At 40.3% G+C, this 128,603-nt stretch overlaps 1 protein-coding gene across 4 annotated transcripts; it reads left to right on the top strand.

The window, feature by feature from the left end:
* Positions 1 to 34,776: 34,776 nt before the first annotated feature.
* Positions 34,777 to 119,020, top strand: LOC125466202 (anion exchange protein 2-like). 4 transcript variants are annotated; one of them, XM_048560417.2, is made up of 23 exons: positions 34,777 to 35,019; positions 43,153 to 43,266; positions 46,038 to 46,200; positions 50,874 to 50,953; positions 56,580 to 56,617; positions 58,113 to 58,165; positions 72,574 to 72,641; positions 75,456 to 75,645; positions 75,771 to 75,906; positions 80,141 to 80,225; positions 84,462 to 84,540; positions 85,423 to 85,607; positions 87,569 to 87,776; positions 90,073 to 90,276; positions 94,017 to 94,165; positions 95,271 to 95,465; positions 97,979 to 98,158; positions 100,437 to 100,526; positions 102,656 to 102,813; positions 106,967 to 107,220; positions 113,105 to 113,274; positions 113,893 to 114,066; positions 116,892 to 119,020. In XM_048560417.2, the coding sequence occupies exons 2-23, from the start codon at positions 43,234 to 43,236 to the stop codon at positions 116,970 to 116,972; spliced, it is 2,973 nt and encodes a 990-aa protein (XP_048416374.1). In that variant the 5' UTR covers positions 34,777 to 35,019; positions 43,153 to 43,233; the 3' UTR covers positions 116,973 to 119,020. The 4 variants fall into 4 exon arrangements, with proteins under 4 accessions (XP_048416374.1, XP_048416373.1, XP_048416376.1 ...); XM_048560416.2 differs by having other exon boundaries at positions 56,580 to 56,659; XM_048560419.2 differs by lacking the exons at positions 46,038 to 46,200; positions 50,874 to 50,953 and having other exon boundaries at positions 34,779 to 35,019.
* Positions 119,021 to 128,603: the final 9,583 nt, after the last annotated feature.

Raw genomic sequence — 128,603 nt, 5'->3', positions numbered from 1 at the left:
TTACTGAATAGGTGATCCTAGCTATATATTGTGTATCGAGAATGGAATAATCAGCAATCGAGCTGTATAGGATCCTTGGTAAAGAGTGACTGCAGTATAATGGAACTCTTCATTAAGATGGCAAAGATCCTGCACCTAAATAAAGGAAACTATGATAGTATGAGATGCGAGGTGGCTGTGATTAATTGGGGAATGTTACTTAAAGGGATGATTGTGGATATGCCTTGGCAAATGTTTAAAGAGTGCAAGGAAAAACTACAATAATTATTCATTCCTATCTGATTCAAAGATAAAAGGGGAAACGTGACCCAATCATGGACAACAAGGGAGATTAGAGATAATATTAGATTCACAGAAGTGACATACAAATTGGCAAAAAAAAAAGCAATGGACATGAGGAGTGGGAGCAGTTTAGATTTCAGCAAAGGAGCACAGAAAAATTGATTAAGAGAGGGGAAAATCGAGTATGAAAGTAAACTGATGGTAAAACCTTCTATAGTTTTGTGAAGAGAAAAAGATCATTGTAGGACCCTTGCCATCAGAATCATGGGAAGTTATAATTTTAACCAAGTAATGGCAGACCAATCAAATGCATATTTTGGTTCTGTCTTCACAAAGGAGGACACAAAGAATGGCCCAAAAATGTTGGAGAACACTTGGTCTAGTGAGAGGGAATAACTAAAGGAAAATAGTTCCTATGCATTAGACAGTAGCTAATGTAACCCCAATATTTGAAAAAAAAGGAGGTAAAGAGATAAAAGGAAATTAAAGAACAACAGTTGTACTGAAAATGCTCAAATCCACTACTAAAGATTTAATAGCAGAGCACTTGGAAAGCAGTGACAGGATTAGATGGTGTCAGCATGGATGTAAGCAAGGAAAATCTTACACATCTATGACAATTTTTGAGGATGTAGATAGTGGAGTTGATAAGGCTGAGCCAATTGATGTCCTTTACTCAGACTTTCAGATAGCTTTTGATAAGGTCCCACACAAGAGATCAGTGTTTAAAATTAAAGCACATGGGATTAGGGCTTGTGCCCCACCATAGATAGAGAACTAGTTGGCAGGCAGGAAATTAAGAGTAGGTGTAAATGGGTCATTTTCTGAGTGATAGCCAGTGACTAGTGGAATATCAGATGGATCAGTGCTTGGATCCCAACTATTCACAGTATATATTAATCATTTAGATGAGGAAACTAAATGTAATGCCTGCAAGTTTTCAAACAGCACAGTGTAAAGTGTGGAGTGGGTGAATTGTGAAGAGTTAGTGTCAGATGCTTCAGTGTGGTTTGGACAAGTTGAATGGATTGGCAAATGCATGGCAGATGAAGTATAATGTGGTTAGATCTGAAGTTATCCACTTTGGTAGCAAAAACACGAAGGCAGATTATTATCTGAATGGTAATATATTTGGAAAGAGGGAGGTACCTCAAGACCTTGGTGTCCTTCTGCACCAGTTACTGAAAGTAAGCAGGGAGGGTTTGATTTGATTTGATTTATTATTGCCACATATACCAAGACACAGTGAAAAGTATCGCTTTGCGAGCTAACCAGAAAAATCGTAGCTTACATAAGTGCATCAGGTTAATAGAACAGAATGCAGAATACAGTGTTACAGCTGCAGAGAAGGTGCAAAAAAAATCAATTCTGATATATGAGAGGTCTGGTCATAAGTCTGATAACAAAGGGGAAAAAGCTGTTATTGAATCTGTTGGTATATGTATTCAAACTTATGTAAATTCTGCCTGATGGAAAAGGGTGGCAAGGAGTATAACTGGGGCGGTAGGTGTCTTTGATTACATTGGCTGCTTTCTTGAGGCAGCAGCAAATATAGATATAGTCAATGGAAGGAAGGCTGGTTTTCATGATCAATTGGGGTGGGTTCACAACTCTCTGTAATTTCTTGTGGTGTTGGGCAGAGCAATTGCCATATCAAGCTGTGGTGCATCTGGATAGGATCCTTTCTATAGTGCTTCTATTAAAATTGGTGAGAGTCGTTGTGGACATGCCATATTTCCTTAGCTTTCTGAGGAAGTAGAGGCATTGATGTGCTTTCTTGACTAGCATTGACATGGATGGACTAGGACAGATTATTGGTGATATTTACTTCTAGGAACTTAAAGCTGCAGACTACCTTCACTTCATTATCATTGATACAGAAAGGGATGTGTCCTCCACTCTACTTTGTGTAGCTCCTTTGTGTAGCAGATGGTGAAGAAGCCAAATGGTATGTTTATCTTCGCAGCAAGATGATTTGAGGTCAGGAGCAGGATTGTCTTGTAATTGTACAGAACATTGATGAGACCACACTTGGAGTATTGTAAGCAGTTTTGGGCTCTTTATCTGAGGAAAGATAATCTGGCCGTGGAGGGAATGCAACAAATGTTTATCAGATTGATACCTGAGATGACATGAAGAGAGACTGGATTGGTTAGGATTATATTTGTTGGCATTTAGAAAAGACGAAACGCGATCTCTTAGAAACCTATAAAATTCTAACATGACTGGACAGGGTAGATGCAGGAACGATGTTCTCAAGACTGATGAGTCCAGAACAAGGGGTCACCATCTAAGGATACTAGATTGGCCATTTAGGACTAAGATGAAAAGAAATGTCTTCACCCAGAAAATGGTGAGCCTGTGGAATTCTTTGTCATAGAAAGTGGTAGAGGCCAAAACATTGTATATTTTCAAAAAGGAGTTAGATATAGTTCTTGGAGCTAAAAGGATCAAAGTGTACGTGGAGAAAGCAGGAATGAGGTACTGATATGGAAGATCAGCTATGATCATATTGAATAATCTGCTCCAGCTCCTAATTTCTACATTCCTGTGTTTTACCTTATGTATTTTTAAAGTTTTTATGAGCTCTTCGGACCTTGGTTTTCAAATGTTGAACTTACTGAACCTAACATAACAGCAATAAAGTGGCCAGCAGTTTACTGGCAGCATGTTTGTATTTGTTCCTAGATCTCTTGAGGAAGAGAATCCAGCAGTGTTTATTCTTTCCATGAGATGTGAATGAGATTGGAAAGACCAACATCTGTTGCCCATCCCAAACTACGTTTGAACCTACTGCTATTTCAGAGGGCAGGTAAGACTCAGCCACGTTACTGTGGATCAGTCGTGTAAGCCAGACCAAATAAACACAACAAATATATTTCCCCAAAGAGCAGTAGTGAACCAGGTGAAGTTTTTATTACAGTCAGTGTTTCATGGTCACCATTGCTGAGCCTATCTTTATATTTCAGATGTAATAATTGAACTCAAATTACGCTAGTTACTATGGTGAAATTAACCTATATCTCTCGGCTATTTATCTGGTACTCTGCATTATTAGTCCAATGATATTACTAGCATGCTACCATCTCCCCTTTTCCCAGCACCTTACAGCAGTTACTATCACTAACACCGATCATTATATGTGCCAGAATAGACACATCCATTCGGAGATTTTAGTGGGAATTTGCTTCCATCTTGTTCCAAGACCTGTGGATGTTTAAGATTGCATTAACCCACTTACCAAACTCCATTCTCAGCTTCATTGTCAGAATACTATGCCCTACTACCCAGTCACCTGCAGTGGCTTTCCTTACTTCTCCCGTATCGTTTTTTGTGTCCACTCACGATGATCTTTCCTTTCCTCCTCTTATTTATTATCTACATGTTACTCCTTAGTGATTATGTGAGGCCCAACCAGACTGTTTACCAACTTGGTGACCTCAAGATGAATTTCTGACCAAATATTCACACAGCCTGTAAGTCTGCCTATCTCTATCTCAGTTGCATGACCTGACTCTCTTCCCTGCCTCTACTCATCTTCTGAATCTCTCATCTCTGCCTTTGATACCTTAAGTTTTGACTACTTCAGTGCAGCCTCCTGGGATCAGCTTTCTGTAAACTGGATGTCATTCAGACCTCTGCTGTCCACCTACACTGGCCAGTGTTTACAAATGCTTCAAGTTTTAAATTCATCCTTACTTTCAGGTTTCTCCATGGCTTCACTTTCACTATTTACATAGTCTCATCCAGCTCTATAACTCTTCAGAAAATCTGTGCTGTCTAATTCTAGCCCCTTGTGACAATAGCATGTTGACAGTGACCCTGAAGGTATCCCCTCGGAAAGTGTAGTAGACTAGATTGTTTTAGAAAAAAACCTTTCGTTGAATAGTCAGAGAAACCCAATTCATTAGGATCTATCATATCCAATCGTGAGATGGTGCATATTTACTTCTTCAAGTATGCACTGTCACAAAATGCAGCTTTGTAGTGTGACTCAAATCGTGAGAACATTATTTATTTAAAAAAGATTGCATTTATAAGGCTATGACTGGCTGTCTTCGCAAATACATAGGTTTTGTGGCTCCACAAAAGTGCTCCGCCATTTAGTGAGATTATTATATCTTAATTTTAATTGCAGAATTTTAAATATCAAATTAAATGTCCCAAGTTGAACAAACACATAAAAGTATCAAAAATGGCCATGACTGGTCAGTGATTGCCAGAAAGCTGTGAGCATCGAATGAGGGATATCTCATGGCTTCTCAGTATATATTCACGTATACAGGAGGTACATGATCATTAAAATCTGTAAGAAAAATATTAAATTATTTACTTTCAGTGTGATTTTGCTGCAGGCCACTGCGTTGGCCTCGGTGGCTTTATTACAGCTGACCCTATTCCCAAACGATATTTGATCTAAATGAAACAAAATAATTCTAATGGAAGATTATATTCTTACAGGAGGTATCATGAAGACTCTCCAGAGACACCCAGTAGCATCTAAAATTGGCTTATCTATAACATATGGAAATGTCATTTGATAGATTTTATTCTATGTTGTGAAGGTAAATGCCTGTAAATAAAAGCTCAGAAATGCTTTACTTGGAGAATAAGTCTTCCACTCTGAATCACGAAGCATTAATCATTCAGACTGAGAATAATCTTCAACAACTGACATTTGCTGAAAATAATTAATATGGATTTTCCTGATTTGCATTGATAGGAAAATTTAAATAGATTGAAGTGCATAAATTGGTTGGTTTTGAAATTCTGAGGAGTCTGAATATAAATTATAATAATTTAATCGGCCATTTTAGATTTGAAATGTCCCATCAGATCAACTGTTTTAACGTTTTGGTCTCTTTACTGTTGATGTATCATTGCCACCTAGTGGATGAATAAAGCAGCAGATACACCTCACTAAAAATAAAATGATAATTTCAGTAACTTCGAATTAGCATTCTCTCCTGTAGCTCACCAAAGATGTCATTAATTATTTTAATTTTATTCCAGTGTAATACCAAATACTATTTACTACAGGTTTTCATAAAGTAGGCACTAATGCCAGGTGGTGAGCTGACAGGCCCTTCACTTTTTTCTCTTGACTACTCCTTAGAGCAGTAAGCCGATAGTAGATGCAAGGACATGCTTCATGGGCAGTGAGCTGGCAATGAATGGGAGCAAATATCTTCAGCCATAAAATTGGCAATATGTAGCAAGGATGTCTCATTACCACTGAGCAGCAGATGTCATGCAGGCATGAGCTTGGAGCTATATAGGACATGTGTCTTGAGCTCAATAAGTGTACATGACAGCCTACTATATGAGCAGTGAGCCAGTGATATATGACAAATAATGCCCAATGAGCAGCACACTACATTTGGCCATGATCATAGCCATTAGTTTGCTCCAGGGAGGAGTCAGTTCCAACTGTAAAAACACAAGTATATAGCTGTTGCTATAAGATAACGATTACCTCGTTCACTGGGTGTGCTTCAGTTTGCAATATGATGGACTTGACATGCTGGAAAAAGCTGTGTGGAGGATTTTGTTGTGCAAATAAGTCAATCATACCATAACCATGCATAGAATAGCCTAATTATAAATATTTACAAGTAACAAAAATATACTTGTACTCTCTTAGATTTGTTCTTCACTTCAAACGTCTCCCTAACTTTCAAACCCCACCATAATCACCAACCACACTCTGCTCCTTCAGTACTGCTTCCATGTTTTTGGCAAAGGCTGCATTTACGGCCAATATCTGCCCACCTTTCTGAAGTTGCTTTTGAAGCAATTGAAGATTAAATAAGTCACCCCAAATCCCGTTCTTCAATCATCATTGCACTGCCCCAGTGTATTCCTTCAGATCACTGCCTGTTTTCTTTTTGACTCCTTAAACTATTTTTAAGCATCTTTCTGTACTAGAAGAATGCTACAGATTTTTAAGTTGTTACTGTGAAAATATAAAGCAGGATTTTCTATTCTGAGGTTAAAAAATAGTGCTGAGCATGTTAAAATTAATCATGTCCACCATGGTCCAGGGTGGGTCATTGTGTAATTTTGTGCTTTTCACGTTATTGCATAAGCAAGCAAGATGTTATGCAAGCCATTAGCAAATTATATGGAACAATTGGGCAGGAAGATCCCAACCCTGGTGGGTCCTTCCAAGGTTGAAGGTTTTGGCGTATATTGAAAGGCTACTTGGAGGTCATCAGGATCAACACAGCAGCTGATAGATGTCACAAAAATAAACAGAAGCTCTTCCAGCAGTTCATTGTTACCTCCTTAGAAATTCTGCTGCATGGCATCTGAGCAAAAAGAGGTTTCTCTGCTTGGCAAATGGCACCAGAAGATCCTCCCATCATACCCGTCCAAACAGGTCCCCGGCAACTGTACAGTTATTCCCATTTCTGGCACCTTCAGCAGAATGCCATTACCTGACACACGTTGCCCTCTTCTCCTTTTCAGCCTTTTGTAGGGACCTTGGTCTACTGCTCCTCCACTTCCAAACCCCCCCCCCCCACACCATCTTCCCTTGCAATCGTGTAATACCTGCTCATTTGTGTCCTCCCTCCTCAATATCCAGAGCCCCAAACACACTTCCAGGTGGGGCAGTCCATTATCTGCACTTTGCTTAGTCTAGTTTACTGTTTTTTCTGCTCACCATGTGGTTTGCTCTGCATGAGGAAGATGAAACACAGACTGGGAGACCACTTTGCATAATTCCTATGTTCTGCCTGTGAAAATGTTTTTGAACTTCCTGTTGCCTGCCACTTGTAGATATCACTGTGTCACCTGCCAACATTTGTCTCAGGCTTGCTGCACAAGCTAGAAGAACAGCATCCTATTTTCTCCTCAGGCACCCTGCAACCTTCTGGACTCAATCTTGGGTTCAGTAATTTTAGGGCCTAAGCACCTTCTCCTATTCCCTTACCCCAACACACACCTGGCCTTGTCACCATATGGGCTGCTGTCATAGAAAACCCATTGTCAACTACCTGTGATTCCCATTAGCAACAGTTGATTCTCCCAGGCTGACTTTTACCCATCCCTTTGTCCGTCCAATTGCTGTTCTTTCTCGCTGTGGGTTCCGTCTTCACCTATCTTTAACTCATGTCCCTGCCTCCACTCGATCTTCAGCATATATATCAACCTTTTTCTGCCTACAAGCAGTTTGGAAGAAGAGTCGCTGGACTTGAAACATAACACTGTTTTCTCGCCACTGATGCTGCCAGACCTGCTGAGTATTTCCAGCAATTTCTGTTTGTATTTCTGATTTCCAGCATCTGCAATTCTTTGAGTTTTTTTCACTAACTACTTATTTCTCTTCCCCTCCACAGGCACATGATTCCACAGCCCCTCCCCGTCACCTTTGAGAATGAAAGTTGTGGTATTTCAGAGGTCACACCAGTGAAGAATTCACCTTCACCCTGCATTAGCACAAAGATAGTTACCCTTCAGCACATATTAGCTGGACGTGGGCAAACAAACTAGTACTCACGTCACCAACACAGAGCCATAGTTAACGGAGACAGAAACATCCAATGCCTCAGACACTCAAAAGCCTTAAGGGGTAATTATTATCGGTACAGATTGAATAGTCTAAAGGGCCTTTTCTGCACTGTATGACTGCCAGAGAGCAGGCACCTGCTGAGACCCATGCAGAAACCAGTCACTGTACCTGGTCTTAAAAGACATCAATCTACAGAGATGGGTTGGGAATGCCAGAGCTCCTTGCTAGAATGAAGTGTAAGATAGTGGAGTCCATTTACCTTTTGACTAATACAGTGGTTGCAACACATGTGTGCATGGCTGCCTCTGTGGTAAAAGATGACCTAGATCCAGCAGAGCCCTCTGTAGCTATTGGATGTGCACTCTATGCTGCACTTCATTTGCTGTTGTCATGGATACTCAGCATCAGTGGCAAGGCGGGAGAGATCATAGTACTTGGACCTCATTCTGGATGCCCCTGTGTCTCAAGGAGACAGGGAGGTGCCAGTAAGCACTCACCAGGAAGCGTTCCACCAACCAGGCACCCCGGTAGCTTCATCTCAGGACACTTGCCCTGCCCTTCTACCTCTCTGATACTACTGACCCCATTGCTTGCAGCAGCTAAGGCAGAGGAGAATGTCAGCAGGCTGGGGCCCTTTGGGCACAGAGCTTCTAAAAGATATCTGCTAAAATCTGCGAAGTCACCAGGGTATACTCATTGGCAGACTGCTTCTGTCGCAGCTACAGATATAAAGACAGCACCTGGATTGACTAAAAAAAAACCTTATAAAGTACATTGATAAGCAATGTATATTCTCTGCACTTGCACATGAAGGTTGAGGTAATGCCATCATAGAAGTTATTTTTATGCCTGGTGAAATCCCTAACGAGCATGTACTTTGTGTGATTATTCAGTGCAATGTGGCTTGTGAGGGCAGCCCTTTGCCACTGACATCTCAGATGCTTGAAGGCATCTAGTACTGCTGGATTACCCAGAACCCCTTCCTATGCACAGTAATCAGCCTGACCAACTTTACACTGCTGTCCCCACAAAGTATATACATGGAATGTGAACTCCTCAAGGCCTGGGTGTCTATGACCACCTTATCTTTCTACTGTCTGGTACTGCTACATGCAGCATCCTCCATAGCAAATCCTAGATGGACGAAGGTAGTAGAAAAGCCTTACAGGGGCTCCCTTGCCACCTCCAGACACCAGGTATGAACTTTGTAGACATGCCTCTTCAGTGGGAATTGAAGGCACCTTCTTAACATTGATTGATCATTGGACCCCGATCACTGGAGTGGCCTTTGAGTTGGTCAAACATTACACCCATCAGCACCACCCCTTCCAGAAAAAGATGTTTGTTACTCCTCCCACTTTGGGTGTGGCCTTCTGGAAAACAGAAGGGCTTTGGGCACTACATAGTTCATTTTTGAACCAAGGTGGTGAGGTTCAACATTTTGTTTGCACCATAGAGGTGCAGCCTCCTTTCTGAGACCCATGTTATGCCCCCATTCTACCCCTCCTCATTGTTTCACAGTCCGTGTTTTCCGATAACCTTCCCCACTCCTGTGACACCTCCCCCACTTTGAGACTTCTTCCACCCTATTCCATAACATCCAACATTGCTGTGTTCAGATTCCCCCTAAGACTGTAAACATTTTGTCAGCTAGCCAGTACAACCAAACAAGCCCATCAAGTTACTCATGAACCTCAACAATGACATAGATGGACCCTACTACCCTTGAACTCCTGTATAATGACATTCTGGATTGACAGAAGCCCATCTCCCAGATTGAATTTGTAAGATGCCCCTGAATGATGGACCATTAAGGTGTGAGCTTTATTTTGCTTGATTTTCAGGACTGACCATGACCAATTCCTGGACTGAAGGGGTGCCAAGCTGCAAACTTGAATTGGACTCTCTGCCTGACCGGTGTTTTCTTCAGCTTCATGGCTGTTCAGCTATTCTGAAGTTTCACTGAGGTTCCATACACACCAGTCAGCATGCTGACACATTGACCTCTGAAAATCAAAAACTACAGCCTTATAACCCAATAGATTATGATGCCTACAGAGATCACATCATACACGAATGCTTAAAGAAGCATGCCTGTTGTAGTATCTGGTATGTCTGAATGTTAAATTTTGTAGAAAATGATTCTTAGAAATGGCCTTGGAACTTTTTAATAATAAAAGCACTTTCCAAGTTGCAAGTTGTTGATTTTTTAAATGTAACTGTGTTTTCAGTACAGTGTGCTGTGTTTTAATTGTTAGCCATGGCTCAGTTGGTAAAACTTGGCTCTGAGTCAGAAGATCATGGATTCAGCTCACACTTCGGGATTTGAGCGTAGAAAAATCAAGGTCAACAATCCGGTGAACTACTGATGGAGGACAGCAGTGTTGGAAATGTCACCTTTGGAATGAGACATTAAACTGAGACTCCATCTGTTCTCTCAGGTCGATGTAAAAGTATTCATTCTTTCTTGATGTTCTGGCCAATGTTTTTCCATCAATCAATCATAAAAACAAATTATTTGACCACTGTGGGAGCTTGCTGTGCATAAGTTTCCTGCAGCTATTACAGTAATTATATTTTTAAAATACTTCTTTGGCTTTAAAGCTCATGAAAATCTGTTAAAATGTAAGTTTTTTTTGATACAGAGCAAGACGCATTAGGGATTGTCAATCAATGAATACAATAACAGAAGTAACAATTATTGCCACCCAATGAATGAGACAGCAACTTAAAACATTTGGGAATATGTAATTTGAAGGAAATATTATAGCACAAATCATGACTCAGAAGTTTTAGCCTTAACTAAAAGTGTGAATCATTCAGACAAATGAGGAATATTACATGTAAAGGGTTTACCTAGGGATAAACTTAAGTTTTGTCTATTAGTTTTGTCTCATAAATTAACAATATTAGCATGTTCTTGAGCTTTGTTTTTGCATTAAATACATTGTACTGATTTCATAACTCACTTCATCATTTGTCATTTTTGTAATATTTAACATTAAAATCCAACTAAATTCTTTTGGCCTGTGTATGTGTTCATTTAATTCCAAGTAATTGCCCTTCAAAAAGGATAAGACAGTGTGGTGGGGTCCTTGTGGTGCAATGGTGATGCCTGCATTTTATCCCTGAGCCAGGAGACCTGGGTTCATCTCCCACCCACTCTACAGTGTGTCATAATACATCTGAACAAGTTGATTAAAATGTCTTAAGAAAATGTAAGAAACTCCCACAGATTCTTAACATATTATAGGAAAGATGTGGATGCTTTGGAGAGGGTTCAGAGGAGGTTTACCAGGATGCTGCCTGGACTGGAGGGCATATCTTATGAAGAGAGGTTGACTGAGCTTGGTCTCTTTTCATTGGAGAAAAGGAGGAGGAGAGGGGAACTAATTGAGGTATACAAGATAATGAGAGGCATAGATAGAGTTGATAGCCAGAGACTATTTCCCAGGGCAGAAATGGCTAGCACGAGGGGTCATAGTTTTAAGCTGGTTGGTGGAAAGTATAGAGGGGATGTCAGAGGCGGGTTCTTTACACAGAGAGTTGTGAGAGCATGGAATGCATTGCCAGCAGCAGTTGTGGAAGCAAGGTCATTGGGGCCATTTAAGAGACTGCTGGACATGCATATGGTCACAGAAATTTGAGGGTGCACACAGGAGGATCAATGGTCGGCACAACATTGTGGGCTGAAGGGCCTGTTCTGTGCTGTACTGTTCTATGTTCTATGTTCTATAACGTGGCAAAAGGCTAATTGTTGACTAAACCACATACCAGAAATGTCAAAACATATGAAGGGAGATTCAGTCTTTTAATAAATGAATATGACCAGAGCAACTGAGATAAAGGCTGAAATGTGTCAATTCTCCCTTTTGCACCTGCGAAAATAATTCATATTCACTTGAGCTTCGATGTAGGTAAAAGCACCTCATTGTCAGTCCATTTGTTAAATATGCATTCATGTTCACTATCTGCATTTTTAGGCTGAAACTACCTAACAGATTTTTAAGGTCTGATCAAAATTAATGAAAGAAGACATGTACACTTTGTTATAATGTGAATTTATTAGCTTAACTTTGTTAATATGTTTTTATCAAGATGGTGGTGCAGTAGGGAGCTTTCTCTTTATTCCTTCTTTTTAGTTTTGTTCTTTTTATGGTTTCCTTCTTATTTCTTTATTTCCTTTTAAGCCTAGAAAGTGACCGGTGAAGGAGGAGGCCTCCAACGGGAGTGGCATCAACACCGGGATGAGCCAAACACAGAATCACTCTAACTTAGGGTCTCCTGGCGGGCAATGACCAGGTCCCGGGATGTCTACCCCCAGCCTGGACTCGTAGGCTAGGCTGAGGCTCCAGGTCTAGAGCTAGACCCAGATGCCTGAAGGAGGAGAAAGGCAGTCTCGACCCAGAGTGGCGGTCTTCCTGTGTGGTGGTCTCCCAGTGTGGTGGTCTTGTCCCAGCATGAAAATGTCTCCATGTGGAGGTCTTCATCTTCAGCATCCAGGTGTTTCAGTGACCTGGCAAGCAGACTTGTCCAGGAGTGGCGGTCTTAGCCCAGCCTGGTGGTCTTCTTCGGTGGAGGCTTTTGGCCTAATATCCAACAGCCTGGCATGGTGGTCTCATCCTGGCTGAGTCTTCAGGTTATTCCATCATTGACTTTCCCCTAGCCCAGGAGCCATTAACCAAACTGTGATGAGCTTTGTCTTAATTTTACTTATAATTCTCAAAACTTGTAACTTCTGCCATTGATGTAGGCATGGTGTGCTGAGAAAACATTTCACTGTATTTAAATGTCTATTCTGTTAATATATGTTCAAGACATTTGTAAACTAATGAATGAATGTATTCGCTTAAACTACATAATAGTTTATATATAGACACAAACAAGTCTCACACTAACTTCTATCTGCCAGGGATGGTGTTGCTTGTAGCTCTAACTCAGATTCCATGACACTGGTCTCATGAACCCTGAAACAATGGTGAAAAGCAGGGCAAAGTCCTTGATATTAACATAATTCTGAATCCAAAATAATGTGCTGAATCTCCATGTCATTATGACTGCAGTAGTTTTTCAACCTTCAAAACAGGCTGAAAAACATATCTAGGTGGCCCCATGCAGAACAAGACAGTTCTCTCAAGCAAATCAGTTTTATAAGGTCAAAAGAAGCAGTTTTTCGTGTATGTTTCCATTTCCCTTCGATTGCCATGAGCAATTAACTTTTAATGCTTAACCCTTAGTGATCTGGTTTGAGGATACTTTTTAAGGCCAACACTACACTACCATCTATACCAGGGGAACTAGAATTCCATACAATGGACTATAATGGGATTTACATTATGCAATCACAAGAATAAGAAATGAAATATGTTTACCTCTAGCACTTTGAACTTATTTCTTTTTACAGGTTCATGCAATATGAGTGATGCTGTTATCCTTGACAAATTGTCCTTGAGAAGGTGGTGGTGAGCTGTTTTCTTAAACAGCTGCAGTCCATCTGGTGTAAAAGAGAGTTAGAAGCTTCTGACATTGAGACTGAGGGAATAGTGATACAGTTCCAAGTCAGGATAATGATGACTTGGGGAAGAATTTGTAGATGGTGGTATTCCCATGGAGATAGAGTTTGCAGATTTGGAAAGTAGTTTTAAGGGAAGATAAGCATATTCCTGAAATGCATCCTGAAACAGTACTACAAATAGATTTTCCTTTTATTGAATAAATTCTGCAAGGCTCATTGTAGAGATTTGACAGAAAAGAGTCTGAGTTGGAAATTGCTTGAGAATAGATCTGAAGACTCTCACACAAGATACCAACACCTATTTTTGTGGGATAATAAGTGTGAAGCTGGATGAACACAGCAGGCCGAGCAGCATCTCAGGAGCACAAAAGCTGATGTTTCGGGCCGAGACCCTTCATCAGAGAGGGGGATGGGGAGAGGGAACTGGAATAAATAGGGAGAGAGGGGGAGGCAGACCGAAGATGGAGAGAAAAGAAGATAGGTGGAGAGGAGAGTATAGGTGGGGAGGGAGGGAGGGGATAGGTCAGTCCAGGGAAGACAGACAGGTCAAGGAGGTGGGATGAGGTTAGTAGGTAGGAAATAGAGGTGCGGCTTGGGGTGGGAGGAAGGGATGGGTGAGAGGAAGAAGAGGTTAGGGAGGCAGAGACAGGCTGGGCTGGTTTTGGGATGCAGTGGGGGGAGGGGAAGAGCTGGGCTGGTTGTGTGATGCAGTGGGGGGAGGGGACGAACTGGGCTGGTTTTGGGATGCGGTGGGGGAAGGGGAGATTTTGAAGCTGGTGAAGACCACATTGATACCATTGGGCTGCAGGGTTCCCAAGCGGAATATGAGTTGCTGTTCCTGCAACCTTCGGGTGGCATCATTGTGGGACTGCAGGAGGCCCATGATGGACATGTCATCTAAAGATAGGGAGGGGGAGTTGAAGTGGTTCGCAACTGGGAGGTGCAGTTGTTTATTGCGAACCGAGCGGAGGTGTTCTGCCAAGCGGTCCCCAAGCCTCCGCTTGTTTTCCCCAATGTAGAGGAAGCCACACTGGGTACAATGGATGCAGTATGCCACATTGGCAGATGTGCAGGTGAATCTCTGCTTAATATGGAAAGTCATCTTGGGGCCTGGGATGGGGGTGAGGGAGGAGGTGTGGGGGCAAGTGTAGCACTTCCTGCGGTTGCAGGGGAAGGTGCTGGGTGTGGTGGGGTTGGAGGGCAGTGTGGAGCGAACAAGGGAGTCACGGCGAGAGTGGTCTCTCCGGAACGCAGACAAGGGTGGGGATGGAAAAATGTCTTGGGTGGTGGGATCGGATTGTAGATGGCGGAAGTGTTGGAGGATGATGCGTTGTATCCGGAGGTTGGTGGGGTGGTGTGTGAGAACGAGGGGGATCCTCTTTGGGTGGTTGTGGCGGGGGTGGGGTATGAGGGATGTGTTGTGGGAAATGTGGGAGACGCGGTCAAGGACGTTCTCGGCCACTGTGGGGGGATAGTTGCGGTCCTTGAAGAACTTGGACATCTGAGATGTGCGGGAGTGGAATGCCTCATCCTGGGAGCAGATGCGGCGGAGGCGGAGGAATTGGGAATAGGGGATGGAATTTTTGCAGGAGGGTGGGTGGGAGGAGGTGTATTCTAGGTAGCTGTGGGAGTCGGAGGGCTTGAAATGGACATCAGCTACAAGCTGGTTGCCTGAGATGGAGACTGAGCGGTCCAGGAAGGTGAGGGATGTGTTTGAGATGGCCCAGGTGAACTTGAGGTTGGGGTGGAAGGTGTTGGTGAAATGGATGAACTGTTCGAGCTCCTCTGGGGAGCAAGAGGCGGCGCCGATACAGTCATCAATGTAACGGAGGAAGAGGTGGGGTTTGGGGCCTGTGTAGGTGCGGAAGAGGGACTGTTCCACGTAACCTACAAAGAGGCAGGCATAGCTGGGGCCCATGTTGCTGAGAAATCGGCGGACTGTATTCAAAAAGAATGGGTACCCTATGAACACAGTCTGCCGATTTCTCAGCAACAAACCCAAACAAACAGACAAAACGGGCCCAGAAACCATAACCACGCTCCCCTACATCAAAGACATTTCCAAAATGACTGCCAGACTACTCGGACCTCTTGGCATCAGGGTAGCCCACAAACCCACCAACACACTAAAACAGCAGCTAATGAACTTAAAAGACCCTATACAGACAACAAGCAAAACGAACGTCATCTACAAAATACCTTGCAAGAACTGTGACAAATACTACATTGGACAAACTGGCAGAAAGCTAGCCGCCAGGATACATGAACATCAACTAGCCACAAAACGACATAACCCACTATCACTCGTATCCTTACATACGGATAAGGAAGGACACCACTTTGATTAGGACAACACATCCATCCTAGGACAAGCCAAACAGAGACACGCACGAGAATTTCTAGAAGCATGGCATTCCAACCGGAACTCCATCAACAAACACATTGATTTGGAGACAATCTACCATCCTCTGAGAAAAAGAACAGGAAATGATGTCACCAATGCAGGAAATGACACCACCAACCCAAGGAAACCTAAACAGATAAATAGAAAGCGGGACGTAACACCAGCGCTTCGTCGGAGGCTCACTGATGATGTTACCTAGAATGGTGACGAAACGTCTGAAAATGAACTTTCCTGGTCAGCGAGCAAACTCACATCCAGAACCTCAACCTGAGCTACAAATCTTCTCAAAACTCGCTACGACTTTCCATATGAAGCAGAGATTCACCTGCACATCTGCCAATGTGGTATACTGTATCCATTGTACCCGATATGGCTTCCTCTACATTGGGGAAAACAAGCGGAGGCTTCGGGACCGCTTAGCAGAACACCTCCACTCAGTTCGCAATAAACAACTGCACCTCCCGGTCACGAACCACTTTAACTCCCCCTCCCATTCTCTAGATGACATGTCCATCATGGGCCTCCTGCAGTGCCACAATGATGCCACCCGAAGGTTGCAGGAACAGCAACTCATATTCCGATTGGGAACCCTGCAGCCCAATGGTATCAATGTGGACTTCACCAGTTTCAAAATCTCCCCTTCCCCCACTGCATCCCAAAACCAGTCCAACCTGTCTCTGCCTCCCTAACCTGTTCTTCCTCTCACCCATCCCTTCCTCCCACCCCAAGCCGCACCTCCATCTCCTACCTACTAACCTCATCCCACCTCCTTGACCTGTCTGTCTTCCCTGGACTGACCTATCCCCTCCCTACCTCCCCACCTATACTCTCTCCACCTATCTTCTTTACTCTCCATCTTCGGTCCGCCTCCCCCTCTCTCCCTGTTTATTCCAGAACCCTCTCCCCATTCCCCTCTCTGATGAAGGGTCTCGGCCCGAAACGTCAGCTTTTGTGCTCCTGAGATGCTGCTGGGCCTGCTGTGTTCATCCAGCTTCACACTTTATTATCTTGGATTCTCCAGCATCTGCAGTTCCCATTATCTCTGATATCTATTTTTGTGGGTACTGATCTTCTGTGCATTTCAGCCATTTTCTACTTTAGACTGAGATCTTCCAGTGTCTGGATAGTAATCCATGAAATACTAGGCTAATTAAAATCGGTCTTAATTCTTGGAGCAATAAAACTGCACAGCCTCCCGATGAGCCGGACTCTACACTACCTAATCTTTTACAGTTTATCACCCTGCCATAAAACTCTTTCTCATCTCACCTGGAGGTGAAATCATTTCATCCCCAGCAAGAATAGGACCTTAAGTGGTCATTAATTGATGGTAAAGTAGGAAAGTAGAGCTTGGTTCTTGCTGCCCAGAACATAATTCAGGCAGAAATGGTAGTGTTCTGGTGCATGAACTATCCCACCTGAGTTCCCTCCCAGTCCCTCATTCGTCTAACCTCTAATGAATAAAGACCTAACCTGTTTAACTGGTCTTGATGTGAACTCCTTTGTACCATGAATGAGTCTAGTGAATCTTTTCTGAATTGTGTCTAATGTCAACATACTCTTTCTTAAATACAGAGACCTAAACTGTACACAGTACTCTAAGTGTGGTCTCATCAAGACACTGTAAAGTTGTAACAAAAAATCACTATTACTAAACTTCAACCTAAAGAAATAAAGGCCAAAATTCCACTTGCCTTCTTAATTATTTTCTTCAAATGTATGCTCACTGTTTATGTATCCTGAGTAAGAACAGGACACATAAACAGTTAGCATACTAGATCTCTCTGTGCTGCACTGTTTTGGAGTCTCTTTCCATTTAAATAATAATGTGCATTTTGATTCTTCCTACCAAACTGCATAACTTCACATTTTCCTACATTAAAACCTACCTGCCAATTTCTTGCCCAACCTACCTTTACCCCTTGCAAATTCCTATGTTCACATTACAACTTGTCCTTGCACCTGAGATAGCAAGAGCTGCAGAGGCTGGAGTCAGAGATAACACTGTGGAGCTGCAGGAACACAGCAGACCAGGCAGCCCATTTTTGAAGAAGGGTTCCAACCAAAAACATCAGCTTTCCTGTTCCTCTGATGCTGCCTGGCCTGCTGTGTTCCTCCAGCTCCACACTTTGTTATCTCACACCCTCCCATCTATTGCTGTATCATCAGCATTTATCAGGATACATTGTAGTTTACATTCTCCTTCAAGACACTAATATAAATAAGTATTTGAGGCCCTTGGATGAATCCTTGTGGCACTCCACAAAGATCCTTTACTTCTAATTCTCTGTCTCTGTGTGTCTATTAACCATCTACCTGTTTTAGCATGATATCATACTTCAGATCTGGTAAATGGAAACAAGTTAAAGGATTCTCTGCTATCAGCTTTAATCTCTCTCCTCTGCAGTCCTTCTTATGCAGGTCATATTTTCTTGTCCCTATGCTCACAATGTTTAAGAAGCTGCTGATCCTGCTCTTCCCCTGGTTTCTTATAAATTCCAATGAGTGTAGACTCAGTATATCTCCTCATAAGGTAATCCTTCATATCCTGAATCAACCAAGTAACCTAGTGTCTACCATGTCAATGCCACTGTATCTTTCCTTAGATAAGGACACTAAACTGTTTACTGTTCTCCAGGTGTAGTCTGCTTAGTGCCTTGTGAAGTTTCAGCAATACTTCCCTATTTTAATGTTCCTTTCACTTTGAACTAAATACAACTTAATTTGCCTCCCGTATTACGCGCTAAACTTGTATGCTACCTTATCATAATTTTCGTATGAAGACCCCAGATCCCTCTATGTTGAAACTTTCTGCTTTCTTTCTCCATTTGAACAATATTCAGCTCCTCTATTCTTCCTGCCAAAGCGCATAATCTCACATTTTCCCTCATGATATTCCATCAGACAAGTTTTTTTTCGCTCACTCGATCTGTCTCTATCCTCTATTGATTTTTTGTATCATCCTCACCATTTGTCTTCCCACCTACTTTTGTGTAATCCACAAATTTGGTGATAGCACATTCACTTTTATCATCTAAATCGTTAATAGTGTTGGAAGTACTTGTGACCCCATCCGTAATCCCTTTGGCACTCCATTAGTTACAGGTTGCTATCCTGAAATGCTCCCTTATCCCAACTTTCTGTTCTCTGTTGATTAGTGAATCCTCTATCCATTCTAATGTACAACCGCAACACCATGGAATCTTGTTATATTAATTAGTTTTAAACGTGGTACCGTAGAGTGTCTTTTGAAAATCCAAATGTATGATATCCACTGTTTCCCTTTTATTTCACCAACTTGTTACTTCTTCAAAAAATCCTAATAAATTTGTCAGGCGTGGTTTCACCTTTGTGAAGTTATGCTGACTGCTTGAATATGTTATGCCTGTCAAAATGCTCTCCAGTACAATCTTTGTGGTAGATTCTAACAATTTCCCAGTGACAGATGTAAAGCTAACTTGCCTGTAGTCACTCGTTTTTGAATAATAGTGTTACATCAACAGTTTTTCAATCCTCTGGGACTTTTAATATCCCATGACCCAGTTCTTTGAACTCAGGGAACTAAAGAACCTTAAGCTCCACTACTTACCCTAACATTTTTCGTCTAAAGTTATTTATTGTACTCTCCCTTTTTTACCTCAATTATTAAGTATTTTTAGAATGCTATTAGTGCCTTCTTCTTTCATTACCTGACGTTCGCTTCGGCCACTCTTTTCCTTTTTATATACATAAAGAAACTCTTACTGTTTATTTTGATCATATTTGCTAGCTTAATCTCAAAGTTGATTTTCTCTGTTTTTTTTATTTATTCATCAACTTTTCCCCAATTAAAATCGAAGAGTTCTTCTTCATGCTACTTCTGCAAATTTGATTTTCCTAATTTAAATGAAAATTAAAGCCACCTATAATCAATGTATTACTTTTTTATGTGCCTTCATTATGTCCTGACTTATTTTCTGTCCTAGAATACAGTTGTGTTTGGGGGCTAAAGACTTATCTCCTTGTAACAATATTGCTAAAAAAAACTGTGAAATCATATCCATGAATCTCTATTTCTGCCATGAGTTCAATTATTTTGCTCTGAATGCTGCATGCTTATGTGAGGATCCATTAAATTCGCCTTTTGATTTTTTTTTTCATTTTTGACTCTCTTTGCTGAATTTTTCTATGTTTATACGCTCTGTCTCTTTCTGTTCCACTTTGGGCATCATTGTCTAGTTTGGTGCTTTGTAACACTGCCTTTTTGTTTGCCTTGTTAATCTATGCATCTTTTCTCCTAAACCCTCCCCTCTTTTATTTAGCTTAACACCTTTCCTGCAGCCTAGTTATTGGATTTGCTGGAAAACTAGTCTCAGCAATGCTCACGTAAAGTCTACCCACCAGAACAGTTCCCTTCTATCCAGTTACTGGTGCCATGTCATACTAACTAAAGCCCATTCATCCGATACCATCTTAGAGTTGCTGATTTCTAATTTAGTTCCTAACTGTTCAATTCATTTATCAGGTCCTATATCCAATCAATGTTAATGGTAGCAGCATAGACAACAACAAATGGTTTCCTCCCCTCTCGCTCCAAATTTTTCTTCAGCTCTGAGGAGATGTCTTTAACCCTGGGAGTGAGAAGGCAACACAGCCTTCAGGATTCATGCTCACTGCTGCAGAGACAGTATCTGTCTGCCTAATGAGAATGTCCTCTGTAACTTGTAAGGTTCTGTTTCGTCCCACAACTTGAATGGTCCCTGTACCATGGTGCCATGGTCAATTTGCTCATCCTTCACTGTAGTTCCCAGTCCTAACCACACTGTTTTCATGAACCTTGAAATTTTTGGATAATTGCAGGGGCCAAGTTTCCTCCAATGCAAGCCCTAGGACCCCATATGTACCTCACCTCTAGTCATAGCCCCTCCTTTCCCTGATTATAGACTGGATTTAAAATAATACGATGTGTGTGACCATCTCCTTGGGCAAAATGTCCAGGTAACTTTCAACCTTTCTCTGATATAGTGCAATGTCTGCAGCTCAGACTTCAGATCTTCAAATCAGATCCAAAGTTCTTCTAGCTGCAAACACTTACCACAGAGATGTTCACTCTCGATCACTTTGAGTCCAGTAACTCCCACATACTGCAGGTGCAATACATCACCCATCTTGCTATCACTGTTGTATCTTATTTATCTTAAGAATGAATTACTCTAGAATCCCTGCTCTTTACACTTTATAGTAATTCTTTTTGCACAAGTATGTGTCTTAAAATTAACAAGTTATTCCTAGAAAAAGAGAGAAAAGTGAGGCACCTAAACATAAGCTAAAGACCTTATGATTAGGCTTAAGACCACAAATACTTGCCAACTACTCCTTGCTATGGTAGGCCAACAGCATGGAATCGGGATCTGAGGCAGGGGTCTTTGGCAGCAGCAGTGGCATTACTTGAAGCATGGACTCAGCAGTGGAAGGTGCAGTGCCTGGAGTGAGAACTTCTAGCTGCAGAATCTTGCAGAGACTTTGCAAAAGCCCTGTATTTGTATTTTTAGACTTCACGTTCAAAAGTTGAACTCTATTTAAGTAACTTTCTTTTCATTCTTTTTGAAGTATGGAGGCTACGTGCTGATGCGGACTGGGGTGGAAGGATTGTAATTCCGAACTTTTTATTCCTTCATTTTTCTATTTTATTCCTATGATTTTATAATTTTCTAATTTATTCCTATGATTTTATAATTTTCTAATTTATTCCTAAAAATCTGCATTTATGAATCTGCATCTAGGTATCTTTGTACCTAAGATACTGTTGTAAGTGACAACTTGAAGACTTTTCACTGTATTCTTGTGAATACACACGGCAATAAAGCCCATTCTAATTCTAATCCTGCACACAACAAGCTGTTTTCCCAGCACATGCATCAGATTGTGGTTTGTGGCATCACTCCATCACTGGTCTCACTGCAGGTAGAGCTGTCAATCCAAGCCTTTTATCCTATCCCAACCACCTCTCATTCCGGAGAGTTTACTCTTAGTTAAAGGTTTACCCTGCCTCAAAATCCCACTTTGAACTGAATTTCCAAATACAGTCACTTGGCTTTTGTTTCAGTCAGGCCAAATCTCCACTCACACGACCATGCTACTTACTGCAATTATGTTTAAAACCATTAGAGTCTAAACCCTTTGTGATGTAACTCTACAACTATACATGTTACACAACTTTATCATTAATGATCCTAACCTAGACCAATTGGTCTTTCATAATCTTTATTCAAAAGTGAATGAATTTCTCAATGATATTTTGCTTACAATGTTTTATTATTTTGCTGAATTTGTCAGATATTGCCCATCCCAATTTTTCTTATATTCTGTTCCAAAAGAAAAGAACCTTTTTTTTGTTTAGATTACATTCCCTGCAGTGTGGAAACAGGCCCTTCAGCCCAACAAGTCCACACCACCCCTTGAAGCATCCCACCCAGACCCATCCCCCATTAACCCACACATCCCTGTACACTACGGGCAATTTAGCATGGCCAATCCGCCTAGCCTGCACATCTTTGGACTGTGGGAGGAAACCAGAGCACCCAGAGGAAACCCATGCAGACACAGGGAGAATGTGTAAACGTCACACAGACCGTCACCTGAGGCTGGAATTGAACCTGGGTCCCTGGCATGGTGAGGCTGCAGTGCTAACCACTGAGCCACCGTGCCACCCAAATATATATTGCTGAGATAAACGGTGAATATAGAGAGAAATAAGCAAAGTAACACAAATAACTGGAGAGAGTGATAAAAAATAAAGTTGAAGAGGCCTGTATATTCAGTACTATCCAGACCTAATTTATAAAAGCCTTAAACTTCATGAGCATTTAACTGTACTTCAAATTGTTTAATCCTGTATGTGTGTGTATGAACATTGCGTCTGATATTGTTTAAAGAACATGACATTTCTGTAAACACCTGAATCATACTGAATGAAAAAAACTTTCAACAAGTGTTTTGTCAAGCGCAGTGAGCATTACAAGCAAATAATCCTACAGCTGGTTTGAATTTTAAATTTAAGCAATGATATAAGCAAATTGTATAAAAGACCTTGGAGTTGACGCAAGCACCCAGGCTAGTTAGATATATCTGCAGATGGGCTGCGAACTTCTATTGATAAGGCATTTGAATTGCAGTGTTACGTAGTTGTCCTTAATCTCAAACATGCAGCTTCTTACCCTGGTAATCACTAGTCTAAAGCGGCAAATTTAAATAATGCAAAAATTCTGTTAAAGAAGACTGAGGGCAGCTGTTAGCAAACCGAACAATCTTGTGTGAAGAGTTTGGGGAAAGCTTACATTTCTTCGATTCTCTGAATTTGGTCTCTTCACCTTTATTTTTGATCACTCTCTCCAGCTATTTCTGTTGCTTTGCTTATTTTTCTCTGTATTCACTGTTTATCTCAGCAATGCCCAGTTTTACTGGTATTCATTGAATATGCACAGTAGCTTCAATCTTGGAAATTGGGTGCTGTTAGCTGCAGATTTTGAGGCTGAAATTGCTGGCTTCAACTTGTACCCAAATTGTGATAGCCTTGATCATTAATTGGGCTCTTGTTCCAGGGTAAAAACCTTGATTGCCTCAGCTAACTATCTCTCTTTTACACAACCTGCATTTAAATACTACTTCAAGAAACAGTTGCATGGGATCTACGTGTAAACAAATGAGCATGTGAAGCTGTTTTAATGTCACTGTTTCCAACCTTATGATAAAACTGGAAAGAAAATATTGTATAAATCAATGGGTTCAAAGACTCTTCCACGCAAAGCAATGGCTTCATTAATGACCTTCCCTTCATTAAGAGGTCAGAACATGTTACAAATGCACAGAACATGTGATTAGGCCACTTACGGAGTATTGCAATCAATTCTGGTCGCACTGATATAAGAAAGATGTTTTTAAACTTGAAGGGATGCAGCAAAGATTTACAAGGATCTTGCTAGGGTTGGAGGCTTTGAGCTACAGGGAGAGGTCCAATAGACTGGGGCTACTTTCCCTGGAGCACTTAAGGCTGAGGGATGATCTCATAGGGGTTTATAAAATCCTGAGGGGCATGGCTAGGGTAAATGGCCATGGTTTTTTTTTCCCAGGGTGAGGGAGTCCAAAACCAGAGGGAATGGGTTTAATGTGAGAGAGGAATGATATAAAAGGGACCTATGTGGCAAATTTTTCATGCAGGAGATGGTGCATGCATGGAAAGAGCTGGAGGAGGAGGTGGTGGAGGCTGGTACACTTACAACTTTTAAAAAGCATCTGGATGGGTACATGAATAGGAAGGGTTTAGAGAGATATGGGTCAAATGCTGGCAAATGGGGCTAAATTAATTTAGGATATCTGGTCGTCATGGATGAGTTGGACTGAGATGTCTGCTTCTATGCTGTACAGTTCTATGATTCTGTGACTCTAACTGGGGGGAAAAATGGTGAACTGAGAATAGCATGGTTTTTGCAGCTGCTTCTGAGTTGTGGGTTTCTTGTTGATTTCTTATGGTTATTATATATCAGAAGCCTAAGCTTTGTTATTTTGCATCATTTCCAAAAACGTTTTTATCTTGAATATTTTTGGAACGTTTTTAGTCCAAAAAAATCAGGAAGGGGAGATTGTTTTTCAAATGGAGTTTGTGTGGGAGAAACAGCCCACTTGATTGGCATCAAATTCTCAAGCATCCACTTCCTCCACCACCAATGCTCAATAGGAGCAGTGTGTACTATCTACATGGTGCACTGCAGAAATTTGCCAATGATCTTTTAGCGAGCACAAGGGCAGCAGATACATGGGAACACCACAACATGCAAGTTCCCCTCCAAGCCATCCTGACTTGGAAATATATCGCCATTCCTTCACTGTCACTGGGTCAAAATCCTGAACTTCCCTCCCTAAGGGCATTCTAGGTTTAACTGCAGCACATGAACTGCAGCAGTTCCAGAAGGCAGCTCATTACTACCTTCTCCAGGACATCTATGGGTGGCTGCTAAATCCTGGCCAGATAATGTCACCTACATGACCCAAGTGATTAAAATAAATATATTCTATTCCTCAACAGTCATGCTCAAATGACTGCCTCCCTTAGTACATGCTGAGATATAAATTTTCTTTTGTTCATCAGTATCTTTCCTTCCTAGCACAAGAGCCGTCTTTTTCAATTTACTGCTTTTCTCCATGTGGCAACTTTACCAAATGACAGTAGAGATATTAATTCCACAAATTGCAGAGTTAGAACATTGGAGAGCTCTCGATTTCACTCATTTCAGACTCTGATTTCACCTAACCCTAAAATTCAACAAGGGTAGCATTATGACTTGCCATATGAGCTGGACATGTGCTAACTAATGCATTTATAGCATAAGACATAGAATTAAGTTGAAAAATTGGGCCAAACTTTTATCAACAAAAAGTCTTGAGTACCTAATGGAAAATTTGGGATGTCTTGAGCAGACTGTTTAAAAAGCAGACAATCTAGTCCAAAACCAGAATGCTGGGGGCACTATATAGGTATACAGAAAACAAAAAAAAGTGAGTGATTAGGACAAAGGTCAAATCCTAATCCTGTTAATCTTGATATGGGCAGTTCCTACATGTGAATTGCAAAAATATGTTCCAAATGTTAGTGATGGTGCCTGAATAGTATATTGGAAACTAGCCTTTGCTGTCAAAGATGTATATTCTGTGAAATGATCTCTTCATTTCATAGTTATATCTTTCTCCTTTAAAAACAATGTTTTATTTTCACCACTTTCAGCTTCTTCTATCAGTGGATCTAAATGGCAAGAGTATCTGGATTGTATTTCTATCTCATACAGTTCTTCCAGCACAAGTTGATCAAAAGGCAAGCCTGCCTTTTCAACCATTTTCACACAGTTCAAAATTAAGTTAGGAAAATGTATCATAACTTGAAAATGGGCACCAATATTATGGAGGAAATTGCACACCTTTAAATGTGACATCGAGTCATTGAGATGGAAACAGACCAATTCAGTTTAACTCATCCATGCTGACCAGATATCCTAAATTAATCTAGTCTCATGTGTGCTAACTTGTACTTAAAATTCTGACATTGAAGGCTATACTTAATCTCATATAAACAGTTATGCTTTTTGATGTAGGAGGGATGCAGACCTTCGCTCGTATGAAGCTGATGCCATATTTTCTTGATTTCTATAACAACTTGAGATGAACTGAATTAACGCTCTCTGATAACTCAGGAAGCCTGATTAAAAAAGAACATAATTTATTGTTGAACACCAAAACAGAACGACTACTCATGGTGTAGAGTCTAGTCCCAAACCAGGACAAACAGTTCTGCAGACCCATCCCTGGGCCTGTTTTAGATATTTATCTAGAGAAGCTGCTCAGAGATATTCATGCATACTTCGGAAGCAGTTTGGGGTTTGAAACCAGGCCTCTTTGTCTAGGTGGTATATCACAAGAACCCTCCGGTTCTGCTTCTGAAAAGGATCAGGTGACGAGTTCTAGCTGGGCAGGCCATTGCCTGTTGCCAGGGAAACTCATATCAACAAATTCCACAGGGAAATTAAGTAATGATTCCCCTTGGGTCTGGTAGGGGTTATCACACCCTCACACTGAGAATATTGAAGATATATACAAGCAAATTAACACCAGGAATAGGCCATTCAGTCCCTCCTCAAATAGCTATTCTTATTGCAGTCCCAATTACACATTCCAGCCTTTCCCCAATAACCACTGATTTCTTTGTAATCAAGTGTCTAACTTAAAGTATTGAATCACCTTACATTACCTCGTCTATGAAAAAAAAAGTTTCAAACACTCATGACCCTGTGAGAGAAAACATTTATCTGTATCTTCATCCTAAATGTGAGTTGTCTTACTTGTTGACCCACCCCTTAATTCTAGACTCTCCCACAAGAGACTTCCTTTCAGCATCCATCCTGTCAACTCCCAACAGGATGTTGTATATTTTAATAAGATCACCTCTCATTCTCCTAATTTCCAATGGATACAGGCCCACACTCTTCAGTCTTTTGTCATTATACAATACCCTTCTCGTCACCATGACTGCAACATTTCCGGTTTCAGCTAAGTGAACCTTCTCTGAACTTTTCTCACGCACTTACATACTTTTTTAAATAAGCAGACCAAGACTCGACTCAGAGCTCCAGATATAGTCTCACCAATGCTCCATACATTGTAGGAAAACACCTTTTCTTTTATATTTCATGCCCCTTTAAGCAACAACATTCCTTTTGCTCATGTAATTACTTGCTGTATCTGCATACTAAGTTTTTTTGTGATTCATGTAGCAGAACACATTCAATTTAAACAATATGCAGTTTTTCTACCTTCCTGCCAATGTGGCCATATTCACATTTATACTTCATCTGCCATACTGTTTTGCCTATTCACTTACCTGTAGTCAATTTACAGACTCCTACGTCCTCATCACAATCAAATTACTTATCCTGTATCGTCAGGAAATTTAACAATCACACATTTAGACCATTGATTCAAATGATTGATACACATTTTAAATAACTAAAGCCTCAACACTGATACCTGTGATACAACATTGTCACATCAAACTGAAATCAATGCATTTATCTCCATCCATGTTGACATGCATCGCCCTACACCACAAGTTCTTATTTTGCACAGTAACCTTTGATGTGGCACTTCATCACATGCCTTTTGGAAATCCAAGTACAGTATGTTCACCAGTTCCCCTTTATCATATTACTATGTATTTGCTCAACATGCTCCAATTAAGTAATCTAATTTCCCCTTCACAAAACTATTTTGGCTCTGCCCAATTTCATTCAGATTTTCTAAATACCTTGTTATTTGATTTGGTTTATTGTTGCCACAAGTACCGAAGCACAGTGAAAAGTTTTGTTTTGCATGCAGTACAAGTAGATCGTAACATTCAAAGCCATACAGATCATAGAGCCATTCAAAAGAGCGAGTGACTTTTAGTCTTGCTGGTTTCCAATACAATTTCAACCAACATATTACTCTAGTTGATGTGCTGAGGTGTGCTGAAAAGAATTTGAATCCATGCCTTAGGAAGCATTCTACTTCTGATCTAAGGCTGGAGGAAAATTAAAAGGTAACCTTCCAATTAAGTTCCACAAAATTCTGATACCAACAATTCTTAGTAAATGTTGTGTTTACAATGAATTTATGAGCCTAGGGGTTCACCACAATACCACACTTTTGAAGTTATTTAAAAACTTGCAAAGATCTTCAGTATCATGATCTAATGTTGTCTGAACTGAAACCTTCAGCCTCAGATGATCAGTTTTTTTAATATAATTTTATGAACCTAAGGCTAAATATTGGTTTTGTTATCATGAGTGGCAGATAAAACATTTTCATCTGTTGAGTTGATGTATTTTAATGTGGTTTGTTTTTCTAGGATTGTTTGCTGGCTCGAGGAACCTAGAGATGTCCCAGTGAAATAAACTGTCCCTAATGTGACATGTTATCAGAATGCCTGCCTAGTCTTTGAAATTTCGACTTGATGACCAATTGTTATGAGATCTGATCATTGGCTGACAAATTATGGCAGTAGATACATTGTTGTAGCTATGGGGAATGATGGTGTAAAGTGATTTGGACTCACCTTTAGCTGGGGATACTTCGACAAGTCTTTCAAAAACAAAATGCCAACTTGCTTCATGTACTGTAAGTAGTGAGGGCCAAAGGACATTGCATATTTGTTATGGTCCTGGACCAGATTGCCAAATTTATGTAACAATGTGGCTAGGAACCAGTAGCCATTTTAGTCAACTTACATTCAAACATCCGGAAGTAGCCTGAGAAAATGGAAAACAGATAAACTGGAGTTAACTATTGCATGGAACAGGTCAAATAACAAATGCAATCAAGAGAGGTCCCATGGATTTCTCTGCAAACTCCACCACCCTAGACACTGTGGGTGACCAAATCTCATTGAAACTTCACACGGGATTCCATTTCTTCACTTTTAATAACCTCGCCTTGAAAAATACCAAATAGACACTCTGTCATGGACTTTTCACATTCTGGCATCTCCCATTCCTTTCTCTTGGATTCTACAAACACAATCTAAAATAGTGTACCTGTCCAATAGTTTATTGCTGAATGTGCTCACATAAAATGGCTCATCTTCTGTAACCATTAATCCTATGATATTTTGCCATAATTTTTTATATACCTCATATAAGTTGATAGCAAGAAGCTTTTTCCCAGAGTGGGGGACTCAATTACTAGGGGTCATGAGTTCAAAATGAGATGATAAAAGTTTATGGCATGGAAAGTTCTTTACACAGAGGGTGGTGGGTGCCTGGAACAAGTTGCCAGTGGAGGTGGTAGACGCAGGCACGATAGTGTCTTTTAAGATGTATCTGGACAGGCACATGGATGGGCAGAGAACAAAGGGATACAGACCCTTAGAAAATAGATGACAGGTTTAGATAGAGGTTCTCGATTGGTGCAGGCTTGGAGGGCCAAAGGGCCTGTTCCTGTGCTGTAATTTTCTTTGTTCTTTGTTCTTGTTCTATAAAAGTTTTAAAAAATTCAGCAGTCAAACTGTTGTGGATATGAATTACTTACCAGTGACAGCGGCAGTTCATTAATGTGAATATTCAGATTTACTATGTACCAATTTGAGTGATAATTTCCCAGCCATCAACAAGATTAATGTGTACCAGCTGTTCTGTCATGATGCATTCAAGATAGAATAACAAGTACAAAAAGTTCACAGCTCAATTTAAACTAGAGATATGGGGATAGAGCAAGGGCAAGGGCCTGGATGGGATGACCTTTGGAGGGTCGTTGTGGACTTGATAGGCCAAAGGCCTGCTTCCGCACTATGTAGGTATTCTATGACCTTGTGCAAAAGTGGCTGAATGGGTTAGCAAGTGTTGGGAAAATGGTCAAGTAATTACCAATAAAGCCATCTTACACTATGCTCCTCCTCTTTGGAGAAGTGAAAAAAAGATGACATTTCAAAATTGAAGATGAGTTTCAGGTAGATCACATGATTCATGAAAAGGCTACTCCATCCATTCCAGAAAAGCACTGTTGCCTACGTTCATGAGAAAGAGTGAGTGAGTGAAGGCTGCTGCAAAAAGTGGATCAAAGAAGTGTTAAATTTGGGACCAGGAGGACTACAGAAATTAAAAAGTTTGCTCATCTGAGATATGTTTAAACTCCATCTGTAGTCTATGATGTGAGATGAACCCACACCAACGCGACAGTTGTTCCTGGTCTTCTGACAAACGTTGTTCAGCCTTTTGGGTGTGCGTATGAATAATACTCTCAAGGACAGTATTTGAAGAATAGCTCAATGTTTTATTGTGAAGAAAAATTCACTCAGTGGAGAAATATATGATCACCCTCACTAGCAACATTATGTCAATGCGTCACAGATGTGTGAACTGAATTTGATCCAAATATTGTCGAAAAATGAATTCTAATACTATGGAATAAATACATTTGACAATATTTAGGATAATCGCTTGTGGAATGTTGATGACAAATTTATCAACACTGCCTTTGATTATATTAGTGATGAAGTTGAGGAAGATCCAAATTATGAAATCAAACAACTAGGCATTTGGGATGAATTGACTAGTGGTTTAGATATGTTCAAGCACTTCTGAAAGATTTCAAAATGTAGGTTACAACAGAACACATTCAAAACAATATGTTATGTAAGAACATTCAGTCTTCACAATTGTCAACACTACATCAATGTAAACATTTGGTCACATATTCTCTTCCAATTGGTAGGTTTTCAGAAGGATGTTCTTAATATCTGCCAGGAATTAACTCATGAATCAGAGGAATTATTGTTGCACGAATGAGCCTGAAGATCTGAGGGAGGAAGAAAAAAAAAGAATGTTTTTAAGGGAAAGATAGATTTTTGAACAGTAAAGGGATTAAGGGTTATGGTGAGCGGATGGGTAAATGAAGTTGAGTCCACTATGAGATCAGCCATGATTTATTGAATGGTTGAGTCGGCTCAAGGCTCCTATTTCTTATGTTCTTATGTAAAAGCATGTCCCTATGGATAGAGAAGAGACCATCTCCTTCAGCTGAGCAACTCAAGGACACAAGAAATAGGAGCAGGATGAGGCCGGTTCTGTCTTTCAATAAGATCTTGCCTTTCAATTGCCTGCTGGACAATTGGGGATAGATAATAAATGCTGCCTAGCCAGCAACATCCTCATCTTGTTAATTAATAAAGTAAAGAAAGATCATGGCTGAATTGAATTTGCCTTCAATCCAACGCCCTATCTGCTCCCACAGGTTCTTTCTCTCCAATAACTATACCTCTTAATCTCAAACCTTGGATATGTTCAAGAACTCCAACACCATGGATTTGTGGGGTTAACAATTCCAAAGATTCACAACTGCCTGTGAGACAAAATTCTCCTCATCTCCATCTTCAATGAGCAATACCTTAATCTTTGATGAGGCACCTTATCAGATGCATTTTGGAAATCCAAACATTACATCTACTGCTTTCCCTTTACCCAAAAAAATGTTATGTCATCCAAGGACTCAAAACAAATTTGTCAAACACAATTTTCATTTCATTAGAATATTTTGACTCTACCAGACTGAATTATGCTTTTCTAAATGCCCTGCCATGACTTCCTTCATATTAGATTAGATTCCCTACAGTGTGGAAACAGGCCCTGCAGCCCAACAAGTCCACACTGCCTCTTGGAGCATCCCACTCAGACCCATCCCCCTATAACCTGCACACCCCTGAACACTACAGACAATTTAGCATGGCCGATCCACCTAGCCTGCACAACTTTGGACTGTGGGAGGAAACTGAAGCACCCAGGAGAAACCCGTGCAGACACAGGGAGAATGTACAAATGCCACACAGTCAGTTACCCAAGGCTGGAATCAAACCCGGGCCCCTGGTACTGTGAGGCTGCAGTGCTAACCACTGAGCCACCGTGCCATATTGGACTCCAAGATGCACAGAGTGACAAATAAATTTTTCCAAAGTTTACTGCATTCTGCCTCTTCTTTTCTTCAATAGGGGTCATTGGGACTTTTCCAGAATCAAGCAAATTTTGAAGGGTTCCAAGCATTGCATCCACTTTGATCCTGGGATCCAGGCCATCAGGTTTAGGACAAATATAAGAGATACTGTTCTAAAAAGAACAAAGCTTAGGGAGGGTAGATGGTACATGAAAATATTGAGGACAATTTCCAGTCATGTGACTGAGACATGGGTAATTATAAGGATGACCTGTAATTCATTGCAGGAAATACTCTATGGCCTGCCGAATATACAAGATACATGGACAGATTTTAACATATTTCCTCATACAATCTGAGAGATTCTAACTTTCGCAGAAGTCTAAAACTTTCTTAACCATTAGATTCTGGTGACTATGTGTACGACAGTAACACTTGGGCTAGATATTGATAGAGTGGGCTATCTCACAAAATGCTAGATTAATTAGATTTGTTCCTGTATGTTTAAAACATTTTGCCCTCCAAGTTATTGGAATTGGAAAATGGAAGAAACATTGCATTCAACGCCTTAAACACTCGTTTCTTCCACTACAAACATTCATGGCTGCATTGTACATCATTTTCAAGATATACTGATAAAATGCATCTAGGGCCCTTCAAAAGCACACTCCAACTAGCAGCCCCCGCCATTTAGGAGAACAACGGCATCCAGTGCATGAGAATGCTACTTCTTGCAAGTTCATTTCCAATTCATTTATTATTCTGGCTTGTAAATATATTGCAGATTTTCCATCATTGATGGATAACAATGTTGGAACTCCTTACTAATACAGTACTGGTGTGATATCATATCATACAAACTGCTGTGGTTCAAGAAGGTGGTTCACTCCAATTTTCTGAAAGGCAATTAGTGTTGGGCAACAGCCACATTCCCTGAATCAATAAGAAAAAGGGCACCTTGGAGCTTTGGGCCATATTGTTGTCCTGGTGGCTCAAGGGACCCTGGTTTGCTTTCAGCCTCAGATGTCTGTTTGCGTGGAGTTTGCACATTCTCCCACTGTCTGCGTGGGATGCCTCTGGGTTCTTTGGTTTCCTCCATAGCCCAAAGATGTGTAGGTTAGGTGAATTGGCCATGCTAAGTGTCTGGATGTGGTGCTCTTTGGAGAGTCAGTGTAGACTCGATAGGTTGAATGGTCTGCTTCCACACTGTAGGGATTCTATGAAAATTTCAGTTTTAGTAATAAATGGAGAGAAGTCTGAAAAGGAGGGTGAATGACTCTGGGTGAATTCAATATTTGTCAATTGAAGTCGACCAATAAAAGTACAGAGTGGGAAATAAAGCCTGGAATGAGCACAAGAAACAGCAAAAAAGCAAAACATTATTCAAAGTTTCTAGAGCAATTTGTAATCTGAAAGTACAGTATGAGACACCACACTTATAATTGTTTGTTTTCTGGACAGAAGAAATCATTTGGGAGTCACTGGGAATCATTGTTGCAACCACAAGGCAACTTATGAGATTAAAATACTGCACATAACCAGGAAATGCTTAATAGTCAATTAATTTTTAGATATAAGAAATTCATTAAAGTAATGGGGATATGGCATTTTTTTTCAAAGCTACCAGCAAAGCAGCATAAATCAATTAGCAATTTATGTTGAATTGCAATTTACCAGCTATCTCAATCTCATTAGGAATTGCTTTAATACCAATGAGCGTCATATACGCAAGATTACTTTCTCAGCAATGAGAAGAGCATCTAATGTAAAATAAAACAGAAAATAATGGAAATGATCTACGGATCAGCCAACATCTGTTGAGAAAGTTAATGTCTCAAAGTAGATCCAAACCCAAAATTCAGTTTTCAGCATTTGCAGTAAGTGAATAATTGGCTTACACTGAGTCTCCACCAATGGTGGTTGGCTGCAGATGGGACTTGGCAATGTCCTGAACTTGTTCAGCAAAGACCAGTCTCACCATTGTGGTTCAAAGCCATACTATTCAGTACTTGTCACAAGAAACCTGTTGGTGGTCCTCCATGTTTCTCATTCTTCACTCACAGAATGTCTGCTCAGCAAGTCTGCTCCACATGAAGCGCTGAGATAGAAAGTGCACTGTACGTGCAGATCACCATGAAGCAGCAAATTCTTTTAATGTAAAAGTGCTTTAACGCTTATTCTTTTATATAGTTGCATTTGTTCTGATATCCCCAGTCCTTGCACCTTAAAGTTCTTTCAGTCCTCAATCCATGTATTCTAGTCCTTGGATGTAGTACGTTGCCATATTCTCAGTCCTTTTTTTTAACAGACTCATGGGATGTAGGCTAGGCCAACATTTATTGCCTGGAGAGTAGTTAAAAATCAATCACATTTCTATGGGTCTGTGAGTCATATGTATGCCAAACTGGGTAAGGCTGGCAAATTTCCTTCCCTGAAAAACATTAATGAACCAGATGAGTTTTCCTGACAAATGACAATGATGTCATGATCACCATGAGACCCTTAATTCCAGATCCTTTACTGAACTGAAATTCCACCATCTGCCATGTCGGCTTTGAACCAGGACCCCCAGAACATTATTTGAGTTTCAGATTAATAGTCTAGCTACAATACCATTTGGCTATAGTCATGGTTAGTTCTGTTAATCACAGTCTTTGCATGTTAATTACACCCTGTTCTGTTATTTCCCAGTCGTTATGCATTGCACTACTTGTGTAAAAAAATGCTGAGGTATAATTGGAACTTGTGGGTGGTTTGGACATCCTTACTCTGTGCCAGTCAATATAATGGATAAGCGGACTCTGCTGGCGTATTTTTCAGAGAAGAATGGGGATTCCCCCTACTATCATGAAAACTAAAATGTTATTTTTTTAAAGGAACTAGTTTTTAAATTGTTTACCGCTTGCATCATACAGTGACAACACATTCAGGTTGAGGGGACATCTAAGTAAGGGTGGGGATCACTGACGATGGAAAAGCTCAAAGCTGAAATGTTTTGCACAGATAAAGTTGTTTCTAGGTTACAGCAGGAGTACAGACTCTTAATCTGACCCAGTCAGTATGTGGGAAGCACTGAGGACATGATGAGAGTTTGAGATTGTGCATATCACAATAACTCAGATATTTGGCAGAGAATTTCCATGAGTTAGTATTCTGTTCTCCCAGGTTGCTTGCTAAGGGTGACATGCTCAATACCCAAAAGGTGCTGGGCTCTAAACAGCTGCAGAATCCACAATTAACAGATCTCCTTGCCACTGCAGTATAATCTTGGAGAACCGAAGGTAGTCCCGGATACCTGGACAGTCAGATTCCTTCCAAAAGGTAAGCCTTATTTTGACTGAACTGAAAATATCATGTTTCATTTTTAAGGTTTAAATATTTTTACGGAATAGCAGAAGGCATAAATCCAAATTATTTTCATTCATTTACTTTTGTTGAGAATGCATGGTACTGCTGAAAACATTACAAATTCCGAGGATAAGAACAGGTTGCAAACTAACCCCACTACTTTTACTGGGAGAAGGTATTTACTGCTTTTGCTTTCGGCTTGAAATTTGAAATGTTAGGCATTTTCCCTTCCAGTTTTGAAGTTTGAGAGTAAAAATCCACCGCTCCCCCAGGAATACAGTTTTGGACACAGTCTGAAAAGCTTCTATAACAACAGGTAAATGAATGCAGAGTCTTCCCACCATTAGCTTGGATAAATCATGAAACCAAATAACATGTCCCTCGTACCCAATAACTCCACAGGGGATACCTCTGTGTGTTGGATAATTCGATGTCCAAATAGTTCTGCGAAGTTTGGCTCAGTACACTTGGATAATTATTCTTGTCGAATAGCTTTTCGTACTCCTGTTCAATTTTCGTTATAAATCAACTGCTGCCTGGTCTTGAGTTAGGGCTTTGAGCTGTTCAGGCTGCTCTGGTCCAAGTCTGTTACTTGCTCAAGTTGGTTACTTGCTTCTGTAAGCTAGAGTCTCAGCTCTATTAATTGTTTTTTTTTTGTAGAGTCACTAATTATTTAGACTTGCATGAAGAAGCACAGGTGGAAAAATCATGAAAGATTTAATCCTTTAATGTTCTCAATAGAAACCCAATGACTGGCTAATTATTCATTAAAACAATGTATTAAATAATTTAGTAAGTAATAATTGGCATTGAGCATGTTGGATTCTGGCTAAGAGCCCTCGAAATTAGTAAAGGTGTTTGCCAATGAAGATGGTTGTAGTTACTTGCTGTTCACTCTATTGGACTGTGCCTGACTGGGCATGATCCTTTTCCTGGGAAACTTCCCCGGAGCTTAGATTCCAGTCATTCAGCAGTACAATCATGATGTTGTTAGGGCACATGTTGTGGATGTCTTTGGTTGTCAGACCAGAAGGTTTTATTTTCAGTGGATATCCCAATGAGAAAACTTTATGAATAATACGTGCTTCTTGTGTGCTATTTTATATCAACACTAAAACAGTTGAAATGAATGTTCAAAACAAAGAACAGAATAGTAACAGTAATTTGGTGTAAGTGTGCTAGCTGTTTGTGCCAAAATTTTGAATTTGTACAGTTAAGTAACGTGATACAGCCTCAATAAAAATACATATGTGTGATACCCAGCTGGGTCTTTCTGTCAATAGCTGATCCTTCCTCTTCCGAAATCATTTATTAAAAATAAATTAGACTGTAATAAATACACAACTCAATAAATAGCAAAGATTTGCATTTCTTTAGTGCCTTGGGTAATCTCATAGTGATTTATGCTCAATTTAATATTTAAATTAAGTCTGACCACTGGTATAATTTTTGCCAATTTGCAGGCTACAAGATTCCATAAATAATAATGGAATAATGATCAGATAATTCGTTTAAGATATTGTTTGGAACACTGTGGTCAGTACAGCAGGCTGACTGGCTTTCCAGCTGAAAATTACTAAACTGTTACAGGCTTGAAAGAAATTTCGCTCGCTCCGTCCCTCCCTCACTCCCTCGCTCGCTCAATTGACAGAAAATTACTAAACTATTACAGACTTGAAAGACAATGAGTTTTAGTCAACTATTGAGAAATTGTTTTGTAAAAATAAAAAATGGGATCAAACAAAAATACAAACATTGACTTTACACGTTACTTAGAGCCTAGAATTTAATAATAAAAAATATAAAATTGAACTTAAAAGTATATTCAATATGATAAATATAGCACTAACATTAAGAAACTCACAATATCTGCATTTTGTTCGACATAAATGAACATGAGAGCTGTTGGAGATAATGGGAACTGCAGATGCTGGAGAATTCCAAGATAGTAAAATGTGAGGCTGGATGAACACAGCAGGCCAAGCAGCATCTCAGGAGCACAAAAGCTGACGTTTCGGGCCTGGACCCTTCATCAGAGAGCTGATGAAGGGTCCAGGCCCGAAACGTCAGCTTTTGTGCTCCTGAGATGCTGCTTGGCCTGCTGTGTTCCTCCAGCCTCACATTTTATTATCATGAGAGCTGTTGGGCTTTTAAATAAAAAAAACTCATCTAATTTACCAGTAGCCTTCAGGGAGGGACCTGTAACATCTGGTCAGTCTGGTCTGTACGTAGCTTCATTCTCATACCAAGAGTTGATGCTTAATAAGCTCACAGCAACTCAAGATTGCCAATGAGTCTTGCCTAGTCAGTATCACTTACACCCATAGGAAAAATGAATTAATCTACTATTATTCTTAGATATTTCAGTCATTTACGTCCAGGGGAAACACAATGTGCTAAATTGTCCTGAATCTCTGATTCTAAATATTGTTCTTCAAAGGAGGAACCTGTACACTTAGTGAGTTTTGTCAAAAAGATTGATTCATCATATGCTATATACTTTTAAATTGCTGGCCAGTGAAATTGTGGAATTGTGTGTGTGTTTTGTAGATCTCCCTCTGGCGTGATATCATGAACCAGTAGGGCTGCCTACAAATCATGTCATAGATGAATCTCTATGTCAAGTATCTGCTCTAAGACTGTTTCTCTAATGCATGCAAAATAAAAAGCATGTAGTGAGAAACAATACTACAGTATGGACATCCCCTCTGTATCCTCTGCCTGAGCTTATCGTAATACTGTTTCCATAGTGCCATGGTGTTTGGCAGTTGAATTCAACACCAAGTTACTATATTTTTTAGCTTTGTTTACCATCCATACTGATCCCTCAAGCCCATTTCTTCCGTAATCTGTAAATTATTTTATCATGAACACCATTCAAATTATTGAGCCTATTACAAAGATTTTTACAAAGATTCTCGTTCCTAACAAGATTAATGATATATAATTCTATATCAATCTACCACTTCATCTTAAATTATTCAACTCTGATCAGTAGCCAACCTTAACTTGAAGTTTCTATTTCCTCAGTCATTCAAAAATTATTATATTCCTAATGCCATTCAACAATCTCCATCTACTCTTTTGCCTTATAATGTTTCTATCACATGCCAATTTTAAAACTGATTCTGCAGGAAATCTGCTATTTTGAGGAAGGCAGTAAAGAAATGAATCTTTGCTGTGGCTGCATGATATTCAATTCAGATGTTCTAACATTTTCAATCTTCTTTCCTCATGTATTTTCCTAGGGTTTAAGATGTTTGTCACTTCATTTCTCTTTCTTTAGTCTGAGAGTGCAATTAGTATTGAAAACCAGTCTTTTTACCCGAGATTTTCAGGTTCTGCTGTCATACTTGTTGTTGTTTTCTGAACGCTGTTCAGTGTAGCAATCTCCTTTTGAAGATGAACCACCTAAAAATCACAATACGCCATGGTCCCATCTGTGCTACCAGCGCTGTGTACTGGATTCAGTTCTCCATATCTTTACAAAGAGGATAACTGTGTTTCAGGCAGTAATGTTGACTAGGTAGCAAGGAAGAGTAATATGCATGTATTGTCCAATCAACACTGGAACATAAAATTAAGTACAGTCACCTAATGAATTAATGGGTGTCTACTAATGTTGGTGGAAAGGGAAGATTTTTATGTCATTATTTATTGATTCGTGAAATTATCCAGTAAATATGAAATTCTTACCAATAAAGTGAATTTAGTATCAAAATGTTTGTTGGCGATATTTGATTCAAAACATTGCTGTTTTCGCACCATGTAACTTATTAACATGAAGATTCATAGAGGAATAAGACTCTCAGTTATCTGTAAAATTTAATATATTCTATTGGAGGGACAACAATTGACTGAGAACATACTGTACGCATTTGTAATTCTGAAAGACATAAACAATATATGCACAATCAGCTTGTTGAATTCACCTTGGGATAATAAAATATAAAGTAGAGATTGTGAAGATGTTGTTTCCTCCCCTAGTAATGGATATTAGTAGCTAGTTTTCTATCAACTAATTAATACTGTGCTAATTAATCCAGTAAGTGCTGTAACAATTTGTTGGTGAGAACTATGTCTACATTATCAGATACATCATGTAATGTTAAATGCTGTGTTGCCTGTGTGATCTGTAGGCTGTAACTGGGAGCAGTTGAACAATTTAATTGCTCTTTGAAAGCTTGGAGATTTTGCTGAACTATTTTTTTAAAGTGGCAGGAAAAAGTTAGCTTATTATACTCTTGAAAGTTTTACCTTTCTCCGGAAATGGAAAATAAACTGGAAAAAAGTTTATTCCAGTGAAAATTATAACTTACACATTATTAGCAGTGCTATTACCCAAGCATATTAATATGATGTCCCTTCCTGTAATATTACAGTGATTAAAGTATTCAAGTCCATTTTACACAGTGAGTTATGATCTCGAATGCATTCCCTTAAATGATTGTTTTATACAATAGGATATTATGATTTGGACTCTTTGAAAAAGCATTCAGAATATTACAAAAAACCCAGAAGTAACACATAAAAAGAAACTGGATAAATACTTGAAAGAGATAGAGAGCAGGGCAGTGGGATAACTGAATAGTTATAACAGCAAGACTATGCTCAATAGCCTTCCTCAGTGTTGTATCATTTTAGGATTCTATGATTTTATTACGCCCAATTTAAAATAGCTGCCGAAGTTAGTTCATACAGGTGCCTTACTTGTTTGGTCAGTGAGATTGCCATTGGTTATTTTAAGCATTGCGCGTGGTTCGTTTGATCAGGTCGTCTCAGTGAGCCAGTTTTCTCTTTAATCTCCTGATTTCTGCTCTTTTGAATTAAATTCTTGTTTCCTAATTAGTTCCTACTTGTGGACTTTTCACATTGAAACAAAAGACAAGTTTGTTGAATAATAAAAACAATTGAAATCATAAACTATCATGCTATCAACTGCTGTTCTATTAAACTTCGGCAATTGAAGATTTTTAAACGACATGCCTCCTTAAGTGCCTCATACTACACTGCCCTCTAGTGACGTTGCCTTGCTACAAAAATACTGATGTGTTTAAATTCTGATAACCTCGCAATATCACTGGGGTTCACTGGTAGTGTCCCGACCGCTGAGCCATGAGGGTTGTGTTCAAGTCCCTATCTGTTCCCCACGTGTGTAATAACATCTCTGATCAGGTTGGCTAGAAAATATCACATTGTCACTGTAAAAGTGTTAACATTGGAAAGGTCAGGGTGCCATTTCAAATCAGCAACATTGGCACCACTTACAAACTCATTTAAATGCCTGAAAGAGAAAACAATTTGCACTTCAGAAACTATTATCGACAATTTTTAATTGGAGGTGTGGGTGGGTGCCTGTGAGCTTTGCAACTGTTATTAATCCTTAAATTAAATTCACAATTAAAAAACCTGCGGTGGTTATTATTGGGAATTTCCTACATGCCAAATAGGCTACATTTTTGTGGCATCTTTTCATTTTTCTCTCTTCCTGTCATGAAGGTGTGTATGATAATACAGATCAATTACATTGGCAGTAAAACTAAGGCTGTACACAAGTAACGCTATGTAATCTTTGACGCTATCTGCTGGCAGATTTTTTGATTTGCATTCTTCCTGGTGTATATGGCTCAGACGCACATTGCAAGGTGCATCTATCCACAGAGCCGCTGGAGGTCACAGCCATAAATCAGAATGAGTCACTTGTTATAAGTAGCAGTGAGAAAGTTTGTGATAACCGAGTGCATGAATCATTCAATGACATTGATTCCATTCACGTTGTATCTTTTTTTGCGGGTGTTTGGTGTTGAACAATTCATCGCAAGTGTCATTACATGGAATGCTGTATTGTTCGTGTTGTGATTGAACTGCAATTCTCTGTCAGAAGATTTCTAAAAGGGCAACACATTGACTTTATTTGAGAAATTATGATCTCTATTTGTCAAATTTGGGTTCTGAGTGTGAAGGGACACAGTGTGTAGTTTGGATAAAGAACATACACAGGATAGTCACCATTCAGGCATTCTGTATTAGGACAAATGGACCTGGAATACTCAGCATGAGATCAATTGACATAGGGAGCTATCTGGGCAACGTTCCACATTGTTGGATAGTTGCCAGCATTGAAGCTGCACTAGAGCAGCTTCATACAGATGTGGCTAGTTCTGGAGAACAGAATGCTGTCAGTAATTGTACTGAAGACGGGTGCAGAAGTAGCCACACTTCTAGCCAGGGTGTCGTTGCACAATTCCAACACTGACATTTATCCAAAAATGTGAAAAATTGCCTGGATGTAACTTTTGCAAAAAAGCGTATGACAAAGACAACCCAGCCAAAGAGGTTTTGTGCTCCTGAGATGCTGCTTGGCCTGCTGTGTTCATCCAGTTTCACACTTTATTACTCCAGCCAAATATCTCCCTGTCAGACCACTTTAAGTCAACAGTAATGTGATGGGGGAGTCATCTACAGTGCTATCAAATCACACGCATAAAGGAACAACCTATTCATCGACACTCTCTTTATGTTCTGCTGGGCCCAATCAGCTCTTTACCTCATTGCAGCTTTGGTTCAAAAAGGACAAAAGAACTGAATTCCAAAGGTGATGTGAGAGTATGATTGTCTTTGACATCAAGGCAACATTTGACCAAATGAGGCAGCAGAGTGCACCAGCAAAAGAGAAAACTGGAGTCCGTGGGAATTAGGATGAAATTTTTCACAGGTTGGAGTCATGCCTAGTGCATAGGAAAATGTTGACTTTACTGGAGCTCAGTGATTTCACCCTAAGTACATCTCAGCGGGGATTCTTCAGGGTGGTATTCTTGGCCAAAACATCTTCAGTTGCCTTATCAATGACTTTCTCTCCGTAATGAGGTCAGATGTGGAGATGTTTGATGGCTAGAATAATGTTGGATTTGGTAGCAGGCCTTACAGCAAGTCATTCCGATGTCTTTGTCAGCACCTCCCAAACCTATGAAGTACACCACTCAAAAGAATAAGGACAACAGCTGCACAAGAACACCATCTCTTAAAAGTTCCCCATCATGTCATGCACCAATCTGATCCATATCATTGTTGTCTCATTGGCATTAAGTCAAGATTCTGGAACTAGCTATCAAACAGCATTGTAAGATAACTTTCAGACTGCAGAAAAGAATGACCACCACTATCCTGTCAAGGGAAAGAGAATGTCAGTGATCCCTACATCCCTAGAATTTGTATCTACTTGAAATGATTCTGATGGGAACAGTGATTAACAGTAGTTAGGCTGATTTAGGCTGGCCTCTAGTTTAATTGATATAACTTGGGTCACTCTCTCTAGGACATCACCTGTACCTGACTGTTAACTGTACCTGAGGCAGCTCTGATGGGGTGTGTTTATTCATGGTATAACCATTAGTTACCCAAACTAGAATTATCTCAAATTTGGCTTGAAGTAGAATAATCTTTGGAGATGGAATTCATCTCAATGCGAACTTGTAGTTTTCACAACCTATTTGTGGAATTTTTCCCTCAGCAGGGAACCGATGATAAGGGAAAGACTTAAATTTGTTTGTTATATTTTGATGTCAACTGTCAAATCCAAATGGATGTCCACATTGACTGATGGTCTCTTTAAAAAGCAGAACTGATTCAATAGGTTGAAAATGTAATGTTGTGATTTGTTACATTTCTGGCTGTAGGCATAATGTTCAGGAAAGTCAATTGTTGAAGAGTTGGACTTATACTTGCTCCAATGCATCACTACAAATGTCTAGCATAAAAAAATGCTGGAAATACTCAACATGTAGGACATCATCTGTGGAGAAAGAAAAGAGTTAATGTTTCAACTTGATGACCTTTGGTCACAACCTCAGTTATTTACTGGAAATAATAGTCTAAACTCTGGATTTGCCCTCATATCTGTCCCTCCTTTAAGTCTTTCTGATAAATACTTCTCACAATCCAGCTTTAATTCATCTGCCCTGATATCATCTGATGCAGATTTATCAGATTTTGTTCTGTGAAGTACTTTGGGATGATTGTTGACATTAAAGTTGCTTTCTAATACAAGATGTTGGACTCTGAGGTTTTAATTACTGACTTAATTTAGAAATATTTTTGCATTTTTAGGAATGCTGTTCCCAAATTCTGCCTAAGAAAGGAAAAGGATAACGTTAATACGCTGGGACAAGTGTTTCGAAAGTGAACAACATGGCAAACAGAGGATCCTACGATCTCCAGAAGGTTAGATATTAACAAGGTCATAATTTAACATAGTGACTGTCTCATTGACAGTGGGAAAGCCCTGTCCTCGAAATGAGAAAGGCACAGCCTTCGAAGAAATGCACTGGAAGCTTTTTCATGAATTTTGGATCTGTTGAAGAAGCAATGCTCAATATATTGTTCTATACATATCTCTTTTGTAACAGATGAGAGCAGGTCTCTAGTATTGATTGTAGGTGATCTAGTCAACAGTTTTTTTATCCTTGTGGTTGGAGCTGTGTCCTCCCAGATTGGATGGTATTGTGTACTTTTGTCTGAGAGCCAAATGTGAATGCCTCGACAAAGTGTTTTGGTGCAAATTATGGAAGAGAATAATGACAGAAGGCACAGTTGTGGATAAAGCAACAGCAGGTATCAACATAATATGGTGGTAACACCACAAGTGTGACTATTTTGGAGCATAATGTGAAAAGTGTGTTGCCTGCATAATAGTGAACATGTCATGGAGAAGGTGTAAGTATGAGAATGATATGGAACAAGAAGAAGTATGAAGCTGGTATGGCACAAGAGACAACATACCACTGAGGTGAGGTTTAGCCCAGTGGAACAGTCCAACCAGACTAATTTAAAATAGGACCTGTTCTTTTGTGTTCTCGAGTTTCATGTTCCCATGTGTATTTACCTGACATTTAAATCAATGAAATAAAGCTTCCAGTCACTCACTGTAACTAGATCCCATTGATTTGTCTCTGAATCTGTAACATTCTGTTGGCCACATGGTTTGCTATCAGGAGTGAATATAGCAGTAGGTAACGATGTCATTTATAAATGGTACAAATAAAGGGACTCTAGTTCAAAAGTAAACTTTCTGAGGGCTCTTGATCAAACCTATGAACGCATAAGTAACTTTGTTTGGGTACGGTTGGACAATTAAATTCCTGTGATAGCAGTTCAGGAATAGTGCAACTAGCTGAGTTTTACAGACCTGAAGACAACATCTGGGTAGATTAACTCACTTCTGGTGGGTGGATTGATATTTGAAGTATATCAGCAATGGTAGGAATTCCTCCACCTTGCACTGACAGTTTTCATGGCAATCCGCAACATTAGCAGCCACATCAACTTCCCCATACTAACCCACTCAGAGTCATCGAGTCACACAGTACGGAACAGAACCTTTGTCCAACTCATCCATGCCAACCAGGTCTCCCAAAGTAAACTAGCCACATTTGCCTGCGTTTGGCCCATACCTTTCCTAACCATATCAGGCTTAAGGATCAGACATTGTTCACCAACCAACCCACCACCCCGGTCAAAGTTCAGAGCTCTTCACTTTCCCAGGATAAAGTGATCAGACTCCTTGCTCCCTGTTCCCATCGCGCCCAACCCATTAGATTGGTGCTTGAACCGAACTGGTCCTGTACCACCTTCTCCACTTCTCCTTGCCCAAGTGGCATCACTTGGGCTGAATTCTGGCCAAAGAAGCTGTCAATGATGTCAGTCATACTGTGAGAATTAAAACTTTGCCATGTACCGAGACACTTCACCTTCCAAGTTTCCTGCACATTCCTGAGTCCCCAGACTTCAAATTGGTCTGAAGGTCAAATTGCCCTTTAGTGTCTGATATACGATAATACTTTCAGAATCTAATGGTGTGAGCTGGCCTCCAACAGGATGTTTTACCAGATATGTCAATGCTTATGATAGTTCCCACACTTGAATAACTGGGTGTGGATATCATAGTATTGAAGAATTCAACAGACATTTATTTCAACCAACTTCTGTGTACAAACATTGCATTCCTCAGCCACATAGGTATCTAGGCTACTGTTACGCTACGTGGATAGAACAGGGGGCATGCTTCCAGTAGAGTGTCATTATTCAAGTGATCAAAGACAACGTGGAATATGGTCACATGCTATGATACAGTGATTGTATCATGAGCATGTCTATTAAAGACATACTGACATACTGACCATGAGACGTAACACAAGATCCAGCTCAACAACATGTAGGGAACACAAGGGAACATAACTATAGTATCTAGTGTAGTATAGACCTTAACTACAACTTAGCTGACTCGTCAATATAGACTGTCAAATTCTACCAGTACCTAGAATTAGGTTTTATTAGCAGTGACAGTCATGTATGTCAGTTTTGCTTTGACGTGCTCAATATATAGATTATAAATGGAATAGACATTCCAGCAACAGCAACAAACATCAATCATTAGAATACAATGAAGGTGACTACTAGAATGTTTGCTTTCATTAATGCTTTGAGCATTGGAATCTGGAGGATCTTCGGAAATTGTATTTAAGACGTCTTTCGACCAAGGTTGTGTTACTTTGCCAGTTTTCTTATAACCGTGAAAGTTCAACCTCATCTGGTGGAATACAATTGGCTCCCAATATGGAAATTTCAACTGAACGTGGCAGGAGTAGTTTCCAATTGTGGAAAGCTCTTTCCAAAGTTAATCAACACGAACACAGAATAATTAAACTGATATTCTGGCTGTTACTAGAAGGCTAACATCAATTTGTTTTCAAGATTATTGAAGCAAAACGAAAAGGAAAGAAACCTGGGTGTACTGTATCACATGAAATTCCCTGACTCCTTGAACTCATCTGCAATACACAAATTACCATGCTGTCTGCAGCTCACATGTGGATATGAACGTACGATTTTTGGACAAATTTCTTCACATTCCAATCCTCAAATCTTGATATCTCGCCACCTGTTCTTTTTTGTACAGTTAAGACAGTTAAGTGATGTTCCTTGTTTTACTTAAGGCCAGAAAGGATCCTTATTCTCCCAGAGCCATTAGAGGGTACTTCAGTGAAGAAGAGACAGATGACTTGGACAAAACTTTGGAAGTGGCGAGTTTTGAGGATGTTGACTTTGACCCTACAGAGAATAGATGGAATGGTGATGATGATGATAGTAATTCCGATTGTGAGTAGACCATATATATTCTAACATTCTTGAAATAGGTTCAACTGGTGACTGAATTGCAGATAATTGTTAGTTAGCAAATGATACAAAAATAAAATTTTACAGTTAATTACAACTGTAAGGGAAAACCTGCTTTATTATTAAAGTGAAAATTTAGCAAAGAACTCAAAATAACTAGCACGTAGATAGGTGCCAGAGTGGCTAGTTAGCCCTATCAACCTGCTTCACTAATCATTAAGATCTTTGCCGAACCAATGCCTTACCTTTATGTTCCCACATTATCTCTGCATGTCTTAAATCCCTTAGTACCCAAAAATCTATCAATCCCTGTCTTGGATACACTCAATGATGGATATGGTTAAAGAATCTTTGAACAAATTTCTCTTCATTACAATCTTAAATGACTGATGCTTTATTCTGTCTGTGATTCCTAACTCTATATGTCCCAGCCAGGGGAAGCATCCTCCCAGCGTCTAGTTTATTAAACCCTCATGTATTCTACATGTATCAATTAGATCACCTTTCATTCTTCTAAACTGCAGGGAATAGAGGGCTAGACCACTATCACTCATTGTTGGAGAACCCTTGTAGGCAAGGAACCAGTCGAATGAACATTCTAAGGTAAATTATGAAAAAGGGTCCCCACCCGAAACGTCAGCTTACCTGTTCCTCTGATGCTGCCTGGTCTGCTGTGTTCGTCCAGCTCTACACTGTGTTATCTCTGACTCCCGTGAGTGCAGTTCTTACTGTCCCTAAGGTAATTGTAGCCTTCCTTGTTTAAGGAGAACAACACAGTGCAAATGTGGTCTCACCAAATCCCTGTAGAATTGTAGTAACATCTCGTTGATCTTGTACTCCAATCCTTCTGTAATAGGTGCGCATCATATTTAATTGCTTAATTGTTTGCTCTATCCACATGCGAGCTTTCTATGATTTATGAAAATAATATCCAAGTCCCTCAAAACCACAACATTTTCTAGTCACTCTCACCTAAAAAAATCTGGTTCTTTTTACTTCACGGATTATCTAATTTATTATATTCCATCTATCATATTCTTGTCACCCAAACTTGTCCTTAGCCCTTTGCAGACACCACTTATCCTTCTCACAGCTGACTTTGCAGATTTGCCTTGTTCTACCAGTAACTTCACTATATTGCACTCAGTCCCTTCATCTTATAGAGCATAGAACATAGAACAATACAGCTCGGAACAGGTCCTTCGGCCCTCGATGTTGTGCCGAACTGTGAACTAATCTAAACCCATCCCCCTACACTATCCCATCATTATCCATATGCTTATCCAAGGACTGTTTAAATGCCCCTAATGTGGCTGAATTAACTACATTGGCAGGCAGGGTGTCCCATGCCCTTACCACTCTCTGAGTAAAGAACCTGCCTCTGACATCTGTCTTAAATTGATCACCCCTCAATTTGTAGCTATGTCCCCTCGTACAAGCTGATGTTATCATCCTCTGAAAAAAGACTTTCACTGTCCACCCTATCTAATCCTCTGATCATCACTTGCAGGTTGTATTAATGTGAGGTACAAACACTGATCATAGCTGTACCATACTAAGTAATAACCCACTAACCAGAAAATGCCCTGTTTGATAGCCAGTTCCAAATCCATGCCTACACATTGTCTCCAGTCACATGAGTCTTGATTTTGTTTAATATACTTTTGAGAGTCACTCTATCAAATGCTTGTTAAAAATTAAAATAAACTACATCCATTGCTTTCCAACTTATCTGCCCAACTGGTCACAATCCCAAAAACCTTAAAACAGAACTGTCAAATAGAAGATAATGAAATGTGAGGCTGGATGAACACAGCAGGCCCAGCAGCATCTCAGGAGCACAAAAGCTGACTTTTCGGGCCTAGACCCTTCATCAGAGAGGGGGATGGGGTGAGGGTTCTGGAATAAATAGGGAGAGAGGGGGAAGCGGACCGAAGATGGAGAGAAAAGAAGATAGGTGGAGAGGAGAGTATAGGTGGGGAGGGAGGGAGGGGATAGGTCAGCCCAGGGAAGACGGACAGGTCAAGGAGGTGGGATGAGGTTAGTAGGTAGGAGATGGAGGTGCGGCTTGAGGTGGGAGGAAGGGATGGGTGAGAGGAAGAACAGGTTAGGGAGGCAGAGACAGGTTGGACTGGTTTTGGGATGCAGTGGGTGGAGGGGAAGAGCTGGGCTGGTTGTGCGGTGCAGTGGGGGGAGGGGACGAACTGGGCTGGTTTTGGGGTGCGGTGGGGGAAGGGGAGATTTTGAAGCTGGTGAAGTCCACATTGATACCATTGGGCTGCAGGGTTCCCAAGTGGAATATGAATTGCTGTTCCTGCACCTTCGGGTGGCATCATGTGGCACTGCAGGAGGCTCCTGATGGACATGTCATCTAAAGAATGGGAGGGGGAGTGGAAATGGTTTGCGACTGGGAGGTGCAGTTGTTTATTGCGAACCGAGCAGAGGTGTTCTGCAAAGCGGTCTCCAAGCCTCCGCTTGGTTTCCCCAATGTAGAGGAAGCCACACCGGGTACAGTGGATGCAGTATACCACATTGGCAGATGTGCAGATGAACCTCTGCTTAATGTGGAAAGTCATCTTGGGGCCTGGGATAGGGGTGAGGGAGGAGGTGTGGGGGCAGGTGTAGCTTCAAAATCTCCCCTTCCTCCACCGCACCCCAAAACCAGCCCAGTTCGTCCCCTCCCCCCACTGCACCACACAACCAGCCCAGCTCTTCCCCTCCACCCACTGCATCCCAAAACCAGTCCAACCTGTCTCTGCCTCCCTAACCTGTTCTTCCTCTCACCCATCCCTTCCTCCCACCTCAAGCCGCACCTCCATCTCCTACCTACTAACCTCATCCCACCTCCTTGACCTGTCCGTCTTCCCTGGACTGACCTATCCCCTCCTTACCTCCCCACCTATACTCTCCTCTCCACCTATCTTCTTTTCTCTCCATCTTCAGTCCACCTCCCCCTCTCTCCCTATTTATTCCAGAACCTTCACCCCATCCCCCTCTCTAATGAAGGGTCTAGGCCCGAAACGTCAGCTTTTGTGCTCCTGAGATGCTGCTGGGCCTGCTGTGTTCATCCAGCCTCACATTTCATTATCTTGGATTCTCCAGCATCTGCAGTTCCCATTATCTCTGTCAAATAGAATTTCCTTTTCATAAATCTATTTTGACTCTGCTTACTTGTTTATAATTTTTTAACTATCCTGTTATCCTAATGATAGATCCCAGCATTTTCTCTATTATTGATCAATTGCCCTATATCTTTCTGTTTTCTCAACAGCTTCACTACTACTCCCCAACAGACCTACCATGCCCCAACAATTCCAATGCCTTTCTTAAATAGTGCAGTGTTATCTTCCAATCCATGGGAACTGTTATAGAAGCTAAGGAATTCTGAAAGATCAAGAAGAAATGAGCAGCCATCCAAGTGTTAACAAAACGTTTTCCTCCAACTCCATTAAGAGAAAAATTCAGATGTTGGGCAAACGGTAGTCAAAGTGTTTGCTCATGACCAGTGTGTTAATCAAACACTTCAAGGGTAAATGCAACCAAAAGAAAAATCTGATCAGTCATCAGCTACTTCCAGTCTGTTCAGTTAGCCATCAGCCAAACATCCTGTACCACTTATAACCTGAATGAACTTCCAACATCTGAAACTATTTCATCTTTAAAGCTTAAGAGAGCTAGCTCCAAGTCTGAAGGTTTAGTTAGTTGCTGGACTCCGGGATTACTTCAAGGGTGTAGTAAGTGTAAAGAAAAGGAAGTCTTACTACAGCTATGTGAGTCTTTGGTGAGACCACCCACCAAAAGCACTGTTTAAAGTTTTGGTCTGTTTGGATGAGCAATGATCTATTTATCTTAGACAGGCCACAATGGAGGTTCACTGGACTGGTTCCTGAGATTAGAGGTAAAATGTAAGATCATGATATTCACTGGAGTTTTAAAAAACATAGTATCAGGTGATCTAATTGAAATTCTATGGGATCAAAGTCAAGAAAATAACCCCACTCCCCTCACTGGCAAGTCTAGAGCTGGGGAAAGCCATAGTCTTAAAATAAAGGGTGTTCCATTTGGAAATGGGATGCGAAGAAATTTCAGCTCTCAGAGGGTTATGAATATTTGAAATGCTCTACACCCATTGATCTCTGCATGCTCAGTCATTCATGCATTCAAGATTGATGTTTTAAGTCTAAGGTGGGAGGGTGGGTTTCCATGGTTTAGAATGAAGAGAAGAGGGAAAGAAGTTAAGAAAGAAGGTCAGTCATGACCTTATTTGAAGAGGCTACAGACTTAAGGGTCTGTGGTCTTTTCATGCCCAATTTCTAGTGTTCTGAGAATTCTGTGAGCTCAGCCTTCAGAATTGAGTATTCAACTGATGTGGGAAAGAACATGAACCTCCAGATTAAAAAGAATCAATAAGATCAGGCTAAAGGAATTAATTGTCAAATTTTCAAACACATTTTATAGAAGAGCTAATTGTATTTACAAATGTTTTCTCATTTCCATTCATCTAACTATGTAAAATATTTTCAAGGTATCAAAGATGATACTAAGACCATACCACAAATTTTAGGAAAATGGAACAAATACTGACATTGAGCAAAACGATTTTATGCAGTCAAAATATTTTCATGTTAATGTTCCTTTTAAAAAATTTCTCACAGACCTTTGCGAGTTATTGTCCTGCAGCCCCAAAGTACGCCTCAATCTTAAGCATGAAAAGAAGACAGCACATGGGGGTCAGGTAAAGTCTTGCTGTGTATAACACACTGTATTTTGTGATCACTGAACATCATAACCATTACTACCTCAGTTTCACTGTTCGTTAATATATCATTGGACAATTATTGCTGATTCAGTCTGAAACATAAAGCTCCATTATCACTCTTGAGACATGCCACATAACTCACACATTCATTTGTCAAAACTTGTTGAGTCCTATCAGTCAGCAGACACAAAATTCAGGTTAAGATTAGAAAATGATTGAATGGCATTTGTGTACAGTGTGCTGAACTTAAGAAAAGCAAGGCTTCTGTCGAGATACTATAACAGTCTCTGTCCTTCATTGAGGCCAGTATCAAGCAAAAGATTTTAATTTGTAGTTTTCCATTCTTCTGCAATCCTACCTCATTATAGCATCAGTAGTCGCCTTACCTTTATTATATTTTGCTAAGTTATTTGTCAGGAACAAAATGAAAAACTCTAGGCTAAGAAAATCAAATATTTCTTCAGATGCGACATGCTGCATATGCTGGATAGAGAGTGAGGAATCTGTGGGGGACAGGAATGAATTTACAGAGATACATTGAGAAATAGACTGATTTGTCAGGAATGTCACTTGTATTGTTATGACCAGTATCCAAGCAAGGGCCCTAAATCATCATGATTCCAAACAGAACATCCCTAACTAGCTCCCCTTCCTTATTCAGCAATGTCCTGCCTCACCTCTGTTAGTCACACTAAGGTTAACTAAGTACAAGGGATCCCTCTCATTGTGGATAACTTTCTCAGTTCCTGTTTATGTGTTTTAAAAGGAGCCTACTTAACCAGACTTTTTTGGGATAAAGGAAAGAGTGAGTTCATTAATTACAAAAATGCAAGGAAGAATACAACACAAATGCGCACATAGCAGATTAGAATTATTGAGTGAAGAAACAGATAAACTTAAAAATATGTAAATCAATCTTTGTCTTGTTCCATGAAGAGGAGATAATGAAACATAAAGCCACTACGTTGTGTGGTTCTGGTTGCCTTGATGTCAGAAGTTGAACAGTTGATCAGGAGAGTCCCAGTTCTACAACTTAGCCAGAAGGAATTATTTTCTCTTTGACAATGGCTTTGTTGACTTGTGACTTGCTTCCAGTAAATACAGAGAGAGAGAGAGAGAGGGAGAGAGAGAGAGAGATTTTTTCTTTTACTTGCAAGATTAGAGGTGTCCAGCAGATGTGCTTCAGTTGTGACTTCTGCAGCACACACCAGGCTAGTACTAGAACTAGAATACCAGACTATCACACACAGACCCAGGCTGCAAACTATTTTTAAGTCCTTCTGTTTCATTGGAAGGGGGAAAACAAGCAAAGAAAGTTATAGTTTAGCTGTTGTATTGCACCTCTTTGAAGTGTCTCTGTCTGAAGCTCCTTGACATCCTCCAGATGCGACATTCCATGATCACTCTCATTGAGTAGAACATAAATGGAAATTTTCCAATCTCTAGAATGTATGTTCCCAACTATTTTTGGCTTAAATGTCTTTTTGTTTTTATTTTCCTAAAAAAAACCTGTCTTACTTTAAAATACAATCTGTAAGTAATTCAGGGCTATAGTCCATTACACAGAACTTAGTTTGGAGAGGATTAATAAGTCAATTGGACAGGAAAGAAAGATTGTGTGCAACCTATAGAAGCAGCAGACCTGGTTGAAAAATTGACTATTGTTATGCTGTGCTATTTTATATTCTGACATCAATTCTAAGTTTTCCTTGTTCTTTTAAAAACCAATTCTTTTAAATTGCTCATTGTTTAACTTCTTTTTTTCTGAAGTACAAGGTTATACATTGAAATTTCCATGTCTTCTACATTACAATAGATATGAACATGGACATTTGCAAAATAATGAATTTTTAAGGCATTTTTTGAGACCAACAGACCAGGGTGTGGCATAGTGGCTCAGTGGCTAGCACTGCTGTCTCATAGCACCAGGGATCTGAGTTCAACTCCACTGTCGGGTCACTGTGAGGAGTTGGCACAGTCTCCCTGTTTCTGTGTGTGTTTCCACTGGGTGTTCTGGTTTCCTCCCACTCCTTCCAAGATGTGTAGGTTAGATGAATTGGCCATCCTGAATTTTCCATTGTGTCCACGGATGTGCAGGTGAAGTGGATTATCCATAGTAAATGCGGGGATAGGGTAGGGGAGTGGGTCTTGGTGGGGTGCTCTTTGGAGGGTCAGTCTGGACTCATTGGGCCAACTAGCCTGCTTCCATACTGTAGGGATTTTATGATTCAGGACTAACAAATTACTCCTACAGAATTTGGGATGAGTTGGGGAAGCTGCTACAAAATAAGGAAACCCACTAAAATTAATGTCAACATTTGTATGTGGTAAGTAGCAGAGAACGAGTAGAGTGACCTGTGTCAGGACATTCAAAAAGCAATATGGTGTATGGTCAACTAGACAGATCTAATAATACAGGCCCTGATTGTAGCACTGATGGAACCAAGGTTATCTTTGAAATATTGACTGAGGTGTAGCAATAAGCAGTGACTGCATCTATATTTCCTGGTTCCTTTATAACGTCAGTATGTTTGAATTCAGTTATCCTGGGAAAAAATCCAATGCCTTCTTAGTGTATTTGATTTACTGCACGTCCTCCAAATCTGGTTTGAATGATTTGTTCACCTGCATCCCTAGATTGCTTTGTCCTTCTAAGGAATTTTCTATTTTATGTTCTAAGGTGCAGGTGGCATTCCTATTTTCCTACCAATGTGCATCAACTCATCTTCTTCCATATTAGAGTATTTTTGCATTTCAACAGCCTGTTGTGCCAGTTTTTCAGTGGGCTGAACCTTACAGGAAATTGGCTAATGTTCAATGTTGGCAAATTTCATGGAGGGTTTCTCTCCAAGAGCCTCAGCAGGTTTCCTAACACTGCTCATTACCCACACATCATTGTCCTCTGGTGTTTTGTTCACTGTATTTTCCGACTGGCCACAGGCAGAAGCATTGACCATCGCTGGGATATCCAGCTTTCCTGGCACCAGTGCCAGCTTTAAAACCTTGCCTTACAGTTGGCCAAGTGTTGGCAGTCTGCAGGTTTCTGTTTCTTTCCCCTGGACACAACACACACACAGTAATTGGCACTCCACTTTGCCAATGGGGACCTGGAGGTCCTGCTGGGCAGAGATGTGTGCAGTCACTGCCCAGAGAGCATGTGCTGAGATGTTGGTCACCGATGGAGGTCTGCAAGAGTAAGAGTTGAGCTGGACTCACCAGGTAAATACACTGGCTTTCATTTTGGGAATTGTCACTGTCTAGTTCCTTTCTGGCTGGTGGAAAAATGAGAAACTATGTATGAATGAGGCAAGATGATATAATAATGAGTAGAGATAATGGGATCTGCAGATGCTGAAGAATCCGAGATAACAAAGTGTGGATCTAGATGAACACAGCAGGCCAAACAGCATCTTAGGAGCGCAAAAGCTGACGTTTCAGACCTAGATCCTTGAAGGGTCTAGGCCTGAAACATCAACTTTTACGCTCCTAAGATGCTGCTTGACCTGCTGTGTTCATCCAGTTCCACACTTTGTTATGTATAATAATGAGCATGTTAATTCATGCTGACTTATCAAAGTTTATAAAATCATGAAGGCTGTAGATAGGGAAATAGCAAGGGTCTTTCCCCGGCATGGGAGAGTTCAAAACTAGGGGGCATATCTTGTTTTTTTAAGGTGAGAGGAGAAAGTTTTAAGAAGGCCATGAGGGCTAACTTTTTGTTTTACACAGAAAATGGTTTTACACGTAGGAAGTGTGGATGTGGATACAATTACAATGTTTAAAATACATTTGGATAAGTACACAATTCGGAAATATTTGGAAGGATATGGGCCAAAGTGGGCTGAGATAAATTTCAGAACATGGTTGGCATGGACTTATTTGATTGAGAGGTCTGTTTTCATGCTGTATGACTCCAAGGCTGTATGTTATTAGACCTCTCACCACTCACCAGTGAAAATGCCATCCTGCTGCACAACACTTGTTAGAAATTGAGACTCCTTGCTCTAAATTGTGGGAAACTCTTCACTGACAATCCCATGCAATTCTCCCTATTTTCTCACCAATGCCACATTGTCCAGTGACTGGGAAGCATCTGCTCATGCTTTTTACAATATGTTTCAGTTTTCCTCAGTGTTAACTATATCTTTGGTTCATTCTGCAAGTTTGCTGTTGACTTACTCTTTCCTGATGCAGTGTATGTTAAAAGTGGCAAATAACATTCAGACCACACAAGTTCGAGGAAATGACCATCCGCAACAAGACAGAATCTAACCATTGACCCTTGACTGTCAATGGCCTTACTATCACTGAATTCTTCCAATATCTAGAACCTGGTGGTTAACATTGACTAGAAACTGAACTGGTCTAGCCATATAAATACCGTGGCTACAAGAACAAGTCAAAAGCTGGGAACCTTGTGGTGAGTAACAAGTCTCCTGGCTCCCCAGATCCTGTCCACCATCCACAAGGCACAGGTCAGGATTGTGATGGGATACTCCCCACTTGCCTGGATTAGTGTAGCTCAATGACACTGAAACGGCTTGACTCCATCCAAGATAGAGCAGCCCACTTGGTGCACATCTCGTCCACAAACATTTGGTTCCTCCACTAGCAACAGCATGTACTATCTGCAAGATGCGGTGAAGAAATTTACCAATGCTTTTTAGACAGCATGTTTCAAACCCATGACTACTATCATCTGGAAAGTTAAGGATAGCAGGTACATGGGAACGCTATCCTCCAAGCCAGTCACCACCCTGGCTTGGAAAATATATCACCATTCCTTCAGTATTGGTGGATCAAAATCCTCAAACTCCCTTCCTAACAGCATTGAGGATCTGAGGCAAATGGAGTGCAATGGTTCAAGAGGCAACTGCTCACCAGTTTCTCAAGAGGAACAAGGACTGGGCAAAAGATGCTGGCCCAGCCAATGATTCCACATCCCATGAATGAATGTTAAAAATAAAACAGACCTTCATGGAAGACTACTTTAAACTTTTCTTCTCTTTAAACAGCTATCGCACATGCGTAATGTAATATCAATGGAGTAGGCATCGAGCAGTCCAGGCCAATACTGTGGGGATATGGTCCTTATCTCAATATAGTGACTAGCAGAATTAAAACTCAATTAATACATTTGGAATATAAAGGTAATCTCAATAACAATGACCATGACTACTATGATCGATTGTGTAAAAATCCACCAGGTTCACCTGTTGGAAATAAAAAAGGCCATTCAGCCTGTCACGCCTGCTCTGCTATTCAACACAATCGTGACTGATCCTTTAGGAAAGAAATCTGCCATCCTTACCTGGTCTGGTCCACATGTGACTCAAAAGGTGCTACAATGTAGTCAATTCTTAACTGCTTTCTGAAACTGGCCAAGCAAGCCATTCAGCTCAAGCGTAGTGAGGGATAAGTAGCAAATTAAGGCATTGTCAAAAATGCCCATATCCATGAAAGAGTGAAAAAAAATCATGATCTCAATATAACTGATGTCTTGATGTGTTTATTTCTGGTGAATTGTAACTGTTCGGTGAATTTTACCAGTGCAGAAACAGATACTGACTCTCTTTCCTCTGTTTTTACTTTTCCCATGTAGCCATTCGAAGCGGAAGGAAGTCCGAAGCCTCATACCAGGTATAAACCCCGTCCGGCAGGAAGGGGCACTGTTGAATTTGAGTAAGTGATATCTCAGGGCTTGTTTATATGTATATGGTGGGATGCCCACTCTAACATGGCACCTTCTCATTAAAAATGTGAATCCTGAAATACGAAATAATTGCATAAAATTCTGGAAATACTCAGGCAATATCTGTAAAAAGATGTTAATATTTTAGGACTTTTTCAATAGAACTGGGAAAAGTTAGAAGTGAAATGAAATATTTTTGGGCAAGGATTGGGAGGGTCAAGGACAAAACAACAGGGTGGAAGACAGGAGAGATTGTTTTCTGTTTAATTTTGGGACATCCTCATACTTGATGTAACTCCCCCACATCCTCAACACTCTCTCAATCACTGCACCCTCCTCCATTTATGCTTCTTGGTTCTAAGTGAGTCACAATTCAAAACATTCAGCCTTGGTGCCAGACATTCATGGTCTGATATAAGTGTTGACAGGACAGTCACCAGACACTAGTAGGCTATAAATTAATATTATTCATTGAATTTTAAAATTATGAATGCTTTTCTACTTCAACATGCTGAGTCCTTGATGTTTTCTAACCCTGTTTAGCCCATCAGCTATCACCAGAGCATATCATTCTCTTTGTTATCAATCTTAGATTCAAACCTGATACATTTATAACAATATGAAAGAACTAGGAGGTTAACTGGTTAGATTCTTGTAGAGACTGAGGGGCACCTGTGAATATGCATTTAAACTATATAAGGGAGTAGACTGATATTAAGTTGTTCATCTTATCCCCAAGAACAAGAAACATGTCAGCAATATGTTGGGGCTGCTCCAGTCCCTCTGCAAATTTTCCAGAGGGGGCTGAGCTGATTTTAAATTGGTGTAGTGATTGCTTTATATAGAAGGCAAGTAAATTTATTGATAACACATATTCAGTGCAGGTTCTAACCTGCACAGGGAACCATAGAAGATTCCTCCATAATTCTTTTTCTCTTAATGGACCTGAAACTTCCTCAAATCCTATGCCTGCCCCAGGAGATTACATAATTGAAGTGGCGATGGTGTGGAGGATGAATATGAAGTATCTAGCCATGGTGCCCAGGTTACATTAGTAGATGGGAGAGTTTTGATTGGCCCGCCAGTCTTTTGCTGTATGTCATTTCCATCTGTTGAGGAGTGTGAGATTCATGCTGGTATAGTTTGACATTGAATTGTGTTGCAATAGTTGAGTATCTAAACTGCATTAGTTTTAGGAGTAGAGTTAGATGTCTACATTTAACATGAATCTTGCATTTCATCTTGTTGATTTTTGATTTAAGGATACAAGTTCAGGAAAACCAAAGTTTGGAAGAGAAAGAGTCCAAAATGACATAGTCAAAAAGATCCAACGTCATTCCTAATAAATAAAAAAAAATTCATGGAGAATTTTCCCCATTTGTTTATTCATTAGCCTACATCCTGAGCCGGATTCTCACACTATTGTTGTCCTTTATTTTACAGCAAAGACACAAACCTTCCCCAAGTAACCTCTGCAGATGATTTGAACATTCAACGTAAGTAACTGCCTTAATACCTCTACGTCTAACAGTTCTACTCATTAATCATTTCCAATAAACTAGTTATTAATACATTTCTTCCCATTTTCATGGTAAGATGTGCCTTCTGCGCAGAAATCACACTTTATCAATGCCAGTTACAGGCTTCCAAACAACAGTTGGTTATGTAAGACCCATGTAATTATTTATTAGTTGTACAATAGTGTTAGAATCAATAACATTGTATATATGTACATAAGCTTCTAAAATATTCCATAGGTCCTTAATAACAGTTACATAAGAAAGGCTGGTAATGTACTACATTGTTTACATGTGGAGTTGTAATAATGCACTCTGTAATTGAAGATTAATAATTTGCTAACCCGTGCATGCAGATTGCCTTCTTTGACTTCATGTCTTAGTTAATAAGACTTTGTATAAGATACACATATAACATAAATCGCTATGCATGCCTACGACTAAAAGAAAGCTGTGTATAATTAGATTACAATCACATATCAATGGGAAATGTTGCACTTAACAGCCTCATCTGTATCTGTAATTACAAACTACATTGTACTAACTGATCCAAAATTGATAGGTTCTTTGTTTGCTGAATCATTGAGGTTTGGCTGAGCTACTATTAAGCATCTTTGCGAGATCAGGGGATTAAAAAAAAGGAAAAGAATTAGTATTAAACCTATGCTCCTCCACATTTTAGTTTACATAAATTATTAGTGTCTGACCATTGTTGGCTGTGTGACTATCATACTGTTTGCTGGATAACCAGAAAGGATCAATAGTCATTTAATGCAGGACATTATTCCCCTAGTTTAATTCATTGTTTGAATAAATTTGGCATCAAATCTAGATAAAGAGCCTTTGCTCTTAAAGTGCCATCTGTGGCAACTTGATGATATACAGTTCAGCGTAAATGGGATGCCACAGATCTTAACTATTGGTTTCTTTACTATAAACAAATTACAATGGAAAGACTGAAGTGCTTCAGTTTATGGTAACTACATGAACATTCTGGATAAACTGATTTCATTCACTTACTGTCTTAAATCAAAATGACACAAGGGAAAGAGCAATGTAGATTGAAACTTTCTTTTAGTTATACTGGAAACAGCTACTGGAAGTATTTTGGATACTGCAGGTAAGGCAATTTCTTTACTGGGTCCTGAGAAATATTGGTCTACATTACAATAGCCTGGAAGCATAGATTGACTGACTTCGTACGAATAGAGTAAGGAAATAAATCAGGGGACCTTTTTGGCACAGCATTTATTTTGTGAGTAAATTCATATAAGATAAGATTATCTGAATGTGTTTTCCAAAAATTCATTTCCCAGTGGGTCCTGGAACTGTTATCTGTTGTATCTCACGAGACATAGGGAATTCTGTGTTGTTGTTTAGTTCTATGAGGTTTTTTTTGTATTTACCCAAGTGATTACAGTTCATGGATGAGTTTTGATATACCCATGATGAAATAGTTCTCATCCCTCGCACTGTTGTACTAAGTCCAACCTGCACTGCTCTTATGTCCTGATATTCATGCTGAATTATGAGATGCAAAAGTGAATGCAATTCTCCAGTTGTGATCTAACCAGAATTTTTTCACTGTTAAGTTTAACTTCCTTCAAGACTCTGTGCCATTCTTAGGATCTCACCGACTCAGATTCAAACAATAGTTCCAATGATTGTATGTACTAAGGCAGGCCCCACAAATCGCAAGGAACCGGTGGCAGCCAGGCGCACGTTGCATACTGTAAAACATGATGATCAAAAGAGCATTAGACATCTTCTTCCGACCTAAACATTCATAAGCCATGGGACAAGAACAGGAGCGAACAGAAAATGATGATCAATCAGTTTTAGTACAACAGACACTGGAGGAAAGAGTACAGGCTCTGGTGAACCAGTTCTTTTTTTGGGCTGTCTTTTATTTCATTAGAACTTTTAATAATCGTTCATCAATAATGCAGTGTACTTGAAATAAAAAACTAAATAGAGTGAATTTTACAATGGTCTGTACCACTGTAAAGATCTCACATGGTTAAATACATAATGGGGAAAACATAGGCCTTGTTGTGTAATTTTAATTCCGTTGACTTGAATTATCCTAAAATCTACAGCAACCATAATTTTTCAATGTACCCTGATTGGCCTCACAAAATTCAACTCACTGGTTAAAAGTTTTAAAATGGCTTGTTGTTTCTCATTTGAAGACAATAGTGAGATGCAGTGTATGTTTAATCTGGTCCATTGCTGAGTTTGTCAATTGTAGTTTGCATATTAATAGACAATGGCATCTCTATGCTATGACTGCTATGTGACCTACTATTGAAAGGACAATATATAAAGTTTTCTGCAAATGTTGCTGTGATTCAGCTTGCTGCCACATCAATTTATTTTTATTCATTCAGAGGATGTGGCCATCATGAGCAAGACCTGGAGTTGTTGCCCATCCCTAATTGCTCTGGAGAAGGTCGTCAGCTGCTCTCCTGAACTGTGGTCCATGTGTGGTGTGTACAGCCACAACATTATTAAGGGGAGTGGTGAAGTTCGTTGATGCAGCAACAGTGAAGGAGCAGCAATATAGTTCCAAGTCAGGACTGTGTATGACTTGGAAGAGAATTTGCAAGCGGTGGTTGCTACTGCTCTTGTCCTTCTTCTGGTAGAAGTTGTGATTTGGAAGATGCTTATGAAAAGGCTTGATGAGTTGTTGTAGTGCAACTTGTAGACAGTACAAACATAGAGAGTGTTGGGGAAACTTGGCAGGTCTGGGAGCATTTGAGAGAAACAGAATTAATATTTCAAGCTGGTATGACTCTTCTTCAGAACTGAAAGATATTGGAAATAGAGTTTTATTTTAGACTTTTGACAGAGGCAGTGGAAGAACATGATGGTATAGAGACCCAATACAACAAGCAAAGGAGTTGTTAATAGTGGGAAAAGAAAGATGTAAAAAGAAGGGTGTAACAAGCTGAAAGATTAAAATGGAAATCCCATCACAGAGAAGAGGAGAATATCTTCAAAGTGGGCACATCTCAAAGAGAAGTGACAACGAATCCCTGTGTTTGTTTCAGATTTACAGCACTACAGTATTTTGCCTTCATTGTAGATATCCTGGTGGTGAAAAGAGTGAATGTTCAAGCAATACCTTGGTGTTGTGCTTTATGAGCATTGTTGGAGTACACCCATCCAGGCAATTAGAGAGCATGCTATCACATGCCGACTTGAGTATTGTAAATGGTAGGGACTCATTTTGGAGTAAATGTTTGTTACTGGTCCCAAAATTCCCAGCCTCTGACCTGTTGTTGTTTTTACAGTTCCGATATGACTGGTTCAGTTACGTTTCTGCTTAATAGTAAACTTCCCCAATTAAAGATGTTCATGGTGGACATTCAACAAAGAAAGTGCTGTTGTACACTAAGGGGAGATTGCTAATTTTTCTCTTGCAGGTGGCCATTGCTCAGTTGTTGTGCGTGGCAATGTAACAGACCGAGCTGCTTCAGCATTGTGTCAGGAAGAGTTTGCCTTGTTCATACGGCAAAGACTTGCTAATTTTGATTCCTTTTGAAGCAAAAACCGACCAGTGACTTGACAGTTTCTCAACTTCTTCAGTGCTTTTAAATATGTGTTCTATCTGCATGCAGAATCCTCCTATCAATCATTGCTCTGTTTGAGAACAGAGATTTATAGGGATATATAGTCCCTAAATTTCTAATACACGGTGTCAAAGATCTATTTCTAAATAGGTTGAAAGCAGTGGATCTTGCAACATTGAATATAAACTGAATGTTCTCAACATTATTTCAGTACATTGGTTTTGTGGCATTCAGTGAAAATCTTTTGACATAGACATCAAATTCACAGGTGCATATCTGAATTTCAGTAGGTCAACTTGATCACAATTCTGTTTCCCAGAAGGAAAAGCCGGTAAAACAGGTTCACAAACTGAACAATTATAGAGTCATAGAGCGCTACAGTGTGGAAACAGACTATTTGGCCCAACCAGTCCATGCTGAACATAATTCTAAAAGTAACTTGTCCCACTTGCCTGCTCCTGGCCCATATCCCTCCAAACCTTTCCTATTCATGTACTTATCCAAATGTCTTTTAACTGTTGTAACTGTGCCTGCATCCACCACTTCCTCTGGAAGTTCAATCCACACACGGACGACCCTCTGTGTAAAAAAAATTGCCCCTAATTCCTGTTTCAAATTTCTCTCCTCTCATCTTAAAATTGAGCCCCCTTGTCTTGAAATTCTCCATTCTGGGGAAAATATACCCACCATCAACCCTATCCACACCCTTTATGATTTTATACAGATCCCAGGCTATCCAGCCTTTCTTTATAATCAATGCAGTCATTTCCAAATATTACAGTCTTTTAACTAGTTTTCGTCTGATTCAAAAGTTGTTATTGTATCAGCAACCATCTTTTCAGGTACTTTCTCTTTCCTTTCAAAATACCTGTTGTCATTACTGTGAATCCCTCCTGCAAAGATATATGCTCAATCGTTGCAAACTATTTTACCATCACAAATTCTCTTGTCATGTCCCAAATCAGTGCCCAATGCTCTGTAACTATCCAGCCAGACAGCCTTCCATTGTAACAAAGTGTGAAGCTGGATGAACACAGCAGGCCAAGCAGCATCTTAGGAGCACAAAAGCTGACGTTTCAGGCCGAGACCATTCATCAGAGAGGGGGATGGGGAGAGGATTCTGGAATAAATAGGGAGAGAGGGTGAGGCAGACCGAAGATGGAGAGAAAAGAAGATAGGTGGAGAGGAGAGTATAGGTGAGGAGGTAGAGAGGGGATAGGTCAGTCCAGAGAAGACAGACAGGTCAAGGAAGCGGGATGAGGTGGGAGGTAGGAAATTGAGGTGCGGCTTGAGGTGGGAGGAAGGGATGGGTGAGAGGAAGAACAGGTTAGGGAAGCGGAGACAGGCTGGGCTGGTTTTGGGATGCAGTGGGGGGAGGGGATGAGCTGGGCTGGTTTTGTGATGCAGTGGGGGTAGGGGATGAACTGGGCTGGTTTTGGGATGCAGTGGGGGAAGGGGAGATTTTGAAGCTTGTGAAGTCCACATTGATACCATTGGGCTGCAGGGTTCCCAAGCGGAATATGAGTTGCTGTTCTTGCAACCTTCGGGTGGCATCATTGTGGCACTGCAGGAGGCCCATGATGGACATGTCATCTGAGGAATGGGAGGGGGAGGTAAAATGATTTGCGACTGGGAGGTGCAGTTGTTTATTGCGAACGGAGCGGAGGTGTTCTGTAAAGCGGTCCCCAAGCCTCCGCTTGTTTTCCCCAATGTAGAGGAAGCCATGCCGGGTACAATGGATACAGTATACCACATTGGCAGATGTGCAGGTGAACATCTGCTTAATATGGAAGGTCATCTTGGGCCCTGGGATAGGGGTGAGGGAAGAGGTGTGGGGGCAAATGTAGCACTTCCTGCGGTTGAAGGGGAAGGTGCCAGGTGTGGTGGGGTTGGAGGGGAGTGTGGAGCGGACAAGGGAGTTGCAAAGAGAGTGGTCTCTCTGGATGGCAGACAAGGATGGGGATAGAAAAATGGCTTGGGTGGTGGGGTCGGATTGTAGATAGCGGAAGTGTCGGAGGATTGTGCGTTGTATCTGGAGGTTGGTGGGGTGGTATGTGAGAATGAGGGGGATCCTCTTGGGGCGGTTGTGGCGGGGGCAGGGTGTGAGGGATGTGTTGCCTTCCATTGTGTTGGGATACATCACCAAAACTGCCATAATGTAAGACCCAGAAACCACGTCTTCTGTGACTGTGAGCATGTATTTTATCCCTCCAGCATCTCTCTTCTGCCTTGATCAACTATACCACCCTCATTAAATTACTAACTTCCAGTGTCCATCAAATTCTTTCCTAAGCAATTTAGCCAGAAAATCTCCATCAATGAATTATCTTTTCCACCCACAATGTTAACACAACGATCCTTGTCCCACTCCCTCTTCTCAGCTATGTTCTGCCCTTTGATGACATCATCCATAAACATAGGGCCAACTTCCATGCATTCAACTGTACTTTTCCAGTACCTCTTTCCACTGAATTACTGGTTCCATGTTTTCAGACAGCTTGTCTGACATTTAGTCAAGACATAATTTCCTTATCCACAAGTTCCTTCACTGAAATGTTGTCAAACAAATTTGACACATAGTTTTGTGAGATATCAGGGCAAATCACCAAAAGTTTGTTTCAAATGGAAGGCTAAGGAACATCTTAAAGGAGAGAGAGGTAGCAAGTAAAGGAAGCTTATGAGGAGAATTTCAGAGCATGAAGTTCTATAAAACTGAAGTTGTAGACACCAACGGAAATGTGATGAAATTTAATGGTGTGCAAGAGGCCAGAACAGAGATCATAGAATCCCTACAGTGTAGATAGAGGCCATTCAGCTCTTCAAGTCTGCACCAACTCTCAAAAATGCATTCCACCCAGGCCTCGCCCGTACCCAAACTTATCATGGCTAATCCAACTAGCTTGCATATCCCTAGACACAATAAGACAATTTAGCATGGCCAATCCACCTAACCTGCACATCTTTGGACTGTGGGAGGAAATTGGATTACTCAGCAGAAACCCATGCCGATATGGAGAGAATGTGCAAACTCCACACAGTCATCTGAGGCTGGAATTGAACCCAGGTCCCTAGCACTGTGTGGGTAGCAATGCTAACCACTGTGTCACCCTGATATGTTAGCAATTTGAAAGAAGGGTGGAGGTTACAGGGATAAAAGGCAGATGAGACCATTTGTAAGCCAGGTTGAGAATTTTTGGATACTCAGACAATTGTAAAGAGGGAGATTTCTTCTATATGCTCTTTAAAGCTATTTAGCAGTGCTGGAATGAAGCAAGAATCCTCACTGTTATAAGTAAACTAGTTTTCATTAAAAAAAAATGTTAAGACCAATGGACAGGTATAGAATGAGGAAAATCTCCAAGGAAACTCAATTCAACTCAGTTAAGTGTTCATCTGACCATCTGAGCCAAATGAAATAACCCATGGTGCATATTGAAAGATACAAACATGCCAATTAGAAGTAAGCCCACTTAGCTGCTTGAGCATGCTCTGCTCTCAGTAAGATGGAGTTAGATCTAATTGGTCTACATTCTCATCTACACCAGACAAACTTTCACCCCATTGCTCTTCAAGAGTATAACTATTTCTGTGTCAAAATATCCAAAGACAGTGCTTCCACACTACCTTTTGAGAAAGAGAGTTCCAAACACTCACAATGCTATGTGAGAAAAAAGATTGCCTCATGTCTGTTACAAATGAACAATATCCAGTTTTTAAATAGTTGACCTCAAGTCTGAGACTTGTACAAAGAGAAAACATCTCTTCTACATGCACCTTGTCAAGATCCCTCAGGATTTTACTTGTTTCATTCAAATCACCTCTAACTTTACTGAACTCTAGCTGACGCAAAGCAAGCCTGTTCAACTTCTCCTCAGAAAACAACTAGTCCAGGCATTTAGTCTCATCAACCCTCACTGAATTACTTCCAATGTGCTTAAGCCCATCCTTAAATAAGGAAACAATACTGTATAGAGGACTCTGGATGTGATCTTATCAATTTGCTGCATAATTGAAGGATGACCCCTGACTTTTGTGTTCAGTTGTCCTTGCAATAAGCACTAATTCTATTCATCGAGTCCCTACAGCATGGAAACAGGCCCTTTGGCCCAACAAGTCCACACTGGAACTCAGACCCATACCGCGACAACCCACATAATCTACACATCCCTGAACACTGTGGACAATTTAGCATGGCCAATCCACCTAGCCTGCTCACCTTTGGACTGTGGGAGGAAACCAAAGCACTCAAAGGAAACCCATGCAGACATAGGGAAAAGTGCAAACTCCACACAGACAAGGGTGGAATCAAACCTGGGTCCCTGGTGTTGTGAGGCAGCAGTGCTAACCACTGAGCCACCATGCCTGCATCCTTACTTTTTTATGCTTCAGGCACCAAGGCTCACTCTGCAGCTCAGAGCTCTGCAATCTCTTTTTATTTTGGTAATATAATTGTCTTTTTCTTATGTTTCCTGCTGAAATGGACAATCACATTTTCCAAAAAATACATTAAGTTTGCCAGATCTTTGTTCACTCATTTAACGTGCCTATATCCTTTTGTAATCTCTTTATGTCCTCTTTAATAACTTACTTTTCTAGATATGTTTGAGTCATTATCAAACTTAGCAACCATATCTTCAGTCCATTCATTCTAGTCATTTCTGAAATTCTTTACAGATCCCTGTGGTACACCACCTATTACATCTTTCCAGAAAATTACCCATTTATGCCTCATCCCTGTGACCTGTTAGACAGCCAATCTGTTATCCATGCTAATATGTTGCTCTCCATAACATGAGAATTTTTTTCAATGGCCTTTGATTTGGTACCTTATGCTTCTGGAAATCTAAATCTGGTATATCTACTGAGCTCTCTTTATCCACATCACATGTTACTTAAGCAAAGACTATCAATAAATAGTTTAACATGATTTCACTTTCATGAACAATATTGATTCTATGTGATTATCTTAAATTTTACAACTACCCCCCCTTAGACCTTGAATGATACTTTCAAATATCTTCTCTATGACCTTCTCTATTATCTGCTTTCATAGAACATAGAACAGTACAGCACAGAACAGGCCCTTCAGCCCACGATGTTGTGCTGACCATTGATCCTCATGTATGCACCCTCAGATTTCTGCGACCATATGCATGTCCAGCAGTCTTTTAAATGACCCCAATGACCTTGCTTCCACAACAGCTGCTGGCAATGCATTCCATGCTCTCACAACTCTCTGTGTAAAGAACCCACCTCTAACATTCCCTCTATACTTTCCTCCAACCAGCTTAAAACTATGGCCCCTCGTGTTAGCCATTTCTGCCCTGGGAAATAGTCACTGGCTATCAACTCTATCTATGCCTCTCATTATCTTGTATACCTCAATTAGGTCCCCTCTCCTCCTCCTTTTCTCCAATGAAAAAAGTCCGAGCTCAGTCAATCTCTCTTCATAAGATAAGCCCTCCAGTCCAGGCAGTATCCTGGTAAACCTCCTATGAACCCTCTCCAAAGCATCCACATCTTTCCTATAATAGGGCGACCAGAACTGGACGCAGTATTCCAAGTGCGGTCTAACCAAAGTTTTATAGAGCTGCAACAAGATCTCACGACTCTTAAACTCAATCCCCCTGCTAATGAAAGCCAAAACACCATATGCTTTCTTAACAACCCTGTCCACTTGGGTGGCCATTTTAAGGGATCTATGTATCTGCACACCAAGATCCCTCTGTTCCTCCACACTGCCAAGAATCCTATCCTTAATCCTGCACTCAGCTTTCAAATTCAACCTTCAAAAATGCAACATCTCACATTTATCCAGGTTGAACTCCATCTGCCACCTCTCAGCCCATCTCTGCATCCTGTCAATGTCCCGCTGCAGCCTACAACAGCCCTCTATACTGTCAACGACACCTCCGACCTTTGTGTCGTCTGCAAACTTGCTGGCCCATCCTTCAATCCCCTCATCCAAGTCATTAATAAAAATTACAAACAGTAGAGGCCCAAGGACAGAGCCCTGTGGAACACCACTCACCACTGACTTCCAGGCAGAATATTTTCCTTCTACTACCACTCGCTGTCTTCTGTTGGCCAGCCAATTCTGTATCCAGACAGCTAAGTTCCCCTGTATCCCATTCTTCCTGACCTTCTGAATGAGCCTACCATGGGGAACCTTATCAAATGCCTTACTGAAGTCCATATACACCACATCCACAGCTCGACCCTCATCAACTTTTCTAGTCACATCCTCAACGAACTCGATAAGGTTTGTGAGGCATGACCTGCCCCTCACAAAGCCGTGTTGACTGCATTTAATCAAGCCATGCTCTTCCAGATGGTCATAAATCCTATCCCTCAGAATCCTTTCTAACACCTTGCAGATGACAGACGTGAGACTTACTGGTCTGTAAATGCCGGGTATTTCCCTATTTCCTTTCTTGAAGAGAGGAATTACATTTGCCTCTCTCCAGTCCTCAGGTACAACTCCAGTGGAGAGCGAGGATGCAAAGATCCTCGCAAGTGGCGAAGCAATTGCATTTCTCGCTTCCCAAAGCAGCTGAGGATAAATCTGGTCTGGGCCTGGCAACTTGTCAATCTTAATGTTTGACAAAATTTTCAGCACATCAGCTTCCTCTATCTCTATCCATTCCAGCATGCACACCTGCTCTTCAAAGGTTTCATTCACTACAAAGTTTGTTTCTTTCGTAAAGACAGAAGCAAAAAACTCATTTAGGGCTTCCCCTACCGCCTCAGACTCCACACACAAGTTCCCTATGCTATCCCTGATCGGCCCTACTCTTTCTTTGACCATTCTCTTATTCCTCACGTAAGTGTAAAATGTCTTTGTGTTTTCTCTAATTCGTTCTGCCAAGCCTTTCTCGTGCCCCCTCCTGGCTCTCCTCAGACCATTTTTGTGTGGGAGATAAGCATTAACCTGGACCATTTGTGCCAAAAAAACCTGAAACTAATTACAATTTCTATATCATTTTGAATATTATACTGTTAATAATATGTCACCTTTCAGCATCTTTGTATTTTCCTTTCTTTTCTAGTTCTTGCGCTTGATCAATATACAGAACTGCCACATTTTCATGCTTCATGCACTTTATAGCCAACTTGTGGGCTTGCTCCCACTGTATCCTTCCTTTTTTTTGAACAAAGGGGTTCCTACTTTCTATCTTCCAACTTAATAAAACCTTCCCAGAATTGAGGGAATTTTGTAAAATCAAAACCAACTCATCAACTTTCTCACTATCAGCTTCTTTCATGACCCGAGGATGAAATTTATCAGGTATGGGGAATTATCAGCCTGCAGCTCCAATAGCTTTCTCAGTATCACTCTCCCTCTTTTCCATTTTCTGATTCACAACTATTTCTGGGATATTCCTAACATTCTTTACAGTGAAGGCCAATACAAAATAGAGATAAAAAACTGAAGATGTTGGAATCCAAGGCAAATAAACAGGAGGGTAGAAGAACACAGCAAGCCAGGCAGCATCTGGAGGAAAGGAGCAGTCAGCGTTTTGGGTGTTACCCTTCTTCAGGACTGGATGTGAGGGTAGGGGGAGCTGCAGATAAAGAGAGGGGGAGGCATGGAAGCGGAATGGTGGTGATTGATGGACACTGGTAGTAGGCACAACCTGGTTAGTTGATGGGAGGAATCAGAAGGTGGAATAGAAGTGAGGAAGTGAGGCTGGAAGGGGAGCCAGAGGATGTGTGGGAAGGTTATTTTGGATTGGAAAGCTCAATGTTGAGCCCTCCGGGCTGTAGGGTGCCCAGGCAGAAGATAAGGTGCTGTTCTTCAAATTTGCATTCGGTCTCGGCAACACTGGAGAAGTCTGAGGGTGGACATGTTGGAGGGGGAGTGGTGTGGGGAGTTGAAGTGGGCAGTGACGGGGGGGGTTAGCTTGGCTGCTATATCTTGGTGAGGATGCAGAGAAAAACGGTTGCCCCTAGTCTACATTTGGTCTCACCGATGTAGAGAAGACCACATCAGGAGCATCGGCTGCAATAGACGAGGAGGAGATGCAAGTGATATTCTGTCTCATTTGGAAGGGCTCTTTATGGCCCTGAGTAGAGGTGAGGGAGATGGTGTGTGGACATGTGTTGCAACTTTTAAGCTTACAGGGGAAGGTACCAGGCTGGGTGGAGTGGTTGATGGGGAGGGTGGCGCGAACTAAGGAGTGGTAAAGGCTTCCAGAGGACTTAACATTGAGTTCTCCAATTTAAAAAAACCTTTCCATTCATCCCCCAGCTCCTCTTCCAGCCTCACCTCTTCCCTTCCATTCCACTTTCCGACCCTAACTTCCAGCCATCAATCAGATTCATTCTTCTCATCGACCAACCAAGCCATAGCTACTACCCGTGTCCACTATTCACCACCATTCCACCTCCACCCCTCTGCCCTCTCTTTATCTGCAGCTCTCCCTACCTCCACATCCAGTCCTGAAGAAGGATAATACCTGAAACAGTGACTGCTCCTTTCCTCCAGATGCTGCCTGGCCGGCTGGGTTCTTCCTGCTTCCGGTTTTTCTGCCAATACAAAATACCTCTTCAATTCAGCGGCCAGATGCTTATTTTTCTTTATTTGATCCGCAGGCTCATTTTATATATCTTTTCTTTTCTTTTCAAAATATCTCTAGAAATTCTTACTATTTGTATATATTTTAGGTAGTCTCTTATACTCTAATTTTTCCTTCCTTTTTAACCTTTTAGTCATTCTTTTCTGATCTTGTATTCTTGCCACTCTTCTGACCTGCTATTATTTTCGCACAACTGTATGCTTTTTCTTTAAATTTGACATTTTTAGTTAACTACAAATGCTGCACCCTCTCGTTGGAAATGCTCTGTGTTGGAATGTATGTATTCTGATAATTTTGAAATATCCCCTTGAATGGGTCCCATTGCATCAGTATTGCCCTATCCCTTAACCTAATTTGTCAGTTCATTTTAAAATCTAACATGACTCCATCTGCTCAGTGTTTTCAACAATCATATAATTAAGCTTTTGAGTAAGCTCCTCAGACAAAATGCCACAAATTGACTTTCTTTAACTAGTTTCTGTCATTGACATTGTTTTTATGGAAACATAGATCTTATTTACAGGAAACACTTAAAAGAGCAAATGTCCTCTCTGCAGCAGAGTCACAACTTTTTTTTAAATGGTGACTATTTCTGATTTTACTACATGTTTTTCTGAAGAAACCTTCTCACTCTATCAGTGCCTATATAGCAAGAGAGTTACCTGTGATGATAGAGAAACAAGCTGAAGCAAGGGAAAACAGAATGAAGAGTAAACTATGGCAATAGCATTAGAAACAGTTTTGGCTGTGAAAATGGTCTGGGAGATCTTAGAACTGGCAGTAACAATGCAACGGCAGCAGCAGCCAAGAACAGACAAGGAAGACAGTACGTGATCATAAGCTGGCCAGGGTGATGTAGCAGGTCCAGCTTGAATTGGGTTGGCCAGTGTCCCTAAAGAGATTGGATTCCAAGCATGTCTCTTCTCAGGGTTGTCCAAGATAGTAATCAGTGTCAGGAGTGCTATAGTCCGAGTTGTAAAGACAGACACGGTTTTGGATCACGACTTCCTTTGTCCTCAAATTGGATCCCTTGAAATACAAATGGATTTCCCATGATGCAGTCTGAATTATTAACTACTGTGACTCAGGTCAGTTCTGATAGTGATGTTAATTCTTGTTGGAAATCACTTTGTGATGAATAGCAAGAGGACTGTTGTACAACAAGTCAGAAATGTGACAGTAATCTGTTTAATTTGCATCTATTTATGTTCAGTCAGAACGAAGAGAACAGGCCAGACTTGAAGGACACATTTTTACTATATCAATTTTAAGCAAAGTATCAGTGAAAAAATTAAATAAAACTGAAAACCACCACTGATTCATTAACCAAAATATTCTAATCATGACACTCAAGGCTTTACTTCCTGATTAACAGTTTATTCTATAAATTGGCCTACTTTTTGTGGAGATATCATGACTATTTGTGTCCTCCCTGTTAATGCGAGATACAGTCATCATTTTTTCCGTACTATTTAATCACATTCCGCATCTTTCTATTCTAAATACGGATGTCAATCGTTCTTGGTCACTGATTGGTGAAAATTCATTGAAAGACCAATCAATTATAGTAAGCTCCACTGTCACCCACTATTGCTAGCAATCAGTGTGAAGCTGCAGAAATCCCCCACTCAATAACATTCTGGTTTGTAGGGAGGGGTAATGATTATTAAGGAAAAGGAACAAAGAATTTAAGGTAAATAATTTTAAGCTGGAGGGGTCAGTGTCTTAGCCTCTGAGTCCCACTTGAGGATGTGCTGGCCATGGAAGGTGCCACCATATCATAACCAAACCTGTAAATCTTTCCAATGTACTAATGGAAAGCAGCAAGAACGGGAGCATCTTCTGCTCAGTCATGTTTGGTGTGGCGTGGCATTCCCTGAGCTGTAGGCTTTGGCAATGGGCAAGTCACCTGCTCTTGGAAAACCTGGCTATGGAAACCTACAAATGCATGTTATTTCTGCATATGAATTATAAGGTTCAAAAGGTCCCTCTAAATATAATCTAAGAAAAGGTGAGAAAAGGATACTAAAACAGAAACCGTGTCCAGTATTTAACATATATATGTGCTAGTTAGTTAACACAATAAAAGAAAAGTCATAAAATGAAATAACAAAAAATAAATGGAATGTTTGAAGTTCAGTCAAAAGTCTGTTGTTCCCTCAAATGGAAAATATTAAAAAATTATGTCTTTTTTTAAAATTGTTCACCTGATGTTGATTCTGTTTGTAATTAGGTCCTAGAAGGAGTCAAGATCAATCTGGCAGAGATCTTACGGGGCACAGGGAAGCCGCTCACAAGCAGGTATCGTTCTACTGGAGCCAGAACTGACAAAGGCATATCCCATTTCAGTCAAACTTATAAGCCATTCTTATTAACAACTGAAGTCTTTTGCCAAAACTGACAGGGCTGTCCCTACAGACCATTCAAACAGCAAGTCGACATAGTCATATTCTCACAAAATCATACCTTTTAGCCATTGTCCCAGTCTGCTTCATCAGTATCCCTGGATAAGGTGTGTCCCACAAGCAGAACATCTCAGTAATGGTGTTGCCTCAATGATGTCAGGATGGAATGACTCAGTGAGTCCTCAACACTGGCTCTGAACTCCATAAAGTCTCCTTGCAGCAAATCAAACATGGCTAATGAAACTTCCCACTTAACACCCTCTAAGCTATTGTAACACAGAAAAAAAACACTAACGGTGCTCTGAGTTTTAGACTTTGAGGTTCACTGCTGAAAGTGGCTCAGTAACACAATTATTGACCAACCTAGCAGAATCCTGAAGGACATAGCTATTCGACTGCACTATAGTGCATAATGAAAGAACCCTCAAGACAGAAAAACTCAATTGACATTTTCCTCACCAAACTACTTGTTGCAAATTTGTCCATCCACAACACTACTGGTTGGGGTAACTACTTCACAGCCTTTGAGGCAATGTTCTATCTTCCCATTGAGATACTGTCCTTATGTGAGATGGTACCATCACCTTTGTGTTAAATGGGATAGATTCAGAATACAACTAGAAGCTAAAAACTGATTATCTATGATGTTGTGGGCTATGTGCAGCAGTAGCTAAATTATATTTCATAAACCTAACTGCATGTCCCAATATATCCCTCATTCAATCATTACCATCAGTGAAGGGGACAACTTTAGTACAATGGTTAACGTTTTGCATCTGATATGACTCTTCAAGCAATAAGTCACATTGGGAAATGCATTCTGTAGTTCTGTCAAATTTTCCACAGAATTTAGAAACTATTTGCATTGAATATCATTTATTCACCATTGCATGTATAGAATTTGGAGTTTTATTACCAATTAACCCTGAGAAGTTAAGAAAATGCAACATCAAGCACATATTGAAACACAGGGAATTAGCTTTCAAAGAAGGGGAGAGGAAGAGATGTCTAGAATAAAAAAGCAGGTAAAGTCATTTGCAGTTTAAAGTTCTTGAAGTCCTTGTGTAGCAAGAAGGAGAGCTGACTCCTAGCTGTTTAGTTGCTGATCTGTTTCCACAGCAGTAACAAAGTTTTCAGGTATCCTTGAGGTCTGTGTGAACAGTTATGGTTTCATTGATAGTTTAGCTCAGAAAAAGCTGTAGTCGGAGATCAGTTTTCATATTCCTCAGTGTACTCATTTTTTGCCCAAGCTGAATTCTCCATAGACGTCCCTGAATCTAAGAAATGATGTGCGGGCTTTGGAGGGGGTCCAGAGGAGGTTTACAAGAATGATCCTGGGAATGAGAGGCTTGTCATACTAGGAGCAGTTGAGGACTCTGGGTCTGTATGCAATGCAATTTGAAAGGACCGGGGAGGGTATTTCATTGAAACTTACAGAATACTGAGAAGCCTGGATAGAGTGGGCATTGAGATGTTTCCTCTAGTAGGAGAGTCTAGGACCCCAAGGTATAGCCTCAGAGTGAAGGGAAAGCTCTTTAGAATCAAGATAAGGTGGAATTTCTTCAGCTAAAGAGTGGTGAATCTGTGGAACCCAGTGTTGCAGAAGGCCACAGAAGCCAAATCATTGAGTGTATTTAAGTCAGCGATAGATAGGTTCTTGAATGGTAAGGAGATCAAGGATTACACGGAGAAGGCAGGAGAATGAGGTTGAGAAATATATTAGCCATGATTGAAAGGCAGAGCAGACATGATAGGACAAATGGCCTAATTCTATTCCTATGTTTCATGGTCTTTCATCACAATGTGTAACTTCCAGAAAAATTTGAAGTAATTTGAGAGATACAGATATGACTTTCATTGATCTTTTATGAAGATACAAATTTTGAGTTAGACTGATCCTTGTTTACTAAGTATTTCTTGATCTTAACTCAGCCTAGTCAGGTGATCCCAGCAACCATTTTAGGTAAGCATTAGTCCCTTTTAAAACCATGTTTTAGTCCATGAAAGACTCAAGCATTAAAGTCAAATGATGAAAGTTAAACATTTATCATTCATTTTCACGACAATCATAAATGTTTAAATTGTTCTCAATGAAGATATTCTCCTGTTCTTCCATTGCAGGAATTCTGTTATCTTCCAATTAGCAAGGCCTCTTTAATTATTTGTTATTTGTACCATTTCTACCAACAGGCATTATCTCCAAAAAGCAGCGTCTGCCTGTTTCTCCAATTAATTGTTTAACCCATTGAAGAGGTTCCCTTGTATCTCTCTGTGTCCCAGTGAACACAGTTCCTGAATCCTTAACATTATGAACTTCTTGTCTCTGAATTTACAAGGTATATCTATGCAAGGGAATAAAATATTTTTCACTGAGATTAATCATGGTCACTCAAAAGTATTCGGCTCACTATTACCTGTGAAGGCTTGCACAATTTATGATGCCAATCATTCATGTCCCTGCTTTTAAATTGCCCAAAATTCTGCATTCTTAATGATTGGAAAATATAAAACACATCCATGTTGCATACTATTCCAAGCAATGACAATAACATCAATGGGGTAGAGTTAGAGTTAGAGAACAAACCCAAAGCTGATGGGTGTTCCTATATCCAGAAGTGACTGAGGGCATTAAGTAGAACAACGTATCTTTAGAAAACAGTGATAAAACTCACCATTCAGTGTCACTCCAATCTGTATTGCCGTGTCTCAGACACCTCAGATATTTGTTGAAATGAACGAACTGAAAACGGATGAAAACAGACATCAATACTGGCAAGAGACTGGACGATGGATAAAGTATGAAGAGGATCTGGACAAGGATTCAGGCCGATGGGGTAGAGCACATGTACCTTCTCTCACCTTCAGGAGTCTCCTGGAACTCAAAAGGGGCATCAGCAAAGGTAGGTATACCTGCCAATATAATCCCCTAGTCCAATGCTATATTGCAAATCTGACAGATTTCTGCTCTTTTTACAAGAGATGATTGCAAAAGCCAGTCAAAAACTGATTTTGTTTTCGCTCATAGGTGCTGTTCTACTTGACCTGGAGGAAACCACATTTGCTGGCATTAGTGTTAATATCGTGGAAGAGATGATAGCCAAGGATCAGATAAGGGCAGAAAATAAAACCAGTGTGCTGAATATATTGCTCCAAAAACACAAGTAAAGTGACCCTGTTTCCATTCATCTCCTCATACTCAGGATTAGCTGCCTGCAGCTACCTATAGGGTCATTATGGAATGTTACTGTGAAAGTAGAAAATAATTATTGTAATGGTAAAAAGCTTAGTTTTAAGCCCTCCAATCTATTGAGTAACATTTCTGACTGACATGTTATTCTAAGGAATTGTATGGCTTAAAATGGGACTCCTCATTATTGTTTAGAGACTTTAGTAAGCTTCTCCAACTCTATTTATTTTATTTGCTAGAAACATTAGGAAAAACTTTTGCTGTTAGGTTCATAATATACACTGATAATTCCTCCTCTTCGCGCCTTTGACCCCTCCAGGCCATTGGGATAATGAGACCTACAGAACTAGCAAGCCACAAACTTCTGAAACCTTATCAGTGACATTTCCAGATAAGATAATGGCAGATGTATTGATTAGCCTTTTGGTAATTTCTGACATGGTTCCTCCCCAGCCATGACTAGTGTTCATTCTATTTTCATCCTTCTCACAGCAAATCCAGGCATTAATAAGACAGAATGGGCTGCCAGCAGCAGTAGAATTATATTTAAACACAAAAAGTGAACTCATGGCCTGGTATATTCCCTACTGTACAATCACCATTAAGTCAGGGGAACAATCCTGCCATGTAGCAGGCAAGCATGCCTGAAACAGCACCAGGTATACATAAAAATGAAGTTCTACCTGGTGAAACTACAGCATAGGACTTCTTGAATGCCAGATAGCAGAAGCAGCATGCAATAGACAGAACCAAGTGACCTCACAATCAACAGGTCATATCCAAACATTGCTGTCCAGCTGTGCCCAGTCATGAATAGTGGTGGATAATTAAACAGCTCTCTGGGGGAGGAGGCCTGACAAATAGCCCCATTCTCAATGATGGAGGGAGCCCAGCACAACAGTGGGACAGAAAAGTTGACAGATTTTGCCCGTAGTGTTCAGGGGTGTGTGGGTTATAGGGGGATGGGTCTGGGTGGGATGCTCCAAAGGGCAGTGTCGACTTGTTGGGCTGAAGGGCCTGTTTCCACACTGTAGGGAATCTAATCTAATCTAGCATTCAGGCATGGACTGATAGGTTTAGTAACCTTCACGTGACACAAGTACCAGGTAATGGCATCTCCAACAGGGGAAAATCTAATCATCTCCTTTTGAGATTCAAAAGCATCATCATCCTGAGACCAAGCTTCTGAGAATTACCAAGAAGAAGAAACTGATAAATACTGCAACAGGAGGCAAAAAAATTAGAAATTCGGCAGTGATTAGCTCACTAACTGCTAAACTTTGTCCATCATCTACAAGGGGCTAGTCAGGAATGAAGTGAAATGCTCTCTCCCCCTGTCTTGATAAGTGCAATTCCAACCACACTCGCAATGTTTAATGCCATCCAGGACAGAGCAGCCCAATTGGTTGGCACCCCCTCCGCCATCTTCAACATGCACTCTACACACATGGTCAGCTGTGTACCATCTGCAAGACGCACTGCAGCAACTCATCGAGAATCTTTCAACAATACCTCTTCAAAACCTATGTCCCCCAAAATATAGAAGGACATGAACATAAGAGGTATGGGAGCATCACTCTCTAAGTTAAGTAGCACCCTGACTTGGAACTGTATCGTTGCTGGATCAAATTTCCAAGAACCACTTCTTAATAATACTTTGGGTGTACCTGTATCATGTGCACTTCAAGAGGTAGCTCAATACCATCTTCTCAAGGGCAATTAGGGATAGCCAAAAAGTCAACAAAGCCTACATCTCACAAAAAAACAAATGTACAAATAAATTAAATTTCAGATCTTTAATTCTGTACAAAGGAGGCAGGGAGGGAAACACAGTTAAACCTCTGTTCTCCAGTTCATAAAATAATCTTGATGTTCTAACATTTTGGTGGACATCTTTTGGAAATGCAGTTTCTTACAGTGGATTCCCTCCCTGTCCACCCCATATACATCTGCAACACCCTGCCTCCCCTGCCCACAATGATTCCCTTTCTCCCCAGTAAAATCTGCAGTCCCGACACCACCTCACCCCCGCCATGATTGACTAATCTTGGCCAAACTGTACCCAAGACAAAGGATCTGACCATCCACTGAATTCTCTCATCCTGTTTCTGACAGTGTGTCAAAAAGATGTCAAAAAAGAAAATATTGAAGTGAAACTTTATATATTCTAGAGGAATTAATTATTCGTTTCTGTTTTCACCCTGATGCTGGTGTGAAAGAGTTTTGAAATTTAAAACAGATGTATTTTCACCCAACTCAAAATGCACTTAAATATGCATTCAAAATATGAAGGACAGGTCAGTCAGATATCTTGAGGCAATCAAAATTAAAGAATTAGTTTTATAGCAAATTTAGTCAGTAAAAGGTACAAGTATAGTTAGAATGGTAAAATCCATACTGAATTTTAAGAGCATATAAGCAAATAGCTTAAGGTACTGGGTAAAATAAAGTGAAATTGAAAACCTATCACAGTTCTGAGGTGAGGAGTTATAAATTTATACACTTGTTATGTATTATACATTTCGTTGTTGATCTGAAAGTTCTGGGGTTTGGGGTGTGGAGGATGGATATTCTTTCTGAGCTGATTTAATTGTTCTCCTGGGTATGGCTGCATGAAGCAAAAGTCCACAGTTTGTGGTTGTTTCCTTTTCTTAAAGTTGATCATTTTGGCAAACCTAAGCATAAAACCTTCAAAGAGACAGAGGGAATATCTTCATTGGATTGAAGTTATATAATCACATAATCTCATTCCAAAAATAATCTAAATGTTAAAAAAGAAGACTAAAAAGGAAGTTGTCAGGTAGAAAGATGGCTCAAAAATACACCAAATAATTAAATTTATAATGAGTGCAATAGTCCATTCAAGGTATAAGTGATTCTGAATTGCCATTCATAAATCAGCTTTTACCAAGTGTTGTGTTGCAGCTTTCTCTGTTTAGCTGTTCAACACGTTGATTGTGTGGTTTCCTGGGGAGACGGGGGAGGTCAGCAAATGAGAGAAAGAGAGTAGCAGGGACAATTAGTGTAGCAAGGACTTGAGGTGCTTACCAGAGAATAGTGAAACTCTTTTATTGACAACTGAATTGCTTCCACCCTGAAAGGAGGACAAAATATGGGTGGACAACTTAACGTCAGCACAGATTTATTAAAAATTGTGTTAGCCCAACTTGCTTTGATGAAGTAATCGCAGCTAGAGGAATTGGCCAGGATTCCTACACTTCTTCAAAACATTGGCATGGAATATTTTATATTCACCTTGGAAAGCAAAGGAGGCCCCATTTTAATGTACTGCATTAGACTGTCAGCCAAACATTTGGAGCCGGCTGGAACCCATGACGTTGTGTCTCAGAGTTAACAGTGTTACCAACAAGAAATACACAAATAAAGAAATAGAGGAAAGCAGGAAAATCATTTTAAACCATTAGAATATGTTGGTTAAGCTTCAATTGGACTGTTATGTTCAGTTCTGGCCACTACACTTTCGGGAGGATGTCCAGGTCTTAGAGCGGGTGCAAAAGAGATTGACTAGCTTGGGACTTGAGCTGACAGATTGGAATTACATGGAGACTGTGGAAAAGCTGGGAGTTGCCCATTACAGCAAAGAAAATTAAGTGGACATTTCATAGAGGTATTCCAAATTGTGAGTAGCTTTGATGGAATAAAAAAAAACCTTTTTTCCGAATGGAAGAAGAGCCGATATTCAGAGTTAAGATGAATGACAAAATAACTAGAGGTGCCATGATAAAACATGACTTTTATACAGTGGAGTGTTGTAATGCACTATCTGAAAGAATGGTACAAGCAGTTTCAACAGTAATGTTTAAAAAGTGGCCAAATACTCAAATAGAAGAGATTTACAAAGCAATGGGGAAAGAGCAGAAAAGTAGGATTAAAGTAAAAGAAAGTACTGCAGATGCTGAAGATCTGAAACAAAAACAGAAAGGGCTGGAGAATCTCAGCAGGTCTGGCAGCATCTGGGAAGAGAAACCCAGAGTTAACCTTTTGAGTCCAATGACCTTTCAAGAGATAATATTGGCACTGTGGGTTTGAATGCCCTTTTCTGACGTATCATTCTATATTTCATGAGGTATAAATGGTAGACAATGGAAAACAGCTTCACAAAATAATGTACTCTCTGTTCTTCTTGAAACGTGGTTAACATTGAAAATCAACATACAGTAAATGATTTATGTGTTTTATAATCATAGGCACCAAATGACTAATGATGATGGAGCCCAGCTTATTTCAAGTAAACAAGATGTTGAAATCCAGCTCCATTCCCTGAAGAAACAGGCAAGTCAGCATTCAATTCCGAATTTGATTGGTGACGTTCACTACCAGAAAGTTCATTTCAAAGGATTTTATTAGGAAATATGGAGTAGAACATTCAGAGATATTGATCAATGGTCAAATAAATAGCCCAACTAATTCAACATAGAAATACAGTTCACAATCTAAAAAGGACCCTCAAGCGAAACATTTATTTCATTGTAAGAGTTATTTGCAAAATGAGATTAGATTGTCTTCACTCTGGACCAATATTAAAGTCTAATTGGGAAAGCACAATGGAGTTGTGTTAGAGGATGCAATAAGTTGCTATTAATGCATTTTTAATTTTGACGGATATGCAACAAGATCATGCTATAGTGGGGCTGTCCGATTCTGACACTGAGCACGAGCAATTTCCAAGGCTGCAATTTCTCAGATTGTTAAGAATAAATGTCAGCAAATCTTGAAATAAATTAAAACTCACTTAGCAACTATGTTTTCATCATCCAACACAACCACAGACGTCCATTAGCAAACCAAATCCTGTAGAACATCAAACAGGAATGAAGTCTGTTTGCCAGCAGGATGTCACACTTATTCTCTGAATAAATACTCCGGTAACTATCGTCCAACTACTTGCCCATTTACCCACATTCATGAAATTTAATCACAATTTTACAAAATTCAAGTCTTAGAAACTTCAAAATCTATTGTATATCTGCAGTTTAACCAAAAGAAACTTCACATTCTATGAATACAGAACCTGGTGATCTTGCAATTGTTTGCCCATTAGAGAATTGGCTTACATTGCTATCAGAAAAGAAAAACTCCTAACTCCATGCAGTAGTCTTATTCGAAGTTCAACTAATGAGGCTAGCTTCACTAAAGTCATTTACCCTGCCCTGGAATACTACAGAATTACATGTTTAACTTATTATTATTTATAGGCATAGCATGTTATAAATTGAGCCCCACTATTTTCAAAGTCAGACCAAATGGTAATTTTTTAAAAGATATACCCCAATTTACCTGACTTTTGGACCAAGGTTAATAGAGAACAGGTTTGGATACTAACTAAAAATTATTCTCTATTACAAGGGTTGGACGATAGCTACAGGTGACTAGATATAAATAATTGACATATACCAAATCAAACAAATCTCTCATTGCTTTATAACTCCCCCCTCACACACAAACAAACAGAGCCCTTGGTGTTCACTTGCCTTCTCTAAATGCTTCCCTTCGTTTGTAAGAAGTATGTGCGGCTTATTTACTTGCAAAATGACTCTGAATTATAATATTAAAAATCAAAACTCACAGTGCTACTGGAAGAGTAACTGGTTTGTGAAACAGAGGCCAGTATCCCCAACACTAAGTTACCCTTTATACATGGAGAGTCATTGAAATTGATCCAGCTCCCTCAGAACCAGCTCACAGAGTGAACAGAATATCTGACACTGTTCTTGTCAGTCAGTCAGAGCTCCTTGATTGGACCAGATTAACAGCCCCAACCATGGGATTCATATTCTATGAGGGCCACCTGGTTGTCCTTATTACAATCAAAAAAGTTTGCTCAAGTTTAAACTGAGTTTTTGACTGCAGAGAACAGAAAGCTTATGGGCTGCCTTTCCTCTCTCTCTCTCTCTCTCTCTCTCTCTCTCTCTCTCTCTCTCTCTTCCATCTCTGACTCTCTCTTCCCACCCCCCTGCTCTGCATCTTTGTAACTTGTTTCCAGCTCCAAGCTGCTTAGCCACCTGTGATCTAACCATACAGATGTCAGCAAGCAAAGGGTCTCTGTCTTTGAAAACTGCCATTAGCCCTTGATCCAATCAAGTGCTTTTTTCCAACAAGAGCTGCATCTGTACATATACTTGGCTCCTGATTCTCTGCAATCTGAACTTCAATTCTTTAGTGTTGAAAAAGTTATTTACCATTTACAGTTATTTCCTTGCTTTCAGAGCTGCAGCAATTCTTTCAAACACCATTTTTTAAAACAATGTTTATTTTAGACCACAGTTTTTAAAAAAATTAAAATGTATAGTCCTTACAAAGTTATCCTAGTATGGAGGATTGACATAGTTGCAACATTTCTTTATTACACTCGCAATCTTGAAGTCTTCTCAACACTACGCATTGGATTTGCTGTTCATCAACAATTTAAATAAATTGTTTGTGCTTTAATAAAGAAAATTAACCACAAAAAGGCTGGCACACGCTCTAACGTTCTTCAATACATTCATACAGCCAAAACTCTGCCATTTCCTCCCATTTTTTTCAAAAACTACCTTGGATCTCAGATAACAAACTGTGGAGCTAGACAAACACAGCGGGCCAAGCAGCATCTGAGGAGCACAAAGCTGACATTTCGGGCCTTCCAGCTCCATACTTTGTTATCTCAGATTCTCCAGCATCTGCAGTTCCCATTATCTTGGATCTCAGACATGGTCTGAAGGAATGTATTCTGCTACATGCTAATCCTATTTAGCTTTCCAGACTTGATTGCAATTTGACAAATGAGGGTGGGTGTATTAAAATGCCGATTAAAATGTCCAGACTAATGACAATCATAGGCCGTAGTTATAGCAATTAGGCTTCAAACAAAATGAAGTGCTGTGATAGATGGACGAAATTAGGTAAATCCGTTAGCGTTTTTTGGAAACTACAATAAAATAAAATAAGACATAGGAACAGAAGTAGATTTGGCCCTTCAAGTCTGCTTCACCATTCAATGAGATCATGGCTGATCTGATAGTCCTCAATTTCACTTTTCCGCTTCTTCCAATAACTCTTGATTCTGTTACTGATTTAAAAAGTTGTCTAACTCATGAATGAATGTACTTAATGACACATCTATAACAGCCCTCTATGACAAATAATTCCACAGATTCATTGTCCTCTAAGAGAGGAAATTCTTCTCACCTCTGTCTTAAATGGTCGACGCCTTGTTCTGAGATTATGCCATTTCATTCTCGACTCACCCACCAGGGAAAACAACAGCACCACATCTACTCTGTCACGCTCCCAAAGATTCTTATTTGTTTCAATAAGGTTGCCTCTCATTCTTCTAAACTCCAATGAGTGCAGGCCCAAACTACTCAACCTCTCCTCAAAAGAAAATCCCTCTATACTCTGGGTCAACCAAGTGAACCTTCTCTAGACTGCCTCCAGTGCCAAAGTGTCTTTTTTTAAAGTAAGGAGACCAAAACTGTCCACAGCATTCCAGCAGTATTTTGAATAGTGTCTTGTACAGTTTTAGCAAGACCTCCTTACTTTTATACCCCATTCCCTTCGAAATAAAGGATAGCATTTTGTTTGCCTTCCCTATTGCCTGCTGATCTTGGATGCTAATTTTTTGTGATTCATATGCAAGGATTAGGCTGAGGTTATTTTCCTTGCAGCATCAGAAACTGATGGGTGAGCTTATAGAAGTTTATGAAACCATGAGGGGCATGGATAAGGTGAATAGTCAAGGTCTTTTCCTCATGGTAGGGAAGTCCAAAACTAGAGTGCACAGGTCTAAGGCGATGGGGAGAAAAATAAAAACGGACCTAAGGGGAAACCTTTTACATGCAGAGGATGGTGTATAAATGGAATGAGCTGTCAGAGGAAGTGGTGGAGGCTAGTACAATGACAACATTTCAAAGGCATCGGGATGAGTACATGAATAGAAAGGGTTTAGAGGGATATGTGTCAAATTCTGGCAAACTAGATTAATTTAGAATATTAGTCAGCGTGGACAAGTTGGACTGAAGGGTCTGTTTCTGCGCTGTACATCTCTATGACTTTATAACGCTATGTTTCCCAATTCCCTCTGCGCTGCAGCTGTGTGCAGTTTTTCCCCATTGATGTAATATTCACCTCCTCTGTTCATCCTACCAAAGTGCATGACTTCACACTGTCCAATATTATGTTCGATCTGCCAAACTTTTACTGAACTGTCAATATCCCTCTGCAGTCTATTTGTGTCATCTTCACCACTTGCCCACCTGCCCAGTTTTATGTTACCTGCAAACGTAGTGATAATACATTCACTTTCATCATCCAATCATTAGTATATATTGTAAACAATGCCTTCTGTGTGTAACCTGACCCAAACCCTGATTGAATGCCAACAGGTAGAGTTCCAACCCTAATAATTTAACAGACCTTTCTGTGATTGCAAAAATGTGTATTCATCAGTGCTTTTTCTTGAGCTCCAAGAAATTAGAAGAAAAAAGTTTGTCACTAAGTAAACTTTAATACTTTGTCATTGTGACGCAGGAACATCGTGAAAAGAAGATTCATTCAGAAGTATCAGATAAAATCACAGAAAACGCAGAAGCCACTCTTGTTCTTGTTGGTGAGTGTGGTGTTGGCCTTCTGTTTTAATATTGTTGCAACAGAGGTAATTGTTTGAATTAACTCACAAAACTTTCATGCAGACTGCAGTCTCCTATCCTTCTGGGAGTGAGAAAGATAGAAGTAGGTGGGATGACAAAAGTTGAGTGAATGCATACTGATCAAAATTAGAAACACTTTAATAAACTTGTAAAATAGCAGCACCACATGAAAATAATCTGATTGGGCAGTGTGCAAGTTTCATGTTGTGCAAATGGAATGAAGCTGGGATTACATCACCATGCGTTTTTTTTGTCCAATTTCCACCAAATATGATTTAGGCCGTAACGATTTTTGCCACTATTTTTTCCTATTTTGAGACACCCCTTGGGTCTCCTTCTGCCAGCCATTTCCATAACTGTAGTTCATATTATAGGCATATTATACACAAGTGAAACACTGAATAAGTGCTACAATGTGAGAGAAGCAACTCTTTAGACTCAAACTTGAACTTGTTTGTGCTGTTCAAATGAAACCACAGATTTCTGTAAGAGTCTTGTCAATATTTAAACTGAGCCAAAGCCACCAAAACGAACTAACTTGTCATTTATTTTATTGTTATTTGTGGTGTGTTGGTGGTGCAAACTAATTGCTGCATTTGATATAAAATGAAAGTGTTTAAAAATGCAAATGTTGTTGAAATATTTGCAACAAAATGATATACCATTGAAGTTTTGTTTTGTTAAGTTCTGATTGCCCAGCAGAACAGATGAATGATGAGGTGCCCACTGTTGAAGCTTAATTCTAGACTGTCACCAACATTTACCTTAGTATGAATTTAAGTGTATATGGATGAGATATCAAAAATAGCCTTAATGCAAACTTAAGGTTTTCCCTTTCACAGGCTGCATTGACTCTCTGAAGTCTCCAGCTATGGCCTTTGTGCGACTGAAAACAGCTGTTCATCTGGAGTCAATTCTAGAAATTTCTACCCCTATCCGATTTATTTTTGTGCTCCTGGGACCCAGCACTTCCAGGATGAACTACCATGAAGTTGGACGTTCAGTTTCAACATTAATGTCAGATCGGGTATGATTACTTTCCAAGCCTTTGAGACTTTCAACACATACAATTTCCACCTTATTGTTCTGAGCTCCATGGAAACAGATCAAATGTTTCTTACCAAGACTGGAGCCCAATGATGGGCCATTGTCTAGTTTCTGTTTAAAAGAGTGAGTCTCTTCCAATGTTACAATGGAGTGGTAGCATCTTTACATCTGGTTCGGAGGCCATGTGTTCAATAATCACAGCAGAATTTGTTGGTCTTGGGAGGAGTATTCATCACCAGGTTCAACAGACTGATAACTTTCCTGGAAACCTTCTCATACTACTTACACACCACTCCCCAAAGGGAGAAAACATCCGTGAAAACACATAAAAACAAAAGGGAATTTGCTGCACGAATAAGTTTTTAAGAACGAAATATTATGTTTAGCTGGATGAAAGAAGGTCAGAAGTCACACGACACCAGGTTATAGTCCAACAGGTTTATTTAAAATCATAAGCGTTCACAGCACTACTCCTTTGCCAGGTGATGTCTCCATGTGACTTCTGACCTTGTCCTCCCCAATCCAACACCATCACCTCCATATCATGGATGAAAGAAAACATTGCAAAAATGAACATTGCTTCTTAACTTAGGTCAACTCAGGCAGACTGAAAAATGATGCTATTCATTGAAAGTTTTAACTGCCTTACAGGCTTAGGTATTAAATAGCTTTGCATGTATTGTAACATTACAGGACCTGAACAGTCAGGATGCCATCTCATCTTTGGATGCTAAGGTAGATGTAAATAAGGTAACAAAGCTCGCAGATTTTTATGAAAAAGTCTAGTATAGTCATACCACGGTATCCTGGAATAACTTTGGCTGTTAGGTCTGTATTTTATATCAATGGAATTTTCAGTCTTTAAAATAATCATTTAGAAGTCTCTGTACCTACGTATCTACAACTAAACCTTGAACATTGCCCCGATGTTTAGTGATTCAAGACAGACTGGGATTCAACCATTGACAACAATTAACAGATGTTTGGTTGGCTGACAGAAAACTCCTCCCTGTTGGCAGAAATAATCTAACCAACGTCACTCAGATGCAACTTTGAGTATGATGTAGTCAAACTGCATACTGTGTCACATTAATTTTATGCATAATTGTTGCAGTTGTAAGTCAAACCTAAACAGCATTTCTTTGGTCTTGTATTGACAGTTAGCTGTTCCATATGATAGCAGTTCTGAGGAGTTAATGCTCATGTTACACTTGTTCTATTCATCTTACAGATGTCACACACTGTCTGTGGAAGTTCTGCTGCAGCTTTTGGAGGGAGCAGGTGTAGCTGTACCAGCTCCCTAAGGTCTTATTAATTATGCCTGACTGACTATCATGCTTCTTATCTGAGAACACTGCCTCTTCTATACATACTAAATAGAGTGTGTCTTTTCCCACCAATCACTAGACAAGCCCAAGACAAAGAATGGATTGGTACTTACTCAGTATCACATACTGACAGAAAGTGGTAAATGTCTCAACGTGCCAGCAGGGATCAAGTGGAAAACTAATGTATTGCAATCGCCATCATTAGAAAAACAGTGAGAAGGAGAGGGGAAAGGCTTTCCTGTAACTATTGATGGCCAATGCCAGCGCAACCTTCATGTCAATCCCTGCAAGCAATTGTCAAACATGATTGAAAGAAAAATCATTGAATACTGAAGATGCACAACAATATAGTAGTGTCCCAGTTAAATTATCTGCAGCTTCTTGAAGGAGACAAATAGTGAAAATTCTTCAATTTTTTGCTTACAGCTCATTGTAAACCATTTTGTTATACAGTCCAGATCATACTATGCTTTTAGAACTGCAGTTCAAAAGCCATATAGGAACTATCAGCTGTTCTCTTAAAAGAGTGCAAAGACACAGCTTTGTAATGGATAGTGGAAATCATTGCGTTGAGATTTAAGGACATTTTAGATTAACTCTCATGTTCCTCCAGACATTCCACAAAGTGGCGTATGAAGCAAACGATAGCAATGATTTGCTGAATGGTATCAGTGAGTTCCTGGACTGCAGTATTGTCATTCCCCCAACAGAAGTTCAAGGTGAGGAGCTACTAAGATCTGTCATACCCTTTCAGCATGAAATGCTGAAGAAGAGACAGAGCCAGCTAGAAGACACGTCGGCTGAAGGAGATGATCATTCTGGTAAGACAAAGTATCTTTATATTTGTATATCAAGCTAATGGGAATTGTATTCTAAAAGAAGTTTTGGTTTCTGCAATGAAATATATCCTGCATATTGTACAAATATAAGGAACAGAACCCTAATTAAGTTCCCCATCCCCACATCTACATGTCCTGAAAATTCCATAGAAATCATAGACTCTTATAGCACAAAGGAAGACATCTAGCTATTGTGACTAGATCAATCCTTTGAAAAAGTTATCCAATTGGTCCCAATCCCTTGCTCTTTTCCTTCAACCTTATTTTCATGTCACTTTTCCGGTTTGTTCTTAATCTCCATTTGGGTGATACTCTTAAATTTGCTTTACCACCTTATCAGGCAGTGCATTCCAAACAGAACGAAAAACTGCACAGAAAGATAATCCTCCTCATCTCCCCTTTGGTACATTAGCCAACTGCATAACTTCCTGGCTTCTGGATTGTGACACTTTTGATAGTAAAAGTAATTTCCTCTTTACTCAATGATAATTTTCGTCTGTATTGTATCTTGCCTTAATCTTCTCTCTTGCAAGAACAGTCCTTATGCCCAGTAATAGGGGACACTATCATGCAGTATCTGAATCTTCCAAGATCTCTGAATCAAAACCTATCTCATGTAATATCCTCATATAAGCTAAAAATGACTGAATGTAAAATGTCTTGCTATTAAGAATTCCTCCTGAAAGGAAAACCTATGCTCAAATTCTGGGCATCAATATTACCCTCCTCTTGAATTCTGTAGATTTGGTTTAATGTTGCTAAACAGTGAGAGAGTCAGATATCAACAAAGTGATTGGTTGGAAAGAATTATGATTCCTGAAGGAATAGTTTAAGATCAGACTAGGGTCGCGTGGTGACTCAGTGGTTAGTACTGCAGCCTCACAGTGCCAGGAGCCCAGGTTCAATTCCATCTTTGGATATTTGTCTGTGGGGAGTTTGCACATTCTCCTCATGTCTGCATGGGTTTCATTTGGGTGCTCCAATTTCCTCCCACAGCCCAACAATGTGTAGGTTAGGTAGATTTACGATGGGAAATGCAGAGTTACATGGGGAGGGTAGGCAGGTGGGTCTGGGTAGGATTGTCTTTGGAAATTCAGCATGGACTCAATGACCCAAATGATTTGCTTCCACACTTTAGGAATTCTATTAGATGGTAGATTTTACTGTGACCATGTGCAAAATGTATTCTGTAGACAGCAGTTACATTTTGGATATACATATATTTTGGATTGGCAGCCATGAGTGAAATACCCAACACAAGTAAATGAGAAATGAACCAGTGATTGAGAGACATGATAACTTCAGTGGAACTGGTTACATTAGCATGCACCAGGGATTGCAGTTGTTTGGGTCAGGATGGATTTCCAGTGCATCTTTTACTGTTTGCTGTTGTTTGTATGCTCTGCTTGATCACATGGTGTTTCAAATTCCAGTTTCACATTTGGCTGAGATTGTGGCCAATATTTATTCACTCTGAACAGTGCTATGCTAGAATGTAGCTTTACTACTCTGGTTCCATAGACTCAATTTCTGGCACTTTGATTGAGGCGTTTAATGTCTACATTACTTTTTCCAGACAGCATAGGAATTTGTGCAGAAGACAAAATCAGCACAGGAAATCAAAGCAATTTTATGCATGAGAAGAGAAGTTTCGTGAAATGATTTGCTAGCAACTGGAGACCACAGTTTAATGCTTTCATATGAGTGGTGTGGTGATTGGTACGGATAGATAATAGATAGGGAAGATATTAAAAGTAGGTTTGGTCAGCAGTCACTGTGGATATCAGACAACCTGGATAATAGTCAGTGCAGATACCACACAACATGAGCATCAAGCGCCATGGATATTGAGGAGCATGTCTAGTGAATTATGTAAATTAAAATGGGTAATAAAGCTTGTAGAAAAATATGAGATCGGATGGATTGAGCTCAAGCTGAGACATACAAAAAGCTGTCAGTACAAGGAAATGTAGATAACAGGGTGGAGCAATTAGCAGTTACTGCCAGGAAGTGCAAACAGAGCAGCTAACAGTCTTGGGGAAATGTGTGTAACAAGTAGTGTGAAATGTTATTGATTGGTGAATCAAAACAGAGCATGTGGTAGACAACATCAGATGGCGTAGACAGAATTCAAGATCATGTTAAATTTATTTCAGGATAGTATGGACAGTTACTGAGAAAAATTTATCCAAAGGCCTCGTGAAAATAGCTAATGGGAAGCAGGTTAATTTTGGAATTAGTTCATCCTCTTCTAACGTGAATGTATCTGTCATTGCAGCTACAAGACCAGTACCAAGTGATGATGATGATCCTCTCAGAAGAACTAGGAAACCATTTGGAGGTCTAATCCGGGACATCAAGCGACGCTATCCCAAATATCTGAGTGATATCAAGGATGCCCTGAATACTCAGTGTTTGGCTGCAATTATTTTCATTTATTTTGCAGCTTTGTCTCCTGCCATTACCTTTGGTGGTCTCCTTGGTATGAAATCATTAAGATAATTACTCTTTGCCCCCTCAGGAATTCAGCAAATAAATGCCAAGCCATAGAAGAAATGTATGTTTTATTGGAAGTGTCTTATGTCAAGAATCTGGTGGTGTTGTCTTCAATTGAGAATTTTTTCCATGATGACGGATTGAGTAACTATGCACATCAGCCGCTCTAGAGCAGTCAGAATGATGAGGGATGCAGTCTAGGTTTAAATAGAGAAGAAGAACCTAACATAGCAGAGATTAGAGCTTCAAGGTGAGAACTTAACAACCACCTCACTATTCTAATCCCATTTTCCAGCAGTTGGCCCAGAGCCTTCTTTATGCAATTGTGATGCCAAGGCACCCCAAACGCTTGTTAAATGTGATGAGGGCTTCTGCCTCTGCTAGCCTTACAGTCTTTTATTTGTTCTGACCTACATGTCATTCCAGATTCCCAGCAACCTCTGGGTGAAAATGTTTTTCCTCACATCTCCTCCAACTTTTCTGCCACTTAGCTTAAATTTGCCTTTCATCATTGAGAGAGACATAGATAAGCTGCAGAGCTGGGCTGAGAGGTGGCATATGGAGTTTAATGCAGACAAGTGTGAGGTGATGCCCTTTGGTAGGAGTAACCGGAAGGCAAAGTACTGGGCAAATAATAAGATTCTTAGCAGTGTAGATGAGCAGAGAGATCTCGGTGTCCATGTACACAGATCCTTGAAAGTTGCCGTCCAGGTTGACAGGGATGTTAAGAATGCATACAGTGTTTTAGCTTTTATTAAAAGAGGGATCGAGTTCCGGAACCAAGAGGTTATGGTGAAGCTGTACAAAACTCTGATGGGGCTGCACTTGGAGTATTGTGTACAGTTCTGGTCACCGCATTATAAGAAGGATGTGGAAGCTTTGGAAAGGGTGCAGAGGAGATTTACTAGGATGTTGCCTGGTATGGAGGGAAGGTCTTACAAGGAAAGGCTGAGGGACTTGAGGCTGTTTTCATTAGAGAGAAGAAGGTTGAGAGGCGACTTAATTGAAACATATAAAATAATCAGAGGGTTAGATAGGGTGATTAGGGAGAGCCTTTTTCCTAGGATGGTGACGGCGAGCATGAGGGGGCATAGCTTTAAATTGAGGGGTGAAAGATATAGGACAGATGTCAGAAGTCGTTTCTTTACTCAGAGAGTAGTAAGGGAATGGAACACTTTGCCTGCAACGGTAGTAGATTCGCCAACTTTAGGTACATTTAAGTCGTCATTGGACAAGCATATGGACGTACATGGAATAGTGTAGGTTAGATGGGCTTCAGATCAGTATGACAGGTCGGCACAACATCGAGGGCCGAAGGGCCTGTACTGTGCTGTAATGTTCTATGTTCTATGTTCTAACTAAGTATCCAGAATCGCTTGAGGCAGAGGAGCATCGCATTGCAGAATAGGATGCCATTAAAATATTACTAAGTATTAAAACTTCTGTCCCAGATTACCCTTAGGACAGTAACTCTGATGCTAAATGTGAATACAACAATATTTCATTCTTCTAAGTAGCATGATTTTATCTTTTTGTTTTCCCCTCAACACATTTTACCATTTTTATAATATTTAAACGTGTCAAGGACTTGAATCCTGTATCTATGAAGCTCCTTCCCAAGACCCTCTCAAATTTTTGACCCTGAAAATGATTGTATGATAAGCTAGAAATAGTCAGAGCTGCAGACGCTGGAGAATCTGAGATAACAAGGTATAGAGCTGGATGAACACAGCAGGCCAAGCAGCATCAGAGGAGCAGGAAGGCTGACGTTTCAGGCCTAGACACTTCTTAGAAGGGTCTAGGCCCGAAACGTCAGCCTTCCTGCTCCTCTGATGCTGCTTGGCCTGCTCTGTTCATTCAGCTCTACACCTTGTTATGTATGTAAGCTATCCCTTTTTCTTTACCTTTAACCATTATCTTTTCTGACCCCATTACAACATGACATCAACTCATTACTATTTCTTGACTGGTATCACTTCACACGACTATTTTCCCATGTCTCTGTATAATGGACTTTGGCCGTTTATCTTGGTTTTTCAATTTAACAAAGCACTTGACAAAAATTATCATAGTCACAAGTGAAACAAAGACACATGGAGCATAACTAAATACAACCAGAAACTCTTTATGAAATAGTGTGAATTCTTAGTTTCATTTCTTCATTTATTACAGTTAATTGAGATATGACAACAGATGCTACAAATTAGCAATTTAAATGGATCAACCCCTATTAAAATGTCCAAACTTTATACTCTGAAATCTGAAAAAGATAAATTGAATTTATTATTACATCTTTATGTCAAAGCCTACACATTAGAGTTAACTGCATGGTGGCTCAATGGTTAGCACTGATGCTTCACAGCAACACGGACCTGGGTTTGATTCCAGCCTTGAGCAACTATCTGTGGAGTTTGCATGTTCTCCCCATCTCTGCATAGGTTTCCTTTTGGTGCTCCAGTTTCCTCCCACAGACCATAGATGTGCAAACTAGGTGGATTGGCCAGGCAGAAATTGTCTGCACTGTTCAGAGATGTGCAGGTGAGGTAGATTAGCCGCGGGAAATGTAGCGCTACAGGATATGGTAGGGGTCTGGCTCTGGGTGGGATGTCCTTTGGAACGTTGGTGCAGACTTGATGAGCCAAATGGCCTCCCTCCATACTGGAGGAGTTCTATGATTCTACGATAGGTATAGTCATAGAGTCATACAGCATGGATCTTTGGTCCAACTAGTCCATGCCAATCATAATCCCAAAATAAATTTAACTGTGCTTGGCCCATATCCTTCCAAACATTTCTTATTCATGTACTTATCTAAATGTCTTTTAAATGTTGTAACTGTATGCACATCCACCACTTCCTCTGGAACTTCAGTCCACACATGAACCACTCTCTGTGTAAACCTTCATATGGGTTACCCCTCAACCTCCTGCACTCCAGTGAAAAATGTCCCAGCCTATCCAGCCTGTCCTTATAACTCAAACCTTCCGTTCCTGGCAACATCTTGGTAAATCTTTTCTGAACGCTGCCAACTTAATAGTATCCTTCGTACAACTGGGTGACCAGGACTGCACACAGTACAGCAGAAGAGGCCTTAACAATGTCCTGTACAACCTCAACATTGTCCCAACTTCTACACTCGAAGGTCTGAGCAAAGGAGGCAAGTGTGTCAAATGCCTTCTTATCCACCCTGTCCAAATTTGATGCAAAATTCAAAGAATTATGTTACTGAATCCCTAGGTCTCCCTGTTCTACAACACTCACAAGGCCCTACTTTTAATTGGAGAAGTCCTGCCCTTGATTGTTTTACCATAATGAGATATCTTGCATTTATTCAAATTAAACACCATCTACCACTCTGCAATCTACTGACTCAATTGATCAAGATTTGTTTGTAATCCTATATAACCTACTTCACTGTCCACCATACCACCAATTTTGGAGTCATCTGCAAACTTACGAATGAGGCCCTCTATATTCTCATCGAAACCATTTATATAAATGACAAGCAGAAGTGGACCCAGAACCAATCTATGTGCAACAGTGCTGGTCACAGGCCTCCAATCCAAAAACAGCCCTCCACTCTCTGCCTCCTGCCATCAAGCTAATTCTGTATTCAATTGGCATTCTTACCCTGAATCTCATGTGATCTAACTTCTTATGATATTGAAGTCAAACACATGTGCTCTCAATGTTTCTGTGCCTAACTAATCTTACTCTTGTTACCAGAGGAGAAGACAAAGTGTGACATGGGTGTTTCCGAGCTGATCGTCTCAACCGCCATTCAAGGAGTTATTTTCTGTCTAATTGGTGCTCAACCCTTACTTGTACTGGGATTCTCAGGTCCTCTCCTCGTGTTTGAAGAAGCTTTTTATCAAGTAAATCTTGAGATTTCTTATCATCGTAAAGTTAAGACCAAATTTTTTAAAAGCATTGCGGCTAAGTTGAACCACCACACCACCTCATTGGAAAGCATGCAGGGCACAATCAGGCACATTAACTACTTATAAACTGAATTGACGAGGTAATATTCAGAAATGCTTTACTTGCTTAATAGCATTAGAAATGTTAATGAACCAAATAAAAAAATTCTCTTTGGCCCTTGGACATAATATCGGTATGCAAAAGTCCAATGTGCTATACCTGGGCAAAGACTCCAGGAAGATATATTTTAAAATTTTGCAACTGTTAACATTGAGCTTCACGTAATTTCTGAACCATACACTTGCACAATCATGAGTTTACACATTGGGAATGCCTGGAGGTAAAAATGGAAACTAGCTCTGTGCCATACAGTTGCTGTGCCTTACATGTAATTACGTACGTCAATTAACGTTGGGAGGGGAGTGGGACCAGAGCTTGAACAATGAGTTCTAAAAGCAGCTTTGGAGGACCTGGTTGGCCATTTGTGAAGCATGCAGACCTCCATGGTGAATTCTTGTTAACCTTACAGGGGCTGATTGATGAGGACCAGCCTCTCCAAACCAGTTTCGACGCACAAGCAAGCAGGACTGTAGATCCTAAGGTGGTGAGGGTGGGCATTTAGAGGTGTGTGCATTAATCTGCATCTGTGCAGTAGAGCCTGGTCTCTGATCATCTTGATCATCTCTGTTAATGTGCTAAGACCTTGCTCCACCAGGACCATGTAGTCATTGGTGTACAATGGCTACCCAATGTTAAAAGAACGCATGCAGATGCTTCTTCCAACCCTTCATTCGGATCAAATTCCAGCTATGCAAAGAGATAACTGAAGTCTCAAACCTTCACCATACGAATAAATATGAGGATGGTTCACAGCCAAATAGTGAGCACAGTTGTGCCTTAACTCTTAAACTGAGCGAATGGTACTAATAGTTAAAATTCTTTGACAGTATGTGTTACATTGGGTGATGCTTAATCACAAAGCTCTGTGTTACAAATAGTTGTTATTATGACAGAGAATGTTTTACACACAGATCATCATTCTGTATTCTTGTCTTCTAGTTTTCTGAGACCATGAAATTTAATTATCTGACTGGCCGAGTTTGGATTGGATTCTGGTTGATTCTTATCGTTTTCATTCTCGTTGCCTTTGAAGGCAGTTTCCTCGTACGATTCATCTCCCGATTCACACAGGAAATTTTCTCCATCTTAATTTCCCTCATTTTCATCTATGAAACATTCAACAAACTATTCAAGGTACGTATAAACTATTATACTGTGAAAGAAGAAGGAGCTGAATAAATGAGCCTGTACTCTCGTAAATGGCAATTTTAGGGGCAGAATGAGCATTTAATGATATGGGGTGATGGAACTTTGACACCTTCTCAGCTCTGTCCGAGTTCAGTTTGGGGCTGGAAGGTCCATGGTCAACCTTCTTATCCTGCTGCCAAATGAGACCCTTCAATTCTCAATCAGGGATCTTAACCGTTTGCTGATGGAATTAACATGAGACATGTGGAAATGTTGTGTGCCCAGTTGGCTAACCAATGCTAGCAGTTTATTAGCTATAGGGGAGGGTGTTATCCATTTTACCACAAGCACCTTTTCCTGGATCAAGGGGCTGCAACCAGCGAAATGTTGTAACTACAAAAAGAGGACAAAGGATGGACAGTCTGTGGTAAATAATTCATTTTCAACATGTGATCCACAAGGCACTAGCCAGGAAAGTAGTGGAAAAATCTCCACTTGTCTGGGTAAGTACACCTCCAACAATACAGATAGCAATCTTATGAATGAATAACATCAATTAAGGATAGTCTGACCAAATGAGAATGGAGGTATGATGAAGAATTTATCTTTGTTTTCATTTTTAATAGGTTATACACATTGGTAGGAAGATAAAGGCATTCACTTATTTCTAAATGGGGATAGGATTTGGAAATCCAAAGCACAAAGGGACTTGGGAGTCCTAGTTCAGGATTCTCTTAAGGTTAATATGCGGATTCATTTGGCAATTAGGATTGCAAATGCAATGTTAGCATTCATTTCAAGTGGGGTAGAATACATGATCAAAATTTATTGCTGAGGCAGTGTAACGCTCTGGTCAGAACACATTTGGAATATTGTGGGTAGTTTTGGGTCCCATTTCTAAGGAAGTATATACTGTTGTTAGAGGGGATCCAGGGGAGGTTTATAGAAGAGCTCATCACATAATGAGCAGTTGAGCTCACTGGGTCAGTACTTGAGGAGTTTAGAAGGATGAGAGGTATTTCATTGAAACTTACAGAATACTGTGAGGCCTGGACAAGGTGGATGTGGAGAAGATGTTTCCACTAGTAAAAAAGATTAGGACCTGAGGCCTCAGCCTCACAGTGACAGGACAATCCTTTAGAACTGAGATAAGGAGGAATTTCTTCAGCCAGGAGGTGGTGAATCAGTGGAACTCAATGCTGCAGAAAGCTGCAAGGGCCAAGCAATCGAGTATATTTAAGACAGAGATAGACATGTGAGTGGGTGGTAAGGGAATAAAAAGTTAGAGAGAAGGTAGGAGAACGGGGTTGAGAAACATATCAGCCATGATTGAAGGGTGGAGCATACTCAAAGGGCTGAATTACATAATTTTGTTCCAATATCTTATCAGTAATCATAATGCTTCATAAAATATTTTGGGATGAAGTTAACCTTGTCTGTCTGGTAGTAGCTGGCCATTGTTAGAATTATCCATGTCAAATCACCTGGACATACCTTTATAAATCTTACAAGTTAGAATATGAACCTGTTCTTCTCAGTAGGTAAGAAAGATAACCCTGTGGGATAACAAAGTGTGGAGCTAGATGAACACAGCAGGCCAAGCAGCATCTTAGGAGCAGGAAAGCTGATGTTTCATGCCTAGACCCTTCATCGGAAATGCCGAATCGTCAGCTTTCCTGCTCCAAAGATGCTGCTTGGCCTGCTGTGTTCATTCAGCTCCACACCTTGTTATCTCAGATTCTCCATCATCTGCAGCTCCTATTATCTCTGATACAATTTTAACCTTGTGTGATCCTGTTTTAAATAAATGCACATTAAGCTTCAATGGTCTCAGCAAGGCCCTGCTGGTTTTTGCCTTTCCTGTTGAGCCAACCTGGGGGGCAGAATAGCCAAGACACAAAGAGACCCTAAAACGTGTATAATGTGGTTTTATATTACTCTCATTTTAGCCGTGGCTATCTGCCAATATTGAAAGATAAGGTTAAAATCTCTTGGAACTCATAATGCCAACATCATGATGGTTAATTGCTCTCCTCTACCCTTATCTATACAATTCCCATCCGGTCAAAAATGAGATTCAATTCCTGATCATTGAAGATTGGTAAACCAAAGCTGTACAGAAAGTTTTTCAGCATTAGGTATGAATTGGCCACTGAAATGCTGGAAAAATTTGATAGAACTACTTACTCAGGCTGTGTCGCTTTAATGGTTGTCCTCACAGAGTTGTTCTACACAGAATATGATGGCATTGCTGTGTAGGCCACAAGAGGATTTTTAAAACATTCAATTAATATTTGGTTTTGATTGTCTCTCGATGTCAGTACAGGCTCCCAATTTAGGGAATGAGATAGTAAGTTGCAATATCATCACACTCTCTCTGCTGACTTATTCACACATTCTTTCTCCAAAGGTTGGCCAGAAAAGTTCCTGAAAAACATCACGTTTTCATTCATAAATAAAGAAAGCACATTGAATGGAAAGAAGTTTTCTTTACTCATTGCTGTGTTATTGTTAAACAGATTTTTAAGGCACACCCCTTGCTTGCCTCTTACAATACGACTGCAAGTGATGGAAGCACACAAGATGCAGGGACACCAAAGCCCAACACTGCTCTGCTCTCCCTTGTTCTCATGTTTGGAACCTTCTTCATAGCCATTTCCTTAAGAAGGTTGAAAACCAGTCAATATTTCCCAGGAACTGTAAGTAATATTACTAAAAATTTAACTTTTCAATATTTGACCTGAATAGACATCTCTAAGGAAATGCTTGGTTAATGTTAATGCTTGGTTAATTGGGCAGAATATGCTTTCAAAAATTAAATGTATTAAGATGAATAGAAGTTATCTTTTTGACTAGATGAACTGATATTTTATGCCTGTTAATATCTTTAGTACCTCACATGCAGCCCACCTCCTCCAGTTGTCTCTATATTTTATAAAACAGTGATTTAAGGAAGTAGATTGCTTTATCCAGTAAATAACTGATTACAGGGGGTATTTTTACTTTAACTCCTACTCATTGAAGCTGTATATAACATTAGTTAGTCCACAGCTGCAGTACTGTATGCAGTTCTGGTCACTATACTATGGAAAGGATGCAATTTCACTGGAGAGAGTGTAGAGGAGATGCACCAGGATGTTCCTGGGCTAGAACAATTCATCAGTGAAGAGAAATATGTTGTTTTCCTTAGAACAGAGAAGGCTAAGGGAGGAAATCTGGTTGAGGTGTAGGGTAAATAGGGAAAAACATTTCCTCTGATTAAAGGAATCAATGCACAATTTTAAGATAAAGTGCAGAAGGTTGAGAGGGGATTTGAGCAATAAATGTTTTCACCCAGAGGGTTGTGAGTATCTAGAACTTGCTGCATAAAGTGGTGTGAGAGGTGGAAATCCTCAAGACGCATAAGAACTATTTCGAAGAACACTTGAAATGCTACTGTGTACAAGGCTATGGGCCAAGTATTGGTAAACAGGATTAAAATAGATGGATGTTTGATGACCAGTATGGACTTGATGGGCAGAATGTCCTGTTTCCATGCTGTAAAAATTCTATGACCTTAACCTCGCTACGCAATGCCAACTACATCAAATGATCAGGCCTCCATACAAACTCAATTCTTGAAACATGCTGAATCCAACTAATCCTTCAGGCCTTGCTGAGACAGTCTAACTCTCCAGACCAAACCAGAATCTCCAAATACTCTTAACCTAATCAACTTTTCAGGCATCCCAAACTACCCCACACCAGCTGAAGTTACTACAGGGGATTCTACTTCTAAACGTACCCCCTTGCCTGAGCTGTGGCGATCCTCAGGTTAAACCACCAGCAATCATCTCTCTCTGATGAGAAAGCAGCCCTAAGGTCTGGTAAGGCTATGGCGACGTTACCTTCTTACTAAATTAGACATTACGCTTATCGCCACATGGTTTCTGTAATCTGTCATGAGTGCTTTGTACAACTCATTGTGAACAGAAAGAAACAGAGACAGTGTGAAAGGAAAAGAGAAAGAGAAGGCTAATGAACTCCCATAAGCAGCAATGAGACAATGACTGGGGATTCTGTTTTTGTCATTTTAATCCATTGTCATCTAAATAACAACAGAGCAAGCATTCCTTCACTATGGTACTTAGGGTCAACCTTGACTTTTAGGTTTAGATCCTGACCTGGGACATAATCCTGAAACCACATGGTTCAGAGCAAGAGTGCAACTAACTAGGCTTTGCCTGGGAGAGAAATCAGAGATCCTGTCTATGTCTTAGTGGTATTGTTACTGGGCTGTCAATCCAGAAACCCAGGTAGTGTTGTGGGAACCTGAGTTCAAATCCCACAGGGCAGATGGTGAAATTTTAATTCAATAAATGTCTGGAGTTAAGCATCTAATGATGACCGTGAATCCATTGCTGACTGTCGGAAAACCACATCTAGTTCACCAATGTCCTTTAGGGAAGGAAACTGCTATCCTTACCTGGTCAGGCCTACATGTGAATTCAAACCAACAGCAATGTGGTTGACTCACAACTGCTCTCTGGGCAATTAGGGATGGGCAGAAAATGCTGCCTAGCCTGTGATGCCCTCATGCTGTGTATGAATAAAGAAATGTGCACTATAACTTCAGCAAGGATTGGTAGTAATTGAATTTTGTGAATGCTTTGTATCCTCTCAGTAATATTTGACTCATTAGCTGACTATTGGATGATCTATCTGCTCCAGTAGCAGGATTGTGAACTCTGTGATGTAATGTTTCTACCTTGCAATTAATGAAGACCTATCCCACTGTAACCGCCCCTAGCTTCACCTTCAAACGTATGAACTGTGCTATTCAGTGAGAGTCCCCGATAACAGAATAGTGAACTTTCCCTGAGAAACCTCTCACTTGCACGTCAAAGCAACACTATTCCACCATCCAGCTAATCTCATAGGCAATGGGCTTTTGGTCATTTATAACGAAGCTTATGGTGGACTTCCTCCTCTTTTTAGATCCGTCGTATTGTTGGTGACTTTGGTGTTCCCATTGCCATCTTTGTCATGGTGCTGGTGGATTTCTTTATTAAAGACACTTACACACAGGTCAGTATGGTTAGTCATTAATATCTGGTCATTTATGACTTTTCTTTGGCTGGAAAGGTAAGCAAGATTTCCCTGGCATTGAGATGACATGTCTGGCAGTGAGAGATTGAAACTGTGTTTGCCTCTGTGACAGACTGAAAACTCACTTCCAGGCAGCAGACTGGTCCATGCTATTTTATGAAATTATTGCCCGAGCGTCCAAAAGCTTTTTGATAGGATTGTGATGGGTGGGTTTTCTATAGTTAACCTGTGTTCATTTCACTTGATCCCTGATTCCTTTGAACATGAATGGTTCAAATATCGAACTATTCCAGTTGAATTAGCAGATGGAAGACTGGTGGCACTCTATTGTTACAACACAAACAGGAAGTCCTAGAAACTTTCCGCAGATGTAGCAGGATTTAAGAAGAAAATAAAACAGAACTAATATTTCAAATCATTGAACTTTTATCGGACCTGTTAAATTTTATATACATGATAAGCTTTAAGCTGTACTGAGTCAGTGAATGTAGAAGATGGAGTGATTCTGAGATGGGAATGGCAAAAGAATTTAAATGATTAAAAGTCTAATGGTGAAGACCAAAAGGGAATAGATATGGAACAAATAAAGAAATAAGAATTCGGATTGGGGAAATTTAAATGAGCAACATGGAATCAGCCCCAACGTCTTCCACTCAAAATCAACCAAACACATAAAGAAGGTCAAAGGTATTGTCTGAAATATTTAAATTCAGTGTTGTACCTGGAAAGTAGTTATGTGCCTAAACAAAAAATGTGTTGCTGTTCAGTTTATCAAAGTATCACTTTTTAATTCTCTCATTGCTCCCACTTTAACCTGTCTGTCCTTGGTTCCCTGTACTGTTTGAGTGAAGCTCAAGTAAACACAAAAAGTTGCACCTAATCTTCCAAATAGTAAATTTATAGCCTTACGGTACTGATATTGAGATCAACGTTTGCAGGTCATAACCTTTGCACTTCTTTTAATTTCTCAGTATACAGCAGCCCTTGTTTGTGATTCTGCTTTGCCTGTTTAAATCTCCATAAGATCCATTTTCTGTTTCTTTACTTCTGCCATTACCACCACCTTTCGCCTTGCGCCATCATCCCTTTTGTCCTTTAATTGCAGGATTCCGCCCTATTACCCACCTTGCCTTTTAAACTTTTGCCTTAGCCACTTCCTGCACTCTGTACTTGATCAAAATTTGTTACATCTCTAATTACTTTTGTTTCTGACAAAAGCTCATTGACTTGAAATGTTAACTCTGCGCTGTCTCCACAGATACTGTTAGACTTGTTGTGTATCTCCTGTGTTTCCGGTTGTTGTTGTATATTTCTAGCTTTAATTCCTGTGCTGCTATGTTATATGTTCCTGATTAGTTACACTCCAGAGTTAAAACCTGCCCATTTTGGAAATCCTAAACTTTGGTTAGAATCATAGAGGTCGACAGTATGGAAACAGGCCCTTCAGCTCAACTTGCCTATGCCTGCCCATTTTTCACAATTAAATTAGTCCCATTTGCCTGCATTTGGTGTGTATCCCTCCATATCTATCCCATCCATGTACCTGCCTAACTGTTTCTTAAATGACAAAATTGTACTCGCTGCAACAACTACCTCAGGCAACCCATTCCAGACACTCACCACTGTCTGTGTAAAAAAAATTGCCCCCTGGATGCTTTTGTATCTCTTCCCTCTCAACTTAAACCCACACCCTCTAGTTTTAGACTACCACGGGGAAAAGCTGTCGAATATCTACTTTATCTATGCCTCTCATGATTTTATAGATCTGTATAAGGTCACCCCTCAATGTCCAATGCTTGACGGAAAATAGTCCTAGCCTATCTAACCTCTCCCAAAATTCAAAAATCTGATCAACATTTATTTTTCCGTTAGGTAAATGTGGGAGGCTCTATAGAATGAGGGAATGAACACCAAATGTTGTGAAAAATTGCTGTTTTTATGTGGATTCATCATTAATTTGCTTCTCAGTAGTTAAACATGAGATCGGCTTGTGAACAGGTCTGATTTTGAGCTCACCAAAAATTAATCTCTCTCAATGTGTTGATTACCATATGCATGATTGTTTATTGTACAAAGCTATTTACTCAATTTAATTCTTTTCTTTGTAGAAACTCTTTGTTCCAGATGGGCTTCAGGTGACATGCCCCCACAAAAGAGGTTGGTTCATCAACCCGACTGAAAAGCTTCCTTGGTGGATGATGATAGGTGCAGTTCTTCCAGCCATGTTAGTTTTTATCCTTGTCTTCATGGAATCTCAAATCACAACGTAAGTGCCTTGAAGGCAGTTTCTATGTCCTGAAGTATTGATAAATGTATATTTATACAGTAGTACAATCATACAGCACAGAAACAGACCTTTCAGTCAAACCAGTCTCTGGTGACCACATTCTCAAACTGAACTAGCTCCATCTACCTGCATAACAAAGTGTGAAGCTGGATGAACACAGCAGGCCAAGCAGCATCTTAGAGCACAAAAGCTGACGTTTCAGGCCTAGACCCTTCATCAGAGCAGTCTAGGCCCGAAACGTCAGCTTTTGTGCTCCTGAGATGCTGCTTGTCCTGCTGTGTTCATCCAGCCTCACATTTTATTATCTCGGATTCTCCAGCATCTGCAGTTCCCATTATCTCAGATCTCCATCTACCTGCATTTGGCTTATATTCCTCCAAACAATTCTTATCTAAATGTTTTTAAAACATTGTAACTGTACCTGTATCCATCACTTTCACTCGAAGTTCATTCCACATACAAACCGAGCTCTCTGTAAAAAGTTGCCCCCATATCTTTTCTTATATCTTTCCCCCATCATCTTAAAAATATGCCCCCAGTCTTCACCACCCTACAGAAAAGGCACTTACCATGCACTTTATCTATTACTAAATAATCCTCTATAAGGTCACCCCTCAACCTCCTACACTCCATTGAGAAAAGTCTCAGCTTATCCAATCTCTCCAAATAATTCAAACTTTCCATTCCCGGCAACATCTTGGTAAATCTTTTCTGAACCCTCTCCAGCTTGATAATATCCTTCCTATAACAGGGTGATCAGAACTCCACACAGTATGCCAGAGGCCTCACCAATCTCAACATTACATCCCAACTCCTGTACTCAAAGGTCTGAGCAATGAAGGCAAGAGTGTTAAATGCTTTCTTAACTGTCCTGTCCAAATGTAAACTTATGTAAACTTCAAAGAATTGTGTACCTGAACCCTTAAGTCTCTCTGTTCTACAACACTGCCCAGAGCCCTATTTGTAATTGTATCAGTCCTGCCCTTTTCTTGTTTTACTAAAATACAACACCTTGCATTTAATCAAATTAAACTCCATCTGCCACCCTTCAGCCCATTGACCTAATTAATCAAGATCTCTTTGTAATCTTAGATAACATTCTTCACTGTCCACTGTACCACTAATTTTGGCATCATCTGCAAACTTATTAAACATCTATATTTTCATCTAAGTTATTTAAATAAATGACAAACAGAAGTGGATCCAACTTTGATCAACGCTGGTCTTTGCCTCTCCTAATGCATATAAATCCTGTCTTTCAGAATCACCTCCAACAGCTTACCCACTCAAGTCTACAAGTCCCAGCCTTCTCCTTACATCCCTTCTTAAACAAAGACACAACATTAGCCACTCTCCAGTTATCCAGTGCATCAACCACATTTACAGATGATACAAATATTTCAGCAAGGGTCCCGCAATTTATTCTGTAAATTTTCACAACATCTTGGGATACACTAAATCAGGTCCTGGATATCTATCAACCTTTAGATTTTCTAAGACCTCCACCATTTCCTCTTCTGTAATGTGGACTGTTTTCAAAACAGCAATATTTATTTCCCTGTGTTCTCTAGCCTCCATTTCTTTCTCCACAGTAAAAACTGAGTTCAAAAGCCAAATTCATGTTTAACTGCCGAGAACCAAATTGATAATGAATTCACACAAAGACAGCTCTTACATCATATGTTGTTTATTCCCTGCCTCATTCATGTTGAATGAGCTGTGACTGAAAATATAGCTGCAAAGTTATTTGAAGGACATCCTAGAGCAGAAAGTCAGCATGACAAATGGCATTATCCACTATCCACTATCGTTTTCTTTCAAATTCCTTTGCACTATAAAATGCAAAGATGTGCAAGTTAGATGGATTGGCCATGCTAGATTGTCGGGAAGTGTCCAGGGAAGTGCAGGTTAGGTGGATTAGCCATGGCAAATGGGGGCTACAGGGGTAGGATGGGATGTTCATTTCAGGGTCAGTGCAAACTCAATCGATTGAATGGCCTCTTTCTACATTGTAGGGATTTTATGATTCCATGATTTTAAAAGGGGATACATCTTTGAATCTGGAATTATCACAGAAATAAACATGAAAAATTAGAGTTATGATTGAATCATTAGTTTTATTTATTGGTTATTTTATTATTTGTTTGGAATAAAGAAAACCTTGACATATTTACCAATTTTTCCCTTTCTGTCACTCTTCTGGCTTATATTTTCTCATCATTGCATCTGCCACCTTCAGGCTCAACCATTCCCATGCTCAGCAGGCCAGTCTCCCATAAATTTCAATTTATCAAAAGCCCTTCTGCTTGTATCCTGTTCCACATCAATTCAACATCTTTTCATTATTGATCTACAATCCCTTCAAATTCAGTTTTAAAATGCTTATCCTTCTGTTAGAACCCTTTATGTTCCTTATTCCTTTGTACATTTCTCTCTCTTTAAGCTCCCACTGCCCTATAACCATGTGCCACACAGATCTCCATTTGTTCCATTCCAATCCGTTATGCATTTTGTTTCTCTTCATGCTGAATTTGGTGCCCATGACTTTCCCAACCACCCAGATTAATGGTCTGGAATTCAATCCCTTTCCACCTTCCGCTCCTCTTTATAAAACCTACTAATTTATCTTAGGTTGTTTACTAATGGGAGAATCATGGATGTTAAGGAAATAAGGGAAGCTAGTGGAGATGTTTTGGACTTTGTACATATTGCCAGAGAGATGTTTGCAGGCTTACATCACATTATGGTGGATAAATCCCCTAGGCCAGATCAAGTCTATCCTCAGATGTTATGGGATGCTAGGGAAGAAATTACAGAGGCCCTTGCAGAGATTTTTGCTTCATCTTCAGCCACTGATGAAATTCCAGAAGATTGGAAGGTGGCTAATGTTATTCCATTGTTTAAGAAAGGCAAGCCAGGGAACTACAAGTCAGTGAAACTGACGTCCGTGGTCAGCAAGTTATTGGAGAGGATACTGAGGGACATGATCAACCAACATTTGGATAGTCAAAGTCTGGGTAGGGATAGTCAGCACAGATTTGTATGCAGGAAGTCAAGTCTGACAAATCTTTTAGAGTATTTCAAAGAGGTAACCAAGAGGATAGATGCGGGTAGGGCATTGAATGTTGTCTGTATGGGCTTCAGTGAGGCCTCTGACAAGGTCCCACACGGCAGACTAGTCATGAAGGTTAGGTCGCATGGGATCCAGGGAAAGCTAGCTAGTTGGTTTCAAAACTAGCTCAATGGTAGAAGGCAGAAGGCGATCATTGAAGGTTGTTTCTCAGACTGGAGTCATAGGACTAGTGATGTGCCAGAGGGGTCGGTGCCTGGACCTTTGTTATTTGTCATTTACATAGCTGATCCGGATGTGAATGTACAAGGCATGATTAGTAAGTTTGTGGATGATACAAAATTAGGAGGTATTGTTGATGGCAAAGAAGGTTATCAAAAAAATTACAGCGGGACCTTGATCAGATGGGGAAAATGGGCTAACAATTGCCAAAGGTAATTCAATACAGATAAGTGTGAGGTGTTGCACTTTGGAAAGTCAAGCCAAGGTAGAACTTATACAGTAAATGGTAAGGTCCTGAGGAGTGTTGTGGAACAGAGGGACCTAGGATTATGAGTACATAGTTCATTGAAAGTGGTGCCACAGGTGGACAGGGTGGTAAGGAAGGCATTTAGCACACTGGCAATCATTGGTTGAGGCATTGAATATAAGAGTTGTGATGTTATGTTACAGTTATATAAGTCATTGGTGAGGCTGCGCTTGGAGAACTGTGTACAGTTTTGGTCAGCCTGTTGTATGTAAGACAAAATTAAACTGGAAAGTGTGCAAAGAATATTTACGAGGATGTTGCCAGGATCAGCAGGCCTGAGTTATAGGAAGAGGTTGGCCAATCGACTTTATTATTTGGAGACATGGCTCAGCGGGTCTTCATTATAACCGTCTTTACCCAGGTTCCCATTCCATATGATCCGATATCAGTTATGATGCAGTCTAGCTATTAATGTACAGACATTAACCCCATACGTTACAAATGTAAGGTAAGCATTTCAGAATGCTTATCTCTGGCTATGCTCACTAAATAAAAAATGCAACTATCTGACCAGTTCTTTGTTTCTCTTTCAGACTTATCATTAGTAAGGCAGATCGGAAGTTGGTGAAAGGCTCTGGATTCCATGTGGACTTGCTGTTGATTGTGGTAATGGGTGGAATTAGTGCCCTTTTTGGAGTGCCTTGGCTCAGTGCTGCCACCGTGAGGACTGTCACTCATGCTAACGCCCTAACCATGATGAACAAATCTGTGGCACCAGGTGACAAACCTCAGATTCAAGAAGTAAAGGAACAGAGAGTAACTGGACTAGTGGTTGCTATTCTAGTGGGTGAGTAAGAACAAATTAGTCCGCGGAAGGATTTTTTTTAGGTATTTGCTGCAGCAAGCCTGTCATTTAGGCACATTATTCAGTGAGTTGTATCGCAGGTTGACATCATGTAGAAACACTTATGCCCTGACAGGTCAGTCATATAATAATAATTTCTTAATATAGGACAAATAACACAGTATAAGGTTAATAACTGTTGGAATACATACATTAATATTTGTTGTGCATGTTTACATTTGTTGTTCAGAATTCTTTCTTGACAAAATTTGCAGTTTGTGACCCTGCACAATCTGAGAATGGATCAGAACCCAAATTATAGACATTTTCTCTCTCTATACTTCTCAATCTCTCCCACTGCTGCACCATAATTAACTAGCATTGTTGTGGTGTGGCAAAGTTTTTAAGGATGAAATTATCCTTTTGTTTTAGTTTATATTGAATATTTCTGCATTTTAATTAATAACCTATGTTTGTGAAAAAATGTGTTTAAAAGATTTAAAATAGATGTAATTTGCAAAATGTTTCACAAAATGGGTTTGCTAACTCAATGTACCGATATATTGTGGTAACCTCAGCCGTTGCAATCTCAAGCATTTTGTCATAATCACAGATACACATTTCCTCAGAGTGGGCCATGAATTATGAATTTGTATCGTACGTAGATTCTTTCTAGTTGGTGAGTTTTTCAATTTGCAAAAAAGCCAACAGCACAGCTTTATACTTTAAACAAGATAAAAGATTAGTTTAAAATGCAAACACAGCTGAGCATTTTTTGTTAGCTATTTTCTTAGTTAAAATACAGGGACAAAGATTTTAAATAAGGTAAAAATTGTATATGAAAAGGAAAATGAGATCAGTCATAATATTATAGCTAACCTGGTTGAAACAGAGATTCTGAAGTGAAGAGGCAGAATGCAAGTTCAGCAGCTGTGATATCTTCTGTAGTTGAACAAATGAAGGTAGCTTCAAAAGATGGACTGAGCAAAAAAGATTGTGAGTGAGTAGAGGTTCCCCTTCAGCCCCACCACACCCGGCACTTTTCCCTGCAACCGCAGGAAGGGTTACTCCTGCCCCTACACCTCCCCCCCACCCCCATCCCAGGCCCCAAGACGACTTTCCACATCAAACAGATGTTCACCTGCTCATCTGCTAATGTGTTATTCTGTATCCGCTGTTCCCGTTGTGGCCTCCTCTACATCGGGGAAACCAAGCGGAGGCTTGGGGACCGCTCTGTGGAGCGCCTATGCTCGGTTCACATCAAACAACTGCACCTCCCAGTCACGAACCATTTCGACTCCCCCTCCTATTCCTCAGACGACATGTCCATCCTGGACCTCCTGCAGTGCCACAACGATGCCACCCGAAGGTTGCAGGAACAGCAACTCATATCCCGCTTGGAAACCCTGCAGCCCAATGGTATCAATGTGGATTTCACAAGCTTCAAAATCTCCCCTCCCCCACCTCATCCCAAAACCAGCCCAGCTTGTCCCTGCCTCCCTAACCTGTCCTTCCTCCCACCTATCCCCTCCTCCCACCTCAAGTCCTACCCCCAGCTCCTATCTCCCAACCTCATCACACCCACTTGACCTGTCCGTCCTCCCTGGACTGACCAATCCCTTCCCTAACTCCCCACCTACACTCACCTTTATTGGCTCCAGGCCTGCTTCTTTGACCTGTCTGTCTCCTCTCCACCCATCTTCTATATATCTCCCCCTCTCTCCCTATTTACTTCAGAGCCCCCTTCTCCACCCCCATTTCTGAAGAAGGGTCTAGGCCTGAAATGTCAGCTTTCCTGCTGCTCTGATGCTGCTTGGCTTGCTGTGTTCATCCAGCTCCTCACCTTGTTATCTAATGATTAGAGGCTGTTTTGTTTCACTTTAAGAACTGTACGAGTTGATGGCTCTTCATGAAACAATGAACTGTGGATGTTGGAGATCTGAAACAAAATCAGAAACTGCTGGTAAAACTCAGCAGGTCTGGCAGCATGTGAGGGAAAAAGGCAGAATTAATGTTTTGAGTCTTAGGATGCTTCATCAGAATACTTGGTTTAAGATACCTTGGTTTAGTACAGCTAGTCTGTACTTCACTTTATCTCCCTGTTAAGGAGCTGTGGTTATTTCTCTCATCGTGTTTAAATAATTTTCCTCGGCCAGATTTATTAATGAGCTCAAAGCTTACAAATGGTGCATGCCCAAGCTGTTGAATCATTCTCCAACACCATCCATGACCTCATCACCTCAGGGGACCTCCCACCCACAGCCTCCAACCTCATTGTTCCCCAACCCCGCACCGCCCGTTTCTATCTCCTTCCCAAAATCCACAAACCTGCCTGCCCTGGTCGACCCATTGTCTCAGCCTGTTCCTGCCCCACCAAACTCATCTCCACCTATCTGGACTCCATTTTCTCCCCTTTGGTCCAGGAACTCCCTACCTACATCCGTGACACCACCCATGCCCTCCACCTCCTCCAGGACTTCCAATTCCCTGGCCCCCAACACCTCGTTTTCACCATGGACATCCAGTCCCTATACACCTGTATTCCGCATGCAGATGGCCTCAAGGCCCTCCGCTTCTTCCTGTCCCGCAGCCCCGACCAATCCCCCTCCACCGACACCCTCATCCGCCTAGCCGAACTCGTCCTCACCCTCAACAACTTCTCTTTCGATTCCTCCCACTTCCTACAAACAAAGGGGGTGGCCATGGGCACCCGCATGGGCCCCAGCTATGCCTGCCTCTTTGTAGATTACGTGGAACAGTCCCTCTTCCGCACCTACACAGGCCCCAAACCCCACCTCTTCCTCCATTACATTGATGACTGTATTGGCTCCGCCTCTTGCTCCCCAGAGGAGCTCGAACCATTCATCCACTTCACCAACACCTTCCACTCCAAACTTCAGTTCACCTGGGCCATCTCCAACACATCCCTCACCTTCCTGGACCTCTCAGTCTCCATCTCAGGCAACCAGCTTGTGACTGATGTCCATTTCAAGCCCACCGACTCCCACAGCTACCTAGAATACACCTCCTCCCACCCACCCTCCTGCAAAAATTCCATCCCCTATTCCCAATTCCTCCGCCTCCGCTGCATCTGCTCCCACGATGAGGCATTCCACTCCCACAAATCCCAAATGTCCAAGTTCTTCAAGGACCGCAACTTTCCCCCCACAGTGGTCGAGAACGCCCTTGACCGCATCTCCCGCAACACATCCCTCACACCCCGCCCCCACCACAACCGCCCAAAGAGGATCCCCCTCGTTCTCACACACCACCCCACCAACCTCCGGATACAACGCATCATCCTCCGACACTTCCGCCATCTACAATCCGACCCCACCACCCAAGACATTTTTCCATCCCCACCCTTGTCTGCTTTCCGGAGAGACCACTCTCTCCGTGACTCCCTTGTTCGTTCTACACTGCCCTCCAACCCCACCACACCCGGCACCTTCTCCTGCAACCGCAGGAAATGCTACACTTGCCCCCACATCTCCTCCCTCACCCCTATCCCAGGCCCCAAGATGACTTTCCATATTAAACAGAGGTTCACCTGCACATCTGCCAATGTGGTATACTGCATCCATTGTACCCGGTGTGGCTTCCTCTACATTGGGGAAACCAAGCAGAGGCTTGGGGACCGCTTTGCAGAACACCTCCGCTCGGTTCGCAATAAACAACTGCACCTCCCAGTCGCAAACCATTTCTACTCCCCCTCCCATTCTTTAGATGACATATCCATCATGGGCCTCCTGCAGTGCCACAATGATGCCACCTGAAGTTTGCAGGAACAGCAACTCATATTCCGCTTGGGAACCCTGCAGCCCAATGGTATCAATGTGGACTTCACCAGCTTCAAAATCTCCCCTTCCCCCACCGCATCCCAAAACCAGCCCAGTTCGTCCCCTCCCCCCACTGCACCACACAACCAGCCCAGCTCTTCCCCTCCAGCCACTGCATCCCAAAACCAGTCCAACCTGTCTCTGCCTCCCTAACCTGTTCTTCCTCTCACCCATCCCTTCCTCCCACCCCAAGCCGCACCTCCATCTCCTACCTACTAACCTCATCCCACCTCCTTGACCTGTCCGTCTTCCCTGGACAGACCTATCCCCTCCCTACCTCCCCACCTATACTCTCCTCTCCACCTATCTTCTTTTCTCTCCATCTTCGGTCCGCCTCACCCTCTCTCCCTATTTATTCCAGAACCCTCACCCCATCCCCCTCTCTGATGAAGGGTCTAGGCCCGAAACATCAGCTTTTGTGCTCCTGAGATGCTGCTGGGCCTGCTGTGTTCATCCAGCCTCACATTTTATTATCTTGGATTCTCCAGCATCTGCAGTTCCCATTATCACTTCCACATTGGATATTGGTTTAGCCTAGATCTGGAGTGCAGTTCCACCCATTGTCTTTTAGCCAAGATAATTAGCCTTTTAACTGTCTCAGCTACTAGTTTGGAGAAAGCGCAATCTTTAACTTTATTTGTGCTGTCAAAAGAGCTATTCACACCTTCAGGGAATCCATTATCACGGATTTTCATTCACTCTTGGAAACGTTCATTGAATTTGCAAAGCTCTCTTGAGATTCTCCTAGAGATAAGTACACTTTGTTCCATTTGCTACTGAATCCACAAGGGAAGGTATAGGGCTACTTGAAGCCATTTTGTGAGATTTGTGGCATCCATTTTGTAGTCAGGTTAACTTTCATTACAAAATATACCATTATAACTCCAATTCATGACAATTGCAGTCCCAGCAGAGGTTTTAACAGGACGTTGTGAGCAAACAGAAAATTTCTGTGTAGTCTAATTGGAACTATGATAGTTGCACATTGCATAACAACAGTACCTCATCTAATCATAGAGCCACCTAAAGTACTTCCAAAAATTAATCACTTTCGCATACAGTTATGCAGCTGAAAATAGTGCCCATTTTGTACTTAGCAACAGCGTCAAAATCAGCAATATGATGATGGGCATGTTGGGTGAAGGTCAAATGTTAGTTGAAGCACCAAAGAAACAATATGCTTATCTTCAAATTGTATAACAAGTATAGAGTTTTGCATTCCCTTTGTGTCTTTCACAGACTTGATGTCCCAAGCAATTTACAGCGTGAATAATTTATTTTGAAGTGTAGTTATTGTTGTAATGTACATTATACCACAACTGATTTGCACATAGCAATGTGTCACAAAACAGCACTGGGGTCATAGCCAGGTGCATTCACTTGTACGTCTTTTAAGCTCCTCAATGTTTCAATTAATAGTTCTCTGAAAATTCATTGGATAAACATATGGATGATAATGGAACAGTGTAGGTTAGATGGGCTTCAGATTGGTATCACAGGTCGGCACAACATCGAGGGCCGAAGGGCCTGTACTGCGCTGTAATGTTCTATGTTCTATGCATATGGAAAAGCTGCCAGTATTCAGTTATCAGTAAGCTGAAAAAGTGTACAAGACTAAATACTGAATAACAAAGACAACTTTATTGTGACTGGCAGACCTGTAAGAAATCAATATTATCCATCACATTGAGATTGTAAGAACTGCCAGTGCTGGAGTCTGAGATTACAAGGTGTAGGGCTGAATAAACACAGCAGGCCAGGCAATGTCAGAGGAGCAGGAAAGCTGACATTTTGGGTCTGGACCATTCCCCGGAATGGGAATGGTCCAGACCCAAAATGTCAGCTTTCCTGCTCCTCTGATGCTGCCTGACCTGCTGTGTTTATTCAGCCCTACAACCTTGTTATCTATCACATTGCACTGATAGCTCCATGATCTGACTGTTCACTGAAAATTGTGAACTAGTTATTTAGGAAAACAAGTATAAAACTTGGTTATAATCCAATCCATTAAATATCCTCTCAATATGTTAAATGACTTAATTTTACAGGTGTATCTATTTTCATTGGAAGTGTTTTGCGTATGATCCCACTTGCTGTTCTGTTTGGAATCTTTTTGTACATGGGAGTGACATCTTTGAATGGAATTCAGCTATTTGATCGAATACTCCTGCTCCTGGTCCCACCTAAATATCATCCAGACTGCGTCTATGTCCGAAAGGTTAGTTCTTGCATTCAAACAATATGATCTATTGAAGAGGCAGGTGTTGGTCACAATGAATCAGATTTACATGTAGATATAATAGTGAGGCCAACTGCCAAAGTGGATAGAAACTTTCTGCAAACACCAATGTGCAGTTAAGCTCTGAAATCAGCAAATTTCTACTAATCTTATCTTCCTTTCACTGTTTATTTTGGTTTCTATGCACGATTCAGTGCAGATTAAATATTCTAACTTATCTCTGGATCAAAATTTATGCTCTTTGCAAAGTATTTGATGATAGAATGTTTGCCTTTTTCACAGAGAACTCCAAACTCCTCTGAGACTTTTGCTTCAAAATCACTCTTAATTAGAGGATAGTCCAGCACAAAATCTCTTAGAACTTTCAAGGACAAGTGCAGTGATGGCCCCATCTATTGCTAACAAAAATGGGCATCATGAATATTGCACTTTCTTTCATGGGTATCAACAAAGTCAATCTGATCGAGAATAACTGTTGCAAGAAAGGAAAATACCTTTTTTGAAGAAAAAGAACAAAGTCATTTCTCACGGACTGAGTGTCAAAAGCTTTGGACCCGTCCCGAATATGACATCAAAATGTCATTATTTGTTTTCTAGGTTCGAACCAGGCGCATGCATTTGTTTACGATCATTCAGATTCTATGCATTGCAATTCTGTGGGCAATCAACAAGTCTGTAGCAGCCTTGGGTTTCCCCTTCCTGCTCATCCTGACTGTTCCCCTAAGAATGTTTGTACTCAACAAGATCTTCACAAAATTAGAGATGAGAAGTGTAAGTATTTAAATACGTGAGTAAGAAAGTCTTCTGAATTTATCTTCCATAAGATGTATAAACCTATAGTGCTGAAATCCACAGTAACAGTAGTTGGCATTTGGCATCTGCTGAAGATTAAACGTTAATCTTCTGGACACCATTACAAACAAAAGAGAGAAGAATCATTGGTACTGCAAAAATGCTAATTTTAAAAATAATTTATTTGACCAATTTTGTTTGCTAGCTGTAATAATGTCGACAGACAATTCATCTGATGAAGTAACAGAGAAAATGTGCCTTTCAATTAGCCTGGGCAGGAAATGCACAATGATTAGTAGGTGTGTTTGTCCACCAGTGAAGTTGGGACAATTGGAAATGAATGGTCATGTGATGAAACTTCCAGGAATACATACAATAGGATGGCAAATGAATAGACTGGAGCTATTTTCCTTGGACCATAGGAGGCTTAGGCATGACCTAAGGGATGCTCATAACATCATGAAGGGCATGGATAGGGTGAATAGTCAAGGTCTTCTCTCAAGTATAGGTAGAGGGCATAGGCTTAAGGTGAGAGGGGAAAGATTTAGAAGAGGCCTAAGGGACAATTTTTTTCAAGTTGAGGGCAGTACATGTGTAGAATGAGCTGCCAGAGGAGGTGATAGAGGCTGGTGCAATTATAACATTTAAAAGATATCTGGATGGATACATGAATAGGAAGGATCTATAGGGAAATGGGCCAAATGCTGGCAAATGGGACTAGACTAACTTAGGATATCTGGTCAGCATGGACAAGTTGGACCGAAGGGTCTGTTTCCATGTTGTACATCTCTATGAACTCTAGAAAACAGGTTTCTTTTGTCCATTCTTCATGAAGTAGGCTTATGTTGACTTTTATTATCTGCTCTATGGAACTTTTGTGTATTTTGGTGAAGAAAAAGTTTCAACCTTCTCTTGTTTGTACTCATTGAGACATTTGCTCAATGTTAGGGTTACACAATTAAATGAAAGCAATTTTACAGATCGAAAGTGTTTCCTTCACATTGTTAAATCCTTTCTGTCATGTCCTGGAACATACAATAGGTATTGGATAATTAGGTTTGGTTTTTTCTCCTGTTGAGATGCATAAAGGTCATTTTTCTATCACATTATATTGATTCGTCATTGTACCTTAAGAAAATCAATTTTGATGATGATTTATTAGAAAACTTTGTTTCAATATTAACAATTCATTGGAGTACCTGGAAACAAAATGTTTCACTGACATTACTAAAACTGAAACAACTCCCAGAGTCAGAAGCAACAAAATTCTGGAAAAATATTTGAATAAAGTTTTTTTTCCAATGGTGATCTGCAGCACTCCCTTTAAGAACTACAGCTGTACACAACCAGTCTTGGTTACTCCAATTCTGCTCATCTATCCACACAGTTGACTTTAACTAACTCTATCCTCATTTCATTGTAATTCCCCTTATTTAACACATTTGTATCTGCCCCAGGTTACTCACTCTTGAACTGAATATTAAATTCTATTGTTATGATGACCACTTTCCAAGGGATCTTTTATTTTGAGGTCATTTATTAAACCTGTCTCATTAACCATTACCAGATCAAAGATAACCTGCTCCCATGGATGGCTCCGTGACATATTGCTCCCGGGATTTTTCTCTGAAGCACTATATAAATTCATTGCTGTAGCCACCCTTTCCAATTTGATTAATCCAATCAACATGAAAATTCAAGTCACCCACACTTATTGCTCTATTCTTTATGACATCCTGGTTGACTTATCCATATCTTCATCATGTGCTGCCATTTGACATTGGAGTAAACAATGACTAGCTTAATACTTTGATCAACATTTTCATTCTGTTCACATTCCCCCAACATTCCAAGCTTCCTATTGAAGTACCATTTAAATTCTCCATCTCGCTCACTGTCCTTGAAGTTCTACACTGTTTCAATGAAACTCTGTACAAGTTCATGAACATGTTATCTTTCTAGTCTCTGTCAGTGTCATTTACTTTGATTCTCTTGGACCCTAATTATTGTTCTAACATTACCCCTGGCAGTAGGTGCTAACAATGGGGGATAGATGGGACAGTGTTTCTAAAGACTGGTAGACAGCATGCTGATGCTTAGTTTGGGACATCACGGATACTGCACTCGCAGCCATGTAAGAACCTGCTTCCCTTCATCCACCGAATTATCTTTCTTCCCATTAAGTTTATCCTTCTTTAACTCACACATTCCTTGTATCCTGTAAGTGTCATTTTGTTTTTAATTTCTCTCATTACGCTTTCTTTGTCACCTATTAATATCACTGCTGCCTTTTCAAGATTTCTGCTTGTCACCCAAGGACTTAAATGACCATGATATTTCTTTGACAACAAGGTGAAGAGCTGGATGAACGCAGCAGGCCAAGCAGCATCAGAGGAGCAGGTTCTAGGCCCAAAATGTCAGCCTTCCTGCTCCTCTGATGCTGTTTGGCCTGCTGTGTTCATCCAGCTCTATGCTTGTTATCTCAGATTCTCCAGCACCTGCAGTTCCTACTATCTCTGGATGATATTTCTTTGCCTATTTTTTCTGATATCATATTTTCATTCTGCTATGATTGCATTTTTCTGTCAAAATTGACATCAGGTGAAACACTTGAGATGTCAACTCTTGTTTCTCCAGAGATGCTGTCTGACCTACTGAGATTTTACGCTTCTTTAATGTGGAAAGCAAGTTGATTATTTGTCTTTCTATAAAATAGTATGGACCCATAGCAGCATTAAAATGGCAGCATCAATGCCCAAACTGGAATTCAATGAAGTAATAATGTTTTGATTTGTTTGTTGTAGCTGGATGGTGATGAAACAGAACCTACCTTTGACGAGAAAGAAGGAATAGACGTTTATGATGAGACCTCAATGCCAAACTGAGGATGTCTGGACCTTACAAGGACACCTTGCAAATGGTGCCTTACAAAACAAGAGAAACATTCACCTTTGTCTTACTTATTTTTCTTTGTTTGTTCAGGAAAATCTGCATAATAGCCGAAGATGACGACGAATGATTCTTGATTAATTTTCTAATTACATAATCAATGCTTATTTCAGTCTTAGCTTTAAAAATGTACATATATTAAATTACAAGACCAGCCAGTAGTTGGGGCTAAACGAAAACACAGTGTGATCATAGTAAACTGATTCAGAAATCTGATCACACTTTCCCCAGGATTAAAAGAAAACTTCAGAGGCACATTGACAAGAAATAAAATTTATACCATTTGCTCAAAGACCCTGCAGTTTTTTTTCCTGTTTAAACCAGGGTAAAAATGGAATGTTAAGTATTCATTGTTGGCTCCATTTTAAGCTGATTTGCTAAAGCCATTACCCATTTTGATTCCAATTCCATAGTAAATAATATAAAACAAAGAACTGCAGATGCTAGAGACCAGAAACAGACACAGAAAATGATGGAGAAAATCAGCACGTCTGGCAGCATTGTGGGGAGCAAACAAGATTCGCATTTCGAGTCTGGTGACCCTTCATCAGATCCTTTATCTGATAAATGGTCACTGGATTCAAAATGTTAACCTTGCATTCACCCCACAGATGCTGCCAGACCTGATGTTTTGGTTCAATCGTAACTAATGTTACTGTGGCTCTTGATGCTGAAGAGTTATTGCTGTCACTTCATGTTCAAACTAATTATATTATATTGCAATGTGCAATTGTAAATCCTATACAATGTTATTTTTTTACCATGTTGTCCTATCATTTTACAGGGTAAGCACAAAGCATAAAACTTTTCACTCTATTGTATGTCTTGGGTTACTGAGTTTCTACAAAGAAATCAAATATACCTTATAAAATAAGTTATTTTATTCATAATTATTTTATAAATTCAACTTTAGAGAAATCAGATGAAATTTATAGTTTTGAATTGAGTGTTTGATGGAAAAAGTCCTTTAAGAAATTTGAAGACTGAACATTTACATTGGGGACATTTATGCAGTGGTAACAGGTATGGAGGGCGTAGTTACCATCTTGCCTCTTCAGTGTGCATTACCTGGATTCATTGCCATTAGTATAGATGCAGGCAAGTTCACAAAGGTTTGGGGTTGGAGTATGTAAATTTGCCAACCCTCTCCTGCCCTTTGTGAGTTGTGAAATGTGAGGCAGGGATAAGCAACCCTCCAATCCCTCTCCTTAGTCTCTCAAGAGTACCTTGTGTTGCTCTGAATAGTTCAGTAACTAATTTGATTCTCAGTACATTTGAAGGAGAAACCTTCATGCTTTAAAAGACTTCTTTCAACAGATTCTATGTGCTCTTTTTCGAATAAATGGCTCGTCTCCAAATAAAAGCAATATATATTCTCTGTTGAATATTTTAATCAAGTGAGATGCTTTTTTAAAAAAAATTACATTTTGCATCAGTCAAGTTCCAGATAAGTCGCCCGATTCCTTTGTGTGCTGTTTTTATTTTGTTGTATACTTACTGACACATTTTACTCTTGATCCCTTTGACAAATGTATTTTCCTAATTCATCCCTCATTTCTGATTCATGAATCTTACTTACCTGCACAGTGGAGATTGATGCTTGAGTGAAATAGCACAATCTCAGCTTTCCTCTGTTGGGCTATATGAAAAGGGAGAAACTCCTTGTGCCTAACGAGACTTCATTTTCTGATTGTATTTGCATGTTCAAATACAGGTTAACTGCATAATATCTCAGAGAAAGGAAAGCACAAGCCATAAAAACCCTAACATTTCATGACTTCTTAAAAATGCAGTTTAAGATCATTCAAATTTTACTCAGGCATCATTGAAAAAGATTTCCTGCATCACATTAAGTAGTGAACACTTGTGAAAAAATATTATGCTTCTGAGAGATGAAGGGATAAAAGTGAAAACATCTTAATGATAAACTCATAGTCTTTTGATTACTAAATGGTGTGCTTCTTTCAGTTTGTTTTGCTTTTTTTAAAAATAAAGATTATATATGTTTAAACTATCTTTAATTGTCTTTTTTTGCCTTTTATTGTCATTTCTTTATCCTTTGTGTCACAGGGTCAAAATCCTGGAACTCTCTCTAAAATAGCAATGTGAGTGTACCAACATCAACACATTTTCTCAAGGGTAGTTAGTTAGGGCACCAAAAGCTGGCCTAGCCAGTGATGTCCACATGCCATGAATGAATGAAAAAGACAAAGAAGTCCAGTGACTCAATTGCTATAAAAACAACAAACATTTTTCCTAGAGATAATGGGAACTGCAGATGCCAGAGAATCCGAGATTTCAAAGTGTGGAGCTGGATGAACACAGCAGGCCAAGCAGCATCTTTGGAGCACGAAGTTGTTGTTTCGGGCCTAGACCCACCATCAGAAAAGGATCTGCTTTTCTGATGGGGGGTCTGGGCCCGAAATGTCAGCTTTTGTGCTCCTAAGGTGTTGCTTGGCCTGCTGTGTTCATCCAGCTCCACACTTTGTTAACATTTTTCCTATCCGTGCCTAATTTCTTCAGCCTCAATCAATTTATTACACAGTTATAACTGACTTATACAAGTGCCTAGATATATTCAAAATGGTTTTTTTTAAACAGTTCCCTACTGACAGATTTACAACACATTTTATAAAACTTTTTTGTTTTGACTGGTAGGAATGTCACAGCATTTGTTCAAAACAAACACATACCACATGAGGGCACTGTTGATTGATTCTTCATGACCTTCACCACTGAAGGTGGGCTAGATGTAAAATTTTCACCTGTCCATCCAGTCTGTCAGCAATATAACTGAAGTACTAGTGGCCAGATTTCAACAATACTTGGTAGATAGATAATGTATAGCCGACGGAAGAACTGATTAGTATTTTTGGAAAAGATGCAGTTGGCAAGTGGCTTCATTTAAAAGAACGTGGTGAGTTGTCACAGCTGTTAGCATGTGAGCAAGGTTTTCAGAACAAGTTACCAATGCGGGATTGGCCGTAACCTCTTCAGTGAGTTAGATGCTTTCAATGACACCTTTTCTTTCAGCTTTGTAGTTACAGTGCATCAACCAGAAGAGAGACTTAAGCTTGAATTAAGACAATGTGCTGGAATTCTGCACTCTACTGAATGAAATTGTCCACATTTAAGGAGCATTTATTAGCGTTGTCCAAACATGGAGGCTCCTTAGGTCATGAGGGCACAGTTTAGCATTCAGTTTTACTTGTATAAGTTCTTTCAGTGGAGAGGAAGTTTCTTCCTCAGATAGAAAAGCAATATCTTGAACAAAATGTACATAATATGCAAATAATCTGTAACTGCGAATCAACTGGATCTTTTTGGTCTGTGGGAATGGAGAAATGGGAACAAGATGTTCTCTCATCTTGTTTCATTTTGCCTTTAGTGAAGGGTTCGGCAAACTAAGTGGATTTGTTTGCTCAAAATCCAGCCTGGATATTTAAATAATCCAGGAATTAGTTACATAGCCTTTCAAAATATCTTACTGCTACCCAGAAATGTAGCTGGGTTTGTTGCACACCACTCCCCAAATCTGGATTGATCAATAGCTGCTGAAAGTGCAAACCAACAGCTTTGCACTTGGTTTTCTGTAATTCAGATGGCCAAGTAAAAAGATGTGGTTTTTCACCTTTTCACTCCCTTGATTCCTGGAGTCCAGATTGGCAGCATCTGACCTGAGAAGGTCACAGTGGTTTGCTTGGCAGCCTGCATCTCACACATCTCCTCAATAGTGCATTAAAAACTCCCTTTAATGGCACTTAGATAAATTATCAATTGCCACATGCCATTTGTGATTTTCCTCTAGAAATTGCCAGTTGTGTGTTAGAGGTGTTTATAGAATGAAGAAAAGAAGTAAATAGCAGTGCTTTGACAAATATTACAAAACACATGAAAAAGTAAAGTTCCACAATCCTACCAGACCATAGGGCCACTGTCTCATTGGAGAGAAAGGACTGATGGTGGTTTAACCTGTGGGTCACTGCATTTCAGGCAAGGGGAGAAGTTAGGATGGCATGTCCTTCATGGTAACAACAGCTGGTGTGGAACTTTAACCTACACTTTTGGCATCACCTTGCGTTGCAAACTAACAATCTTGCCAATGAGCAAAGTGCCCAGTCACAGTACAAAACAAAACAAGAGGGAAATATGATTTAGATGAAACTAGGAGAGGCTCTAGGCACTGGTATTTAACCCTCACAGTGTGTTTAGGATGTGTGCAATTCTTTAGGTTTATTTTGTGTCCTACAAAGTCTCCAGTGACTTGAACTTAATTTGTATATTCAGTGTGGCTCTTGGTTTATTTCATCTTCAAGAGAAAGTTGGACCCCAGAATTGTTGGAACGTTTGCAATTCAAAAATGTTGAAGTATCTCCAAGGATAATTTTCAACACTTTAAACGTTTGTAATAAGATCTGTCCATCTTTGAAAGCAAAGCAATATTGAAGGTGGTTAAAGAGCCTAGTTGTTTTGAGGTAAATGCCAGCAGATACAAGCCAAAATAAATCTTCAAAAGACAGAACAACAACTAGTTTTAAGATAATGTACATGCCCAGGCATTTCATTCCACATACAAACCACTCCTCGTGTAAAATAAAAATCGTCCCTCATTTCTTTGTTAAATTTTGCTTTTCTCACCATAAATATATGCCCCCTAATTTTGACACTACCCCCCCCAACCCGCATCATATGGAAAAGACACTTGATATTTACATTATCTATGGCCCTTATGATTTTATAAACCTCAGTAAGGTCACCCCTCAGCCTCCAATGCTGCAGTGAAAAAAGTCCCAGTCTATCTGGTCTATGTCTTTTCTGAACTCTCTCCAATTTATTAATATCCTTCCAAAGCAGAGCAACCAGAACTGGACACAGTACTCCAGAAGAGGCCTCTCAAAGTCCTATACAACCTCAACATGATGTCCCAACTCCTATATTCAAAGGTCTGAGCAATGAAGGCATTCATACTAAACACCTTCTAAACCATCCTGTCTACATATGATGCAAATTTCAAAGAATTATGCACCTGAACCCCTAGGTCTACAACACTACCTAGGACCAGACATTAATTGTAAAAGTCCTGCCCTTGTTTGTTTTAGCAAAATGCAACCTCTTGCATTTATCCAAATTAAACTTCATCTGCTACTCCTCAGCCCATTGACCCAATTGATCAAGATATCTTTTTGATCTTAAATAACATCCTTTACTGTCCACTCTGGCACCAATTTTGATGTCACTTGCAAACTTACTTACCGTGTCTCCCCAAAATCTCATTCAAATCATTTATATAAATCACAAAGAAAAGTGGACCCAGCACAGATCTCTGTGGGACTCCACAGTACACAGCCCTCCAGCCTGAAAAACAACTCTCCACCACCACCCTCTGTCTCCTAACGTCAAGCCAGTTTTGTTCCCAATTGGCAAGCTCCCCTTGAATCTCATGTTATCTAACTTTCGTAATTAATCTATCAGAACGTTGTCGAAGGCTTTCTAAAGCCCATTCTAAAACAATGTCTACTGCTCTGCCCTCAATCTTTTTGGTTACTTTCTCAAAAAACTCAATCAAGTCTGTGATACAGGATTTCCCTCACACAAAGCCATGCTGACTGTTGTTGATCCATTCTTGCCTCTCCAAAGGCATTTAAATCCTATCTTGCAGAATCGCAACAAATTAGTCACCACCGATGTCAGACTCACAGGTCCCGATGGGCCGAATAGCCTGCTTCCACACTGCAGGGATTCTATATTTCCCAGATATGCAAATACTCCTCTTGCGGCTCAAATGCAACTATCAAGTCTTGATTGGAAAATGAAGCTTCTTGTTCTTGACAATGAGAATGTCCACATTAGCAATCACACATGATTTTCCCAACTTTGTTGCCAGTGTCCATTTCATCCAGGTACTGGGAAGATTTCCCCATGTCCAGGACCCAAATCACATTCTGCTTCCTGCCTCTTGCTTAAGGTCATGATAAGCTTCAAATCCTACTGAGTCCAGTTTCCAGATTCCCGGTTTACAACTATCACCAATGAGGGGTGGCAATGGCATCGTGGTATTATCACTGGACTGTTATTCCATAGGCCGAGGTAATGTTCTGGGGACCCAGGTTCAAATCTTGCTGTGGCAGATGGTGGAATTTGATTCCAAAAAACATCTGGAATTAAGAGTCTAATGGTGATTGTGAATTCATTGTTGATTGTTGGAAAAGCCCATCCAGTTCATTAATGCCCTTTAGGAAAGGAAACTGTCATCCTTACTGGGTCTGGCCTCCATGTGACTCCAGATCCACAGCATTGGGGTTGGCTCTCAACTGCCCTCTGGGCAATTAGGAAAGGGGCAATAAATGCTGGCCCAGACAGTGATGCCCTCATCCCATGAATAAATAAAGAAATCTATTCCTAAGTCATTTCACCGTCTAAAATTCTCATTCATAACTATCAGCACCAGACTCAATGAGAATAGCTTTGTCCATTTTAAAGTTTATGAGATTAGGTCATTAGCTTTTGTATGTAATTACTCTCTGAGTATGTTGACACTCACTTCCCCAGAGTTCCTGCCTGAAACAGGCGGATTTAGCTGTTCAGGTACAGGGTTCCTATGGATTGGAGGATCTCAGTATGTAAATAAAATCCTGTCAGTTCTATCTTGTTATGGATCAAGAGTTTCCTGGCCAGTAGTATCTAAATAGATTGCTGGAGGCAACTGAAAATAGGCTGAGAAAGTTATTGACTACAAATAAAGTGCAAGCTGCTGCCATCCCTGTTTCCTACCTTCCCTGTTGACTTCAGCATTGCTACTTTAATGATTAAAGGCTTTATCTAAAGGTTTCTGTTGACACTAACAAAATTGCTACTATTAGTGTAAGTGTGGGTACTGGAAGAGACAATGGCCTTAAAGTATTATTGCTGGATTGTTAATCCAGAGATGCAGTTCTGGGGACCTGGAATTGAATCCCACCATGGCAGATGGTGGATTTTGAATTCAAATGAAAAAATTCTGGGACTAAAAGCCTAATAACGATCACGAATCCATTGCTAATTGCCAGAAAAACTCATCTGGTTCACTAATGTCCTTTAGGGAAGGAAACTGCGAAATTTAGCATAAAGCCTGCTCAGACACAAAGACTGTACTGACTTAACACCCATTTTGGGTGTAAATCCAGTTTCTGCCCCAATGTTTCCAAAGATGTTGAACCTTTGTCAACTGGACAAAGCAGTCCAGTTGAACAGCACTTCAAACATTCACTCTCTCCACAACCAGTCATGTGTGCCCTTATATACTGTTGCAAATCGCCAACGTTCCTTTGGCTGTACATTACATGCCCATGACCTCTACCACATAAAAGAACCAGAGCAGCAGACTATGGGAATGCCACCACCTGCAAATTGCCACCAGATGCATGCCTTGGAAAAATACTGCTATTTCTTCACCAGCACTGCATCAAAATGCTAGAACTCCTTCAATTAAGAATCACTTGCTAAATTTCTTCTTCTTGTTCCTGGTTCTGAATTTGCCCTCAGGTTTCCATCCCCTACCAGTTTACCTCCCTGTCCTCCCCAACAACACTTGAAAGTCTCTCTGCAAGGACATTTGCAAGGACATTTATCTCAGTCCTGTTTAGTTGTAGACTGAGAGTATACCTACACCACATAGACTGAAGCTGTCCGAGAAGGTGGCTCAAATCCACCTTCTTAAGGGTAAATGAATGAAGGATAAGAAATACTAGCCCTGACAGTGATGTTCGTATCCCCTGAATAATTAAAAACAAATGCATAAACTTCAACTGATTGAGGACTCCACTGCACCACATTCTATTCCATATTAAGCTCCATTAGTCTGTTGACACTGTCCGCGATTATATTGAACATCTGCAATTCTTGCTGTATGGAAAATGTGACATGTACATTTGCAAGGGTTGTTTGCACAAAACTATGTCATTACATATTGTGTGGTCTTCCCCACTTAACTCAGCAGCAGGCTAGCCAAATGTTCTGTCTCCTGGCACATAATAAAATACAGAATTTCCTGACAATGTGAACATAAGTTAATAATGGTAAGGTCTTGGGAGTGTTGTTGAACAAAGAGACCTTGAAGTCCAGGTTCATAGTACCTTGAAAGTAGAGTCGCAGGTAGACAGGGTAGTGAAGAAAGCCTTTGGTGTGTTTGCCTCTATTCGTCAGTGCATTGAATATAGGAGTTGGGAAGTCATGTTGTAGATGTACAGGTCATTGTTGAGGTCTCATTTGGAATACTACATTCAGTTCTGATCTTCATGCTAAATGAAAGATGTTGTGAAAATTGAATGGGTTTGAAAAAGATTTACAAGCATGTTAAAGGGTTTGAATTATAGGGAGAGGCTGAATGGGCTCTGTCTATCTTCCCTGGACTGTCAGTGGCTGCGGGGTGACCTTATAGAAGTTTACAAAATCATGAGACGCATGTATAGGGTGAATAGCCACGGTTTTTTTTCCGCAGATTAGGGGAGTCCAAAACCAGAGACCATAGTTTTACAGTGAGAGGGGAAAAGTTTAAAAGAGACCTAAGGGGCAACATTTTCACACAGAAGGTGGCGCGTGCATGGAATGAACTGCCAGAGGAAGTGGTGGAGGTTGGTACAATTACAATATTCAAAAAGATATCTGGATGGGTATATGAATAGGAAGGGTTACAGTCAAATCTGACTGGATTAATATAGGATATCTGGTCAGCATGGACGGGATGGACTGAAGTGTCTGTTTCTGTGCTGTACGGCTCTATGACTACATGACTGTAAGTGTACCAGAAGTTAAGCATCATCAAGAATGTCACACAAAATGCCATCTTTTATTTAATAGTGTCCCTCTCCTTGAATGTAAAGTTTGGACCAAAGTCCAATAGCACTCCTACATCCAACCCTTTTAATTTTTCACATCTTCAAATGTGAAGTCCATTTTACCAGCAGGCTGGTATCTTCTCCACATTTATATATCAGTGCAGAAATTTAGCAAATGACTCTTAACAAAGGAGGAAGCAGGAGTTTAAAAATGTGATATGCAGGAATTTGGCAAGAATAAAGGGTATATATTTAAATACATGGAGTACAACAAATAAAGCTGAGGTAATAGGTTGGCACACGGAAACATGACATCATTGATCTGACAGAAACTTGGCTTGAAAAGGGGCAAGATGGCAGCTGAAAATTCCTTGATATAGAGTTTTCTGGCAGGATGGAAAGGGGGATAAACAAGGTGGAAATGCAGCAATATTTGTCAACAAATTCAGAAGAGCTGCGAGGAGAGGAAAGATGATATACTAAATATTGCACCAAATGAGACCATTTATGAGTTTGAGTTCATAAACAAGAAAAGGCCAATCACATTATTGGGCATATACTTAGACCTACAAACAGTAGGAAAGAGTCAGAGGAGAAAAATAGGTAAGCAAATTTCTGAGTGCATAAAGAATAGGCAATAATATATGAGGATCTCAACTGCCCAAGTATGACAGAATTACTGATTCTAACTTATTGTTACGGCACAGATGAGTCCATTCAGCCCACTGTGCCTGCACCAGCACTTTGAGAAAGCATCTTAATCTTGTTTCAATTTCTTACATTTCCCTCATCACCTTGCAAACTATTTCTATCCAAATAGTCAACTGAGATACAAATAGCATGATAGACAGAGGGCACAATTAATTTTGACCTGCATTCAAGGCACTCTTCTCGCCAGCATGTACCAAAGCAGTTCTAAATTCTAAATTTAGTCCTAGGAATTAAAATTGAACAGATGGCTGAAGGAGTAGTATGTGACCATTTTGGAGATAGTGATCATAACAGCTTGTTCGGCCTCATTATGGAAAGGATCGAAGATAGAACAGCAGCCAATCAATGGGAACTTTTTCTTTCTGATCATTCACATAATGAGGGCATCACTTGCTATGCTACCATTTATCACCTATCCCTAATTATCCACAGGACAATTAAGAGTCAACCACATTGTTTTGGGTCTGATGTCACATCTAGGCCAGACTGGGTAAGGGTGGCAGTTTCTCTCCTGAAAAGACATTAATGACAACTTTTCTGACAATCAATAATGGATTCATTAGACTCATGATCATTAGACTCTTAATTCCAGATTTTAATTGAATTCCAATTTCAGCATCTGCCATAGTGGGATTCAAACAGGGGTTCCCAGAACATTACCTGAGTCTCTGGAATAACAGTCCTGCGATAGTACCACAAGACTATTGCCTCCCCCAGAAAACCAAAAACAAAATTCTACAGCTATAGTGTGAAATGTCCCCACAAGTAATGCCTCCCAAATCTAGAGCTTCATGGTTATCCATCAGATGACATGGTAAGATAAAACGGAAAAATAGACAATTCAAATAAACAATAATTTGGGAACCATAGAGGAGCATAGAAAGTCCAAGGGTGAAATAAGAACAGAATTTCAGAAAACAAAGCGTGAAATCAAGAAAATGTTTGCTGGAGAAATTAAAGAAAATCCAAAGATGATTTATCAATACATTGAGATCAAGAGGATGACTAAGGAAAGGGTAGGGCTCTTAGTGATGTAAATGGTATTTTGAGCATGCAAGCACAACATGTAGGCAGGGTTTTTAATGGGTACTTTGTCTCTTTCTTCATAAAGGAGAAGGATTACGCAGATATTTGAAAATGACTGTGAAAAATTGGATGGAATAAGCATAACAAGAACTGAAGTACTGGAACTGACCTGTTTGAAGCAACTGATCTATTTTAATGGTAGTTCAATCACCAGGGCCAGAAAAATTGTGTCCGAGGCTGTTAATGGAACGTAAGGAGGAAATAATGGAAGATTTGAGGATCTCAGATCTTCAGTGGATACAGGGCACAAAAGGATTGAAGGCCTGTGAATGTTGCACCATTATTCAAAAAGAGGGTGAGGGATAATCTGAATAATTATAGGTCAGTCAGTCTGACCTCAATGGTGGTCAAATTACAGGAATCATTATAGAATTACAGGAATCATTTTGTGAAGGGAAAGTCGAATATCACTCGCTTAATGTAATTTTTTTTAAGTAACAAGGAGGATTGATTAGGATTAGTAAATGTTCTCCACATAGATTTAAATAAGGCATTTGACAAGATCCTACATGGCAGATTGGCCAGAAAACTAAAGTCCATGTGGTAAGGCCCAGAGGACTGTGGTGAGTTGAGTCCAAATTGGCTTGGTAGCAAGAAACAAAAGGGTAATGATCAATGGATATGTTTGTGAATGGTGTTTACAGTTGTGTTCCACAGAGCTCACAGAATCATATGGTACAGAGGATGCCTTTGGCCCATTGTGTCTGTACTGCCAAAAAAAGCTCGATATCTACACTAACACGCACTGCCAAAAGTATACTTTATCCATGCTAGTCCCACTTCCCACGCATGGCCCATACCCCTTGAACATAATGATATTTCAACTGCTCATCAAAGTTATTTTCATTTTCTCATTTCAGTTCTTTTTAGTTCCTCATTCTTTTCATTTTTCAATTGGGAGTGCAACCCAGCTCCAGTTTATCCATTTTCAAATTTAACAAAATCATTTTTGATAAG

The sequence above is a fragment of the Stegostoma tigrinum genome, chromosome 31 (assembly GCF_030684315.1).
Source record: "Stegostoma tigrinum isolate sSteTig4 chromosome 31, sSteTig4.hap1, whole genome shotgun sequence".
NCBI lineage: Eukaryota > Metazoa > Chordata > Chondrichthyes > Orectolobiformes > Stegostomatidae > Stegostoma > Stegostoma tigrinum.
The sequence above is the reverse complement of the archived record's forward strand: the minus strand, read 5'-3'. Positions and strand labels throughout refer to the sequence as shown.

Excerpts from the sequence above, each read along its gene's own strand:
- LOC125466202 (XM_048560416.2), top strand. The coding sequence starts at position 43,234 with ATGGCAAACAGAGGATCCTACGATCTCCAGAAG. Across the intron at positions 94,166-95,270 it reads TTGAAGAAGCTTTTTATCAA|TTTTCTGAGACCATGAAATT; the intron begins GTAAATCTTGAG and ends CTTGTCTTCTAG. Across the intron at positions 100,527-102,655 it reads TTAAAGACACTTACACACAG|AAACTCTTTGTTCCAGATGG; the intron begins GTCAGTATGGTT and ends TTTTCTTTGTAG.